This window comes from Catharus ustulatus, chromosome 5, assembly GCF_009819885.2.
Source record: "Catharus ustulatus isolate bCatUst1 chromosome 5, bCatUst1.pri.v2, whole genome shotgun sequence".
NCBI lineage: Eukaryota > Metazoa > Chordata > Aves > Passeriformes > Turdidae > Catharus > Catharus ustulatus.
The window spans coordinates 52,067,871-52,210,143 of NC_046225.1; the positions used below are offsets into that span (position 1 = coordinate 52,067,871).

Genomic DNA, 142,273 nt, shown 5'->3' on the forward strand with positions numbered 1-142,273 from the left:
GGCAGAGAAACAGGAAATCTCTTCTCCATGTTGGAGGGTTGTGACTGCTCTTTCATTTTTGCACACAGACTGGCGGGTGCTGCAGCAAATTACATGTGGGTCACTCATTCCTTCCTATGTAAGGAGCTCACAACCCCTTAAAACATTTTGTCAGCTGGACAACTGGGACAAGAGGGAGAAAAACAATTCTTGCGTCAAAAATATCTCATGTTGCCATTATATCAGTTAGATATAATGTTTAATTTTAGGTTGCCTGAAGCCTCAATGGCAACAATTCCTACAACTGATTGTCGAAGCTGCTTTCATCCCATCTCAGCTTGTGATAGATTCAGCATTTGGTGGTCAAGAGGAGACTTTCCTGAACTACTACTTCATTTGATCTGAGAAAGTGCACTTAAGGAACAACCTGTCAAATAACATTACCTGTTATTTGATCTGGAATCTGTGAATCAGAGTAAAGCACAAGCGATAAATAGTAGAGGCTTTGCAGTATAGTTTTGCTGGCAGATGAGAAATGTATAAATTGCTTTCCTCGTCAAAGTTTGAAAGTCCATTAAAAATTGCAAACAGATGTGTCATGATCATCCCTACACCTGCAGGACTATGCATAGAGATGTGGTACCTTGGAATCTCACCTGGGTGCATGTAAAGTGTCTCCTCACACAGACACTGAGCGATAAGGAGTGTTTTAATTGCTGGATGAGCTACTGCCAGGCATTAGATCTAACTAGACATTCCTAGTGCTGTCACACACTTCACCTGCAGCTGAACTGAACTAAGAAGAAAGTCAGATTCTTTCCTGTCTTTGGTATCTTCCAAGGAAACCTATATGCATCCTGCACCAAAAAGGCAGGAACTGACTTTCAGAGGTAAAACCCACAAGCACACATGAAGAGTGAGTACAACAGGCAGAGCTACAGAGCTATGCTTTTAGCAGCATACCTCAAAAGAGTTGACTTTACCACACTGGTGCAACCATTGTTTTTGCTAGTATATATATATATAATGTACTCTGGACAATGCACTCACATGTCTTTCAATTTTCTGTGCTATTCATTATATTACAGAGACACTCATTTAGAAGTAATCTGTACATGTTGGCAAGGAGCTACTTCTGCCACTAATGCCAATTCTCTCCTCTGAATGGAGCAAATGGAGCAGAGGTTGTCTCTGCTTGAGGTGGATTGCCTGAGAACTTTATTGGCAAACTTATCAGATGAAGATGCTATGGGAAAGCCTCCCTTTGGGCATATGGATCATGACTTTGAAGAAAAGTACCGTGGAATACTTAAGAGGTTTTTGTATCACTAAACCCCTCATCATTTACTATTCTGGACTATTTTTTCTTAAACAATTTAACTGCATAATATTTGCTGCTAATGCTGAACTCCCATTTTAGTTCAAGTATTTTACGAAAATTTCCCCATGATTATTTGCTCATTAATGCAGGTAAGTTCTGAATTTTTTTAATTCTTGATGCATTTGTTAAAACTGGAATCATATGCTTTTATCAGCTTTTGAATTGCAATAGTTTGGAGTGAACACACTGTTAACTTGAACTTTGCAACGTTTCTACCTGTAGCAAAATTCTCTTAGGGAGTGAATGGATATTTGCTTAGGTAAAATCGGTGAGATTTTTCTATACCTGAAAAATAATACAATTAGAGAGATTATTGTTTAGAAGGACAAACTGCTTTCAAAAAGCATAGGTAACACCACAGAAAAAAGGCAGCATAGCAGGTAGCCAACTCTGAATAAATCTTTTAAAAATTAAGAAGAACTAAGAAGAACTCTTAATTAAGAATTGCTAAGAATTAACTAAAAATAAAAATAATTGTTTTTAAAATTAAGAAGAATTATGAAAATCAATTAATTTCACTATTTTTCAGCACCAATATTATTTATTCTTTAAAGATTTAACTCTCAGGGTTTCTAATCTACTGTTGGGGGCTTGAACTGTCCAGTAACCCTAGATGAAGATCCTCTGTCCACTCATCAATTACAGATGTTAATTGGGGTGAGGGTCATGATATTAATCAGGTGCACAAATGACCTACATGGGGAAACAAATAGATGAATAATATCTGCAGATCACCCCTAAGGGTAAATATTGCTCTGTTAAATATTTTCATATACATGATGGAACATTGCTTGTTTGTTTTGGGATTTTGGTGGTTGGTTGGGTTTTTTCTCTCCAGAAAACAAACAAACAAACAAACAAAAACAATTTTAAAAACTCCCTCATTTAAACAAAAGTGATTGAAGGGATAAGCAAAAAAAATTTTTTTTTTTTTTTGCTGTTTCATGACAATGCTAGCAGGAATTACTACTTAAAAAAAATCTGCTGGTGTGTGCTTCCTGTTCCAGTTTGTTTAGTCACAAGTCTGAATTAGATCTCTCTGTTGGTTAGTTTCATTTACTATAAACAGGTCCTGTGCTTTGTTTCAATACATCAAAGCCCATAGCCAGGCACAGACAGGTAAGGTAAAAGGGGGGAAGAAAGTTTACAGTCTTGCTTCATTGTTTCTTTAAGCCTTCCAGACAACGGTCAGAGGGATCACACTGAGTTTAAAAGAAGGCTTGGTTACTGGGGTTTTTTTGTCTATATAAACTGGCTTCTCTTTTGTTCCTTTTCTAGAAACCACATGTAACTTTAGGTCAGAAAAGTGTAAAATGTGGCACTTCTTAAACCAGCGTTACCACTGCCTTGGGGTAACTGGATCAGGCTCCTCTCCCTGCTATGCCGATGCCTGCTGCTGTCCTTCAGGTGAGTACCAGAGGTTTATTTTCTTATCAAATATCCATTCACCTGAAGGAGGCAGATGGCTGAGAAGGGTACTTTTCTCATGACTGACACTGCCAAAAAAAAAAAAAAAATCGCCGTTTTAGCCCTTTATAGGTGAATGCGAATCACTCCCTTCCACAGTATTTTTAGTAAAGCTGCTCTAAGTTCGCTTCCTTTCAGCCCTTGCATCTCTCCGGTTTTCTTCTCTGTTTTTTGTTGTTGTTGTTGTTGTTTCCTTTTCTTTTAATTTTTTTGTTGCTGATGTTGGGGTTTTTGTTGTTTTGGGGTGTTTTGGTTGTTTTGGGGGTTTTTTGTTTGTTTCTGGTTTTGGTTTTGGGGCTTGGGGTTGGGCTTTTTGTTTGTTTGTTTGGGGGTTGCTGGAGGTGTTTTAGGGGGATTTTGTTTGGTTTTTGTTTTTGCTTTTTAATCTACCCTCTTAAAACAACAGGAATGCTGGCTGGCCCTCAGCCAGCCAGAACTCAGCAAGCAGGGTAAAATTTCAGTTCAGATTTACGGGAAGGTGTTGGGAGTAAAAATCTGGTTTGGTGAGTTTAAGGCAGGGAGTAGTCCAGAGACAACCTTGCTACTGTGAGTGTGGAGAGAAAGAGAGGAGGGGGGGAGGAGGATAATAAAAACCACCCAGGCTGGAGATTAGAGCCCAATTTTTCCCCTGTCCGAGTTTCAGTGCGTGTTCCTGAGCTGCTGCAGCCTTATCGAGTTTGGAGGCAGAAAGCCGGGTCTGGGGGTGGGAGATCTGCGCGGGGCCGGCAAAGAGCTCAGCGCCCGCTCAGCGCCCTGGAATGTGCGGCTTAGGGCAGGGGCGAGCAGGGGCTTTGGCTTAGCTGGTACTAATTGCGAGTTTTAGAGCTCAAAAACTCCCTTAAAAAAAAAAAAGCAAAAAAAAAAAAAAAAAAGCCAAGAGCCAAGAGAGGGGGTTAAGATTGGGAGAGCTGTTGCTCCCAGCAGCAGCAGTGCAAGGAGTTGCTCAACTCTCACTTAGCAGCGCGGTAGGAAGGACAATGCATTAAGGTCGCTACCCCAAAACGGTGCCGCTGCTGCGAATGGTGCTGGGCGCTGAGGTGAGCTCCAGGTAGGTACCGGCGCTTTTCGGGTTGCTCGGCGCTTCCTCCGTCCTTAGCTGCGGATTGGATTGTACTTTGTGATTGGATTGCTCCTGTGATTGGGTTGACAATGTAAACGACCCGAAGTTCACCGAGAAAATACATTTTAAAGTATTTTTACGGGGGAAAAGCAAATGGAGAGGACTGCAGAGATTTTCGGTGGAGTTTTGGTGACTCTTTCCGACTGACAGATTCCCGGTGATTCTGAAGAAAGATGACAGATGAGAGGCAGTACTAAACGAGGACAAATTGAGAAGTGATTTACAGATCTGAGAGTTTTAATTTCAAGTATGTTTCTCCATGTCAAAGAAAAAGCACAGCGTGACTTGCCTAATGTCTTTGGAGTCAATTTCGGAAGGAGTGCTTTGTTTTATGGCTGTTTCTTCTTTTTGAACACTTAAAATGCTGTAGTTTGTACAGAGCACAGAGCCGTGGCACAAGTGACAGGGAGATGACAAGAGGGCTCTGAGCGTCTGCCAATCTGTTATAGACATTAGCATAAGAATGGGATCTTATCTGTGAAAAGTTTCTGAAGACCATTTAAAATACATGTATCCATCAGGAGGTCAAGTATCTTCATGCTGAGATATGTGTGATTAGACGAGAAATACTAAGGTCTCCTTTTTCATGTTAAAAGAAATAGCAGATTTTAAAAATGCTTTTAGAGGAAGGGCTACACAGCTCATTTCTTCTGAGGACTTTAAAATAAAACTTTGAGCTAAAGCCAATCTATTATAATGGTTAAAGATGGGCTGGGACCTTACAGGTCGAAAAATCCCGACCAAATTGTATCGGCTCAGCTGGGCTGACCTGGTAGAACACAGGGGCTGAAATGAGCCGCCCGAGGCTAACGCAGGCCGAGTGTCGGTGCCCTTACGTGCCTCCCGGACGGTGCAAATGGTAATTTGGACAGGGCTGCAATTACCCTGTCTCTGGCAGCCCGGCCGAGCTCACATGCTGCGGGAGGAGCCGCAGGCGGTGCCGGTGCCGGGCCCGCACGGGCGGGCTGGGCTCGGGCCCGGGCGCGCTGCTCGCCCCCGCCACGGCCGCGCACGGGCCCGGCCCCGGGGCCAGAGGTCACCCGTGGTGTCAAGCGGAGCCTGGTGTGGAGCTGGGAAGCTGGAAGGGAGCGAGCGCTCTCCGAGAGGAGGCGGAGATAACGCCAGAAATGGGCCGCTGCTCCGAGTCCGGCAGGCTCGAAGCTAAAGCTAAAGCTAGCAGGCTGCTGTCTGCGAGATAAACCGAGAGACAAACACTCCTTTTGCACATTGGTTCTCTCTCCCGCCACTCCCCTGCATATTCCCGTCCCGAGAGGGGCTGTTCCCCCGGCTCTTTTCAAAGCTGTGCATCCTCAGGGAGCTCAGGACAGCTGTCACCATCCCGCCTCCTGGCCCCGGGACAGCCCAGCTCCTGCCTGTGCCTTTGGGGTCTGACCTCTTCTGAGTGTTGTTAGGAAATATTTGGACTTGATTGCCATGTAAATAGGGTTGCTACTAAGTTCTGAGTGCCCCCACTTCAGCTGAGGATGCAAAATCTCTGTTTGAAGTTTTAGAAAACAAAAGAATGTGCTGCCTTTACTACAACAGATTCCTTAAAAGTTGAAAACATTGTAATAAAAATATTTCATATAAGCAGTGGAGATGGTAGAGCCTTCAGGGAATACTGTTTCTATGTCAGTTTGGTCTGAACCCTTGATCTTGTGTGGCCCTCACCTGGCTGGCTTCAGCAGAGCTATCCCTGGCACTGGGGTCTGCTTTTGCAGCTTCCCACATTTTGGAGTCCTGGATTCCTCCACATGGCAGAGCCCCCTTACTTTGATATCACTCTGTGAAATGCTGCACCCTCTTCTGTGAAAGCTGTGAGAGCATCTGACAGCTGGAGAAGACCAGGGTTACCCTGGAGTGGTGTGAGAGTACCTGTTGGGTTACCATAGGAGCCCAGAGCACTGCTAGGGTGACAAACTCCAGCAGATGTTACACCACCTTTGTGGGTGAAACAAAAATGTGACCTTGGCTTTTTCACTCAAATGGCCCTGATCACTTGTGTGTGGTTTCCTGAACCAATATCACTCTGATTTACTGAGAAATTTAGTGGGGGCAAGTATGTGCTCTTTGTGAAGAAACATCACCAGGTCCTGTTCCTGTTAAAAAAATAAATTAACGATGAACGTAAAGATCAGGTTTGCTTTGTAGCAAGCAGCAGATCTAACAGATTAACTATGAAGAGATTATCTCCATTGTATATGGCTGTATGTAGTTGCCTCTTCTGTCATGAAGTTGAAATCTCCAAATTACCAGTTACTTAAACCAACAAATCCTTCCTTATATTGTAGTCGCTTCAAAATTTGTTTCAAAAGGGTATTTTTAGGTGCAATTTTCAAGTTTGTAAAATGGATCCCATGAACAGAATATTTTTGTCTGCTCCCTTCACAGAGGGAAGGACTCTGACCTTTCCAGTATGAAGCCTAAAATAATATTTCTTTCTGCTGTAGCAATTTTTTTTTTTCAATAAAATGCTTCTGGGTACATCTAGCTCTTGCCAAGATCAGGAACATCTCAGTAGCCTTGCTGAGACAATGCAGGCTTTGTATAGCTATGACTGGTAGGGCTTTGGTGACACAGTAAACCCAACAGAGGAAAGCAACTTTTTAGTAACTGCAAAGCTGACTACCTGATACTTGAGGGCATTTTTGTCCTTTCCAGGCTTTCATTTGCCCTGATCCCAAGTAAGATTTTATTTGAAAAGAAGAAAGAAGTTTCTGATATTTTTAATGAGTGTTTTACAAAATATGCTTAGAGTCTGGAAGCTATCTTTTGCTTAGGTAGGTCATAAAGTTGAGACTGAATCAGCACTGATGGGCTTATTTGCCATGAGATGGAAACAAACTACAAAGGCATGAGAATTCTCAACCAATAATAATGTGACAACAGTAACTTTCATGTGTTTCCAAAGGGGGAACAGCTTAACCAGCTACTGACAACTGAGAAGCTTTCTATCCTATTTGCCAGTGTGAGAGCCATTGGGAGGTTTACTCTGGAGAGGCAACACCCCAAGTAATGTAGCTCAGAGTTTTCATTCATGTTTTGGCCTTTCAAATACCCACTGGATGGGCTGGAGCTGGGCCTCAGAAACAAACAGAGACTTCACTTCTGCCTTTTTGTCTTTTATCAGAGAAACCTTGTAAGCTCCACCACAGGTCAGGGTGTAGGCTGAGTTTCAGCAAGTTGAGTTCCAGTAACATTCAAGATGTCATTTATGATTGCTGTGTCACAGATCTGAGATTCCTGACCTGGGTGTTTCTGTTGTGTGGACCTGCTCACACAGGCGGAGCAGGAGGGTTGTCACTGCCGTGTGGAGTTGATGCAGGAAATAGCTGGTGAGAGGCAAGAGATGGGACAGACACAGGTGGAGCACAAGGAAATGGTGAGGGTTCAGCTGGGTACATAGTGAGAGCAGCATGCCAGCAGTCTGGCTGCTGTTGAACTGTCTCAGCAGCAAGGGAGAAAATTTAGAAGGAATTTAGGACAGGTGAGCAAAGTTCCTCTGCAGTTGTGACCAGGGAGGTAGTCCCAGTGAGGAATTATGAAGGAAAACAGAAGGGTATATGATGGGAAGCATAAAGTGGGTGTTCATAAGCTGCAAAAGACACCTGTTTGTTCTGTTCAGCTCAGCCTGAGCAAGTATTGTGTGTAAGGACATATTTTATTTGTTAGCAGATGGAAAGAGAATCAACAGGAGCACAGAAAATGAGTGGCACATTCAAAGCAATGAAAATGATTCTTGAAGTAATATTTGGAAGATGAAACAGTGGATCAAATCATGAAAGAGCAAAAAGGAATGTCACCATTAATGTGAGGGTGAGACTCCAGGGAAGTATTTAAGTTTTGAGGGCAGATAGAATAGCCAATGTCTTTGACATGCATGCAGAAAGCGACAACAGAAAAAGACAACAGGTCTTAGAAACTTTGAAAGAAAGGCTTCTCAAATAAAAATTGTGCCCTGCCTGCAAACAGAGCAGTAATGGTCACTGTGGAAAGGAGAGAAAAGAGACTTCAGGTATTCCTTGTGAGGGGGGCAATATTAGGGACTCTGCTTTGTCCACATATAGCTGGAAGTGGTGGCTGGACTTTCAGCAGACAGTCTTTCAACCTTTCTAGCAGAAGAAACAACTGGGGAGTGTTGGTTGGGCTGGATATTATGGAGAAGAAAATTGAAGGAAATTGAAATGTAAGAAGAATTTTGCAATTTAACTTGATATAGAGATAAGGGCTAAAAGCAAAAGAGAAGTCATGAAGGTTGATGGAGCTGAAATTGCAAAATGGCTGAATGGTGGACATCATGGAGGAGGCTAATGGACAGTGCTTGAATGAGACCACTTGTAGTTAGTGCAGGAAAAACTCAGCAGTAGACAGCCTCTGGACAGTGCATGTCAAATAAACTGTCTTTTTTAATGAGGAAAAGAAAAGGATTGGCGCAGCAGAGGAACAGAATTGGTAAAATGGATGTTGTGTGACAAAGAGGATGATATGGAACATCAGCATAAATCAGCAACAGTAAGAAGGGAAAAATGGGGAATCAAAACCCAAGGAGGAAGGTGATGGACTTGAGTGAAGGGGAGGCATTTTCAGGGCTGGGAAGAGAAGGGAAGGGAGAAAATGAGAAATGAGTAATCCTTGAAAAGAGGAGGAGGAGGAAGAGGAGGAGGAGGAGGAGGAAGGAGAGAGGGGATGAAAAGGTCAGCTCACTGAGTCTGATCCCAGTCAGGGAAAAGCTGAGACAGAGGTGCTTCTTTAGGGTTTGAAAGCTGTGCTCAGAATTTCAGGACCCCTAAGGGTGGAATTATTAAGAGACTGTGGTTAACAGGTCTTTAAAGCTGGAAGTTGTTCTGGGGTGACAAACAAGGGTATGAGGTCTGAGCAGTATGTGAGGTGCAACTGTGGGAGCTCTTATGGCTGGGGAGGGAGGAAGAGCCAGAGCGGGCAAAAAGCATGAAAGGCAAGGAGGGAAGGTAGAGTCAAACACGATCATGCACGCAGGGACATGTCTTCTTGATGTTTTTGCAACAAAAGAGCACGTTCAACTCACCTCAATTAAATATTAACATTATTACCATGACTTAAGGCCATGTTTCTGGCAGTAAAATTTCTGTTGACTGTGTATGCTGAAATTTCACCAGAGTTCACACGCTACTATCCACATCCTAATGTGAGTGTTAGTCCTCTCAGGAAGCATTTCCCTGTCATTAGCATTTTCATCAAAGGTAGCACTAATACAGTACCTGAAGCTCACAGCAGCATAGTCACAGGTAAAGCTGCAAGCAAATCTAGACTTAATTGGTGAGTGTATTCAAACTTTTGGGACTGCAGTATAGTCTGTGTTGCTCTTGAAGATGGATCCTGCCTTTGGCTTCTTGGCCTTATGAAGCAGGCAAGAAAAGACACAACTTACCTGACTTACTGAGTGCACACATTCGATGAATGTGGAAGTGCCTCTGGCTGGGTCAAGGAGATCTGAATGTGCTTGCTGTTGCTGCCATTTGTGGCGTCTTAGTCAGTGTTTACAAAGTAAATGGGATGAGTAGATGCTACTGACAAAGCCGTCTGCTCACCCTGAGCACCCAGGCCAGGGCTGGCTGCAGACGTACCCAGCGGCGTTGCACAACCCCAGGGCCCAGAAGCAAGCTTCAGCTTGGGCAGGGCTCAAACAGGCCACAGTTGTCCTGCACGGAAGGAAAAAAAATGTGATTTTAATAGAGGATAATTGTATTGAGCAACAATAAACAAAAGGGCTTTTACGTGCTTCTTCCACATACTGAACTCCCAAGTCTCAGCTTACCTATGTGAGTCACAGGTCAGACTGTATGTGTGCAGAATAAATCTTCCTGAGCACCGCAGGGATGGCAAGAGGTATCTGGGATGTCAGCACAGTGCCCTGCCTCCTGCAGTGTGTGATCAGTGGGAACAGGGTCTGAGGCAGGCAGCAGCTCCTGAACACGCCTGTGTCTGCACTGCTCTGCTCCTTTCTGCCTTACCAGCTGGGAGCCCTCCCTGATATTTTAAGGTCTCTTCTCTGACCTGTGTTCTAGCAGAGGTGTTTGCAGATCCTTGCTGGAGGTGCTGAGATGTCTTTCCATGGTCACTCCATTTCTGTTGGAAAGCTCTGGTTTTCTGCAGGGAGTCATCTGCAAGCTTACGTTCTTGGTAAGCAGCAAGACTGACTGGCAAACTATTTTAGTTTTTACTGTTTGCAAACCTGATGAGTCTAAGTAAGAAAATTCCTGCGCAAATTCCTGCACAAATTCCTGGCCATTCCCATGGCCACCTGCCTCGGCCTGGGGGAAAGTTTATCAGGTACACTGTCTGGTAGGCACTGTATAAAACCTACAACTCAGAGGAATGTGGAATGAGCTGCCAGAAGCCCTGAGTAAATACATCAAGTATTGCTAAACTGAAGGCACTGGTGGCTTTGTCTGTTGGCTTTCGCATCAGAATGAGAAAAGCCCAGGGCAAGCATTTTGCTTACAGAAGAATTTCAGGGCTTTTTCCCCCCTCGTCTATCTAGAGCATTATCTGGAGTTTCAAGAGTGGCTTTTGGATTCCTGTCATCTCTGAAAGATGGGTTTGTATGGCGTGCCACTAAGAGAGGCTCTGTTTAAAAGCATCAGGGATTTGAGAGGTGTTACCAGTGATCCTGCAGTCCTGGGCTGTGGGGTTGCTGAGAGCAGGTTGTGGGGTCCATCCCATTGGCCCTCACCAAGGAGACTGAAATCTGAGTCAAATCCTAGCATTTCATCTGTAGATCACTGAGGTTTGGAGTCGGTTGTTTGTCTTAAAAGGAAAATATAATATTTATATTTGTATATTTAGACATACATATAAATGGCATGTGCACTATAGGTATCAACACAAATCAGTCTCAGTGCTGGATTTTTAATTCTTAAAGCACTGTCAGTTACCATCTTTATCTCTGTCTTAGGGAAATGATCTTATGGGATCATTTTACCCACTCTGTTATTTTTTTCTCTCCTCCTGCATACCAGAAATACACGCTTGAGGAGTGCCACAAGAGATGAGCTGTTAAAGAATACACTACATATATAAAAGAGGTGAAGCTTGAAGCATCTTTGCCTCTGTATTTTCCAACAGACACAACAGGATTTTTTTTCTAAATAAATAAGTTGTGTAAAAATAAAGGTTCTCCAAAGGAAATTTAAGCAAAATTGCTGACAATGGGCAGCATAACAAACTTAATTTTATAGAAAATGCCATTTATCTGTAAGTTTAGAAGGTTAAGTTCTCAATAAAGCTTCATACTGGTAATAGTGAAAATCAGTTAAAGACCTCAACTCTCAGTGCATGCTGCCAGTGCACAAGACATGGACAGAATAGGGCGTTTGTAAGCTGGGGTGTAAGTTTATAGTATCTTTGGATGCACTTTCATGTTTTTAATACATAGGCAACTCTATGCTCTCTATTTTGTCGTACTACAAACTGATCGCAAAGGATGCTGCTGCAGTTTGGGAGCTGTAATTGTGTTACCACCGGGTGGATAGAAGGTGATCTGTCCCCGGGTGCCTCAGGAATACCCACAAATGAGTCCGACAAACCCTTTGCAGAGCTGAGGCGGGTGCAAAGAGGATTAGATAAGCCTGCTAGTTGTTTTTGTTACGCAAGTTTTCTTTGGAGTTCTGTGCTCCAAGCTGGCTCGCTGCTTCCCCATCTTCAGAGGTTCACCTTTGCCTTCTGGCACTGGTGCCAGTTTCTTGGGCCTCCATGCTCTCCTCATGCTCTGTCTGTGTCAGTGAGTCTGGAAGGGGGGCCAGAGATCCTGGCACAGGATTCATGCTCTGAACTGTGTGTGCCCTGGTGCTCCACAGACCACCCACCCTGCATCCTTGCAAACACTGCCCAGCTGGATGTAGAGATGTTGGAACCTTGGAAAAACAAAAGGGGTGAACCCCCTTCTGGCCAACATCAGCTTTCAATGACAGGCAAGGTGGTTGAACCAGACTTTAATTTCCACTGTATTTCTGCATTGTTTGAATGTGGGTTTCAGCCACAATAGCAAGACACAGAAAGGGCTTGGCTTCTGCCTGAGCTCTGGTGGGGAGACACTGCTTTTGTGTCTTTTAAATCAAGCACTGTAACGCGAACAGTGTGAGATGAACATAATTGTGTTGGTCCTTCTGTAGATCCAAACCACTTATATCACATTTCCTCTTCATCTAATCTTATCTGTTCTGTGTTGCAATCCTTGCTGTGCTTCCCTATTTCCAAACCAAAGCGCAATCTTTCTGAAAAAAAAATAAAAATCTGAAAGCTGCTGCCATTTTGAAACATGGCCTTTTTCAAACAAAGAACATCAGGTGGTGGTTAACACATTGGTTTGTTAATCCTTACCTGGAAAGTAACCGATGCCAAAATAACTGCATTCTCAAAGGTCCTGCAAATGTCAATCACTATTAAATAAAGGTTTCTTCTGAGTTCACACACACTATTGTATGCATAAGTGCAACAGGGTACAGAACAAGCCAGACAAGAAGCAAAAAGTACACCAATGACTGGTTTTGCAGGAAAAGCACCAGTAAAAAGCTCAGGAAACCTGGGTTCATGTCCCTGCTTTGCTATAGAGAATGACATGCATGATTTAAAAATGGTACAGTCAAGTGGTTTTTGTGGATATCTGTACTGGTCTCTGCTGGTATAGCTGAACATCCCTTCAGGCTATGAGATCTACTACAGCCAGTCTGTGGGGAACTTCAGCAAATCTCAGGGATTTTTCTGTGTTTGGCTCATGCCTTCATTTTGATAGGGTCAGGCCGTTGTGCTGTGGGAGTCCTGGGGAAGGACAAGGGAAAGTGTCAATCACAGCTGGACACCTAACCCAAACCTCTGACAGCCCCTGGGCTCCTGGCTCAGCTCCCCTCCCGTCAGCCCCACAGTCCTGGGATGAGGGAGACTCCATGAAGCATTGCAATGGCACAAGCTGTCAAGGGGCAGGGAAGGGGCACTGCCAGCAGGCTGCATTTCATGATCCATGGATCCATGGATCCATCACCCATGATTGCATGTGTCCCTGTGAAGTGAGAGCAAGGTCATGCTGACAGAGCAGTGAGCAGCACTTGCTGTGAAACTCCAGGGACGGGGAGAGCGAGGAGTCCCCAGGATGCTGGTGGGACAAGTCCCAGGTTTCTGCTTCAGATCAGTGGTTTTGGAAAAGCAGTTTGAAATGCACTGCCAAAGGGACTGTAGCTTTAGTGTTGATAAATAGATATGTGTTGTAGCCCACTCCAGAAAAGCACCTACACAACATAACCTGCAGAGATCTGGACTGTAACTGCTCCAAGTGCATGATATTTTGCATCCCACAGTTTCCATTGTACAAGCAGAGGTAAAAGGAAGAGGACAGAGAACTCTGCTTAAAAAGGATGCCCTGTATTTTCTATTAGGAGACAATTTTTATTTGCTTATAATTTTGCAAAGCTTTGCATTGCATGGCAAGACACCTGAGGCCTGTGAATTGCTGCATTTACCTGTATAGAGGCCCAAGAGTCACTTAGCCTAAAAGTCTTTGACAATTTCTGAAAATCAAAGCTAGAGAATTTGCTTTTTTTCAAGCTTTTGCAACTTCTTCCTAAGGTTCCCTAAGTGCTTGACCTCAAGCAGGGAAGTGGCTCTTGTGCAGGGGTCAAAGCCAGGATATAAACCTTTGAAAACAGAGTTTTCATATGTTTAGTGGAAACTTCAACTTTTAACTTTCGAGTCCCCAAACCCACTGCTGACACTGCCTATACTCTGAGACAAATTTGAGTCAAAGCTCTAGCATGAGCCTGCTGGACTCTCTGCCCTGAGTTCAAGAGCAGCCTATAAGGCATCTAAAGATAAAGAAAGCAAAGAAACAGGTACTGGGGTGTGGATCCCTGAAGAACAGGCTGAACCTAGTGGGGAGGGAAGAGAGAGGAGAGACACAGAGGCAGGAGGGGGAAGACCACTGTCTGCCTTGAAAAGCTGACGAAGAGTCAGCAGGCTGATGGAAAAGGGCATTTGCTAACTGAAACAGAAGTGACTGAGAAGTGGTGGCTGGGCAGGAGACAGCACATTTGGGAGCAAGGTCTGACATGGGGGCTGCACTCAGAGCCAGCCAGGCAGGGGCTCTCAAGGCTGGAGACAAAGACAGGAGAAAGGAAATGTGGGGATTTGAGGCACTGCTATTGGACAAGGGCAGGATCAGACAGAAGAAAGGGCAAGTCATCCAAGGAGACTGGGTGCAGCCCAAGCCAGAACACTTTGGGATGTGAATCCAAGGGTTTTCACCACTCCAACTTTCCCTCAAGAAGCTGTAAGGAGTCCCCTGCTCCTGCCTCTTCCCTCTTTCTCTGCTGCTGCCCTGCCTTTGTCATTTACTGCTCCTTTGTGAAAGAGAAGTCCATGCAGTAAATATCATGTGCTACGCTGTGGTGACACACACACCACTAGGATGCCTCATGATGGAATTTGGGGTTGGGTTTCAGTTTGCATCCAAAAAAAAAATACAAGGAAGCTTAGGAAACTGTGCACAGATATATCCTACTCATAAAAATATGAATAGTGGAATTCAGATGGTGCCAGATTCATAGTCTGCACAATCCTAGTTTACCTTCTGTTTTTATATATTATTATAATATGATCCTGTTTTCTTGACACATTCAGTACTGATGAGGTTTTTTGAAGTAGCCTTGCCATATGTCATCCATAAAAATGAGGACAATGAACTTTACATATATTTTTTTTCTCCTGGTGTTCAGGAAGTAAATGGTTCATGCTCTTGAATTCCTTTGCTCTGAAAAGATATTTATTACTCTTTGGTTTTTTAGTGGTGCTCATTCCTGTAACATTTAAATACTTACAAACAGTAATGAGATAATCTGCATAAAAACCATTTGATATTTATTTACTGAAAAATAGGGACACAGGATATAAATTAAGAAGTTTGCCATAGTTTTGATAATACCGTTTAGGATGCCAGGGCCAGGCACAGGCGAACTTGCTTAGTTGAAGGTCATCTTCACTGAACAGTGTACTTAAGGGTAAACAAGCTCTAGCTATAGGCTTGTGATTCAAGAAAAGTGCAGGATCAGAGCATGAATGCATTATACTTCCTCGCCAGTGTGTACTGGCAAAACTTTGGTTCTTTTTAAAGTGGAAATGGACAACTGAGAAATGCTTGCTGCACTGGGTGCCTCAGATACCAGAGGGAAGGCATCCCCTGGTCAACCAGCTTGAGTCAGAAATGAAACATGCACAGCAACCTCTCTCATTCAGAGTAAATGGCTCAAGGACAAAATCTCCTGTCCTGGCTGGGCTGTAGGACAGCAGATCCTGCTACAACCCTCATTGAGCAAACCTGAGGTATGAACGTGCTTGTGGTAACTAATTCACAAAGGGAGAAAAGACACCCCCAAAAACATAGAAGAGTATACACCTCTGATAGGGAACAGAGCAAATAAACTCTTCTCCTAACCCATGGCGGTAGCAGTTCTTTCCCTTTCATGCACCTGTGCTCGTGCTCATCTGCACTTTCTCTGTTCTTCTGCAAGGACACAGGCTCTAAGGGAGGACCTTACCTGGTGATTGCTTTGTAACACAATAGTTACTTTCCAAAAGATGCTGGACTGACATTATCATTTAATGTCTGTCCGTTCCTCTGTTCATTTAACAGAACAATCATAGAGAATGCAAATCACCCTCTTTCCATCCTCAAAGCTTTTTTTCAGGTCTGTAGGATGGCCCAGCTGTGTTGGCCAGATCATATTCAGTTTCTTCTTCTCTGTGTGCTTCACCCCTGCTGTCTCACACTGACAATACCAGGGGCCATACCTGATCACCATACCAGGAAATGTTCTTTGTCTACTGGCCAGATTTCACCTGTCTAGGCTGCATGTGAAGTGTGCTGATACAACAAACTGGGAAAGCACAGTCTGAGTTTAGTGTGCGCCAAGGCAGCTTGCAGTAGTGACAATGAAGCAGCAGCTCACAGCCACCTGGGCAGTCTAAGGTAGGCAAGGAGAGCCTGTGTCTGCACAGGTTGAGTCCACTTACTTGAAACTGGTGAAAATCAGCATGTGGTTTTCTGGCTTTCAAAGCTGAATTGGTGTCAACCCCCTGGAGATAACATGCATTAATGCTGTTGTACTAGAGCAGGGTGGGTTTTTTGTTTGGTTTTTTTTTTCTTTTTCCTTTGTATTCCCTTTCTGTTCAGACTTTGATTTAATATGCCTTCTCTCCCTCTGTTTTGGTTACTTTGTGTCTTAGAGCTTAGAGATTTCCTGCCCTTATATTGCAAGTTTTTAATGAAGAATTTCAGCAGCACTCAGAGTTACCAGTAAAAGCCCTCTGCAGATTTTGACAAAAGGAGTTATATGAAATTACTTCTAATCTCTTTATCCTTGTCACACCACTCCGCTATGCAGTAATACACCAAAGAATTTCCAGAAAGTGAAGGTTGGCGACTTACAATACCTACCCACTTGGTTGAAAAAATAATTAATAATGGAATAGGGAGGTGAATTCAATCTGCTGCTTTCTTAGCTGGGGGACCAAAGAGGGGAAAACTGGGGAGAGAAGACTAGAAAAAGTAAATGTTTTCCCAGTTCATTTTTTTTTTCAAATAAAAACTTGAGGCCAAGCAAGCCATTTCCCTCAAAAGTTTAGATCATGTTCTGAAAGTTAAAAAATGAAGTATTTTGGTTGACTTTATCATGGCAGCTATCAATGGCACGTGGTTAATCCCTGCTAGAGTGGCAAAGCTGCAAAACAAATAACAGTATGTCCTTGAGTGCACCAGTTCTGTGCCTGACAGGTTTTCATTTTTCACCCCGTTGCATAATGCTGGCACGCACATCCGACACGTAGAGTATGAAACTGTCTGAGTAGGGTTTGGTCCTGCTTCCATTCAAGTCAAGGCCAATACTCTTCCAGCTCTCAACAGAGGCAAGATCATGGCACGTGCTGGAGCTGACAGCAGCCCAATGGGGAAGCCAGGCAGCAATATTTTGGAATAGGTCAGCTGTCTCCTACTCTAGTCCAGTCTTACCTGCACTTGTGTTAGGACCTAGCATTTGAAATCCCATGGCAACTAATCACTTTCATTGCTTGTTTTTTGTTTTTTCGGTGTTATTTCCTTGAAAATAAAAACAAAAAAAAGTGTGTGTGGGGGACACCCAGATATTATTTCCTCCTGAAATACACACATACAGAAAACAACATATTGATTTTCTTGTAGTCTGTGTTTGTCAATCTTAGCCAAGCATTGTGTGTAGGTGTAAAGTGATTTAAAGAAATAAGATGAAGTATGGGTGGGACTGAAAATGCAGTTGCTATTATTCATCTGTTTATGCCATCATACACGTGTGATCAGGCTGTGATCTTGTGCAGCAGCCTAGGAACCTATGGAGTGCTTGAATCATCTTCTGTAAAAGAGCCAGGAGATTTGTTATTTAATACTTCTACTAGATCAGCAAGATCTGTATATACTGCATTTGTATTTCACAGCTACAGCCAGCCTCAGGCCACACATGTGATGAAACATCAGCATAGAAATCCATACCTGTTCTTTTTTCCTTGCAATATGCAAGCTCATCAGGATTCCAGCTAGGATAAAAATATGTGTAAACAGCTTACATACTTACCAAGAGTGAAGGCTTTGTAAAAATAAAATTATTTTGAAGTTTGGGTTGAGTGTGCAAAACTGACTGATCTGTATAAAAATTGAAATTCCAAGGAAAATATTTCCAATTTTCAAATGTGAGCACTTTATGCGGAAATTGAAGTAACCTCCAAAGTGCTGGAGAAAAAAATTAAACTGAAATAAATATTTTTCCTTTGGTTGAGAAAAGCAAGTAAAAAGAATTTTTCTTATTGCTGTTCCTGGGGTCGACTTGTGATATTAAAAAAGAAAAAAATAGTTTCTACACCTTTAGTTTTGATACATCTTCTTAGAAGGAGTAAAAATGTGGCACTGGCACTTACTTGCCAAGCCATTCTCAATTAGGTAGAGTAGGGAATTTTTCCATGGGAGTCCAGTCCTGAATGCTACTTCAACTCTGTGGAAACTTACCTGTGACGTACACAGACCAACCAAAAATCTTAGGTACAGATCCCTTATCAGGTTTTTGCAGGCTCAACCACATTCCTGCTTCCACAGAGAGCAGTTCTTCTAGCTGCAGGCAGTACAAACTTGCAGTGCTAATTATTTGATCATCTGCCTCAGTATTTCCAGATGTAAAAGATTTCTTTATTTTGCTTGTTAAATAAGGAGTTTGGTTCTATCTTTGTTCCCCACTGGCTACATCTCTGCTAGTAAATCAAACGCACCCAGAACCGCTCTCTGGCACAGGGACTGGCTGCCTCCAGAGGAGGATGCTGTGTCACCTGCCAAAACCAAATGGCTGCACCCACACTGTGTGTAAGGTATGATCCAGAGCTCACCCTTGTGCCTGGCAGAGTGATGGGTTGGGCAACTGGTATTTAAATGACATGGGTCTAAGTGTCTAAAGGGTGTCAGCTGTTCTGGACCTTAAAAAGTGCAATTGGTTTCCATTTCAGCATCCAGGAATGCTCACTGACATAGTTTGACTTCACGTACTTTTGTGGAGGTAGCTCTTACATCTCTCTCTTCCTCATTGGCACTGATCAGCTCAAGAGCCTTCTTTCAGAGGCTCCAAAATCAGGTGTATACTTATTATGTCCCCAAGCAAAGTATTTACATTCAAATAAAAATATAATTAGTGCTAGCAGCTTTACCAAGTGTTCTAGAATAAGGCTGGTAGAGGAGTATGAAGCCATCAAGATAAAAACCTGTGATCCATGGGATGCCTGCCCAGAAAAGAGTGAAACAAGGCAAAATGAGAGGTTGCAGCAGATGCTGATGGAGAGGACTGCTGGCTGCTGCTGAACTGAACAGTTTCACTGGGAATAAAGTCAAGAATTTCTAAGCAAGCATAAGACATGAGTCTGTTTGCAGAAGGGGAGAAGGAGGAGTCTGGAGGCTCTAATGGCCTAGGGTTTGAGGGGATTTTTTTGTAGGGAGGAAACATTTGTTTGGCACAAATATGCTGTAGATCCAAGTTCAATTTCCCTTAATCTATTCTTACTGGGAATGCAATTGCAAGCAGTTCCCTACTGGAAAAAGAAAACATTTGACTTCTGATTCCTATGAAAATTTAAAAGAAGCTTATTCTTTTTAACTGAGAGCCCCCTGGAAGGACAGGGTAGAAAGTCTTTGAAAGACACTGACTTCCCAGCTGGTATTCATCAGTACAACGACAAGACTCTTCCAGTTTCTCAGTGTAGTAGCTGACAATCTTTCTGATCAAAGTGTGGAGTTGTGTTGTGCTTAGCCAGCTTCTGGGGCTATTTGTATATACCTGTTTAGTCGATGGGCTACAGTAGTAAACCAATAGAATAATAGAAAATACCTACATGTCCTTTGCAAGAAGAATACATGAGATCAAGACAATTTTTTACTAAAGTTGATTTTGCCATCATTATGTACATAGAATAAATATATTCCCCCGTTACATCGCAATATTGAATTCAATGAAGCACTTTTTCTGATGGGATATACCTGTCCTCTGAGACTTTTGTTTCACCTATTAATCTTGTTATCCACTCCTTTCACCCGCACACAGTGGGGTAGCATTTTTAAGAATTAACAGCAGCAACTTTGTTTTCTCAGTTATGTCTCGTTTAACTAGCATCTAATCTTCTTAGCTCTTATACCCTCACAAACAGGGATTTGTTTGGCTAAAAACTTTTAATTAGCCCAATCACATGGAGCAGGTATTTAACAACCCCAAGGCAAACCCATTTCAGACATCAGAGGTGTCTCACCACCAGATTGGGAGAGCTAATTCTAGGAGCCTTTTGCTGCAGGCTGCAGAACTTGAATAACAGGGTTGGTGAGCGGCTGGCACCCAGTTTTTCTACATAAGTGGGCAGCATTCTTTAATGGTAATTTGCTGGCTCCAAACAGCATTTCATGATCTTTCACCAACCCCTTGTCTCTACTGTCCCTCCAAAGCAGCCCCTCAGTTTGTGCTTGCACAAGTCAAGCCAGCTCTGAAGAAAGGCAAGGATATTCTCATGGGATTGTTAAAACCTGTGAGACCTGACAGGTTGCTAGAACAAATAAACACATAAACAGGCGAATAGAACCTGAGGACAGAATCTGCCGAACTTTTGATCTCAATAATTTGAATCCAGGAGAAATATGGCTTGAGCAGTATACGGGTCCTAACCCAGGAAGCACAGAGCCACTGCTGCAGGGCAGGCAAGGCTGGGGTGGGGGGAAATGCTGATGCCAATGGGACCTGCGCTCCTGGGCGTGTGAAATCAGTGAGAAAAGGAGTGGCTATCACAAAGCGGAACAAAGGATATTTGTGAAAAAGCAGGAATAAATGCTTGCATAATGTGTTAAACATGCAATTACTAACTTGAGACTACCTCTGCCACAGAACTGGGCTGTGCATGAGCCCATCCGTAAGTGATTCTCAGGTCCAAGCTGTTTCTCCAGCAGTTTCTCTCAGAGGGGTCCTGGGGGGCTATGTGAAGCATTTAGCAGTGTTCCTCCAGCAGGGCCCTGGGGAAACCAGGGCAATATTGTGATTGGTTGAGAATGGAGAGAAAGACCACGAGTGGTGACTCCCAGGGGTATCACTTCATTGCACTTTTATTATCTTCCTCTGCTGTGGTGTTTTTGAAACACCTGTCTCAGTGGAAGTGATGCTGATCAAGTCATCTCCATTGAGTGTGCTGCCACGGAGTTATTTCTGGTCTATCCTATCATCTTCAATTTGCTTTGGAAAATTGCTAAACATAGCAAACATAAGTATGTAAATAAGTGAGAAATAATATCAGCATCTTCTGCTTAAAGTTGCAGAGATATAAGCTCTCTATATCTACCACTTTCAGTCCTGCGTTTGCAATATCATGAGAGCTTTCCTAGGCATTAACTTCAATTGATTGTCAATAAACCTGAGGTACCTTTGTTCCAACATTCTCCACACATTTGTTCCTGGCTACAGCTGCTCTTCTTTAGAATGCCAGTACTTACTCCTAGGGCTGGGAGGCTCTGCCTCAGCAGGGGAGAAGATGCCTGGGAGGTCTGCATAGCAAGGAGGGCAGGATATGCTTTTGGGATGCTTCACAGACCTGAAGGAATATGACTGACCAAGCTGATTTTTACAGATGTGGTTATGATGAGCTGCCCCTGCTGTAAATAACTAAAAATGCCCTCCTGTCCCAGTATGGGAGGTAAACTGGGTAGCCATATGGTAACACGTAAACACGGGGTACCCGGATTAAAAAATTTGCTTGTGTTCTATCTAGACATAAAATCAGCTTTAAAAACAAATTATTCTGATGAATGGATGCAAAATCAATTGAAGGTATGTTGCCTGAACAAGATCTGCTCAATCAGGCAGGATTTCCATTCCAGCTCACTTACTGAGAGAAGTTAAAATATCAAAAACGTGGAGCATTAGAAATCATTCCTTAGGAAGCCAGGTTTTAAAAAGTCTGCTGACTGAGCTCATCCTGAATATTTGGCTTTCAGAAGGCAACTGAAAAACTTACTCAGTAGCATCACATGCAGATATTTGCAGGCAGCAATAAATATATGAGTGCTTGCAGTGTTGATAACCATTAAAAGTTCTTTTTTTTGGCTTACTTACAGCTAACTAAAAGCAAGCCATAAGGCAAATTAAAATGTGGCAGAATGATGTGATGGAAGGGAAACATGATGTCAGGTAATATAATTAAAAGCTACTGAGTGCACCTAAGTCGTGAGGGCATCTTAGCTTTAATATCCCAAACTTAATACACCAGGTAAAGTAAAATCTTTGGTGGAGTACCATGAAGAGAGAAATGCAGTACTCACACTCTGGAAATTAAATATTTGAGACCAGTGGCCCACACCAAGCTTTGTGTGGCTGTTGTGCTCTGCATGCTCAATGTCCAGCCAGGGGGTGAGGGCTGAAGTTTTGCCACAAGGATGTGTAGAGACCCTGGGCAACAAGAACATTTTAGTAAATTCCCTAATCCCCTGGAAAAAAAGCAGCCAAAACACATGTGATAGCCTCTTGTTAAGTGGGCTCAGGCTCTGACAGACACCACCATGAAGGTTTCTTTGATTCCAATCTATAAAATCTGGGGTGGTGTGAAGTGGATGGTTTGGGGTGTGCTGTTCACAGTCCCTTCCAGTGAAAAAGGTAGTGACTGTTAGACAAAGATTTATGAGGCTTTTTCAGAAGAAAAGGAGATATTTCTTCATGCAGCAAATACTGGATTTGTGAAACTCTTTACCAAAGTGTATGACAGTTGCAGCAATTTTTTTCAGACACTCAAGACTGGGCAAGTACTTGGAAGAGAGGTTCACCACTGGGCAGTCTAGATCAGTCTGGAGGAGTCCCCTGAGCTGCAAATGGTTGGAGATTGGGAAACAACTTCCAGAAAAGATCAATTATGTTCATCCTGTTGTTGCTGTTCTTCAGGGGTCAGTTTTTCATCACTGCTGCAGGCAGGTTACTGGGCTACATGAGCCCCAAAAATCAGAAGTAGTAACACTGTTCTTTTATTTTTATTTGAATTGTGAGCCAACTGTATATCAGTTTTCTGATACGTAGACAAATTTAAGGTGCTCTGTCTTCCCATCCATGCCTGAGCTGGAGGGGAGAGCACTGCAGGGAGAAGTGGTGCCACAGTACCTCTGGGAAGCAGGTTGTTCGTCAGCTACACCATGACTATAGGTACCAGATGCTTTGGGAGACATAGGAGTGGGGCTCAGTGGCAAGGGCAGCATTGCATGATAGTGTACTTTGTCTGGGGTCCAGTAAGTTGCAGGCTATGCTTTGTGAAGTCATGTGTTATAGTGCTCCCATTTATTTTCACTAGGATGGTTTTTCAATCCTGTTAAACTAGCCTGACAAGAACACCCTAGCCAAGTGGACCTTCATCTCTGTCTCTTCCATCCCACTTTGTCCCTCTTTTTGTGCATAGGGAGAACTGAGATCTGTGCTTTCTTTTATGAAACTAAAATAATTTTTGAAAAGTTTGTGGATTAACAAATGACCCCAAGCTCTTCCTTTGTCCTCCAAATAAGTCAAACAGACATCACAACAATACAGCAAAACGTGGATTGCCCTTGTGCTTGAGAACATATAGCAAGAAACATTATACTCAGTAGTTTAAATTAACTTGCTTATCTTCAGCCTACCAGAAAAAAAAGAGTATTATTTATCCTGCTCTCTTATACTGCAGCAAAGATAAGCACTTTGTTAAGAACATCAGTATAATTCCACTGCCTTAAAGTCTGAAGCTGTGAGGAGGAGAAGCTGTAACAAGCTGTTTCTGCTCTACTGTGTTCTGTGGGTTTATCATCTGAGTGCTAATGTGGTAAAGTACAAGCAATATGTGTTATGAAGAAAAAACCTACTCTGATGTTCCTACATCTTCCTTTGGCTTTGCTATTCTGTGTGCTGGGGTTACCCCTCAGCCCAGCCAGGCATTTCCCAGCTCTGGCTACTCTCCCAGCATCCTGGGAGAGCATGCTGGGAGTGAATGCCAGGTAATTGTAATTAAATACAGTTCATTATTTAAATAATAAACATTCTAAAATTTAGAATATTTAAATAAACATTCTAAATTTTTAAAAATATAAAGAAATTTTTCATTTACAAATACTTTTTAAAAAAGGGGATACTACAGTTTTTGTGCACACATATGTACACAAAATCATGAGAATTGTGTCAAATATGTGTGCAGATGCATGTTATCACAAGATGTAAGCTTCTTTTCTGTGGCTGCATGTTTTCACATGGGCTTTTTTGAGATAAGCACATACCTGTACTGCCTGGAATACAGGCTTTTATAAAACTTTTATAAATGGTATATGCATTATTTAATGTTTTATATAAGCATTAACTGCCATAGCACTTCTAGGTTTTGTTTCAGAGGGGAAAAGCAACTTATTCCTGTTATTAGTCACATTGCTGGAAGCTCTGCTGTGAAGCCCTCTGAAACAGCACCATTACCTTGACTCCAGCGGAACGGTGCTATTTTGTTTTAATGAAGAATGCACACTCATTAGGTTAAAAGAAGTTGTGTCAACCCATGATCTGATGTCCCAGGGATGGCAGTGGATTCTGACTGACACATGAGTTTGCACGACTGAGCATTATATCTTTGTTTAGGTTAGAAATGCAGACATTTAGCTTGGATATTCCTTCAGCATCTTACTCACAAGGCAAAAAGGATATTGGAGATGCACGTTTCTAAAAGAATGTCACCAAAATATGATAGGGCTGAAACCTCTTTTTGAGTGACTGCCATAGTCCCACCTTTTCCTTCTTCCCTCAACTGGAATGAAATCAATAGGAAATTTAGTTTCTAGAAATCAGTTTCCCAGGAATGTGTTTTTAATGAGGTCATGAGAATTCCTCTCACCTTCTCTGGAACATCATTTATCTTATTTCTTCCTTGCATATACTACTCACCAAAGACCTACAGGTGGCAGGGAGGGATTTTAGCAGAGCTAAGACAACACAACCCCGTTGCCTCCATTTCCAGCTATCGTATAGAGGGAACAGAGCTCTAGGACTAAACAGACATGATTCCCTGTGTTGGTTTATCCCATACAACACTCAGGGGATGCTAACCCAGGGCGTGGGACATTAGACTGTTTGCTCACTAGAAATAAATTCCCCCAGAATTTATTCCCACCAGCACTTCTGATTGCTGCAGAAGTCCAGAAGCTTGCAGAGCTCCTGAGAGACAGCACCATCATGAGTAGTGCAGGGATGGAGTGAACTTTGTTTTAGAAGTGGCAATTCCTCAGTACAACTCTGGGGTTATAAATCCATCTCTCCTTTGCTTCTCCCCTCAGAGATACATCATCACAGGTGAGAGATCTGCACACCCAAGGAGCTACACACTACCATTTTATTTACTGTTCTTTAACAAAGAAAGCAATCAGCAAGATGCTAACACCCAAAACATTGACTAACACACCAATGAGAATGAAGTTTCGACAAGGCTTACTCCATCTTTGTGCAAAGGATCACTAAAGGCTCTGCCACATAGTCCACAGACTGATTCACAGTCTGGAATTTCAGGCTCATAAACAGTGTGTTCCCACAAGTTTATATTCATTGATGCTCTGCCTTGTTCATGTTTTTAGTGGGTTTAGCACTGCAAGAAAATAAAGATTTTCACTGATGATTTACTTAACAACAAGCAAATGCAATTATATTCAACTTACCAATAAAGTGACATCAGTGAAGCAAGAAATGGGATCAGTAACTTGGATTCTATCAATAACTGAACCATGGCACCCGTTGCAATAACATTTAAGTGTCAAATGTGCACATGAAGAATAGCAGCAAATCCAAAAGGTGCAATTTTTCCTTCCTCTGTGCCTCTATTTGTTTGTTTAGATTGGCTGAGTTGCCCTCACTTGTTTGTATCGAGGAGTGCCGGTGTTCCAACACGCCGTCCTTCGTTCCTGACAGAGGCCTCGTGAAGAAACACCTCACCTTTCCCCTGCATGTGCTGGGGTTGCACCTCACCCTTTCCCTGGATGTGCTGGGGTTACACCTCACCCTTCCCCTGGATGAGCTGGGGTTACACCTCAGCCCAGCCGGGCACTCCCCAGCTCTGGCTGCTCTCCCAGCATCCTCGTGGCCGTGCTGGGAGCGAATGCTGGGGTGGAGGGAGGCTCACAGGAGATCTGCCCGGTGGCAGCACTCAGATCCAGCTCTTGAACCCGTGCCCCAGCCTAGAAGTGAGCTTGCAGAGAGGAGCAAGGCTGGGCAGAGCTGGTGCCAGCCCAGAGGGCAGGCTCACGCCGGCTGCGTGCTGCATCTCTGCAAAAGATACTGCAATGGCATTTCTTACCTTGGCTCAAACAGACCCAGTGTCCAGCAGGAGATAATCCATTTCTTCTAATGAAGCAAGTGTAAGTGGCAAATAGGAAATTTTTAGCAGCCTTGGCTGCCCCCAAATAAAACACAGCAGAGATGTTGCTCCTTATTGTGTTGGATCTGTTTTTGCCCTCTGCAGTTCTCCACTTTTGAGCAGTCTGGTGGCCCCACTGCCAGCCCAAGCTATGGGTAAAGGTATGGAAACACTTTTCATGATCTGGAGTTACTTTCAATTTTAATAATTAAATAGATGAGAGCATTCTGACTTTTGCTGTGATGAATGGTGTTTGTTTCTGGTATGCTTTGTCTGGAGACAGTATTATTCTTTAGTAAGAAGAAAATCTTTAGAAGTGGCCAAGACACTCAGTTTCCCATCCTGACATTTTTAACCAGTATCTGACTAATGTGAGATATAGGATAAATGGCTATCCTATACTCAAAATGGTCACAGTAAGCTTAGTGAAACCAAGTATTATTTTTTAAAAAATTTCTGACTTTAATAATTTCAATGTTTTACATCAGAGCTGACTGTATATCAAAGGAGGTGAAAGCACCATGTGAAGAACGAGTGAGCTGGAATTCCTTAAAGAGAAAGGAGAAAGGCTAAGGAAATGTACACCATTAAGAGGATTTGAAAGCCCACAAGTACGTAGCTGTAAGATGAAATACTATCACTGCAGAATACTTCAGGATTATTCCAAACTACCAGTCAAGTTTCAGTCTACATTCAGGTGGTAAATTGGAAAAAAAAAAAAAAAATCCTGCTAACAGGTTTTAGCACTGTTCTCACTGTTCTTACACTTGGGGACAGAATACTAACAGCATGGGTTCATAATTTGATATTTTGATGATCATAAATTGAGTGACTTAGATTCTCCCTAGCAATCTTTACTAAGGCATCTTCTAAGACCTTTCTCATAATCTGGGGATACTTGGAGTCTTGGTAATCATTAAAATACAATTCATAATCTCCCTTCACAGTGGTTTGTGACATCCATTTAGGACTCTATGTATGTTATTTCTGAACGACTGTTTCCATACATCTATTCTGTTGTTTAAAAAACAGGAAAAAAAAAAAAGTAGCTTTCCATAATGTGCAGTACCATAAAAATGATTCAGCTGGGAGTACACAACATGGGGAAAATTTCAGTGCTCTTCAATATCCTCATGGAACAAATGGAGTTGTGTTGAATCAAATGAAATTATTTCAGGTGTTTAAATCCTCACTGTTTTGAAAGCATAAAGCCAGAGAGTGCACTCTCAGCAAATTTGCAGATGGCACCAAGCTGAGTCATGCTGTTCACATGCCGGAGGGGTGGGATGCCATCCCTAGGGACCAGGATGAGCTCCAGCAGTGGGCCCATGGGAACCTCATGAGGCACAACAAGACAAGGGCTGCACCTGGGTAAGGGAAGCCTCAGGTATCAAGACAGGCTGGGGGATGAAGGAATTGAGAAAGGCTCTGTGGAGAAGGACTTGGGGGTGCTGGTGGATGAGAGGCTGGATGTGAGCTGGTAATGTCCTCTCAAACACCAATAAGCCAACCACAGGCTGGGCTGCATCAAGAGAAATGTGGCCAACAGGAGGAGAGAGGTGATTCTCCCTTTCCACTCCTGTGCAACCACATGTGGGGTGCTGCATTCGGCTCTGGAGGTCTCAGCACAGGAAAGACATGGACCTATTTCAGCAAGTCCAGAGGAAGGTCATGAAGATGATCAGAGGGCTGGATCACCTCTCCTATGAGGAAAATCTGAGAGTTCAGGTTGTTCAGCCAGGAAAAGAGAAGGCTCTGGGGAGATCATATAGCATCTTCCAGTAGCTAAAGAGAGAAATATTGGGAAAGATTTTTAGCAGGGCCTGTTGCACAGGACAAGAGTAATGGTTTAAAAGTAAAAGAGGGTAGATAGATATATCTATATACATAGATATAATATGCAGACTAGATATAAGGAAGATTTTTTTTTAAATGATGGTGGTAAAATTCTGGAACATGTTGCCCAGAGAGATGTTAGATGCTTCATCCCTGCAAGTGTTCAGGTTGGACAGGGGTCTGACCAACCTGATCAAACTGATGTATCTCTTCTTTGAAGAGGTTGGACTAGGTTTCCTTTAAAGGTCCCTTCCAACTCAAATTATTCTATGACTTTATAGTTCCAGTATTATAAGATCTTGCCCTAGTACAGATGAAGCTAAACTCAAACGCAAACTGTTGTCCTCTGAGAAGGTTTGTTCTAGCAGAAGGCTTGGAAGAACAAGCTAGTCCCGAGAGTTCCTCCATCTTGTGCAAATATTAGTGAGAGCACAGTCTGTAATTCCAGTTCTAATGTAAATTAAATCCAAGCCTCAAATCTGAATCATAGCCTGCAGCTAAGCTGGACCAAGACCCAGCCAACTACAAATACCTGTGACTGTGCTTATAAGTAGATAGTACTTTTTTTCACTGAAATACACGTACAGAACAGTTCCTGATTTAATAGTTGTGAGTTGAGCAGGGTTCTCTGTGTCAGCTCTCAAAATACATTGTCTGTCTGAGATGAAATGCTGTAAAGTGAATTCTGCATAATCTGGTCAAAGGTTTTTAAATTCTAGAATCTTAAGCAGAAGTAAGATTAATTTTGTAACTTGGGAGTTCAAATCATGATTTCCTCACTAGCCATGCTGCTTGCCTCAGGACAGCCAGATTGAAGATCAGTTTGCCACTGAGCTCAGAAAATGTATCAATGTGCTTGGCAGAGTAGGCATTGCAGATTTTCTCTTAAATCATTTCTTTGCATGGAAAAACAAATCCACTTTCACTGTTACTGGAAGGTTTAAAAAATAGAAGTACCATAAAATTACTCTGGAGGACAGATAGACTGGCTAAATGCTCCAGTTTTCTAGTACAGAACATTGTGTTACTCAACTCTCCAGCATTCATACAATAGATGGGAACTCCACAAGCATGAACTGTTACTGGTTGTGTGTGCATAGAAGTAAATGATATCTGGTTTTAGCCCTTACATAGAAAAAAAACCAAGTTTAACAACATATTTTGTTTGCACATGTGATACAGCTATTGTAGAGAGGGTATTGCTGGTTCTCCTAGGCACCTTTTATAGGAGTATTTTTAATTAATATGAAAATCTGCTTGAGGGTATTTTTATCATAAACAGGAAAAAGGTTCATTGTACATTTTTCTTCCTCGAGCATTACCCCTCCAGTTCCCACTCCTCCTTTCACCCTGGCAGCAGCTGGACCTGCCCTCCCCAGCCCTCCCTGCTGCCTTGGCAGTGGCCCATCCCCTGCAGCACAGCAGCAGCAGTGCCCGCCCATTTCTGACTCTGCACCACTGTCAGCAAGGGTTAACAAGCTCAAGTCCCTGCAACTTGCACCCAACACTGCCTCTCTTTCCTCCCCCTGCAGACACACTGCTCCCCATTGTTTTCCTACCAAAATTTTGCACCTCAGGCTCTCTTAATCTGCCCAAATATCTCTCGTTTCTCAGCAGAGAGACTGTCATTCAGTGTCCTGTGTCCCATGTCCCTGTTAGCTTTCTATCTTCTCAGCCTCACTGCTTTGCTTGACTTCATGAATGTGAAGCAAGACTTCACCCTGGTCAGAAAAATGCTCCCTAACTGATCAGATGCCCATAGGCAGTTTATCTTCTGATCTTTAAACCTCTGAGCTCTTATCACTTTGGTTTTCCCACCAGTCCCTCTTGAACAGTGTGCACCCTTCCAGCTTCACCACATGAGGAATTTTGTCCCTAATATCCCTGTTTTAATGTGGTCAGGCTCCATTGCACTGTCCCCTCTGACCCTTTTCCATTTCTCTCTAGATTGACACCATTTATTCAACTTTTGAGCAGTGTGGCTTCCAGCACCCAGTACAGAGGTGCCAGACGTATGGCTTGAAGGCACACTGCCCACCAATTCTTCCTTCACCCAAGGACTAGATGTCCTTCTGGTTATGTTCTTCCTGTGTGCTATTATTTTACCTGACTCACAGGCACTTCTTTAGACCCATCATCTGCACATCCTGTATTTACTACTTCCTTTTTCCAATTCAACCCTCATTTTCTCCCTTCTCACAAGCATTACTATGTCTCATCAGCTGTCCCTCCAAAACAACTTACTTCACTCCAGCAGCTGGGTTGCCCTATCCTATTTTTTTCCTTTTGGAAACTGTGGATTTCCTCCTATCTCTTATACCCACAAAATGCCTTCCAGCTATATCCCACCTTCCTCTGCATCTATCACTCACTCTGTAAGCAGTTCCCAATATCCTGCGCCACCTGAACCATGTCAGTTAATCTTCGTGATTTTCTCTTCCTTTCAGACAATTATCACTCTATCCTTGGCATCCTCAGCTAACTCGTGTTTTTGTGGTAACCCATCTACCTCCAGCTGTGTCTTAGCCATTCTGCTATTTCTAGGCAGGAACCCTTCATTGGGTTCCACCAAAAGAGAGAAGTGAGAGGCAGCCAGACACCTCTTAAGGCAGATGATAGGAAAACCACAAGGCAGGAGGTCCACTGTGGGGGTCCAACTTCAGATCTTCATCCTGCTCTTCTACAAATGTCTTTTCTTGTGCCTTGAATTTGGTGATGAGGTGGATGTGTTGTAAAAGGTATCTGTGTACTGAAGTTTTGGGATGTTTTGGGCTGCATGGAAATAATTAAGTAGATAATAGCTTCCAAATACGTAAGTACAGTCCTCAGGAACTGGCCTCACAGAGATCTGTATCAATATCTCCTCTGAGATTTTGTGTAAAGCAAATAAGAATAAAAATATTTCATTCATCATCTTGGCAGTGTGTTCTGGAAAGGCTGATTCAGACCAATTCTTTTCCATTCAGCTATAAAATCTCTGCATGTACTATCTTCTTTAGTGTTTTTTTGAATTAGAAACATTATTTGTCTCCTGGGGTTTGTTCAAGGCAACTGGCTGCACTTGTGGAGTCCAGTGAAGGTGCTTCATGTCATAAATGTTAAGAACTGAATTTGAGAGCAAATATTTGCCCAAATTTAACATAAGGTGCTAAGGACAGTGTAAGAAGAATGCTCAATGCTAAAATGGCTACAGGCTAGTTTCAGTTCCAATGTTAACGCCCAAGAAAGTAGAATCAAGTTATTGTTAGCAGTACTTGTATTCTCTTTTATTAGAAATTCTAACTTTTTAGGGCTCCACATGTCCAGTCAGCTCTTAAAGCATTTTAAAACCTAATGTATCTTGACATAAGGATAGATAATAAATAAATTAATGTCATGGTCCCTACACTGCTACCTGCATCCAGTGCCATCCCAATGGCTGCCAGGGCAGATGTGCCTGCCAGGCAGTCCTGATGACACAGATGCTCCTGAAGGCATCTCCTCCCTCTGCACCTGTCTCCACAACTGGACACAAGGGTCCAGGGGTAAGATGTAAAGCATCCGGACCACAATTACCCCTCCCAGCTGTCCAGTGAGGATCCTGATTAAATCAGCACCACCAAAGCCTGAGCCTGAGATTCTCCCTGTTTACATAAAATTGTCCTGTCAGCGAATCCCATCTCAGCTTAACTGAGAGAGTTTTACATTAAAATCAAACCTGTGAAGTATGTACATCCCTGATTATAAAGCATCAAGTTTCCCAGGTCCTTTCCTAAGAATGACTGTGGGTGGCATCACAAAATGCAGCAATACACGTAAAAGTGGTTTAACAGCTATGTGTTCAGAAGAAGGGAATATTTTGAAATATTTGTCCGCAGTGTGAAGTTGCCAAATCACTAGTGCAGTGTGGTCTTTCAAAACAATATGGAGTAAAAATAGGCAATACTCCCTGAAAGCTTTGGATGATAATGTTTTGTAATACTATTTTTGAAAACAAAAAAGAAAAAGCTGCAATTAAGGGAGTGAACAAGAAAGGTGGGATATGTTGGTTTGTTTTTTGAAAAAAACCTCTTTTTGTAGGGTGTTTTCTAGCCTGGCATTATTTTGTATCAGTGTTGCCCATTCTTTGTTAGCTCTAAAGAAACTGCTTGCAAATATTCTTTCCCATCCACATTTGGTTTCCCTGTGAATCATGAGCAAGTTTTCTTACATATCTTGTCTACTTTGCAAGGCCGGCTCCCTCTAAGGGAATAGTGATGACTGAAACTCCTATCCATTGAAACCACAAGCCAAACCACTCTGGGATCAGCTAGCAGCAATGTTTCACAGTTTCCTTACCATCTCTTTTATCATCCAGAGGAGTACTTTGTCAAGTGCTGAGGACTCATTCTCCAATAGATAAATATTTACAGGGCATTTTGCTCTGAAAATTCAGCACAAGATATTAAATTATGGACCAAAAGGATGAGTAGGTATGGCAGGACTATCGATCGTGCACTGCTGGCATGTCCAGGTTGGATTTCCAAGAGCCCAGAGACCAAGCCAAACCCACAGCTGGAGAGGTGTCCTCGTGTGTGCAACACTCAGGCTACTGTTGAAAGAGTGCTCTCAATTCAAACTTCAGGTCGCTGCTGTTTTACTGTGATAAAGATCTTCCACAGCTCACAGCAATTATTTTTCCCCTCCCACCTGTTTTTTAGCAGCAGGTAGTTGTTAGTCCTTCTCCTCCAGAGAAGGGGATGTAGCTCCTGTCGGAGGAGATCAGTGCTGTACCAGTATTTCCTGGGGAGGTGGTTTCGACACGTTGCTTAGGGACGCGTCTAAACATATTCCTAATAGCCCCATGTGCTCAGATGTAGGCTCTTTGCTGGGAATGGAAACTTTTCACAGCCTCCGCATTAGCCCCTCTGGATCTACCTGTACTCTTTTCCAAAGTAAGTGTTGCCCTGCAGGATGAAATACAAATGCATCTGCTGAAAAAGAACTGGAACAAAATTAAACCCTATTTAAGATTCACAGAAATTTCCCCTGAATTACCTGATACCCATGTTTTAATTTTGTTGTTTGGTCTCTCTGTTATTGTTAACAACTTGTAAGTAATTTGGTGTTTCATTGAAAGAGCTTTGTGAATTTTAGGTGCTTTCTCACTTTTAATATCCCTATGTATTCGTTGCTCCCAAGCCAGTATGAAGTTATAGGATGTCTGTATTAAATTAATGTTTGGCTTTACAGTCTGTATGCTGTCCAACCTGGCACCTCCTCCATTTGCAGTGAGTAAACATGCAAGTGTTACATTGCCCTTGAAACCTGTGCTCTGTGACAAAGGTTGTGTGCTGGAAAGACACTGAAATGCCAAGTCTCCATGGCCCCAGTGCCTTCTGTCAGCCGTATGTTATCAGAAGCCCACCCCCACTGATCTTCAAAATCAAGGTGCATCACACTTCGGACCAGGTGACACCAGGGCAGACTTGGCCTCCTCAGAAGCATCCATCTCTCTCTGAGCCCTGTGGAAACCTCATCCCTGAGAGAGGAAAACATGTGAATAACAGATGGAGTTTTCTCAAGGTGATGGCTATACAGGGAAGGCCTCTTTTTAATTTCTTGTGCAACGATGAAAAAAAGATTTGGTTTCTGTTGCTTTATATCAGCTAATCTACAAGGGCAGATTTAGAGGGAGGACCCATTAAATTTTCCACTGCTCTATTTGTCCAGGGGGGCACAATGCAACTTTAGATGTGCTGTACTAGAGCCATCATTTTTCTGTGATAGCTATACCTAGCAGCTACAACAACTGAGTTTCTTTGAAGTCCTCTGGCCTCAGAGTGTCAATAGTACAGACTATTTGACTCTCTTAAGCTTGTACCAGGCTAACATGATTTGCAGAAGTGGAAAATTGAGTATTTGTACAACCTTCCCATAACAGGCAGTAACCTTGTCAATGCTGCCAGGCAAATTTGAGCTGGCTCCATAACCCAAGTATCAGTGTGCTGCTCTTCTGCTTCCAAATCTCACCACTGCAGCCTCAGTTTTCAATTTGTCAAAGACCAGACCATGACATGGAATACAGCAGTGACAAAAACTATGTATGATAAAGATCTGTGGCCATGTCTCCTCCAGTGTCTTCTGCTGAAATGCTACTGCAACCAGGAAACATCAAACTGGCAAAAGCAAATCTTTTCACAGAAATATGGTCTTTTCCAAGCAGGTTTTGTTGGAAAAATCTGAGAGATCTTGAATGGGCTCCTTATCCAAACTGAAGAGAGAAACAGCTAGGATGGACCTCCTCCCTTGCCTATCTAGTGTACCTCTCTGAGAGCAGCATTTGTTACCAGGTGGAGCAAGATTGCCATGAGAAGTTCCTGCTCCTGCACCTGGTTAGGCAGGGTCTTAATCCCAGATAAACTCTTTCAGATAAATCCCCTCCTTCTGCTTGGGGGTCTGGAGGTGTTAGCCACAGCTAGACTCCAAGCAGCTCTGTGGAATAGCAGGGTGTTCTTACTTCTACTGGAGTATCAGCAAGGCACAAAGAAGCTAGCAAGATGTGGCCTACAAGCCTGAGAAGCTGCCAGAAGAAGATGGGTCTCTCCCTGCCCTGCACAATTGTTGCACTTCTCCTCACAGTTTGGGAGCAGATGCTTCAAAGCAGCTGTGGGGGATTTTCATCCAGAGGGTATACAAATTGATGTTGGGAATTCATGAGGTTTATGCAAAAGATATTGATCAGTCTTGCAGGTTGTGCTACAGCAGCAGGATTGTGTCTAGCAGCTGTAGAGAAGTCCATATGTCTTTTTTAATCATGCCAGCATCCTGCCCATTCCCAGTAAAGAACCATCCTAGCAGGCAGTCACAGGCTGCTGTCATGGTGGCATAGTACCAAATGTGTGAGATATTCTTCTTCTGCCTCTCCTTTTCCAGGCAAAAGGGGAGGGAAGGTGAATGCAGACTGGCAGGAAGGAGCAGCACACCTGAAAACACACAGAGCAAATGGACCTCAAGAGCTGAGCAGACTTTTGTGTGCTGGGCACACTGGGCATCTGGTATGGGCTGTAGCCACAGGGATTGTGTTGCTACAGCAAGTGGCCATGCATCAGCCCCTGCAGGCTTGCCCTGGGCCCTGAGGAGTCCTGGCTCAGGGAAGGTGTCTGATTCCAGTGACACATCTGCTCGGGTCAAGCCACAACCCATTGCTGAAGTAACGGCGTCACACGTGTGTGCAGACTGTTGAGCTGGATGGAGCTGTGCTGCTTGCCACCTGTGAATACACACACAGCAGTGTACCAAGCAGGCAGAGAGTGCCTCTCCAACCTGACTGGACTCAGCTGGTGTCCCTCAGCCCAGCATCATGGGGTATGGACATCCCCAACCCTGTGCAAGGCTGTGCAAGATGCAGATCAACAGCAACCCCCTCACATGAACCCTACTACAGTGGTTGTTGTTGCACCATGTGGCAGGTCTTAGCAGCTAATCTGACTAGCTGGAGCAGCTGTGGTGCAGATTTTCTCCTTAAACATGTACACTAAAATACATACTGTTTAAGTTGGAGATCCAAATTAGACAGAATTAATTGCTCTTCTCCAAACCAGGATTGAAATCCCATGACAGACAAGGCAGTATCACAAAATCAGAACATACAGCATAGCCCAGATTTTCCCATTGTTCCTCCATGAGCAAACATCTGTGTACCAGGTCCAGAAAATGTCTCCCGTGTTGGGAGCAGCCACTCCACGTCGAGTCCCTTCCCAAGTTCAGCAGCTACCCTTTCCTCCTCCGGGAGCAGCAGTGCCACCTTATCAGCGCTGTGTTCAGCTGCCAGCCCATTTAGTCTGCCCTCTGCTTGTAATTGTTAACTTCCCGAGAACAGGAAAGCTCTGTTTAGCACAGGTAGAGCTTTAACTCCGGGGCACTCCTGCAAAACCAAGATACAGGAGCAGAGCAAGGTGTTGCAGATTGCATTGGCCATTTCTTTCCCCTGCCTTTGTGTTTAGTCTCCCTTTGCATTATTTCATCATGCAGTTCAGGTCGTTTTGTTACGATTTTGGAGTTTTAGCTGTCATTTGAATGAGTGCTGTCTTATGCCACAGATTTACTTGGAAATTTATGTACTCCCACAAATTAAGCATTCCCTCTCAGCTCTCAGCAAGGCACGCCTAGGCTTGCCTGAGACCTTACAACAATACTAAGAAAGGTTATCATGACTTACCTGCCACAAATTATCTATTAATAGCACCACTTGTGTACCTCTTTTTTTTTTTTTTTTTTTTTTTTTACCCTTCGTGACATGCTTCCCCTAGATCCCCCTCTTAGCAGGTTTCCCTTTTCTCGAGTGCTTTGTTTTCCCTTGTGGAGGACGGGGCAGGTAGGAGAGGAGCGACCTTTGCAGCACTGGCTCTGCCCCGTGGCCCCGGCACTGCCTTCTCGCACAGATGTTTGCCAGGAGGGTGGGACAGGGCTTGTTCCCAGCCTGGTAAAACATTGACCAGCGCACAGACGAGGCGGTGGAAGCTGCCCAGGCAGGCAGAGAGCCCCGCGGTAGCCAGAGCCCACGGGATCGCTCCAGCTTCTCCCCAGGTACCGCTTCCCACTTTCATTTTCCCCGCCGCCAAAGGCAGAAGGGCATGGTGCTGGGTTCTGGGGTCTGCCAAAGCTCCCTGGAAGTAGGAAGAGGAGTTAGCCTTGTTGTTCTGCAGTTTGCTTTTTCCCACTGTAGTTGGCTGAATGGTGGCATCTAGAGCACGGGTTGATTAACTCACGCTTGATTAGCTAGTTGTTTGGATTCTGTTGTATCTTCTAATAAGCAAAACGAGTGCACAATTGCATTTGAAAACTTCATTGCCTTCTAACAAAACTCAAACCTGGCTTTCGCTCATCTTCTAACTGAAGAGCAGTAACAAGAGTCAGAGATTTTAATGAAAATGTGTAATCCAATTATTGCAACAGGGATGTGGGTAGTGACTCATGCTGAAAAATACTTGCTGGTTTTTGACCTAGCTTTGCAAAAATAGGCAAAGTGACTAATTTTTTCGAGATTATTTCCATGTTCCTTGGAACATGGACAGTAGACACAGAAAAAATATCGGGATTTAAGTTCCTAGTATGCATATACCACTCAGAGAAGTGAAGATTAATAGATTCAAATAATTGTTTCAATTTTGTTTTGTGACTGAAAGTTTCTGCCAGCCAGTGGAAACTGACTCATTCATGCAGGAACCATCCTCCATGTGTGCTTTGCTGATCTGGATGTGTCTTTATAAAAGTACCTATCTTTTGAGTGACTCCTCAAAAACGACTTTTTACACCCCAGGCAGCTGTCAAATAATCCTGAAGAGGGCTCAGTGCGTAGTGAATGACATGTTGTCTGTATTCATGATTTTTCATCAGAATGTTTTGTGTGCTAAACAAAATGCAAGAGATTTTTCTTAAAAAGAACCTGTCGCTTCCAGTTTGTTAGTGTCTGACCCCAGCTGTGCTTGTTTAAATCCTCTCTGATCTGAGAGAGATTTTCCTGATGTGTTTGCTAACTGTGCTTGCACACAACATGATATTTATGCTCAGTACATGTCCTGTGGTGCTAGGTTGTAGTGAAGTGTGGTAGCACATTTACTTTATTAAAAGTAGCCCACGTGTGACTCCAACTCTTAGCAGTACTAAAACTCCTAGAGCAAAGTGCAAGGAATGGTTGATGGAGAAAAAAGCAACTGGGTTCCCACAAATAGCTACTTTAAAGGGTTGAAATATGATTCAATAAAATTATTGGTAAAGGCTGCATCATAGTTTCAGTCTGTTGGTGAATTTGTAGACATAAAGCATGACTATGATTAAAACCTGTGATTTTCATCTGTGTCACAGTGTTGTGGGAGTCTTTCCCTCTCCTCCCAGGAACAGTATTTGAAATTAAATTGTATATTCTGGTATCTGACAGTAAATTGGACTGATGTAAAAGTTTCTTCTGCGGTAACAAAAAAGGAAAAAAAGTGGTAAAATCTTAGCTGAGAATTCACAGAGATTGAATTTTAAAAAATAAATTAAAAAATAAATATCTAAACCAAAAGACAGTATTGACAAAATTATCTTGTCTGTTTTCACACAAAGATAGGGTTCTAGCTGGTGACTGTAAGAGATTACTTGGCTTAAATGGCGGGAGTAAGGCTGTTGACAAAATCTGTTCAGTATAAGTCCTGCTTGAGACAGCTTTCAGGATAAGGGAGCCACAACAATCTGTAAATTATGAACAATTTCAGTTGTTTCAGTAACTAGTAATATATCATTGCATGCTAAAATGAAGCAAAGCGGTTTCATCCCCTGTGCTTGGTGTTCAGCACAGCTGTTAACCAAGTTTCAGCTGGTTAAACCTGTGTACATAGGCTAAAAGGAGCAGGGCTGCACAGCGATCACGAGGACAATCTGGTCTGCAAAGTCGTTTTCTGGATATAAAAATTAGACTGACACTAGTGTTTAGACTGGGCTAGTTAGAGAGTTGCTAGTTAAAAATAAGTCGTTCTTTACCCTTAAAGGCAGCTCCTGTGACACAGGCACGAATGCTAAATCTATATGAAATAAAATGTCCTGAATCCCACAAAGTTCACATAGTGATGCTAGTTTAAATTTCCAATTTATATTTGAACCAGAAATTACCATGTTAAAGGGCTATATTAAGTAGGAATGATCGCTTCAGGTATTTGGGAGTGATGCTCTCAATGTAAGGGCCAGCTATTTGAATGGCAAAAAAGAAACCCTGCCAAACAAAAACCCTCATGCAACCAGGATTGCAGAATGGGCATTGCAAAACTCTGCTGTCTCCTCCCCGGAAAGCGTCAGGATTTCCCAGCTTGCCCGTGCTTGCCAGGGCCCCACAAGGTGAGCAGTGCCCTTTTGGAGGCTGGAATAGCCTCAGTCCCTGCTCTCTGTGGGTGAGTGACGGGGCTGTCACTGGGAGGGTGCCAAGAGGAGCATCTGGGCCGTGTTTTCAGTGACCTCCTGCACTCGAGCCCTCGTTCCAGTGGCTTACATTTGATTACTGTACCTCTTTGTGCAGCAGCTATCACACCACTGCGGAGATTCCCCATTACAAAGATGTTGACAACAAATCACCTGGATCAGATGGGTGACTTGTGTCTTACTGTGCTGGACCTCTTCGTTTAAGAGCCTACCCCAAATGAGAACTTTGTAGTTCTATTTTTTCCCCCTGACAGCCACACACTGATTATGACCATTGCAGATGCTTTGGGCTTGAGGCAGAAGAGCAACAGCTCTGCAGTCTCCGTCAGAAAACTCGTTCCTCCTATGAAGAAAAGCTGCTGGCTTTTCTTTCTAAGTATTGGGATATCTTTTCTGTAGAAGTCTACTTGTACACCACCCACACTAACAGAAAAATTGTGACTTTGTGTCACTTTGGGAGCAATTTAAAACACTGGCATTTCAGTAGTTTATTTCCTTAAGGCAGAAGTGTAAATCTTACTAGGGGACACATTCTTTTATAGGAGTAAGAGTTTTCTCAGGGAAGCTATTTACTTTTCCAGAGCCAATTGAAGAAGCGTATTTTTGATACAATAAGCTGACTTTCCTCTTTCTGTTGCAGGGAATGAAATTATCAGGTAAATTGCAAACATTAATAAACAGTTACTAGAGACAAGCAAACTTACCTTTGCACATTTGTAGCTGAGCAGACGTAACAGTGATGCGTTGAAACCCCAGCTTTTCAATTTTGTTAAAATAACACAAAGTTAACCTATTAATTGCAGCTGAACATGAAATATAATTTCCATAAAATGAAGTCATTTTAGTTATTTTAATAACAAAAATTATTTTTTGCTGCATACATGTGTATGTGATTCCCAATTGTGCCAAAGAGAAATGAATGCTTAGATATTGATTTAATTTTTCCTTCTTTGCAACGTGTACTTTCAGTGATAATATTTCTTTATGCAATTTGTGCTTCCTGTAATAACTTTCAGAACTTTTATCTCCTCAGAAGTCAGATGTTGCACAGATCAGAGTACAGTATATAGTTGATGATTAAGCATATCTACCCAAATGAATGGCACTTCTACCTTCCCCTCTGTGCTGCTGGTCACAATGTTTCCCTTTAATTCCAGCATTAAACGACTGTCAATATCAAACACCATTTGCTTGCACATTAGAAGGCAGAAGTAATAACAAATAGTTGTGTATAGGTGTTTTTTAAAGGCTGAACTAAACTTATTTCTCATACCACAGTGTTCTGACTCAGAGATTTACTGCTCTTCTTCCCTGCAACAACCAGGCTGTAAGAGTGAAAAGCAAAAAAAACTGAGCAAAAGTGGCATAGTGCCATTAAACTTCTGTATTTTGAAGGAAACAAGTTTGAGAGGTCATCAGATTGTATCTCTTGCATCCAATGAGTATATGGATTAAAAATTGAAATGCATTGTTCAAACCAAATTTTTGGGAGTTTTGCGTGAAGAGTCAGCCTCTACCAACTTCAAAACCACTTTTGTAGAAGTGCAGAAAACAGTCATTATTCCAACCCTTCCTACCTCCTGCAAAGATACTATCAGACAAAATTCTGTAGCACTATAGCAGCAATGTAGTTCTTAATGTCCAGAAAAATTGCACATCTTGCTCTTATCTTCTTTCCCCTGGGAAGTCTCTGTTATTGCAACTGGAAGCAGCCCCCACAACAACCCCTAAACAAACTGTTAGCTGGGATCATGCTAAGCTTTACTGAACATAATATTTTCACCTGGAAAAACTGGGGTACTTTAAAAGGAACATTGCTATGTAAGCATTCTGTAATGCACAGAAACAGCTTTTGCCACCCTGGTTTATGGCACCTTTGTTAATGCTTCTCCAAGTCATAGCCACTCTATCGTGAAGCTCTTCCTTGAATGGTTCCCAGAGATGATCAAACCACACCTGTAGTTAACTCTTTGTGGGCAGACAACTTTATAAACCTGAAACTAAGAATTTGACAATAGAAGATTTGTGGATAGGCATCTTCAGGATGAATTTAACAGGATTACTTGGTTCATTGGTGTTGATCAATGGGAATAATAGATAAAATCTTGATTCTGCAAACCCTTCTCCAGCTAGTACCATGTTTGTACCTGGTAACTTTATCCTGGGGATGTACATTGTAATTACATCCTACATACTGAAGGGGCTGTGCTTATGAGTAAATCTGAATGGGCAATGCCTGGGTCGTTATATGGGCATAACATCAAGGATAACTCTGAATGGATTTCCAGGGAAAAACAGTCTGTAGTACCAAAACATTTGTAGGATGTGGCTATGGACCCCATTCCATATATTCGTATTTTCATCTGCACAACATTTTCATTAAAACTTCTTGTCAATCAGTATAAAAGTGCAAAGCTTAGCTCTGCATCAGCAGTTAAGTGGGAATCTCTCAGCAGAGGGGGCAGTTTGAAATTGAGTAATGCTGTCATTATCATACCACAGTGCCTGCAAAACCACTGTCATAGGGGGAGTGGGAGATGATCAAGTCCATCTATCCAAATGAGCACCATCAATCCCTGTGGAGAGGACTTGATATGGTGGTGAGCATGGGGGAATCCTGCTGCCCTTGGTTGAGAGAAGGCTGAAAGGCAGGAAAAGGGTTCTGGACACCTGGTGTACCAGGACAACATTGAGAAAAAATTCCATAGAAGGGAGCAATGTCACAGAAACAAACAGGGAGGGTGGTGGGAGAAGGGAGTGGGGAGCAGTAAGATGGGCTGATGACCAGCAGCCTGGACTTCAGAAGAGCTGCCTGTTTCATGGATCTATCACACCCCACAGAAGAAAGGTGTCAATTGGCTGGAAATCCAGGACTAGAGTGCTGAGGAGCAGTATAAAGGGCCTAAACAAGCCTGTCTTCTTGACAACAGGAAACAGGCTCCTGCTTTTCACAATCTGGAGGTGAGGGGAATGGTCAGTACATCCAGTGGAAATCCAGTCCTCTTCCTCAAAGCTCTGAAGGGGTTTCACCCTGAACTAAAGTCAACAAAGACCCTCCTGATCCATTTTGTGTTTTGCAGTTGCTCCAATGAGGCTGAAGAAAATTTCTTTCTGATCAGCCAGAGTGAAAATCACCACTGTGATTCTGTACTACCACCATAATTACAGATAGTCCACATTAGAGTCATACACAGCTGTTGAATATTGTACTGCTCTATATGCTAAGTTTTTCATTCTGTTTTGTGCTACAGAGTATTTTGATGAAAATGGGAAGTTAGTGTTGATGTTGGATACAAATGCTATGTCTTTCACCAACTGGAATAATGTACAGTCTGCAACTGAGCATTTTTCAAGGTGGCTGCTTTCTACACAGGTGTAAAGGGTATGTTTCAATGAAGAGTGTGTATGTTTTTATTTGATCTTAAAAATGGCAAATGTAAAGGTGAGCAACCTCCTGTAACTAGAAACAGGATACATAGAGAGATTTCTTTTAAACTTCATGATGACACATCTTCCCAACAGAAGAAAAGAGGGAAGGCATGAAAATTAAATCCGGTTAAGGCATTTCAGTTTATGCTCATTCAACACTGTAGGCTCAGCTCTGCTCTTCATTTGCATTTAAACAAGGAAGTTTCAATAAAGGAATTGTTGAATTACTTGGGAGTGTCTTTAGGGCAGTGTGGAAAGACAGTGAAAACCCTTCTGTTCATTAACCACAGCGGTAGGAAGTTTACTGAGACTTCTGGCTACATTTTGGGAGATGCAGGGAGGGCTCACCCCCAAGAGCACATGTGTGGTTTTAGACACAGAGTAATGGTGTTAGTGTGATGAGATTTATACTGTTTTCCCTTGCTTAGATATTTTGATGCATCAGGAGTCTAATTAGACATTTATTTTGTAGAAAACTGGAGAACTAGGTTAAATACAGGTCAAAAAGGAATTCTCTCAAAAACACATATAATAATCATTTTTTGTCAAATTTAGGAATTTCTGATGGACAATGGCAAAACTGGTAAACTCATGTTTTCATGAGTTCTTTTCTCTCTTTCCTTATGGTGATGAGCAACCTTCTTAAACTCCTGCCTGATGAAGTGAAGGGACTCTGTGCTAGCACCACGTAACAAAACTTCATGGTGCAGATCTCCATTAGCCCTGGGTATTTAGGACACTCCAGGCACCTCACTAGACTTTGTGTCCAGAGTCCATGATTGCTCTCCTTGGAAAGTTATTAACTGGCACTTAATTTTATAATGGTGCTGAACTTTGAGGCCTGATTGTTTTGTTCTTGAATATACCATAAATGTACGTTTGAAAAAAAGGGGTGGGGGCAAAGGTTATTTTCAAGAAGTCAGATTTTTAGGAATTAAATTTTTGAAATCAAGTTGTGCTAACATGCCAGACTATGGGAGATAGGAAGATAGGATCAGTGTCTTGTCCAATCCAGTTCCAGGGATTTTGCTGTTTTGTTTAAACTCAGGTTTTCCAGAGTTGTAATTATGTAAATTACTTAATGTTATATTTCTGTGATTGAACTGCAAGCAATTTAAAAAGGGGTTTTTCTGTCTTGTAGATTAGTTTCTGTGTCAAGACAGCAGGCACTGGAAACATCTCTGGTTTGTGTCCTGTTAGCAAGCAAGATCTGTGAGTTTGTGTGAGGGGGACGTACTCAAGGACCTGACAAAGAGATGTGCGAGCAAGTTCCTCTGCTCCACCTCTTTAATCCCTCTGATCACCTTGACTCTAAAAGGCAGTAAATATTCAATATTACTATATCTGCAGGTGCAGTTTTGGTATTAGAGATGAGGACAATTCCTGACAGAAAACCAATTGCAATGCAACTGGCATTTGACCATTCCAGATCTAACTTTCAACTGATCAAAAAAGAAAAAAAACCTGGTTGTGTTTTTTTAAATTAAGCAACTTTACAAATGTTAAATATTTTTAACTGTGAGAGCAGCTTTTTGAGACCTTAGATTAGCATCTTATGTTGGTGATTTTCTTACATGCAATATATTTTCCTGTTTGCTTATATAAATATCTGGTACTGGCAGTTTTTAGTCATATAGTTAATTCATAGTGTCTGTAAGTCTCTTGTCAGCTCTATCAGTAATAGATCAATAAGGTCAAATATTTGGGTTTTGCTGGGGGGTTTTTGGAAAATTAAAGTGGGATTGAATAAAGGGTCTGGGAGGTGGTTTTTTTATGAAAACCATCACCAGACAAATGTACCCATCTGGATCATCTCTTCAGCTTTCAAATAGGATTTATTTCTGATTCCTGAACACGCTCGACTTCTCATTTTTTCCTCTGGCTGCTCATGTGAAAAAGAACAGACACAAATACCAGGAAGATGGAATCCCTTCCCCAGCCATAAAAGCAAGGAAAATTCACAGGGAAGGGACAGGAGAGCTGCAGCCCAGGTCACAGTCCCAGCTGTCCAGAGGGCATGTGCATGGTGACTCCATACCCTGGCCCATGACCAGACAGATCCAATGGAGAGGGAGCAGTTTTGCCTGGCTGAGGAGGGCACCATGCACAACCATGGTGGATGTTGACCGGGCAGGTTCTGAAGGGGGAAGCTGCTTCTCAGATTATTATACAGCAATTAAAATAGCTCCCCCCCATGTAAAAAACATGCCATCAGATAACAGGACACTGACTCATTAAATGGATCCTTGCCAAAATCGTTTCTGGAGTGTTCCAGTTTCTTGCTTGGGTCATGATGTTAAATCATTACTTGCACTCAAGTTCTATGAGCCAGCTACTCGCTGGTTGAATAGATCCATAAACACAGCTGTGCTGGAGGCTACTTTTTAAAAGGTTTTCTCCAAGCATTGGGCTTGGTTTTTAAAAATAGCTTGTTTCTTTTGCACAACCTCTCATCTTCAAAGCATGACCCCCCTGCCCTTGCTGAAATCTGGCTGTGAAATACGACTTTCCCATTCACCTGCTAGCAGTGGGATGCTTTCTGTGCAAGCTGGGTGTAATGGCACAGTATTTCATTCCTGTTTGGTGATTTAAGGCTCTCAGCAGCAGGCTGTGCCATGACGTGCCTCTCTCTCCTCTGCTTGCCTGTCTCTTCTCAGGGGAAGATGCTGTTTCCGTTTGTGTAGGGTTTTTTTAATCACTTGCACTGCAAATGCCTATGAGAGGGGGCAGACACAGGGACGTTTACAGCATCCTCAAAGTGGTCCAATGCTAGATGCAAGTTTCTGCATATTTATAAATGAAATAATCTATTAGTTATAGGCCCACATTTCATACAGATGAATCTCTGCTTCTGAGAAACCAGAAGGAAAATAAATTTTGCCTCAACTGACCCCAGCGTAGGTTTTTCCTGTCAGGTTTCAATCTGTAGAATCACAGAAAGTCATTTGGAGGTATGACACCAAGCATGTGCAGCTTGCACCTGAGACCTCCAAATTTATTTTGCTTACTAGACATTGTTTTTTGTTTAGAGTAACTTTTGTAACCAGCATTTTTCACTTGTATTTACTAACTATGCTGTGTTGCTTGAGGAAAATAAAAGTAGGTAGCAGTTTATTAATTTAAATTAATATCAATTTATTATTTGTATCAGAAGCTGGGGGTGGCCTGCTAACCACTCTGGATCAGGCTGGCTCATCCATATAACAGGTGTCCCATGTCTTCTTTAGCATCTGTGATGACCCTCCTAGTTCTGAGGCATAATTATAATTTATCATATGCTTTTTGTTTGCTGTCAGTCCTGAAGTATAGCAGAGAGCTATCATGAAACTTAAGGTGTGCATTTGACCAGAGCATAGGGTCACACAGGGTCACCTGGGAGTGCAACAATCCTCTTAGAAGATTCTGCTGTGTCAGCCAGGCAACCATTCCTGGCACTAGCTGATCCATGGAGCCTGTCTGTCCCTGGAGCCACATTTGGACTTTGGTCAGGAAGAATAAGTGGATTCTCTCTAAAAAGGATACAAAAGAAAGCACTGATGGTGTGTGGATGCTCAGCAGATCAGGACAAAGAACAGCCTGGAGAACCAAGGTATCACATGTGCAGATGTGCAGAGGGCATGGGACTGCCCTGATCTGCTCCAGGAATGAGTGAGCAGAGGGTTTCACTGGCTGGGAATGGACAGGACACACGTACCATCCCCTGCTGTCTCACAGGTCCAGTGGAGGTGCAGGCAGTGGGCCAGTCTTTCCTCCACCAGGAATCTCCTCCTAGAGGTAAAAGGGATCCTTGTTTAGAAGGGAGTTTCTGCAGCTCCTCCTCAAGAGATGAGAGCTAAAGTCCAGGTGATATGCTTATGTTATGGCCTGTTAAGATTTTTTTTTAAGCAAAAAAACTCTGCACAGTTTTGGTGCAGAGAATATATGGTTAGAACCAAAAATGTTCTTTTAAGAACTCAGTTTCAATTGAGCTTTCAAGTCTAGAATGTAATTTATGGGCCAAACAAAGAGAAAGAACTGTGCAAAGCAGGACAGAGAATCTATCTGAGTTGTGAGACCCCAGCAGTAACCTCTATCCTGGCTACAGAAGTTGGGGCTCTTGTGTGCTAGTCTGCACTGAAATGCAACATTTTTCTTTTCCCCATGCCACATCTCCAGTTGTTGGTTCCTTTTCCTGAGCTAAGAACTGACACTGAGTTTTATAAAACATTGTGCTCCCAGCTTGACAGGCCCTTAGAAAAACTCCTAACAGGTTTTGCTGCTATCATAAATTTGCCCTGCTCTCATGCTGTTCCTTATTTTCTTTGATAATCCCAGTCTAAATGTATAATTATATTCATTCTGGCTGTGCAGCTGAGGAAGCATTGACTTCCCTGTTCTGATGAGAAACAAGAGTATTGTTTGATATTAAACAGTATGTTGTTTTGGTGCTTTTGCTGCTTTTGAGTGTAAGGACATCAAAAACAAAGCTCTATAATGGGATAATAAATAAACTGTGTTTTCCCTTTGCTGAAATAAAGGCACAGTAACATGTAGTTTGTTAGCTGTCAGGGGTTTCCAAACCAACAGGCAGACAAGCAGTGGGATTGTTCCCTTACACATCCTTATCAGAAGATATTGTCTACTCTTCAGATTTCTACCTGTCCTTGGTGTTTCTTCCTTGTTTCATTATAAGGTCATCTCTTCCGGAATATGTTTCTTTAAGTCTCGGTTAATTTAAAAATGTTATATGCTTAATGAAAAAAGTGCAGCACAGTCTCAGAAAATTGATTTTACTCAGGGTTAGAATGTACTTTTTTTGATAAGGTTTCTGCAACCTGGGCACTATGTGAGTGATTAAAGTTTGTGTTTGAAAGACAGGACATTTTTTTTATATGCTGCTGTTTTAAGACATGAGTAATTAAAGTCAGATCTCCCAAGCCCAGTATCTAGGCACCCATACAGTCTTCAAAGGCTCTTGAGCATGCTTAGTTCCTACTTATCTCAGTGTGAATTTGACAGAGAAGTACTGGAGGATTTAAAATCATTATAGCAGGCTGTTCTATGACTAACACAACTGATTAAGTCTGCTTTTCTGCAATACTACTGTAGGAATGCAGAGTAATTCCAGCTCTCGTCCAGGTTCCCAGCAATTCCCATCCTCCCAACCTTTGTCCTTCTCCTGAGCTCCTCTCTGCACCCTGTCCTGCAGGCTTTGTGGCTGCTGAGGGCCACAGGTGCTGTCACCTGCTGTTGTACAGCCCTGCTGGCCACTGCTTCCCCAAATGGCACTGGGCAAAAGCTCAGCTCCGACGGCTTCTCTCTCAGCTTCACATAAATGTAATCTTGTAATCTGGTTTTCCCGAGGCTGCAGGAACTCTGTGAGACCTCTCTCCACCTGTGAGCAGCTTGACTGCACCTGGTGCAGAGATCCACAAGTGGGAATGTGCAGATGAAAGACTGGCAGACATGTCACGAGTTCGTAAGGCCCTGCAGGGGCAGGGTGTGGGACCATTTTTAGGAAAGCAGGATGGGAACACCACACATTCAGCAAAACCAGGAAAAGCATGCAAGTGTTAGGATGTGCAAACAGGGAAATTAACTCAGGCAGAGACAAAGAGTCTATTATTGCCTGTTTGCTCAGTTACAGCAGCAAATGTTTGTCTTCTGTGCCAAAATGCACTCTCTCCTCTTCCAAATTTTACAGTAGTTTCTATGTGTGCTTTTCAGTGTCACAGCAGCTTTACTGCTAGAGCACCTGCCATAAGCCAGAGTGGCTTTAGTCTTTTAACCATGAACTGCTGCTGGACTTTGTTCACTTTGACGGGCTAACCTTTGGCCAGCTAAGTAAGAGAGAAGCTGGCTGCTCTCAGCGAAACACGGTCACAGTGTACCCAGGGAGGAACCTTGTGTAAAGTGCCCTTTAATCAGCTCCAGTCATCCTTAGGGGTTGTAATGATTTAGCTTTCGTTGATAGTTTCAGTAAAAGAGCATCTGAAAGCATAAGGTCTTTCTGCTGCTTCTCTGTGACCTCCAAAGTCCCTGGCTGAGGTCTCGAAGCAGGGGACGGCCAGGAGCTGGGGACAGACACAGCGCTGACAGAGACACCGGGGGTGTGACAGCAGGGCGCGAGCCTCCTTCTGCCAGCCAGCTGAGGAACGACCTGTAGGTCAGTAACCATACCCCATGGCAATACTGTGGTCGTGGCTATATTTTCTATGGTATTTAGGGGGTGTTCAGGCTGTGTCAAAGGGAGCCTGGACAGTGAGAGACCTGTTTCAGTCTCTTGGGGAGTAGTAGATGCTCTAAAATGCAATATTCACGAGGAAGTGGTTATGGAAAATCTTGTTTCAAAATCTGTCTTCTTAGACACTAAATGCATGAGACTGTCCTATGCTTTAGATAGGAAAGTTGATCCTTTTATGAAGCTGACTATGCTCTGAGAATCCCTGTTAGAAACAGGCAGTCACTTTGGAGACTCCTGTTCTTCCAGGTTGTCAGTGTCCTGTGCCAGCATGTACAGCAACCCTCATGCTGTGTTCCCCAAGTGCCCTTTTAATGTTATGTTTCATTCTCTAAGATGATCAATAACAGACCAAAAGTAACCTTTTCAAGTGTATAAAATGGTCTTTTCTGGAGTAAATACACAGAGAAAAAATATTACATTTTTTCCTCTGTGAAACTATATAGTTCAGTAACTGCATAAAGAAATTACTTTTCTGTTGTTGGCATCATCAAGGCAATTTTAATCCACTTAGATTTCATTTCTAGCAATAATTGTTCCCAAAAGAATTGAGGGTTTCCAAAGAAAAATAGTTTAAATCCTCAGAATAACCTTACAACTCTTCATTGGTCTTGTGGTACATCTTCAGAAAATAATTTTGCTTCACTTTCCAAAGACCGGCGATTAGAGCAAGGGAAACCTCACCACCTGATAGCTTTATTTGCTTTTTCTGGAATGTGCTCTCTTTTACATACCACCAGTTTCATACCACGAAACATATGAAAAGTCAAATTAAAATCCTGATATGACATAGTTCATGTCAAGCCTGATAACAGTGTATTGGTTTCATTCAAATAAAATTATACACCATCAAAATTTCAACCCCCTCTTCATATGCACCCCTAAATATAAACAGAGCAAATACTTTCTCCTACCGATAGAAAATTCAGACCTCAGAGGTGATGTGAAAGTCTAAGTATTTGGATAGATGACAATCTGGTGGTTGCCACACTAATCTATGTACTAGATAGCAACATATTTCATATTCATATTCAGACATCCTGTGCTAATCTTTTGGAATACTCACCAGTGAGGCAGCAGGAAGGACAATGTCCTCATGCATAGGTTTCTGTCTACCTCCTTTGGTTCTCTGAAGACAGCACACAGCCCTACATTTCAACCATTTTAGGATGCATAGAGACGGATGCAGATCTTTCTCTGGATATTTGGTAAAATACTTACTTTGAAGATGTAACCTATACATATACCCATCATTTAAATGTACTTCCTTTAGGATTGAGTTTACCTTTCTTATTTTTAGGAAAGGCAAAGTCACTGAAAAAGCCCTTTTAAAGTTCCTGAGTAGATTTTTCTTTTCCCAAAGAAAGGGAGTATCTCTGCATACTTACTCCCATTTGTCACTCATTTAATACAATGTCAAGCTGCAATTTCTGTTTAATTGCAGATACATCCTTGCATCTCATATCTCAGGTGCATGGTGAACAATATTTCTGCCCCACAGCTGAGAACAGTAGTTCACATGGGTTATATCTCTTCTAAGAAATAAAACATGCTGGAGTGTTTTCCCTGAACCCAAAGACAGCACAGCAGACAATCTTTTAGATGAAGTCTTGTTTTTCCCCCCAAAACAAGGTGACCTCAACCGCAGGGCCTAGCTTAGGCAGTCCACATCCACCCTGCAGAAGACCAGAAATCTGAGGGAGAAACACAGCAGAGCTGAGAGTGCAGATACTGCTCAGAAGAACTCATTTTGTGGCCCTAGACCCTCCTTTAGCCAAAGTAAAAGTATCTCACTGTCTCAGGGCCATTTCATGTAGTTTGCAAGTCTGAACTTAGGGATTTAGTTACTGCCAGTTTGGAAATGTCCTCTTGAAAACTCAGACCTTCTCTTAGAGACAGGAGGTGTGGGGTTTAGGTTCTTCCTGAATGAGACATATCTCCTGCTTAAGTGTTGTCGGTGACTCAAGAGTGGCAGGTCCTGGGTCATTGTAGAGATAGTTTCTTTTGTGAGAAAGGGAAACAGCAATTTGACTAGTGGATTTAATAATTACAGCCATTCAGACCATTCTTTTCATTCCTAAATATTTCAGCTATTACGGTCCTTGAAATCACAGACACTTTGCCTGGTTTATCTTGTCAAATATCTATTGAGGTAAGTTATGTGAACAGTACTGAGATTTTTCTTTGACAAAGAAGCATTTTATAGCAGAATGTAGTTCTGTAAAAAAATCACCTCTCTGTGATTATTGAGAGCTACCCATTAACACAGTCTTTGAACAATTTCAAGTTTAATTAGACCGGCTCTACTGCACAGGGTGACCTAAGCATCTCTGGCAGTCAGGGGGATGATGCCTGAGAGTCCCACACCAGCAGTGTGCCCTGGCCCAGGTGCAACTGCAGAGGTGAAAGTCCCCTTTTACTCTTTAAGCACGTTTGGTTAAGTGAGCATTTTTATCACAAGGTTGCAAAGTTTCTATCAAGAGTTGCTGATGTTACACTTCTGTTTGTGTGCCGTGCAAGTGGCTTGGTATAGATGGAGCTCTAGGACCTGCCTGTGCTGTAGTTAATATTTGGTGGAATTACAGGCAAATCCATCCTGTTTCCTACACTGCAGAAGTGCATCTTAGACTGGCAACATAGTTCAAGTCACTCCAAAACAGTGGCTCAGGAGCAAGCATGCCTACAGCTTGTTTCTGGTACAATATTGGCTGCTGAGAAGAAAGTTCAGCTGGAGGTTTGCAGTCCTAGCCCTGCCTGGCCATAGGGAAGGTCAGCAGTGGAGAGAAGCAGACAGGATGCAGACACTGACAGAGGAGGAGCCAGAGTGCTGGGCTGGGGTTAGGTAAGGCAAGGGCACTTGACAACCTGGGTAAATAAATCTGTGCTGGACCACATGGACAAAATCTGCCATGCAATGGGCCAAGAGATGTGACCCCACTCCTGTCTTGCCACAGCACCCACCACTGATGGGTGACCCAGTCATAGCAAATTCCTTCCTTGTGAAGTCCCATCACGGGTGTGCTAACAATGGGGCTGCTATAAAGCTCAGTCCACTCAACACAGACTTCTCTGGTAATGGTGCCTTTGCTGTGCATGCCAGTTCAGACTCTGCCAACATCATCAAAAGCTGCTTTTTCTAATCCTGATAGTCAATCAGTTTTCTGAGAAATGGAAGTTGTGGACATGCAATAAAATATAACAGATGCTGGAGCTAATGGATATTGTAAATTGTCCAGCAGATCATTCAGTCTCCTGTGGTCTAAAATTTTCCTTCATATTACTGGGAGGCAGAAAAATAAATTTGCCTTCCTAAAGGAAACTCTCAGTTTCCTTATTGGATAACCTCTTTTTGCACACAATTTCCATGTGATGCTTATTATTTCATTTTCAGAAAGATGTTAAGAATGAAAATAGAAAAACTTATGCCCTGGCCAAAGTTGATGTTGGCTGGAGGAAGAGTTTTTCCTTTAATATACTTATATTCTACTGTGAGCTGTAAAAAAACAAAGCAATTACTGGAAGAGACTGTGTGTGCTAACCACTCTCATTTTCATACCCTGATTCTGAAAGCCACCTGTAAATATACGTTTGGAGGTCTTTATTCTCTGTCTTGTGAACATGTATCACAAAACCCCGCGTTTTTCTTTGCAAAAAGAAAACCCTGAGAGGAACCAGCAAGAGTGTTGTTTGCCAGTAACCTTTTAATTATTAAAATTGGTTGATACATGGTTGGCTTGTGCTAGCCACAGGAGCTGGCCATTGGGTACCTTTTGGAGACCTATCGAGTTCACGCTACTGTGCTGCCACTCCTTCCTTGATCCCTCCAGGACCTTCAGCCCCTCAATAGCTACAGTGCTAAAATTCACCAGCAGCATACAAACTTAAAAAGAGTTGCAATTTGCTACTCTACCCTCTGGTCTCCTGGGATAATTCAGGGAAATCCTCAATGTTACAGAAAGGCTATCCTTTACCCCACTGTGGAATCTCATTGGCCTCTTCAGAGGAGGAGCTGTGCTGTGAAGCTAGATTCAGCAGGTTTTAGAAGAAGCCTTTCTCCTGCTTTCCTATGAATTTTCCTGGTACTGGTGACCTGACAAATGCTTTAAGCCAGCACTGCTGGCCGAGGGACAGGTGCCACCCTCTTTTAGCCCTCTGCCAACACAGGTACTCTGATGGTGTGGATGGGTGCATGGTGCAGCTGCGCAAGTAGACAGCACCAGTTTAATGTGTTGGTGAAGCTGTGATGTGAAAGAGTGGTCTGGAGCCGTCACATCAGGCTAGCAAGGGCAAAACCCTTTTCCTATGGAGTGTTTTATTTACAGTAATTTCACGAATACAAGCCGCACGGACTATAAGCCGCATCTCCGGGTGTTGGCAAACATTTTGTTCTTTGTCCATAAATAAACCGCACCCGATTATAAGCCGCTCTGTCGTTTGCAGTGAGGACCTGTGTGCAACAAAGTTGCCAATTAGTAACAGAATCGCGGCATGGAGGGGTTTGCTGGCTTGGCTCAGGCTGTGCAGGCTTGGCCTGCTCGGGGCTGCCGACGGGGCCGGGTAGCCCAGCTCGGTGGGGCCGCTCTGGGCTGGCCGCCACTGCCACTGGGCTCGCTCACCCCAGCCCGGCACTGCCCCGTGGTGGCAGGCAGGGACGGAGCCCGCTGGCACCCGCAGTGGTGGCGGCGGGCGGGGGCGGAGCCTGCCTGCTCCTGCCGTGGCAGGCGGGAGCAGGAGCCCCCCGCTTACCCCACGGGCCACGGGGATGGCAGCACGGAGCCCTCGCCTCCTTCCCGAGCCATGGGGATGTCAGCACAGAGCCCCCCACCTCTCCCCTGCCTGAAGGAGGGAGTTCCCCTGCCTCCCTCCCCGCCACCACACTGCCAGCACTGAGCTGGCTCCACCCGCCGTGCAACACGGTAACCAATTTGTAACAGTCGTGAAATCCTGGGTTTTATTGGCAGGTGCTCGGCTTGGCACCCTGGCTGGCACTTCCGGGGTTGAAATGTCAGAAAATTATTCACATATTAGCCACTCCTGAGTGTAAGCCGCATTTCCGGTGTGGGAGCAAAATTTTAGTCAAAATGGTGCGGCTTGTATTCATGAAATTACTGTACTCTAGGACTGAAAGGCAATTATCATATTAACCTCCCTTATAAATACGTCTATCCAGAACCCACTCTGTATTTATTTTAATGGAAAGCAAACATGCCACAGAAATGTAATGGCTATGGCTATATTAAAAAAACCAAACCAAATTTTGTGTTTTGCTGGTTTCCTTCTGTTTTGTGTGCTTATTAAAATCTATTACACTACATGGGTTTATTAATGATCTGTCTTCTTACATTCTGGAAACTAAAGCCTGCTTTCAAGTTTAAATGAAAGCACAAAATTCTACATGGGGAATCTGAGTGTGATTGTTACAGTGATCCTCTGTGCTGACTTTCATTGCAGAATGACAATAAAGTAGATTTTTGCTAAAAATAGAACAGAACCTTTGCCTAGTGACCATAAAGGTTATCAGAGCAAATCCCACTGCCCATGAACCAGAGAAGCCTATGACTGAAAAACAAACTGGGAAAGCCCAAGGTGTCCTTGGCCAAATTTCCCCCTGTTGGTACTCCACCTTCAGGTCTGTGGTTTTATCACCTCCATGGTGGGATGAGGCATGTGGCTGGCTGGCAGAGCAGATGGGGAGCCCGTCTTTAAAAGGGCAATCCTCTGTGGTGTGGCAAAGTAAAGATCAAAACATTGACGGAGGTTATGCATAGAAGAAGCTTGGGCATGAGAGAACTTGGAAAACTGTTACCAACTTTATGTTCTCTGAAGGATCTCCCCAGGTTTTGGTCTGCAATAGCTTATGAAAGTCAGGAAATGACAAAATCTACTGTATTAACTCACATTGTATACGAACAGGTGTAAAATAACATGTTGTTAATTTAAATAAAGTGGTGTTGTCCCTTTAAACATTCAAATAGGCAATAAAATTGTTCTATAAACATGTGGGAACCTGTTCCACCAAATACAGAGTGGCTTTGTTAAAAAGAGAAGGAAATTATCGAAAAGGAAAGAAATGCTGTTTGCTACATTATGAGATGCCAAATTTTGTGGCTGTATTGTGACTGATACTGGGTTTATGTGTGAATGTACTGATCAAGACCTTCTGAGATTGAGATTGGAGACCTTACAGGCCGCTCTTAGATTCATGTGTCCTTTCAGTGAAATATTTTACTTGGTACATTCCCTTCTCATTCCACTGCAGTCTCTCAGTAGTTTTTGAACTCTAAATAAAACCATAAAGGCCAACCTAATACTCATTCCTTACTTTCCCTTCTCATTTCACTTGTTCACGTGTCTCCACTGTCACATAATGCTAAGTTTCCATCATTAAATATCTCCTGAAAACCTATTTACTACCATAATCAAAAATACTCACTCTTATCCAGACATGGACATCTCGCCAATAAAATTATGAGCCTGAGGTCAGCTTCTGGATCTCCCAAAGCATTTGGGTTTGGTCTTTCTAAAAATTCAGAAGGCAGATCCAATGCTTCATTAGTGCTTGTCATCATACTGAGGAACTCAGTACACTCCATCTGTAAAGGCCAGTTGGTGTGTCTGCTTGTAGAAGAGATACAGCTGAGGGGAAGCACACCAACACATTGGAAATCTTTTCTGCATCAGACAGGAGGTCCCCATTCACAGGCATTATCATATTCCAATGAATATCACTTTTTTTTCTTCAGATTTCCAGTCTTTTCTATCACTGTATTCAGGAGAATAATTATTTAGGAAAAATCTTTCACCTGCAATCTCACTACAGGAAAGAATAAAAGGCAATGGAAGCTTTAAGGGAAAACGGGCATGGGCTGGTCTGGACTGCTCCCTTTCACATCTCTTAGGATTTAGCCCCTGCTTCACTGTCAATAATTAAAACGACAAAACAACTAAATATATATGTTACTATTGTTGCAGTGGGTGGGTTCTATTAATTGTAGTCAGCTGTACATTAGGAAAGAAGTGCTTATATTTTTACCTAAGAGCATTGGATGCTGTATGAAGAGAGAAACATGTGGTGTGTATACAATCCATACTCCATGCTGCTTACATGGCTCTGCCCTTAATGCTTTTCCACTCTTCCTTACATGCCATCATAAAAAAGTACAATAATTTCATTACTATAAGGCGCACCGGATTATAAGGCGCACTTTTTTTTTGCAGGGAGGATCCGCCCCCAGCTCCCCCTGCGCGGTTGCTGGCCGAGGCCCCACCTCCACCTGGCAGCCGCGGCAGTGCGGGCCCCTCTGCATCTGGCAGTCGTGGCTCCGTGGGCCCCCAGGCCCACCAGTACCTAGCAGCCACGGGTCCCCGGGCCCACCTGCACCCGGCAGCCGCAGCCCGGCGGCCCCACCTCCACCTGGCAGCTGTGGCCCTGCTGGCTCCCCCCACGGCTCACGGCTCACACTTCCGGGTTGGCAAATTTCCGAACTTTTGCCCATATATAAGGTGCACCAGACTATAAGGGGCACTTTTTTTTTTGCAGCTGGCTCCCCCCACGCAGTTGCTGGCTGTGGCCCCGCCTCCACCTGGCTGCCGCTGCGCCGCGGCCCTGCCTCCACCTGGCTACTGCGGCCCTGCTGGCTGCTCCCATGGCTTGCGGTTCACACTTCCGGGTTGGCAAATTTCCAAGCTTTGTCCATATATAAGGCGCACTGGACTATATGGCGCACTTCCAAGTTTGGGCCAAAATTTTAGTCAAAAGGGTGCGCCTTATAGTTGTGAAATTACTGTATATGAAGAGCCATGCAATCATTATGATTTTTGAAGTCAAAGGAAACCACATGTCTAATATCAGGGAAAGCTGGGAGACACACTGCAGAATTCTGCCCAAACTTCTGAAGTTCCTTATAAAAGCACAGTCTGCAGGGAAAATTAATATATTTTTAAATTCTGCCACTCAGAATGGTAACACCTCAGAATACCCTGCAACAGATGATCTGTTAATGATCCTTGCTTTAAATAGTAATGGGAAAATAACTTGGAAACTAACAACAGAATGCAGCTAAAAGTGATCATATGAAATGAATGCCAAGGGTTTGAGAGGTCTCCCTACATGATCCTAATTGACACAGCATTTGAACGGTCTTCTAAAAACGAGCCCATCAGCTCACAAGCATCAGTGCTTTTTCACTTACATCAGAATAGTCTTCTCTGGGCATTCAAGTACACACACAATTGTAGCTGATAGGATTCACTTTACAATATTTTTAGCTATAAGTTTGGTTTGTTTTCCAAATATGAAGTAAGAGAAATATACTGAATTTTAAAATCAAATAATTTGATGGAGTTTTACAAATTCTTAACTGCCCGTTTTTTATACTCACTTTCTTACTGAGATCAGTGGGATTGAGGCATGGATCTTATTTTGGCAGAATCCCCTAGATTTTATTCCCAGTTTTGATACTGATTTTTTCATAGTCTTGGGTAAACTATTTAAATTTCCATGGTGCAGCTTCCCTGCCTGCAGGGCAGTACCTGCTTCTCTGCAGCTCTTGTAGCTAACGGGTTAACATTTGCAGGGATGAATTCCGAAGATGAAAGACTTGCACAGTAGACTTGGGCTGCCAGCACTCTGGGACCAGGATCCAGGCTCCAGGTGTGTTTGTACAGTGCCTAATACACCACAGCCTCAGTACAGTGGATAAACAAGTATAAAAATCCAGAGCAGAGTGATTGCAATCACCTATTGGTTTGCAGTGTAAGTAGAACAGCTCTCCTTCATGCTTGCTTTCAGAAACCGCCATAAAGATGCTTCTTTTGCCAGTCTTTGCCATCCTCCACATTTTTCTCTCTAACTTGGAGTCTTCTAATATTAGAGGGCTTATCTCTACACCTACTGACTCCCTTACCCTTCTTCCCTATTGGCCAGACTCTGACTTGGCAATATAAGGTTGTTTGTTAAGTTTTACATGCCCAGACTAAAGGACTGAGAGGACAAGCATAAATTATTATGTAGGACCATCTCAAACAAACTGATAGTGCTTCCTGTGCAGAATATACTTGTATTTTTGGTTTGTCATTGAGAGTTTAGGACGCTTTTCCTTGCACCTGTGGATGCCCTGAGGTTGTTGCTTGTGTGCTGTTTGGGTGGAGGTTTGGACCAAGTTTTTTTTTGGGGGTGGGAAAAAACAGCAAAAAAGGAGAGAAAGAAGAAAGAAATGGTTATGCCAGTAAAAAACACCTGGGAAAGGACAGAAAACTGCAGTTGTTTTGCTGCTGCAATATGCTGTTTGCTTTTCACCTTCTTCAGGCTGTCTCCTTTCCCAGAAATTAGCCCTGCTCCCTCTTCTCCCGCCGGCTGGTTGTGCACGCTTCTTGCCAACCGGGCAAATCTATCATCCAAAGAGTGTTTCGGAGCGGTTCCTCCTCTTGGCTGCTTGAGAAGGTGTGTTGTTTGCTTTGCCTAAGTGCTCCCAGGGCCTAATGCTCCGTTGTTATGTACAGACCATTTCTACTGTCATGAATCATGTTTTACCACCCCTGTGCTTTTACTTCTGCTCCAGGTGCTTTTTTTCCTTTTGAGCAAACACATTGGAGTTTCCGTGTTTACTGCTGACACAGTGCATGTCGGGTACACGGCATAGGCTGAATTATTCCTACCGTCCCACCACCAACATGATCAGTAAATCTATTTCTCACTCCAGGAGCTGCAGACCCTTTGTTTTACTTACAACCAAAGGAAAATTGATTCAAGCACAGCCTGAAATAATTTTACCAGACAACATAAAGAAAACAAAATATTTCACAGAAAAAGCCTCATGCAGTCAAGCAAAATATGCCCTTTTCTTATCTTATCTGTTGTGAGTAACCCAAGCTATTTGCACAACGCCTTGTGCTAGGAAGGAGTTGTTTGTACATGTTTCACTCCTTTTTTTCCAAGTTTTGAATTTTAAATGAAATCTTTCTCTTCAAATTCTGATATTAGGTTTCTCTTTCCTATGCTTCCCTGAAGGTTGGACGCAGCCCTCCCTCCAAAGATCCTTTCGTTGCAGATAGTTTTCTATTAATCTTCAAACCACTTTGGAGAGCTCTCTGCGTCTGGCAGCACTAACATCCCCTCTCCCTCCGTCCCACCCACTTAGCCTCAGCCTAAGAGCCCTTAACAAATGACTCCCAAGGAATTTAAATGGCCAACGCTCGCTGGCCAATAAAGAGATGCATAAACTCTATAACCAGCTTGCACAGCTCTTGCCATTAGGAAGAAAGGTTGCTCGGGCAAAGGCGCGAGTCCCCTTAACCTGTTGCACTTCGATCGCAGGAGCGGAGAGGTAAGGGAAATCTTGTTTGCTCTGCAGGGCTTTTTATCTGGGTTTCATTAACCAGGGAGTTGAGACCAAAAGTATGTCATCATCAAGGTATGGGTTCAGGGGTTTGCCTTCCTTTAGAGGGTCCTAAGGGGTTGTTTGAGAATTAAGCAACTGCTTGTAAGATTGAACTGTGAGATCAACATGTGAATATCTAAAAGAATTTGCATAGCAAATACCAAAACGAATGTCAGAACAATGAACACTAAACCACTGATTATTTTAGACAGAAGAAAACAAAATCATGTTTCAGAGATATCTTTTCTGCTATCTTAAATTAGTGAAGTAAAAGGTAGCCAATTTTAGCTGCTTGACATTGTGTTTTCAGTCAGTCTGCCTCTGCCATTGTCTGTGCCACCTGGTATTTTGCTCTGCTTTTTCATGAGATTGACATTAAAAATCAAACTATAAAAATGGATTATCAGTTTTTGGTGCTGAATTTGGGGGTTATAGATTGAAGGTGGCTGGGAAGGTTTAAGTAAACAGGGTATATATGCAAGTATTATTAATGTAAATGAATCTATATAGCTCACTGAAAATCTGACAGCATTTAAAGAAAGTCAGGTTTGATATTATTCTACTCATTCTACTTAAGCAGTATATGAAATATGTAAGACTTGTATGTGACATTGGACACGTGACATTAATCTATTCACCCTTCTTTATTTAATCATTAATTTATTGTTTTATTGGGGTCAGTACTGATAACAATAGCGAAATTTGAACTTAAACCAGAAAATAAAAAAGTAGTTGTTGAAAGTAAGGTTCAATTAAAACCAATGACAAAAAATGTCAGTTTACATGTGGACCAGATGCAGCAGCTGTATACAATGGTGTTCTGTCCTGAGCTAGGTGGGATTGAAACCATGATTCAAAATCTATCTGTAAAACACTCCCTCTCCCTTTGTCCAAGCTTGCCATGGGTGACAGCCTGTTCTCAGAACATTTGAGGGATGTCATGGCAAATGTCACTGCCATGTCCTGCAGTGCTTCATGGCCTGGCAGGCTGGGTTGCAGAAAGCACATCTTCAATCATATTATCGCAGCTGATCTCCGAAGGCCTTCAGCCATAGCGCAGCCTGCAGTTGGTGTTAGCTGATGGTGTTGCACCAAAGACCTTGCCAGTGTATATAAGAGTTAGGAGAGGTTTTTAATTAAATTGACACGGCTAATCCAACAGAACTTCAAAACGTGTCCTTTATGTTTGTCAAGACAAGGCCACATGACTGTCCGTCAAGAACTTGTTGTAATGTTGTTGGTTTGATTATTTTTCCATGGGTTTCTCATATAGCTTTGCACTATATAACCAAGATTAGATAATCTCTTGCATAAAAATAAATTCAACAAAGGAGTCATCATTTTGCTACTCTTTTTAAAAATTTCTATTCAATTCTACATTTCAGCTCAGTCTTTGCTGAAGAAATTATATTGAATCAAATGATCCTTGTCTTCTTTCTTCAGTTTCTAATTAAAAAAGAAATAATCTCACTTAAGGTCAGCAAAAGGTGAATTTCAAATTATATCTGTCTCAAATCCCACTCCTTTTCTGGAGTGAACAGAAATTTCATTTCAAAACCATAGGTAGTTCCAAGTGAGCTTTAATTTCAGCAGACTTAAATTATCTTGAATTAACCCAGCACAGGAGAGTTGCCCCCTGAAAGAGTTCCTGCCTTGGTTAAACATTTTTTTAAATTTATAATATTAACACTGGGCACAGGTAACGAGTGCTGAAAATCTCTTCCTTGTACTTGTAAACCTTGTTTCTCAATTCTCCAATCCAGCGTTCAAAGGTCTGTACAAACTTCTTAGATCAGAGGTCAGGTACAAATTGCTGCACTTTGCAGCTCCTTTCTGCCGACATGTCAGAATTTCACAGGAAAGACGATTAACTTCCAGCCCCCACTCCTGGGCAGCACCAGGCAGTTAAAATGGTGATATGTACAAGTCAGCCATTGGTACCTGAGTTTAATTAATAACTAGCTGGGTTTCAGTGGTGCAAGGTGCATATTATAAAAAGGGTCAAATGTCAGTGCACAAAGGAAAAAAAAAAAAAAAAAGGACAAAACCCCAGCCATAGACTAAGCCAAATGCTTTGGGTTTAATGTACTTTCAGTATTGAACATTCACATCGCAACTATGGTTTGCTTTATGTTGATTTTCATTTCAGTGACCTGAGGGGGACGGAACACGTTGAGCCACTTTCAGCTTTCCCTGGAATCTCTGCCTCCTGCTGAAAGCAGGGTTGCAGGTTGGGCCCCCTGTTGTTGCAGTGCTCACGTGGTATACAAAGCTTAGAATGTTGCAATAAAAGTAGTGCATGGGATTAGGGTAAACTGAAAATTCTGAAGCTATTTTTATTGTAATAAATTTGGCTAAGTGAGTAGACTTTATATGAACAGGCAGGAGGTGTTATGTTTCACTCTGGGATCTCCAGAAGAGTTAGAGGAAAAAGTTTGATCAGAAAAGCTGAAAAGACAACTGTAGGTTATGAACTTTTTAAGATACTATTGGTTGCACTGCAGAGTGGAACATAGTACTATAATATTTATGTAGATAGACAGATAGGTACAGTGTCCTAAGCAAAAGCAAAGAAGTGCATGCACGCATATCCCTGCACCACAGAGTTCAGCAAAGCCTTTGACAGACATTTTCAATGACTGAATTAAATCACCATGTTCATATATAAGATTTTTCTTCAGGACAAGAAGTGAAATAAGTGAATGTGTTATCTTTCCCATGTAATGATTAACAGATGAGTCTAGTTGTGGTTTTGTTTTTCTCAGTTGCAGAACATTTCTTCTCCTGTCCTTCTTATGGCAAAATCTTGTGAGTTTCTAGTCCATCCTGAATGAAGCTCTTCTCCCTTTCCAAGCAGAATACCTTCTAAAGCAGACAGATAATGAGGAGGACACAGTTACCTGTATCAGCATCTCTGCAGAGAACAGTGTTTAATTGCATTTTTGATAGACACACTGCAAAAAGTTTCCCATCAAGTACAGCTCATGCAGAATAGGAAAGACTACACTGAAATTTATGTATCACACATTTTCCTGTCTGATCATGGTAATTATAGACTTTATTGACTGGATTGAAATATGGGAATTTGAGGAGAAGGGAATGGTTGTGCTGTTTCCTGATCAGACAGCTGATAATAGTGATTACACAAACCATGTCTCATCTCAGCTTTCCTCAACATGTGGCTTCAGTATATTGCAGAGTAATATCTTCAATATCTTCAGCCTCAACCAGAAACAAGTCCTATCAAAATAGGTGAGAGTTATGAATTAGTATCAACTGGAGTGGGTAAAAGATGGAGCTGGGGCGAACAGGATGACACAGAGGTTACACAACTTGCTGCACAAAGTTCTGAATGACTTGCAGAAAGGTGCGTTATTAAATAAGGGAGGAGACCGGGTTTTGCTTACCCAAACTTCCTTCAGAAGTGGTTTGAGGTGGCTGGTTTGGCACTGCAGTAGCATAAAAACACTCAAGAAACACACACTGCATTAACAGAATTCACATTGCAGAACCAGGGTCATGTTAGTAGGATTATCTAGGTGTTGGTGGTGCTGTGATACATCAATAATTTTTTCATCAGCGTGGGTTCATTCTTACCATGGTAAAACCATATATTTCTGAACACATTTTGACTTGTGATCATCAAAAAACCATGGCAGGAGGCAAAGCTTTCCTCAGGAAAGTTTTCTTACTTTATTATTTGAAATATCATTACTCACATCTCTATATAATCTTTGCAGTTTTTAAGTAGGAGGTCAGGTCATTGAGGGACCTTCCTCCTGGGAATGTTCACTGCTGGGCATGGATAGTGCAAGTGGATCACACACAAGATTAAATACACCATAAAAAGATGTCTATTCTGATAACAGAATAGGCAGGACATTTGCACAACACAAGGTGCCTTTATTTTGCATGGGAATCATAATTTTAGCTCCATTTTTAAAATTGTAAATAAAATCGCTGTGAGGTAAGATTAATAGGCCAAGGGAACTGATATAATATGGTTAAGGGAATTAGATGTATGATCGTTATTTTTCTAATGATAATGATGAAACTAAGAAGTTTAACCTTCAAATCCTAGTTTGAAGCTGTAACCAATTGTTGACTGTACAAACTCCTTGTTTAATTATCTGATTACTATTCAAGTTTTAACCTGGAAAATTCCAGGATGTTCATTGACAGAATAATTTCTGGTGTTTTCCTCCTAAAAAGGAACAAGAAGCAAACAGATTTCTAGTAATTTTGTTACAATTTTTTAAGCCAAATACATGGCTTTTGATTGGTGCCTGGAGAACATAGCCTGTCCCTGCAAGACCTTTAAAGTAGGATTTTCTGTAGTGCTCATCCCTATTTTAGATATATCCCTCTTGTAGCCATTAGAGTCTCAGAACTGATGTCAGGGGAGTAGTGCTAGATGTGACTACTGTTAGAAATATTTCTCTTTACTTTCTGTTTCTTTCTTTGAACCTAATACAATCAAAAGTCAAAGTCAACAGATTTTGGTGAGTTTTAAATGGAACCAACCATTTTTAACATGTTCAGCCACTTAGGACAAATTTAAGCAACTGAAAACCATGTACAGACCCTCTCTGCAGCAAATCCACCCTGAAAACTTTGTTTCAGGGCCTGAACCTTAATTTGTTCCGTACAAACTGAACATAACTCACTGACCAGAATAAAATTGAAGTTTAGGCATGAAATACAAACTCTTGCAATGAAATCAATGGTCAGAGCTCTGATGGTAGGCTCTAGATTAGAATGCCAATTGTCACCATAGCAGAAGTGGGAATTTCATAATATCATAGAATCTTTAGATTGGAAAAGATCTCTAAGGTCATTGAGTCCAACCATTAGCTGAATATGGCCAAGCCACCACTAAACCATGTCCCTAAGTGCCACATCTACAGGTCTTTTAAATACCTCTGGAGATGGTGACTCAACTGCATCCTTGAGCAGCCTTTTAGATTAAGAAATCTTCCTTTCCCTGGTGTAACTTGAGGCTGTTTCCTTTTGTCCTAATTTCAGCAGCTAGCCTCAGGATGTAGTAGGCTGGTTTTATCCTACCTCTCAAGCACTGTTGCTCGCGGTATATAACTATAGTACTTCTAGTGGGCAGAGAGCCTCTGCTTGTACATGTTCTTGTGTGAACATACATGGGAAATACACTGTGCAGCAAATGCTGCTCCATGCACATGTCATTGTGCTCCATGCAGCACCTGAGCCAAAAAATTCCTGACCCTGGCTGAGGAGGGACAAGGTTGATGATTCAACTGAGGCATGCAGATGATGATGAGAATAAGCAGCCCTTTAACAGTGCTGGCAGCAGGATAAATTGCACAGCAGACAGACACATCATTGTCAATGATCTCTGAGGTTACTTTCTTCCAAGCTGCTCATCACAAGCTACCCATCAAGTCTCTCGCCAACCATTGTTGCTGCCCCTCTGGGTCAGCTGACGCAGTTCCCCACTTTTTCCACAGAGTTTTGCCAAAGTGGTCCAGATTAAGAAAATTCACCTTTTCAAAATGTTTCACCTAGCCTGGGGCAACTTCTTCGCTCAGTTCAGCTGCAGGCAAAGAAGTGTGTATTTGTGCCTCAATATTGCTTTTTTGTAAAAGGATGAAGTCATCATCCATCCTGTGTAATGATCATGCATCTCTTCCCTTTCCTGCCTGGAAAACCTTCAGAAAAGGGCCTTGGCCTAAAAACTGTGCTGAAATGCTGCACTCTCTTGCACTGACCCACCATAGGTTTCAGCTTTGGACACCTGCATTTCATTAATGGCAGAAACCAAGTGTGATCCAATTCCTATTGTTCCCCACACTGGCCCTGCAGTTGGGCATGGCATGGCACAGCTTCGGCAACAGTCTCAAAGACACCTGCTTTGTTCAACTCATTTATGAAAATAATGAGGAAAAGAGGGATAGTCTTAGAAAGAAAGAGCAAAGTGATGTGTGATGATACTGTAATTATCTTTAAACTTGCACATGACACTTGAAGCAATGCACGAGCCACTTCCTTATTTAGAATTGATGAGGCTGGTGAGTTTTTCTGTTCTGCCAATAGATCTCTAAACTGAGATCTAAGGCTTCTGGGTTTTCAGCATTTCTGGGGCATCTGATATTTGTGATAAAATTACACAGTTGTTTTCAGCAAGCTGTTGGTTTTGTATGCATTTTACAAATATAAAGTTGTCATGAGAATAGAGTCAGGATTTGAAAAGAAAGAACTTTAATGACAGCCATGCTCCTAGAGCTGCTGCCTATCATCATCATCAGGATCAATATTTTCCCTTATTATTTCGAGTAAAATATTAGGAACGTCACATTTAAACCAGTAGCTGTTATTTCCCTTTGCCAACAGGGTGTATTTGATATTTCAGCAACAGTCTTTCCCTCTGTGGTTAAAAATGCAAAACTGTGGCAGTTTATTGAAGGAAGAAGTAGCTGTGCAGTGTCCATGAGGACACACCCTGTCAGCTCAGTGGGAGTTGTTACGGTACAGGTGAGACACAGGTGTCCCCATGCCTCCCCTGGACGGTCATCACAGTGACAGCACATCTTCCTGTTGCCTTGGTGGTGCTGGCACCTGTCCCCAGGCTTTGTGACTGCTGGCAGTTGTGTCAGCCACAGAAGGACACATGATGCCACTAAATCTATGTAACACAAAACTGGAGGGATGAATTAAGTCCAAACATAAACAACCTCATTTTGTAGGAGCACGAGTGAAGTGTACATGCAGTTACTGCCACAAGGACATTGGCTGTGTCCCTGTGTCTGTAAAAGCCTATTTGACCACACGTCTACCTAACTCTACACTCTGCCCAGTGCTGGACTAACCCAGGGATAAGTTGATACGTGGACTTTGGGCATTGCTTTCTTGCTGGGGCCCCAAGCTGCCTTTGCCCTGGGACAAGGGACATCACCGTTTGGCCCTGTATTGTTGTTGATCAAGGTGTGGTATTTTCACTTAATAAAATACCTGCCTCAGTTAATCAGCCTGCTCACAGTATGTTTTAGGTCAGTCACTGCCAACACAGTAAGTTTGCCATTTAATATTCTGGGATGTGGGCAAAAAGTACCTTTAAAAAGAAGGTAATTCATGTTCAGGGAAAGAACAATTTACGCCCTTCCTACTGGCAGCAGAGGAGTTTCATAAGCAAGGTGAAGTGAAATTTGAATGGTTTAGGTGAAACATATGTGTCTGAGAGTTCACATATGCGAGGAAGAGTCCTTGAAACAGAGATGCTGAGCTGTGGGGCTCATAAGCCTCACTCCTGGTAGGATGGCAGATGTTATCATCCATCTAACACCATGTTGAACGATGAAGAGGGATTTACCTTTTTCTAAAAAGAAGCCAAGTATTTCTTTCAGTCCTGATAATGAGTCATTTAAAACTTAGCTGTCTCCAAAATACAATTTTTATTGTTAAAAATATTTTTGTCTCTCTCTTTTTTGAATCTATGTTATCAAGATCAGGTGTACCTTCCTCCTCAGAGCCTATAAACCAAGCACTTACATTTCACAAGACACTGCATTTTAATAGAGATTAAATTTATGCCTTTTCTAGCATTAATCTCACACATCAGATGTTGGAAATCAGCTCTTTATTAAAGCCACTAGACCCATAGTACCAGCCCATGCCTTGTGTAGACCCGCAACATGTGTTAGCAAATTTTCATGACCAGTTTACTGTCGACTTAAAAAATGCACAAGCAGATTTGAACACTTTGGAAATTGGTATTTTCAGAAAGTTTTCTTGAGAAGGATTGCATTTCAGTCTGAAAAGGGTTAGAATGTGCTGGTAGCCCATTTTGAGAGGAGGTAACAGCAGGAGAGAAGAGCTCTCAGACTAGACAGCCTGTGCATTTTCTCATAAAAATACAGATGTTAAATGTTCTTGTAAGTGATACTTGAACTTAGTCAAGGTGTTGATTGTATAACGTGGCAATGAACAAGCTGTTAAGTGTGTATTTATTTACAACAATTAGGGCTATATGGGCTCTAAAACTTTCTTAGGTAGTACCTACTTATGAAACCCAGCTCTATGTAACTGCACAGGAAAAAAAAACCAAAGACATTTGATCATTAATCTTGATTCAAAATAAATTGCATAGGGATAAATGCATTTTAGGTTCACAAGGAGTTTTTAATTATGCACTATTACAAATGGTGTATGGCAGTGTCTGCAGCAAGGATGGCCAGCAGCAGTTAGAAGTAACTTCATGTACAACTTCCAATATGAGACATCATCCTGCTGCTGCAATGCAAAGTGCTGGAGAACGTGCAATCTCCTGCATGACCATTGAATTACCAACTGGTTTGTGGAGATCAGGGGAGATTCTGTTTCATCTCCCCTCATTCCACAACCCAGCAGTCATTTGTAGCTTTCCAGACTACAGTCCCAGACTCAGAGTCCTGCAGATAACAGAGATATCCTGCAGATAACAGGAACTTATTTTATAAGCTGACCTTAAAAAACAGGTGGTTTGAATGGAATTGCTAGTTTTTAAACTTAGTCTAACTTGGGGTGATAAGTACAGTAATTTCATGATTACAAGCCACACCTGATTATAAGCCACAGTGTCATTCGCAGCGAGGACCCGCGTGCGACAAAGTTGCCAATTAGTAACAGAATCACGGGATTGCGGGGTTTACTGGCTCAGCCCACTAGGGGCTGCCGATGGGGCCGAGTGAGCCAGCTTGGTGCTGCCGCTCGGTGGGGCCACTCAGGGCTGGCCGCCACTGCCGCCACCACCGGGCTCGCTTGCCCCAGCCTGGCACTGCCCCGTGGTAGCAGGCAGGGATGGAGCCCGGCACCTGCAGCGGCAGCTCCCGCCTCTCCCCCGTGCTGCCAGTGGTACGGATCCCACCTCCACCCGCTGTGCAACAGAGTAACCAGTTTGTAACAATTGCGCAATCCCAGGTTTTACTGGCAGGTGCTCGGCTCGGCACCTCGGCTTCCACTTCCGGGTTTGGAAATTTCAGAACTTTTTTCACATATTAGCTGCTCCTGAGTATAAGCCGCATTTCCAGGTTGGGAGCAAAATTTTAGTCAAAATGGTGCGGCCTATAATCGTGAAATTACTGTACTTCACTTGACAGCAGGTGGTCCATGTAAAGGTAATGATTATTTCCCACTGAAGTGTTTGTATAACTACCTTTGCTATTATTCAAAGAAAGGTGAAGTTACACTTCTAGGGGCAAATTCAAGTGGCAAATGAAATTGTTTTACTCTGCCTTAACTTTCTTAATTATTTAAAATGATTCCCAGGAATAAAATTAAAATGTCTGACTGCTAAAGTGTAATATATGGATCTGAGAGAAACATGTGTCAACAGCAGTTCAAGAAGCTATCCATGACAGACCTGGCTTCAAAGGAATTGTATTTACTCAAGTATCATAGTGATGCTAAGCATCAACATCACTATTTCTGCCCTCCATTGTCTTTATCTTCTTCTCTGTTTTCCATATTTTTAAATTAAAGTGGCTCAGAAGCATCAGCATGTAACACTCGTGGCCCAAAAACACATGCAGGATCAGGTCCAACCACAGACCAAAGCTCAGAGGTTTGGTTTCCTAACCCCAAATGCATTTAGGAGAAGAACCAGGCTCAGTGGTGTTTGCCCTGGCTCATGCAAAGGCATCTCTGGGTATAGACCAGTACAGTTCTGGGCAGCTCAGGAGATTTACTGAAAAAAATCTGAGGTGCTGAGGTTACCAAGATTTAAATGGATTCTGTGAGCCATACAAATCAGACTTTGGTGCCTAAAATTTATGCCAATATTTTTGTGGACTTGGGGTTGCTGTACTAATGAAAGATCTTCCTTAATGGTAACAAATGCAGAGGCCAAATCATTCAGATGAAGGGTATATGTTTGAGTCCTTATGAGACAGAGAGAAACCTGTGTCTCACTGAATAAGACAACTGTATAGAATAAATAAATCTCTCTGAAACTTTGTCCTTTTAAAAAAAAAAATAAGTGACCCTGTCAAACCCATAAATTGGGAGCATTTCTTATGGTGGTTTGCACTGTCCTATAAGGATCAGTGTATTTTGATAGTTCCATCAATAGACTGGTGATGAATGCAAATGATGACAAACAAATCAGTGAAGTGAAGACTGATGGAGTTGTAAAACATGATGGGGAGGAGCCAATTGTGTAACATTCAATAGCTGGGGTCTACTCAAAAGGCAGTTGGGATAGGGCTGAATGCGAGACTGTGACGTTCAGGAGTAAAAACCACAAGCCATGCCTGGTACATGGGACATAACTAGAGCAAGTGGTGCTTCTATAAAGGATTTGAGGTTAGAATTGAAAAAAACCCACCCAACTCCATGTGACTTGCAAGTGAGGAGGTGTGAAGAGGTTTGGCAAGACAGACATGGGAGAAGAAGGCGGAATGATCATCAACCCTGTATATACCAAAGATGAAAAAGACTGAAGCTCTAGAGAATTGTTCAGAGACCAACAAACAAGAATTTTAGGTGAAAAAAATACTAATTGTGAGCTCAGCCTGCAAGTTTCATTCAAAAGAATCTTGATTAAATCACTTAAATATCACTACAAGGCATAAGCAGAGGTCTTGAAAGACTCTTTAGTCAATCTAGTCCTATCTGAAGCAAAAACCAGACAAATTCTTGTGAGAAATACTGCACACTTGCTTGTACGATGGAGTGGTTAGCAAACAAGCCATACAGGGACATGGCAGGGTCCATAACTCTCTGATTCCTTAAAGCCAAGGTCCTTGTGAAAGATACAGTTTACTCAGATAAATGCTATAGCACCTAATGTGCAAATAACACTAAAATGTAATGGTCCATGTCATATACAATCACTTGTATTAAATTGTCTGATGGACCCTTGCAGCTTTAAAAGTCAATGAACTAACTACTCTCAGAGTCCCAAGGTGTCTTATCTAATTGTGCTCTTAAAGAAAGCCCACTATCTTGCAGTTTTGGTTATTAGCATGGTCATTTCCTGTATGTCTGCATTTCCTGCTCTCTGCCTGTGTTCAAATGCAGAGTAAGGTTTCTGAGATTTGCATTCCTCTTGCTGGCTTGCAGTGCTGTGCTGTTTGCTTGGTCTAAAGCAAGCTGCCTCTCATAAAGGAGTGATTCTCTTCAGCTTTTTTCAAATCTTGCTGTAATAATGGAAGAGACAAATATATCAGACATTGTAACAGAAGCAGTAGGCAACTCAGAAGCTTACTTTGTTCAAAAGAACAACAATTTCCCCCATCCCCACTGCCAAAGTGTATTTATTATTTCCTATTTTTCCTCCACAGTTACTGTGGAGGTCTAGAGGAGCAAAGGGTTGTTATCAAACAGAAACTGTCTGGTGCTTCTCATGCATTTTCCACCTTAATCCATGGAATATGGCACCTGGTGCTTGTGCTGTTCAGAAGTAAATGGATTAACTGATGAGTGACTGAGAGGGAGGAGAAGGCTCTGTAGATGGGTACCTCTGGCTTCCTGTCAGTATGTTCTCTCTCCCAATTCTGTGTAATCTCCTTCCTACCATTTCAAAGAGAAGACAAGGGTCTCAAAGGTCTTGAGATTTTGAGGTACTTGTTGGCATCCATTCATGTCCCTGTGGTGTATTGTGACAGCAGCTCTTGGTGCCTGGCATGTGTGGGCAGGTGATCCTCAATCATTCCCTCAAGAGTTTTGCCTGTGTCCAGGATTCACTATCCCTGCATCACTATCCCTGTATCACTCTTCAGGCTGGTGTGGCTTGATCTCTGTTCTTCTGCAGCCATAGTCCTAGTTTGAAAAACAAACTTGCAGAACCACTACAGGAAAATGAAAGAGGTGGAATTCTGATGGTAACTAATAGCTTCTAACGAGTGTCCTCCTTCTTCATTTGCCCAGGTTTCATCACGCTGTGAATGAGTTTGACACCATGACTGCTGAGGATTCCACTGCAAGGATGAGCAATGATTCCGCTAATGTGGCCACCACAAAAGTCCCTGAAGGTGTTGCTGGTGCGCCCAACGAGGCAGCTCTGCTGGCCCTCATGGCCCGCACTGGATACAGCATGATCCAGGAGAACGGGCAGCGCAAGTACGGGGGCCCTCCTCCGGGCTGGGAGGGGCTGCACCCGCCGCGTGGTTGCGAAGTCTTTGTGGGCAAAATCCCCCGCGATGTCTACGAAGATGAGCTCGTCCCCGTCTTCGAGTCTGTCGGCCGCATCTACGAAATGCGCCTGATGATGGACTTTGATGGCAAGAACCGTGGCTACGCCTTCGTGATGTACACGCAGAAGCACGAGGCGAAGCGTGCCGTCAGGGAGCTCAACAACTACGAAATTCGCCCCGGCAGGCTGCTGGGCGTGTGCTGCAGCGTGGATAACTGCCGGCTCTTTATTGGAGGCATTCCCAAGATGAAGAAGAGAGAGGAGATCCTGGAAGAGATTGCCAAGGTGACAGAAGGCGTACTGGATGTCATCGTGTATGCCAGCGCTGCAGACAAGATGAAGAACAGAGGCTTTGCCTTTGTGGAGTATGAGAGCCATCGAGCAGCAGCCATGGCCAGGAGAAAACTCATGCCAGGAAGGATCCAACTGTGGGGACATCAAATTGCTGTTGACTGGGCAGAACCAGAGATAGATGTGGATGAAGATGTCATGGAGACTGTTAAAATCCTATATGTGAGGAATTTAATGATTGAGACCACAGAGGACACCATTAAAAAGGTGTTTGGTCAGTTTAACCCTGGCTGTGTAGAGAGAGTGAAAAAAATACGTGATTATGCCTTCGTGCACTTTACAACCAGGGAAGATGCCATTCATGCCATGAACAACCTTAATGGTGTTGAGCTGGAAGGCTCATGCCTGGAGGTTACTTTGGCCAAGCCGGTAGACAAGGAGCAGTACACTCGCTACCAGAAAGCAGCAAAAGGAGGGGCTGCAGCAACCTCTGAAGTAACTCAGCAACCTAACTATGTTTACTCTTGTGATCCATACACGCTAGCATACTATGGATATCCATACAATGCCTTGATCGGGCCCAACAGAGATTACTTTGTGAAAGGTTAGTAAGCACAATTAGGGGACGTGATGGGCAGGTTTGGTCTTAGGCTGATGCCAGAGGTCTGCCTCAGCCAAAGAACAGTTAGTGCCATGCATTTTTTTCTTTTGCTCTTTTATAGGCCTTTTTGTCATATTTCTGTTTGGTCTTACTTTAGTTTATGACTACACAAAGTGTATTTATCTATAAATAATTGCTAATGTACAAGATAGTATGAGAGAGGTATCAGATATGGGGTTAAAAATAGGTAAAAACCAAGCATGGGATGGGGAACAGAGGGAGCTGGCTTTTATGAGTGTTGTATTAAGTCTGAGCTAATCTAAAGATTCCATCTTCTGATGTCTCGTTTCAAAGAGCTGAATCCTATGACAGAGTGCTCTGGAGACATGGGTATGGTGACCTATCTAAAGAGAGGGAGGTTAGGGAAAGCCTTAGTTAGGAACTCTCTAGGTGTCATTTACATTCTGCATTAAAATTACAGTAATGTTGTCCTTCACAAAGTCATTTGAGAACTGAAGCAGAAGGAATCATGTGAGTGAAAAATTATTTTTTATTATGTATACCTTAATTAGTTATCAGTTACAGTCATTAAAAATTAACCAAAAATCACTTATTCATAAAAAACCCTAACAGCTCTAACTGGTATTATAATTACAATTGTCCTGCACTTACAGGAATTAGAGTTTCCTGAAATTTGATGTGTATTTCCACAGAAGAAGCAATTTAACATTCATATATTCTTAAAGCACCCTCATAAACCAAGAAGCATTTTTAACCCTAGTTGTTCAAGAATTTCAGCTTCTTCTCAATTTTCAGATTTGTACTTGCAAGGAATGTGACAGAGTTGAGTAACACTCTAAAAATTCAACTAGACCGTCATAAAGTACATCAATACTGCAGTGTTCAGTGTACTGTCATAACACATGTGGAGTCACCAAGATAAATAAAGGCAATATTTTTAGAAGAGGGTTATATGCACCTAATAAAATAGCAGAGAAAATAATTAAACAGCATGAGTAAATATATATGCAGTGGTGGGACAATGTTGGTTAAAGGGCAGGTATGATGTTGTGCCATCTTGGCAGGGTTGACAATCTGACCAGTTGGGTCTCCCCTGGAGGACAGCTGAAAGCAGAAGCTGTTCCTAAGACACAGAAATCACTCTGAGGATCCCCTTACTCTCTGCTGACTGCGTTGAACCTGTAACACTTGCCACAAGAGTTCCATCAATATAAATGAGCAATTAATATATGCTCAGAAACGTCAAAAGCTAAACAAGCATGGCCTTACTGGATGCTTCTTAGGCACTTCTGTTTTCCTAAGTGGGGTCACTAAGACTCAATCATGCTGACCTCAGTAGCCACATTTCTAAGCACAAGGCTCTGGATTTCAGCTTGGGGTCACAGGTGCTCCCCACAGGGCTGTCACTCTCCATTATTCACCATCTTCTGTGTTGTTTTCATAAGCAGGCAGCATACGAGGCAGAGGGCGAGGTGCAGCTGGCAACAGAGCTCCGGGTCCCAGGGGTTCCTACCTGGGGGGATATTCCGCCGGCCGTGGAATCTACAGCAGGTACCATGAAGGCAAAGGAAAACAGCAAGAGAAAGGATATGAATTGGTTCCCAACTTGGAATTACCTGCAGTCAATCCAGTGGCCATTAAGCCTGGTGCAGGTTAGTGTGTGTAAGGATGGGAGGAAAGCAGGGGTGGTGGGCAGGTTCCCCACTCCATGCCATGTCTCAGCATGTGAGGACCCCTCCGGGGCCAGTCCACTGCTCCAGCTGTGGCAGTGGGGGCAGCCCCAGGGGTGGGGCTCTGTGGTCCCTTGTGCTGAGTGCCTTCTGGCCCTGGACAGACTTTCTTCACACCAGAGGCTCACAGCAGGGTACGAGACATGAATATCTGGGAGCTCTTTGGGCCAAAGAGAAAAGGACTAAAGCAATTCCCACTCCTCCAGTCCACTTTTGCATTTGCTTAGAAAGAAACAGACTTTCATCTCCTTCTAGTAATGTACACCAGAACATGGTGACTAAAACCAAAAAGGATCTGGGGCTTTCCCATTGCAGGAAAGTCCCTGACTGAGGCAAGCTCCTCCACCTCCATGAGTGGGAAAAGAGCAAGGGAAAGGAGCAAGGCAGGGAGCCCTCGGGATGCATCTTGCAGCAGTGCTGTGCCACAGGAGTGCTCTCATGTCTGCTGGGCTCTGATGACGCAGTCCAAGGGCTGGGGCATGGACTGCCCCCTTCTGCCGCTTTATCAGCTGAGTACCCGGCCCTTGCCATTCCTAGGTGAACAAGATGAAAGCTGAAGCTGTGCAATTCCTCAAGATCTTGTTTGGAAAGAATTTTATTTGAAAAAGTAGCCTGAGGAAGAAGGTCCTTGAAGGTGATGGCCACCAGTCCTCTTGCAGAAATGCTGATATCTTTTCTCCATTTCTCTTTCCAAGCAAACTGCAATGGCAGGGTTAAGCATTGCTTAATAATAGAGCTACTGTGGTTTCCCAAAACTTGTTTCATTTATGTCAGTGAAAATTACAGCTTGCATCTAATGAAGTCTGTGAAGAGTTATTCATAAGAACTGGATGAGACAATGTCAGAAGTCTAGAGACAAAGGAAGGCTGTTAAGATTAGAGTTGGAGAAAGATCAGACTTCCTGAGAAAACTACCCACTCATCACCAGAAAATATTACCACTATGTGTGTTTGCAAAGATACTTCAGGAATTCTAGGTATTACTAAAGGATGCTTGAAAACTGAGCTTGGAAGTGCATGCTTATTAGTGGTGTCTATATTTAATTCGACTGCCAAACAAAAGCTTGAAGCTCAAGTCAAAATGTTTCTACACCTGAAGCATGTTGAGATTCAGGTTTTTTTTACCAGTCCTTCCCCTTTGTATGGTTCCAGCACAGTCTCTGAGCCCAGAAGTACCTGGTCTGTTTTCTCAGTCAGATCAGCTGATCTAATAAGAAGTACCACATGCAAGACTTACCTCTGTTATGAAGGGGGTATGACTCTGAAAGCACATTACCAGAACAGAGGAGCAGAAATGTACTGACTGCAAAGTTTCCTGCCTACTGTTCAGATCAACCTTCAAGCTCATTTCTTTGCAAATAGTTGGAATACTCCTGAGAGGTCATCCCAATACCCCAGATGCCTGCTACCATTTTTCTGCCAGAACTTATTGCAGAATGGATCATGTGAACTCTTTGCCCTGGTGAGAAATTATGCAGGATATTCAAACCAGAGATAAAACTAATTTGACCTGACCAGGTGGTCTTGGTGTAAAGGAAGAACTGGAAAACCTCATGAGTTGGGAGATCCCTGCTTGAGGAAACAGTAGCAGTCCACTGGTGGAGGACACATCTCTGCCTGAAAGATATCTGATCAGCTTCCTTCTTGCAGCTTCCTTCCTTCCCTGGATCAGAGCAAGAGTACTGCTTTCTGTCACCTCCTTCCACCAGGCACAACTGCACACTTTAACATTGCAAAATTTCATTGCATGGAGAGAAACCTGTGTGTATATTAGGCTTCATTTCTGGCTTAGTGACTGCACCTCCCAAAATTGCCAACATCACCTTTTAGTCCATCATCCATTATATCAATTACTTTGTTTTCCTTGTGAGTAACCTTACTGCTAAAAAACTTGCAAGCTGAACGCTGAAGTGTGCAACATGAGGCAATGATGTCACAGAATTGTTTCCATTGGAAGGGACATTAAAGATCATCTAATCCAATGCCCCTGTCATGGGCAGAGGTGTCTTAAACTAAATCAGGTTGCTCAAAGGCCTATCCAACCTCAACTTGAACACTTCCAATAATGAGGCATACAAAACTTCTCTGGACAGCCAGTCCAGTGTCTCATCCTTCGTTATAGAATATTCCTTTCTTACGCCTAACCATTTTTCAGCTTAAAACTGTTACCCCTTGTCCTATCACTACAGCCCTTACCATAAAGTCTTTCTTATAGGTCCCCTTTAAGTACTGAAAAGGTCCAGTAGAGGTCTTTATCCCAGAGGCATCTTTTCTCCCAGCTGAACAACCCCAACTCTCTCAGTCTGACTTAAGAATAGAGGTGCTCCATCTTGTTTAACATCCTCTGAACCTGCTCCAACAGGTTCTCATCTTTCTTATATTGGGGGCCCCAGAACTGGACACAGCACTCCATTCTGTTCATCTGAGCAGAGGGGCAGAATCACCTCCCTCAGCCTGCTGGCCACACTGCTTTTGATACAGCCCCGAATACAGCTGGTTTTTCTAGACAACAAGTGCACATTTCCAGGTCACGTGCAATTACTGTGATTACTGAGAATGTTCAGCAAAGAATTTTCTTCCCTAAGCAAGCCATAAAGCTCCATTTTGGACCATGTACAAACTCACCATTCTGAACGCTATTATTCTGACCAGAGTGTTCTCCCTTTGTCTGAAAGACCATGGCTCAAATTGTATCATCTTGTCCAATTTTGGCATGAGGGAGAATTCCTTAAAGAGAAGTTTATCTTATTTTAATGTCATTAAGTAGATTGATCCTGTAGCAGACAGATGGGATAAAATGTATTTTTCCAAGGTAGTCCTGGGAAATGCTGATAAAAGAGCTGATATTTCACAGGACTGGCCAAAGGATGGCATGTAAAGCAGACCAGTTGCTGCCTGTAACTTCTGCAGTACAAACCACAACTTTCTGTCCTGGAGCAGCTTTTCCTATGGCAGCTACATATTCCTTGATGTCAACAGCTGGAGCAGGGACCTCACAGGGACATTACACACTCTTAACCCTTGTGTTCAGGCCACAGTCTCAGCCAGTGGGAAGAACAGCAGTGATCAGAAGGGGTTGCATAAATCTGGGTCACAGCTCCCAGTCCCCAGGACTCTGGCCCTAGAACACTTGAGGCAGGAGCATGGGGGAAAATTCTGGACCAAACTGCGCTGAGTCTGTCACTGTGTATCAGCTATGGTGCATGGGGAAGGCAGAGGTTCCCCAGTCCCCTACCTGCACACAAGGCTATGTGCCCTGATAACAGCAGCACAGGATCCCTGCTGGAGAGTTTGCATAGCTGGGAGGGAGAGCTCTGTGACAAGAGGTCCTGGAAACTCTCTGTATCTGTATCCGATGTATCTGATATGTTTGGTCTCTCCTAGTGGCCATCCCTGCCATTGGTGCCCAGTACTCCATGTTTCAGGCCGCACCACCAGCCAAGATAATGGAAGATGGCAAAATCCACACTGTTGAGCACATCATCAACCCTATAGCTGTCCAGCAGGACCCAGCTAGTGCAGCAGCTGCCGCAGCAGCTGCAGCCGCAGCTGTAATACCAGCTGTCTCAACACCTCCTCCCTTCCAGGTGAGTTCAGCACAGAAGTCCTGCTTCCCATACTTCCAGCTTCCCATGCATATCCAGTGTGGAGGGAAGGTCCAGTCTCCTGCCCTGCTTCTATTCAGAACATGCTCTTGAGGATGTCACAGTGTCCAAGAGCCCTGAATTTCATCTGACCTGTCTTAGACATCTGCACATTGCTTCCCCCACTATGGGGGACTCAGAATGTGAGGGGGGGAACAGCGTCCCATGACAGCATAACTCTCACCCAACAGGGACAGACTTCCCACCCTCCCCGTTACCTCCTTCCCTTCTAGGGGCTTTGCCATTCAGGGCATGGGAGTGGGATGTTACAACAAAGTACTTCTTTTGAGGTCTGAACCCTTTCCTTCCAGGGTCGCCCCATCACACCCGTGTACACCATGGCTCCCAACATGCAGCGGATCCCTGCTGCCGGGATTTACGGGACAAGTTATGTGCCATTTGCGGCGCCTGCTGCGGCCACAGCAACAATAGCCACGCTACAGAAGAACGCCGCCGCTGCCGCCGCCGCTGCCTACGGAGGGTACGCCGGCTACATCCCCCCGGCATTCCCAGCTGCCACCATCCAGGTGCCCATCCACGACGTCTACCAGACGTACTGAAACTGTCGACAGAGGAGGGTGCTGGAGAAACACACACTGAAGGAACACTTTACTATTTATGAAGAAAGAACTGTCTGTGGAAAAGTAAACATTTGGGCTTGGTAAAACAATGCAGAAAGTGAAGAATGTCATAGAAAAACATGTTTGAAATATTTTCTATGCTTGAAGTTTTCACTAACTTTTTTAGGCTATTTTTAAAAATTTAACATGCCTGTATTCATACATTTCCAAAGGACCTCGGTGCATCCAGCCCACCACTGACGTGCTTTTATACACATTGTAGTGGGGTTGCATAGGGTCTTTTTTTTTTTTTTAGCAGTTATATTTTCAATATATTTGTGGTATGAAGGTTATTTTTTAGTAATTTCTGCACTCCAGAGATGTCTATTTTGTAGTGCCTTTAATAATATATCAGCTATATATTAAAAAGCACACCTGAGCAGCTAGGGAAAGTTTTAACAATATATTTTGAAGAGTATATTCAATATTTAAAGAATACATACCTTAGTTTTTTGTTTTGTTTTGTTTTGTTTTTTAAGAAGAAGACAACAAGTATCTTATTTAAAAATTATACTGGAAAGTGCAATTTGAAAAATGTGCAAGACCTCTGCATTTTTTTGCTGGCATTAATACAGTCTGCTCATTCTCATGTGAAACCACAAGTAACTAATATTGCCTGTTTGGAAGAAAGAGAAAAGAAAAAAAAAGCCTCCTCACACATACCTCTTCACAGTGTGACTTGCAGGCTTGTTTTTATCTAAAGAAAGGCTCCAAGTTTTCCTTAGCAACTGGATTTTCTATTTATTGAAGCTACTTGTAGTTGGAGCATGTACAGAAACGAGTAGCTGATGTTTCACGCGAGGTGTCTTGACTTAGATCTTAATCCAGTATAAAGCCAAGGCTTTTTTTCAATGCTCTTCATTTTATTCTTTGAAGTATATGTTGTAGTGACTGAGAACGTATGCTGCTGTTGGCAAGAGTAGCCACGCTCTGGCCGAGAGGATTTGCAGCATTGCTTACCCATTGCTCCATCATGTTCCATTAGAAATTTCAAAGGTACTTGGGGTGGTAGTGATACTGGAACTAGTGAAACAGGGCTAGCCTCCCTCCCAGCCTCCCTTCCATTCTTAATTCCCCTTCTCCACCACTGGAGCTGTACATGCACATCAGGGTTGGGAGTGATTAGACCCAATGATTTTAAAACATTTAGAGCTTGTAAATATCTTTTAATATACATTTTTAAAGTCATTTTATGTTGCAAATTTACATGGTATGTGGTTTGCCACAAAACAAAAACCTTTTATTGCAATGTTATAAAAAAGTTTGTTTTATTAAGAAGTAAATATATTACTGCAGTGTTTTGTGGCCTGTTTAAAGGCTTTTATTTAGTAGTGCAGTGAATGTAAAATAGAGTAAAATGGTAAAAAAAAATATCTTGCCCTTTATATGAAGTTCATCAGCTCTGTAAACACAAGTCTGGTGACAAAAGGTGAGAAGCAGGGAGTCAGTAAACATTGTTCCTTTACTTTTTGTGGTATAAGTACATACCAAAGGGGTTTCACATTGGCCATATTTTGACAACCGAACCACTTTCACACCGCATCAAGCTCAGTTAAGTGACCTTTTCAATACACTTCTTTTGCTTGCCTCAAAATTGAGTGGTTGTATTTTAGGTGCTCTTGCTCAGACAAGCTGAGCTCCCCTTGACCCTGTCGACCCATTAGCAGAAGCACTGTGAGGTTACCCATTAGGTTGGACTCTGCCCCTCCACACCCCTTCCCAGGAAACTTTTATGGTCTGTACCTGCACATCTGAAAGCACACCCAGACCTCAGCTCCAAGGTCCTGCCCTTGTGTAGAACAAGAGAGGAGGAGATCTGGGCAAAGCCCGAGGGGCAAGCCCCAGCCAGAGTCCAGCACTGCCTCCTCCAGTCCTCCAGTCTAAGGCCTTACATGGCTCAACACCAAATACCAGCGTGAGTCCTTGGGCGATGCACAAACACCCCGGGGGCCAGGAAAGGGCAGTCTAGTGGTCAGGGCCTCTGCTGGCCCACTTCCAGCTATGGCTGACCCCCAGAGGAGAGAGGAAGGGTGATGGCTCCCTTCCCACTAATCCTCTCCCTGCCAACAGGACAAGGGACCTGCCACTCACAGAGATGGCAGGAAGAGAACGGAGCCAATGAGGGAAAACCCTGAGGTGCCCCCGGCCAACAGTGGGTGCTGCCTGTGCCAGGGAGTAGCAGGCAGCACCCAGGGATGGAGGCAGGACCCAGGCATGCAGGCAGCCAGGTCATGCTGAGCCTCCTGTCCATGCCTGTCTTGACACTTGCTTCTAAACCATTTCATGTACACTACTACTGAGGTAAGTCTGATAACTTGAAATGTGAACATCTTTAGGTTAAGAACAAACTATTCTAAGAAATAAAAAGTATATATATATTAAAAAAAAACAAAGTTAGTGTGCCTTATTCTCAAAAGAGCTGATATTTTAGATATTTTATTGTATCTCTCTTCTCTGTATTGTCAGAAACCTCTGAGTTTATTTAGTTCTTGCTCCATTTACGGTACATTTCTAGGATGTAGTGAATAAAGCATTCTTTAAAAACAGAGACTGTTACTTCATTGCAACATCCCACTCTGCCAAGGCTGTGCTCCCCTCCAAGCTGGGAAGAGGGTGTTCGGGGCAGGAAGGGAGCAGGGCACTGCAGCCAGCATCCCTGCAGGCTCCTGTGGGGAGGGAAGATGAACTGCTCCACTGACTCCTCTGTCCCACCACCTGCAGAGGACAGTGACCTTCCCAGCACGCATATTGGGCATCTCTCTGTTCTTCCAGCATCCTCTGGACAACCTAAATCTCTCATTGCATGCAGTTTAGAGTCAGTGCCTAGATGTGGATGGAGCTGGAGCTAATATCTCTCTATGCTTTCCATCCACCCAGGCACAAGTTCTTGTATCTCTGTTGTATGTCCTCACTGCCAGGCAGGAGCACTGGGAGCTGGTTCATCCTTTTAATTTCAGCATGCACCTCATTTGCAGTGCTCTAGACTCCCTGGCTGTTTCCTTGTTGTAAACACACTTGGAGAAAATTTGCTGCAAATACCAAGTTTGTGGAGTATAGTAGTCTGAGTGAGTAGTCCTGGCTAACCAGAGAGGTCCCAGTTGCTGGAAGATATCAAATCTGACAACCATCTACAAGAAGGAATAGAAGAGAAACCGGGGAACTATCAGGAGTGATCCACTTAGTTGGTGAGGGAAAGGCTGTGGAAGTTGTCTGACTTTATTTTAGTAAAGCCTTTGACACTGTCTTTCACAATATTCTCCTGGAGAAACTGGCTTCCCATGGCATGAAGGAGCACACTGTTCACTGGTAAAAAACTGCCAGAATGGCCAAGCCCAGAGTTACACCCATGGATGGAGTTAAATCCAGCTGACAACCAGTTAAGAGCAGTGTTCTCTGGGGCTCAGTACTGGGGCTAGTCCTGTTGAATGTCTTTGTTGATGATCTGAGCAAGGGGGTTGAGTGCCGCTCAGTCAGTTCACACATGACACCAAGCTGGGTGGGAGTGCTGATCTGGCGGGCAGGAAGGCTCTGCAGACGGACGTGGACAGGCTGGATCAATGGGCCAAGGCCAATCATATGGGGTTCAGCAAGGCCAAGTGCCAGGTCCTGCACTGCACTACAGGCTGGAGCAGAGTGGCTGGAATGTGGCCCAGTGGAAAAGGCCCTGGAGGTGCTGGCTGGGAGCTGCTGAACATGAGCCAGGGTGTGCCCAGGTGGCCAAGAAGGGCAATGGCATCCTGTGTCAGAAACATTATGGCCAGCAGGACCAGGGCCTGAAGATGTGCCAGGTGAGATTTAGATTGGATATTAGGAAGAATTTTCTCACTGAAAGGGTGGTGAAATATTGGAAAGGCTGCCCAAAGTGGCAGAATCACCATTTCCTGATAGTGTTAAAAAGCATATGGGTGTGGCACCTGGGGACATGGTTTACTAGTGATCATGGCAGTGCTAGGTTAGCATGATTCAATGATTTCAAAGATATTTTCCAACCTTAATGATTCTACAATTCACTTGGATGAGAAAGAAACCACCAGCAAATCACGGCCCTTTAAAGATGTTTAAACATGAGGCATGACCTTCACAAAAAGCAATGTTTTCCTAATGAGATGAACTGTGCCACTTTGAAATGTGTTTCTGCTCTTTCATTTTCCCTTTATCCAAGCCACCCAAGATTAAAATTAATCTACACAACTTTTTCTAAACATACACTTTACAAGATAATTTCTTTTTCTAGGTTGCTGATTTCTGTCTTCAGTTTTGTAAGATCTTAATTAATGATTAACTCATTGTAAGGTTGAAATATGCAAGTCATTCTCAGGATATTAACATAAACAATGCCAGAGAAATGCAATTGTGCTTTCAAGATGACCTTGCTGCCTTGGGAATGTCAGGAGCTCTGCTGAGGCCTTGGGCACTGTGACAACTCAAAATGCTGCCAAGGTGATCCCATTCCCTTTTTGAATGTCTTTCTTCATGGTCTTGAAGAGCAGATGTGCTCTTCCCTGGCTCATATCATCCTAAAAAACCATGCTAAAAACCAGATTTTTTCAGAAAACACCATCTGGTAGCACAACTGTGATACAACTATTATATGAACAGATTTAGAAGAAATTCAAGTGCACCACTCTGATATGGCAACATCTTATTTATAAAAAACCTCAGAGTATAATGCAAAATGCATTTTTCATACATACAAAAAGGTAGATACAGTACTTCATCTCCTTCTCTGTGGCTGATGCTACACCCCTAATACTTTTGGTTTGAGTGAGTCCTGAGCACTTACAGAACTCTCTGCTCCCTGGATGCCAATCAGCAACAAAAACTGGCCCATCATGCTGACCTGTAAAATAAATAAATTTGAGACCTACATTGCAACAAGAGAAACTACCTCTGCTGTGCATCTAAAAGCTATCAAAAGTCAGGTTTTATGCTCCAGTGTGTCAATTAAATGCTGAATCACACTTGACTGAGTTTTAGAGCCAGGTCCTGCCTAGCAGCAAAATGGTTGGAACAGTGTTACAGGGAGGAGCTGCAAGCTAGGGACTGAAAAAAAAGGTAGTTTTGTGGCAACGAGTTCTTCCCTTTTGGCACAAAGACAGGCTGTGCCATGCAATTATCATTCTTTAAGTTGCCAAAGAGGAAAGAGACTACAGAAAGTTTTAGAAATTTGGTTGTGTAGAAGTACTTCCACATGAAATGTTTCCTGTCAAGCTGATGAATTAGATCAGACTTTTTTTCCTGCAGCCAGAAGACAAGAGCTGCAGTTCACTTGGTTCCTAATCAAAGAAGATAGAAGTTCTGTCTCACAATCCTCGCTCAGGCAAAACTGCAAATCCTGGATGTGGGAGGTGACCAGTCAAGGACTGTCTGCACCAGAAAGCTTTACAGGGAAAAATGCTCAGGTGTGCTCAGCTTGTCCCACATGTACCAAATGCCTGTGTCTTCCCAACACAGTGTCAGATGTCTTTGTCTCTTGGTCTGAACAGGCTGTGTCAGTTGTCAGACACCTCCATGTAACAGACTGTGGAAGTTAAAACTGCCCCACAGTGGTCCTGGGGCTTCACCTCCTCTGACCAGGGCTCCCCACAGCCGCCTTTCTCCAGGGCATTTGGAGATACAGCAACACAAACCTGGGTTGTGGGCTGGTTCACACCCTGACTGTTCCTGTGCTTCTGCATGCAGCTGGTTTGTGGGGTGGTGGCTGTCCTGGAGAAGCTGGGTCACTTTTCATGTTTTGGCTGACACCATCATACTTCTACTGTGAAGAAAAATATGCTTTTGTTCTTTTTTTTTTTTTTTTTAACCTCTTTCCAAACACACACACATAATTTTTGCCAGCCAAGCTGCACTTTGAGCCTGTCCTTGCATGTTTTTGCAATGTCACAGAAGCTCATCATTAGCTCAGCCACTGCCTGCAATCTGTGCACAGGTAGGAAGCAGAAAGCCACAGGTAAGCCTGAAGATCTTCATGAAGCATGAAATAAACCCCTGCAAACAGCCTACACAAGCCACAGGAATGACCTCAAGCTAACCAGCAGAGAGAAAAATGCACTTAAGTCAGTCAGAGGCAAAACGGCCTACCCTTAGAGCACGTCCTTTGTTCCAAAACTTTGAAGCAATAACTACAATAAGCAATTCTCACTCCTGCAACAAATCCGTAGCTTATGGACCAAGGTGTCTTACACTCACTCCAAAGGGCTTGCAATGACAAGAGGTTACTTATTAAACTCGTTATGCATGCACTGGCTGTACACAGGAGATCTTTAGTTTCTCAAGTCTTTAGCTTTTCAGATGCTGTCCCTTCCTGGAGGCTTTCTGGCCACGTGGATAAGCTAAGAATTCCCTTAAAGCTTGGCTTCACTCCAGGAGATGGATCCCTTGGCTCACCAGCCTTTGTGCAGGAAACAGAGGGACTCAGTCCTGGTCAGCAGCAGTGGGGCAGCTCACGAGAGCTGGAAGAGCACTGAAGCACTGAAGCTGCTTCTACCACAGCCAACATAAGCTGCTGTTCATGGAAAAAGAAATTATGGAAGTCTGATATGATTTGTAGCTGGGAAGAAAAATCAAGTCTTGTATGGCGCTGTACTGTCTCTGAGTCCCAAAACCCTTTACACCCATCACCCTTAGGAGCCAATTCCCGAATGCTGTTTCAAACCACCAATCTCAGTGTCCTGCCAGGCAGGTGTTCACCAGGTTCAGCCACCTCACCTTTGCCTGAGCCCCCTGCCTGGCTGTGTAGACACCCCAAAACCACGGGGACCTGCATTGCTCTTTTCACAAAAGGCTGCATGGTGCACAAGGGTCTCAGCTCCCATTTCTGGACCCACTCCTTGCAGCTCATGTGAGGTTTTGAGATGCTCTCAGATTTAAGTGACTTTGTTACACGCCTTGGCTTTTGTACAGGGTTTTTTTTCAGGCTGTTCCTTTTGGATTTGGGACCAGGATAGGACCAAGGTCTAAAAGGGTTAGATTTAAGGATAATAAATTGGACTTTAAATCTACACTAAAAAAGAAAATCTGCCTCCTGAGAAAATGAATTTCCTTGTCTTTCTGTGGCATCTTTGTGAGCAATAGGAAGGGAGGGAGAACACGGAAATGTACAACACTTGGCACTGGCTTCACCTCAAACTAGTATTTCAACATTTTACAATCAACTTCGGCCATGTGACCTATGTGGAAAGATAAACTGAGATATTTAATCCTATTTTTCTTGTCTTTTTTTTCAACATAAGGAAGTGAATTTCTTGTGGTTGTGATCATTAAATTACAGTAAATGATTTGCCCACAAGAGAGAAAAAAGAATTACAGAGTTGTTTAACATAGGTAAGGCTAGGCCTGGGCAGCTGTTTGTGACCAAATACTCTTTCCTACCTTGAAAATTCTCAGTGAGCTTCACTATTTCTCCCTGGCTGTGGCATTCAGGGAAATATCAGCTCATCAAAGATGAGGATTGCCCACCATTTGCTTTTGCAAGAAGAGTATGAATAACAACTTCCCAAAAGTCAATTGTGTTTTGATATAAAGCAGTAGCAATTACTATAATTTCTGCTTCATCTCCAGAATATCATAAACTCTTGAAATGACATCTGGGTGTTTGGTAAGCTGCACACCCTGTTATACTGTGATAGGGAAAGCCAGTTCAGACCAACCAGAGGCACAGGTCTGCCCTGGATCAGGAGCATGCTCCAAGAATGTGTGGAGATGCCAGGGTACATTCAGCAACTCCCTCCTGATAGAGCATCCCGAGCATGCAGCCCTGAAGTGACAAGGACACAGTAGGTGAGATTATGAGCTGGGGATCATCCTTGGCAAGGCAATGTTTAGTCAGCATTGTCAGCTGAGATGAGGAGATAGGCTGGGAAAATCTTAATGGGGACAGAAGATGCTCAAGACACTTTGCAGTCTGTGCCCATGACTTGCTCCAGCACAGTCCAGAGGGAACACTCTGATTTTCCTGTTAGCACAGAGAACTGACTTCAAGTGACTGAGAGTTGCAATGGCAGTTGTCAGAGTGCCAGGCACTGGAGATTGTCTTCTTCAGCACCAAGGGTGGCATGCCTACTGATTTCTGAGAACTGTGGATTTTTGCTTTTGGTTTTTTTTTGTTTGGCTTCACTCCCACATGCTAATGCATACTAATACCTTCTTTAGGGCAACTTTTGTCTTATTCTATTATTTAAACAGCTTTTTGTTTCAGTCTGCTCAATCCATGGAAATGTTGCCCTAAGCATGATAACACCTAAAGATGAAAAGTACCTTTGTAAAGGCACTGCTGCGATCTCCTGGAACCTGCCAACTGGACATCTGTACAGGCTAAGCAGGGCTTTTCATTTGAGGTGTTTTGAGAGAGTGACATCCAGGTTTCCAGAATGGATCTGGTTCAGCTGTGACCAGCCCAGAGCAGTGGCAGGTGAGCCACACACCCCAAGTACCTGCAAGCATCCCTGGAGAGCTGCTGCTGCCAGCCCCAGACTGGTTCCACCAGCTCCCACCAGCCAGGACGGGCCCACGGGAGGAGCAAGGGCTTGCGTTTAACCAGGCTCAGCTCCCTGCCTGCCACAGCCCCACAGGAACCTCTGCACAGGCACAGGGGTGAGCTGTGCAGCCCAAGGCAGTTCTGCAGGATCAGCCCAGCATCTGCTCCCGTCTCAGCCTGCCTGCATCCACAGGGCAATGGAGAGGCCACAGCAGCAGGAGCACACCTAGCAATGCCCTGGCAGGTAGGCATAGCGATGTGGAAGCCCCACCTTTGGCACAGAAAACATCTTGTACATTAAATTGGGCAACACCACAATGCACTGTGACTCTGCCTGTCAGGCTGCTTCTGATGTTCAGCCCCAATATTTTCTGGTATGAGCTTTTTTTATTAACTGGCAGGTCTCCTGCTTCCATTTATTCTTGTGGGCAGGTTTATTATGAAGATAATTCTTGGGCCCAACACAGCCCCCGCCATTCCCTGTCAACTTACTCCACCAGGCTCCTCTACTCTCTTCTCCCAACTCTCCCGCCGCTTGCACAATGGCATTACGATCTCCTCAGGGCTTAGGAGGAGCCAGCAGCAAGAGCCATCAGTGACACAAGGATGGAGCACCAGTAGCTTTTCCATAAATGAGCGTTGCTCACCCCAGCTCACTCCTGCCCTGTCTCAGCATCCTGGCGATGGCAGCGCTCCCACACACACAGCAAGCACCCTCACCTTTGAGAGGTGAACATCCAGTTCGCCTGAGAAATGGATTTTCATGTCTGCAAACAGGGAAAACTGTGGGGAAACCTGGCTGTTGTGGACAACAGAGATTACATTGCCTCTAACAGGGAACAGACCAAAATATTAATGAAAAGCAAAGGATGAGCAGGCTTCCTGTGGCATCACTCCTCCATGGGTCTGATTTGACTGGTGTATCAGACTGCACCTGCACACAGGTATATTCTTCTCATCTTACCACAACTGTGGAAAATTCCTACCAAGAGGCATTTCAGGGTTTGACTTTGACAGAACTTAGGAACACCCTGGAACAGACTGTATAAGATAAGGGATCACATGTAGTAGTCTTATATACACATAACTCAGTGGCTTTGTGTATTTCATGACAAGTCTTTAAGAATAGATTACTAAGACATCCCAGCACCACATGTTATGCTGGGGGGAAAAAGAGAACATGTCTGCCAAAAAGATGCTTCAGAACAGCTTTCTGATACTTCAGTTATAAACATAAATGCATTATTACAAATTAAGCTTGGCAGGCTTTCTCAGAGTCTCTCCATGTTTCCCCATTGTCGATTCCAGTCTTACCAGTACAATAATTTTTCTTTATTTTAATTAGTTGTTACCTGGCTATTTATTGATTGGCCAATGGATAAGCCCCAAAATTAATAGAAGGGGTGGAAGTGTTGTCATCATCTGACCAAATTCTATCTATATGCTCTTCCAGAATGCTTTCCTTGCAGTCTGACATTACAGCCTCAGTGTAATGGGCAGGACAATGTCACAGGGTTGGACAGGACTCAGAGGTCTCAGGTCTTGTTCCATGTATGTTTTCCATGTTTGTTCAGTTTGATGTGAAAGCAAAACAAAAGGGCCAGCACATGAATGCGCATGTGAAACACACACCTCCCAAAACAAAAGATGAAAGCTACTCTTTTAATGAAATCAGAAGGGGGAAGGAAAAAAGTGAAGGCATAGTGGAAAAACTTGCAAGAGGTCAACAAGGAAAACAAAGGGCGGCTTTATGCAAGCAGCTCTTTCACTCCAGAAATGGCAGGGCAGGCTAAGGAGATGCTACCCAGGGTTTTTAATATAGAAATTCAATGTAATTATGGCTTTGCTTGTTCCGAGAAGATAATGGTAACCCAAAAGATAAGATTTAATAGTAGATGAAGCTTAAGAGGGTGGAGAAGAGAGAAAATAGACAAGGAATAAAGCTTTTCTTCTCAAAAAGCAGAGGAATGATAAGGAAAATTGAAGTGATTCTCTTCATTTTACTTTTCCACTTTGATCAGAAAGAACAAAAGCTTTTGATGACTGTTATAGGATCTATTGATCAAAGATTAAAAACAGGTCCCAATGAGCTAATATCTCTGATTGAAAGGTAAATATAGCAGATCGCAAATTTCTAGTAAGAAAGCAACTTTTGGACATCTAGCAGATGGCATAAGAGGCTCAAACTGATGAAAGCTAGAAATAGATGCATTTGAATTGACATAAAAGGCTCAATAACAAGGATGAGCTGATACAGGAACTATGATACAAATGATAAAGCTGGGCAAATCACAGTAAAATTTCTGCCAAAAAGCTGTTCAGGGGCGCCCACTTGAGCTGCATCCCAAACAGGACAGACAGGTTGAGTGAGCAGTGCTGCGTTGGGCAGCCGTAGCATCAGCCCCCGTACTGCAGCCCTGACCCATCACTTCTGCTCCCATGGGTTTGAGCTGCCAACACCTCCCCACTTGGTAAAGAGTTACCCTGGCAGCTTGCTAGATGACAGCTTGCTAGCAGGCTGTTGCCAAAGCGACTGCTCGTGTGAAATTTTGATTTTTGGTTGGACATTCCCACTATAAGGAGTGTCATGCAATGGTTGTTCTGGGCCAGTGTACTATGGGGGCTCTCTGCTAGAACAGAGACAACTGTGAGTACTTTTAACTCTTATTTCTACATTTGCTCAGCCCAAACTGCATAGCAGTTTGAATTTACTCAACCTGCTTGCTACTAAAAGGAATGCTAAGAGAAATTATGGCATTTCAGAGTAGCCCAAGATGAATGGTGGAGAAGAAGCAGAGTGATGTATTTGCTTCCACACCTCTTACAACCTAGGAGGAAATACATTAACTCCCCAGGAAGATCCTTCCATCTCTTTAGCATCTGCACAGTTAGAATTTATGGGTATCTGTTCTGAGTCTGATGCAGGATCCATTTAGCCCAAGATTTAGTGAACACCACTGTCAGAAGTCAATAACCAGAAAAGAGAAAGCACAGGACAAGTTTATCTACTGTTCCCCAGCATCCCTTCAGCCTCCAGGCAGCTCCAGTTTGGGGGATTTCTGCAGATGAACATGTTTTCTGTTCATTTAGTAACTGTCAACACACAAGTACTCTCCCTCTCAAATAAAACAGATGGAAGCTCAACCAGACACTGTTCCTTTTTATTTTGCATAGGTACTTTGTACACTCCCTTTACTTTCCTCTCATTACTTCCATTTAAACTGTACATTATTTTCCTGGGCCTGAAATATAGAAGGAGAATAAAGTCTCATTGTGGGGAAGGTCGAAGGAACACTCACCTTTGAAGACTGTGGTAGTTACTCTGGCATGCTTACCCATCTATAGCAGCATTTCCTCTGCTGTTCTGAATATTTAGCCCTCATTCTGTCTTGGCTTTTGAGACACTAAACTCAGTCTAGAGCAATCTGCTCTTGAAAATCTCATCTTGAGCATTTCTGAAAATGTTGGTATTTGCTATCATTGATTTTAAGGAAGGAGTTATGGATGAAAGAGCTATTTTCCACGAGGCAATTCAAGATAAGCACATTGAGAAATAGCAGACACACTCTGTCCACAGGAACAAATAAAGCTTACAACAGCTCCAGTATTGCAGAAAGCAATTTGGGTTGGCAGGTAGGTGGCAACTTCAGTGCCAGGGGTTGCCATAGGTGTTCAGGCTATTCAGATCATGCCCAAGCACTGTACTCGTTAGGAATATAACCTGACATCTGGCAGAAATGCAGCAGATGTAATGAACCTATTGGGCATAGTACTGCTAATGTAACAAGTATGTCCTGTTCACAAGGGGCAGCAAAGCCTGGATCCGCCTGGGAACCTCACGTATCCAAGATCGAGTACAAGGACATGCTGCAAATGATTTCCAAGTCGGGAAGTGATAGAAGAGCTTGACAGAGGAAAAATGAAGTGCAGTGACTAAGTGTAAAAGGAGGAGACATGAGGACTAAATGTTCTGGAAAGAAAAGGCAAATGCATCTTAAGAATAATTTGAATGTTGCCTTTAGATCTTGCTTGGAGGGTCTTTTTTTCTAAAGCTGCCCTTACTTTCACTATAGTGAAGTGCCAGAAAAGCTGCTTCAAAAGTACATTTAATTATTGCATTCATAAATTCTGTGCTAAAACATAACCCAGCAAAGGCACTGGAAACAGCTGAAATCAGTTTTTCCCCAGTACAACAGGACGCAGATGTTATAGTGTATGTTTCTTCTCCAAATCCTCTGTAAAACCCCCAAAGGCTTGGGCTGGCATGGAGAAGAGCAGCCAGGGGTGGTCAGGCAGCTGCAGCACCCCTGGCCCCAGCCCTTCTGCATGAGCTGGGGTTCAGCACTGGGAATTGGATGAGCAAGACAGGTGGAAAGGGACTTTTCACAAGGGCATATTGTGACAGGAAAAGGGGGAATGGCTTTGTACTGAGAAAGGGTAAATTTAAATTAGGAAGAAATTCCTCACTATGGGGGATGGTGAGGCACTGAAACAGGTTGCCCAGAGAAATTGTGAATGACCCATCTCTGGAAATGTTCAAGGCCAGGTTGGATAGGGACTTGAGCAACTTGGTCTAGTGGAAGGTGTCTCTACCTGTGGCAGGGGCTTGGAAGTAGTTGATCTTTTATGCCCTTTCCAAACCATTCTATAATTCTATAAATGCAATGATCATATCTTACCTTGTGATTTATATAGCCACATTAATACTTTACTGCCTATTTTTAAAATTATAATCTACATTTTAGAGGTACCACAGTGGCTTTGCTGCAACTGCCTTGGAGAGGATCTTGGTAGGAAAGGCAAGGCTGTAATGCGGGTCCATAGGAACCCCAAACCACAACAAGGAGATGTTTGAGATCTCCCTGGGTTGATCACCTGTGCAGGTAGTGACCTTCTCTCCTGCAGTGGCTCTGGGGAGCTCTCTAAGCTTCAGTAAGTGTCAGCACATCACCACAATCAACTATATTCCAACAACTCCAGAAGAGCAGCAATGCCATGTTTGCAATGCTATATCCAGTGATAAAACATGGTAAGGACCACCTCAGCAAAGAAAAGCAGGAGGGCACAGCATGCAGAAGGGACAGGGGCATTTGCGCTTACACATCTTCCCCAGCAGCTCATAAAGGGTTGTTCTGCACGATCTGGTGTTAACTCAGCTGTCCCCACCCTGCTGGACTCTGGCAGCGTGACTGTCAGGAGCAGCAGGGGAGATGGCCCTGTGCATTTCAGTGTGCAGAGCAAAGGCTAACCAGGAGCGCTGGATGCAAGGAACAGCAAGACACCAACTTTCTATGATGACAACCTGGTACTAGTTTGCTCCTGGTTCTCTCAAACAGGAATAGGTTAGTTTAGGGCACCAGATCCCCTATTTGCACTCAGGCACAGCTTTGGACAGTGTGTCTTATGCTCAGAAGCACATAGTTTCAACAGTGAGTTTTCTGCAAGGGCTAGAGTGAAGGTTGAATGCTGTTTGTGTGGCTTTAGACACCAAAACACTGTAGTTTTATTATCAGGCTTTGTTCCAGTTTCATCAGCCCAGCAATGTTCCTAGAAAAGGCAGAAAGTTTAGTGGGAAAGCAAAAGCAGCAGCATGACTTCCAGTCTTATGAAGCAGAGGAAGGCATCTATGCAATACACAGTACAGGATAAACTCTTTCTACCACTTGATTGTGCTCTGGTAAAAGTACAGGCTCCTAACCCAGCTCTGAGATATGATGCAAAAATTTGATGGAAGTGAACTACAAAAGCAAAAGAGTTTTTCTTTATGATGAAACCTCAGAAGAGTAATTAATTTAATCAGCAGACTTCAACACCACCTTTCATAACCTGAGATGTGCCAAGAGCTTAAGCTATGGGGGCCAAGTTATCTTTGTGACCTTTATCACCAGGAAAATTTACAAATGGCAACTAGTAGATCCAGAGGCAAAAAAAATTAACCCATACGGAGAGCATGTAATAAACCTCTGGCATTTAACTCAGCAAGGCTGAAAGCAAAAATACCAAGACAGAAGTTAGGCTGTGCAACATCTACCAACAACAGCAAAAGGAATTAGCATTGATCTCAGAAGAGGTATGCAAGATATCAGTTGCTGTATACTGAGGTCATAAAAGTAAACACACTTATTTCACAGGGGTTCCAGAGTTGTTGGACAGTATTTAAGAGAACTAAAGTAAACTACAAGTAATTGTATAGATCCTTGATAAGATACTTTTTCCTCTTAGTTTTGCCATGAACCTTGGAATTTCTAGCTCCCTACCAGAGTAAAACCCTTTTCTTTCAATAGCATGCAATTAGGTGAATTACCTGGTATAGATAAAGCTGCTCTTTGGAGAGATCTTACTTACAGTGGGACAGCATGATCCATAGGAGCAATAAAAAGAGGGGAGGCTCACGTATCAGGTAAAAAGTCAGAAAATTCTAACAAAGCTGTGTTTTGTTCAGCACACACTCCCCACCACAGCTCTTCCTGGACTTAATGAAGTCTCTATTCCCTTTTGCTACAGATTTAATCCATTTTAAGAGCAATCTTTATCTCTGTAATAGAAATTGCCTGTGTTTGTTTATTCAGCAATGATGCCTGGGTGCACCTGGATGGTCAACACTGAGAACTGCAGAGCTGTAGGAAAGCCTGACACACTTGTGGGATAATTCCAAAGTGGTGGTCCTGCTACCAGGGCAAGAAGCACCTCAGCAGGACCCAGAGCTTAACCAAAGCAGCTATTCTAATACAATGCTCTGCTTCTACAAATGACATCTCTAAACTTGTCAAGAGATGTTTGATTTTGAAAGGAAAAAAGCTACAGTCATTAAGTAAAAGGAATTGTGAAATCACTACCAATACAAAGCGTCCTAGCTAGGCATCCCCACTAAATACAGTAAAGCAGGCAATGAAAAAAACCCAGTATCATTCTGTTCTGTCGTGTTCACCCCATCTAGAGCAATTTATTCGTACATCCTGCTAAAGGAAAAAACGTGTTGCTTGCTGATACATTCACCACAAGAGCAGGCCTCAGTCACAGTAAGACAAGCAGCAGCAGGACCATGGCCCAGAGCTATCATAATACTTTGCTGCCTCATCCTTAAATAAGCATCTCATTAAAACTAGATGCCACACCACTGCAGATCTGCCCATGGGTTCTCTCCAGTCTGTGATAAAGCCCCATCATCTATGTGCAAAACCTGCAATTTTAGGTCCCACTGCATCTCCACAAAGTTTTCCTTTTTTGAGTTCATTGCTTGTAACTTTTATGATGTCTGGTATGGACAGAAATTTCTGAAATCAGTTATTGTGCCATGTTCCTTCTATATAGGCAGGGCTTTGTGTATTTAATGGATTTAAGACAATATTGATAAATGTCTGATTAACATTTACCGTCTTGTTCCAGCTATTTTTTTGTTTATGTGTTTTTTAAAGAAAATACAAGTTAGAAAAGAGCAATGTAACAGTCGCAGTGGCAGCACAGTGGAAGCGAAGAGTGACTGATGTTTTGCTGCTGATGAGCAACAGGAGAAGATGAAGTCCTTCCCCCTAAATTGGTCATATCACCATTCAAGCAAATACAGCTAGACTGATGGCAGAGTCTGGCAGAGTCTCCAGCCATTCTGCCTGCTCAGCAGCACTGCCTCCTCCCCTCTGCCATGAGCACGGACAGCTTCAGGAATGAGTCCCTCTGGGATGGAGAGGGAAGGGGAAGGAATCACCGGGCTGGCTCTGCTCAAGAGGACCGCCTACAAAGCACAAAAAAAAACAGGTACAATGGAAACAGTGTCATGGGGGAAAGTTATAGCATAAACCAGGCCCAGGCAGCAGTTAAAGTACTCTGGGTCTCTTGAACTGGACCAAATTATCTCCAACACAGCCTTATTACATGTTACCTCACAGGGGGAGTTACACAGTCTCTACACGCCAGGAAACCTCCAGAGGATGGCAATCTGATGAAACAGTGAAAGTTTAAGTTGTTATGGTGGGTTGACCCTCAGCAGAACAAGAAGGGAAAAAACAAGGTGGGAAAAAATCCCTCATAGATCAGGATAAAGACAGTTTAATAAAGCAAAAGCAAAGGCTGTGCATGGAAGCAAAGGGAACAAAAAGATTTATTCTTTACTTCCCATGGGAGATGATGTCCAGCTTCCTCCCTGGGAAGTAGGGTTTCAGTACACATAGCCATTGCTATGGAAGAAAAATTCCCCACTCCCTCCCTACGAACCCCCTCCCTTTCTCCTTCCATCGTTTTTGTAGATGAGCAGATATCTTACACTGTGTAATACCCTTTGATCAGTAGGTCAGCTGTCCTCGCTGTGTCCTTTCCCAAAATCATGCCCAGCTCCTTGGCAAGGGGAATGTTGGAGAGACAGACTTGATGCAGTGAAGCACTCCTCAACAGCAGCCAAAGTTCTGGGGTATTAGCCACACTTTCCTAGCTACCAGTGCAAAGCCCAGCTTTGTGAGGGCTCTTATAGAGAAAATTGTCTCCACAACCTGGCCAAGGGCTCGGGTTCCTCCTGTCACAGTTCCCAGTGCCTCCAGCAGGAATTTTTTCTTGGTCCCAGCAATATACCAGACTATTCTGACCAAGTGTAGGGACCAACCTCCACTGCTCATGAAACCTTCAACCTGCAGTACTTCAAGGACCAGCAGCCTACCTCAAATCAGATCTATTCCTAAAACTCTTAGCCCCTGAATTGCACTATAAATTAAAGCACTGCTTCTGAGGAAGTAATGAAGCAGCCTTTCAGAATAGTAATCTTTGTGCTTACCCATAGGATAGAATTCTTCATTTACTTGGTCCTTAATAGAGGATTAACAGGAACAGCTGTGCTAACAAGGCAACATCACCTGTTCGTCTTGGAGAAAACAGCACATGTAGGGTTAAGCGCAGGCTTTTTTATTTTTTTTTATTTAGAAAATTTATTACAAGCATGGCCTTGAAGCACCTCAGCAACTAGAACAGCACTTGTATGACCCCTAGAGGTCTAGGGATTTAGGTGAGGAACTAACTCCTCAGAAGGAACTTTTGCAAGGTGCTTTCACAGCAAAGACACTCGGGCCCTGGACTTATTCTTTCCAACACCCTTCACCTCTCTACCATTCCCCTGAGGGCAGGACCCCCAGACTGGTTTGCTGCTGGTGCCTCAGAAACCTAGAGTCCCATAAAATGCTCCTAGAGACACAGAACTTGCTGGCTTGAAGCACTGCTGAGAATTTATGCAGCTCAAGGGTGCTGACCCAAATAAAACACTTATCCAGCCATGGTGTTGAGAATGCTGTTGTTGCAGGTCAAACAACAAAGGGTTGTGAACACGGCATTCCAAAGCAGAACTGAGGCACTGGAGCTGAAGGTGAGGATGTTTTGTCCATACCTGAGCAGCAAATGACTGAGGTCATTTGCACTCCACCACTGTTTCAGAGTAAGGGAGTAAGAAGCCAGTTCACCCTTGGGTTTGGGATGTTAGTGTTAATCCTTTTTCATAAAGATTTTCATAACCTCTCATCCTTTAACTATGAGGAAAAAGATTATCTTGTGACCACTATTCTGAATGAATAAAAGAGCCAGATCTATTACTTACCTATGGCACACTAACAACAGAAGCATGCAGATGTGTGCATTAACAATAGTATAATTCTTTATTTGTTCATGTTATATTGTCTCAAAAAGTTCCTGCTAACTTGTTGTTAGCATGCTAATGGAGAATTCAAAAGCAAAAAAACAAAACAGGATATTATGTGATTATACAGTATTTAAGACCACTTTTAATCAAGTTTTCTGTTAGTGGTGACAGACACATAGCAAATAAATACCCAGTGAATCCAGTTTAATAATTTTATTCACTGAAACACTCTGCTTACAATAATCTGGGTTAGGTTTAAGTAATTTTTTTAAAGCATATTATTTTTTGCTCCACTCTTCTTTTGCCATCTCTGTCATTGCTTTTAAATTAATCAAAACTAGTGCATTCTTCAAACCAAAGTGAAATGTAGGAAAGACTGTGGTGTGCAGTCTCCCCAGCACTTCCAACAGCATAGATAAAATCTTGTTCAGATATGAATAAAAGTAATGATGTGCAAAAATCTGTCCCAAGTTCTTCTAAAAGAGATAAATATTTATTGTGAGTAGCTGTGTGAATGTCAAGACACAGAACATGATAGTGGCAGAGGAAAAAAAAATACCTGCTCCCCAGAAAAATCCATAATCCCTGGATGGGTTACTTAAAAGGTGGTACTGGATCACTTTTAAAATCAATGTCTTCAGGAAGTAGAATAAAAACCCTACTTGAAATTGCAGATGCTTTTTAAGTCTCGATTTGCATTTTCTGGATGTTCACTAGATTGACTTTTACTCTGAAGCAGGAATACCCAAAAAGAGACCACAGTACCTCCAGATTCCAACTTTTCCACAGACCATATTTTTCACCCTGCTATGCTCCCCATAAGCTTACATCCCACTCTCTACGGTTAGATTTGTATTTCATCCTGATGCACAGGTACATCAGGATGGCCTTCTCAGCCACAATGGCCACAAGTACACCTGACAGAACACACAGTACTGTCATGGCCAGACAGAGCAACTCATGTGACTTAGGCATGACTTAGTTCACTGCCAAGGTCCATCCCTGCACCCCAGGTAACCAGAAGGCACCATCTGAGACACTCACCTTTGTGGTGCAGGGTATTCCTGGTGGCCTTGCAGATCTTCAGTGATCTGTGGCCTGCAGACTAGGAATCAAATGTACAAAAGTATTTAGAAAGACAGACATAAGAACAAAACTGAGCTAGGCACTTACTATCTCTGTTACTCCTTACTGCAAAGGTAAAATGGAGTTGTTAAAAAGTGTCTGGAGGGAATGAAGCCCTAATTTGCAAAGCACAAAGTAGATGCAAACACCTTCACTACCTCTGGTGGTTCCACAGAGTTGGACTTGTCTCTAACAAAGAAGAAAGATTTCTCCTTTTTAGTAGGCTTCAGAGAACAGTGAGAAAAGAGATGCTCAGCTTGGCTCCTCTCCTTTAACTGAGCTCTGGGTCACTCACCCTGCCTGCAAGTACAAAGGAGGTGGTTGCACACAACTACAGAGGTCACCTCTGGTCCTATATACTGTCAGTGATGAAAAGATTTTAAGAAAGAAAACAAGAGTCAATATATTCTTTTCTTCAATGAATAACAGAAGTTTGTAAGAAAAGATGGATTCTTCACACTTCTCTAAACAGATTGAAAGGAGTTGTCTTTGACCTCTTAGTCTCCTTTTCCTGTCTCCAAAACAATCATACTCAGGTCTTCAGCTTCTCATACTGGGACTGGTGCACAATCAGGAATTCTTGCCACATTCCCACATTTCTTGAGAAATTACACTTATCGTAATTCTGGCAGCGTCAGAAAACCAAGTTTTGTTAACCAGTAGACTAAAGATGTAGATGCTTGGAATGTGACATCTGAATTCCTGAAACATGGGAATAACCTCTTCTCTCTCAGAATGTCATTTATTGTTCAAGATGATCCTTTTTGGATTAGTCTGAGCCCTCTTGCTTCAGTTTCCATGAACACAAACACATCTCCTAGCTTAGGAAGGGTCATCTTCTACCTTTCTGCACCGTTGAAAATGCAACACCCCAACATCCCATTACACTTCAGCTCTGTAATTCTCCTTGTGAAAAGAGCAGTGAAGGCATCACAAGAGACAGTTTATATTTTTCTTCATTTCAACACTACTGTGACTCAGTACAAGAAAGGAGTGTTGATCTCTGCCAAGAGATGGTACAACAAAAGACTCTGTCAGCTCATCTCTTGAGGGCCTCTGCAGCACACAAATCTAAAACAGTATTTTTACAGCATCATTGTCTTTCTCAGTAAATAGTAAGTCACCCTGCTGCCTTCATGGTAAATAGAGTTAGTGCATAAATAGTTAATTTTCCATTACTATAATAATAGTTATTAATAATTTCTAGATTTCATCTTCATCAAAGATTACTGGATCTAAGCACAAGGCACATAAAGGAAAGAGGAAGAGACCAAAGCAGGCAGAATTAGATTAAGCAGTCTTGTCTCACTCAGCACTACATCTGTCATATACAGTTTTGCCTACTAACACACAAGGCTGATTTAGAACAAGTTTCTTCTTTATGAAATTCATTCATGGAAAGGGTTGGGCATGAACTGCCCAGGGAGGTGGTGCACTCACAATCTCTGGAGATGTTCAAGAAATGACTGGACATTACACTGGATGCTGTGATCTAGTTGACAAGGCTAGTGATCAGACAAAGGTTGGACTTGATGATCTCAGAGGTCTTTTCCAACCTAAATGATTCTGTGATTCTGCAAACATTAAGACCTAAGCTACTGTCCCTACAGTTTAGTCAGAAACTCCCGAGCTGGCTTTAGACCAGGTAGACCTTGCATGGCAGTAGCATGGGGTCAGCCCTGTCACCAGAATCATGGCCATGCAGTGTCACATCATGTTTTTAATCTGAATGATGATCAAGCCCAAAAACATGGCTCAAGTCCATAGATATGACTCAATTTTTTTAGCATCATAAAAAATTCAGGGACCAGTTTCTAGTGGCACCCATCATCTGCTGCTCACAATCTTTATCAAACCCAGGGCTCTTATGAACTAAAAATGGAAAAGTCTTTAAGTCTTTCTTACAAGGTCAAGAAAAATCAGTGTATGTGAATAAAGGGTGAAAAAAACACCTGAGAATATCTGCTGATCCAAAGAAAAGGATAATAGTTTAAAAGCAAATTTAATAGTTAATGGGTTCAAATCACTACAGCTATTTTTCAAATCATATCCTTGCAAGGGAGGTATTTCTTATGCCATCACATCTTCACATAAAAAGCAGTAGAGATTTGCAAAGCATGATTTCAACATCATCATCCAAGCATGCAGAGTACTGAAAAGCACCAACATGATAGAGACCACAATCCACCTATGATTGCAAATTCTCCCTTTCACACGGAAAACCCACACCTGCAGCACTTTGTTTTGAACAGAGCGACATGGACAAAATCTGAATTTCTAAGAAAGACATTCTGAATCAGACTAAAGGGCTTTCTAAATCTTGATACTGCCTTCCAGTGGGTGACACCAGTGGGATGAAGAGCGCTGAAGAACATATAGTCATGAATCCCTAAAATATTGCTCCTCTTTTAAATGCTTGGTGACTGTATTTAGAAGTGTGCCAATAGATTTTTATTTTATTTTTTCCCTTAAGTCTTGAAATCCATATAAAACCAATCCTATTGCCAAGAGTTCCTCAACTTTATCACGTTGCACAGACTCCTCCACTGCCACACATTGAGTACATTTCAAGTACCCCATTCCTATATTGTAAGAGACTGTGAACAGTGGCTCTCTGTGCAACCCAGTAAGCCTTAAATAAACTCTTGGTCATCAGTTTTCCATGCTGAAGACTCATGTTCTAAATATTTTACCCTTATCTTTAAATATCTTACTCCCTCAGCTTTACAGACAATAATTTTTTCCACAAAGAGCAAACCAGTTTCCTCAAGCAGGCAGTGTTAAGTGCCAAACCCTGAACTACGTGGCAAATGGATGCAATCATTTTTCTGCACGGTGAATGAAAATGAACAGCTTGTCGTCTAAAGGAGCTACTCAAAGTTACCCTGGTTGAGTGGGAACTGATAATACACAGTGAACACACTTGAGACTTTTTCCACATACTGAGTTTATTCTTGGCTAGACACACAGTTTAGCTTTACATTAAAACCTGGACTTTAAGACTTGCATTATGTATGAGAATCCAGATAAGTTTACAGTGTTAATTATTCCACACAAAAGAAAACTTGCCATTAGCAATTCAATGCATCATTTACATCATCAAAATAAAAAGAACAATTCCCTTTCTTCTAATAAATTTGGGCATAACAACTGCATCACTTTACCAGTTTAGCTCCTTGCTCTTAAGTTACTGATTCACAGGTATGCTTCTATTAACTGTGACAATTATGAAAATTAGTTTTATCACATGAACTTTTGACTGGGATCCATTACAATGCCATTCTGCCTCTCCCACTGCATCTAGAATATCATGGTTTCAAAGTTCAGGGTGCTTTGCAAAAGCAATTTATTTGCTATGGGCATGCCTTGGGTACTGGTTTCTTACTTTACTACGAGAGACATCCTCCAGAACTCTGAGAGGGTTAACAGAAATTAACAGACAGAAAAGGGGTTTTTGGTGTTGTCAGCAACAAACATTTTCCCATACATGTAAGTACTAAGGTGTTGAGCAAGGATTGTGGCACTACTTTAATGAGTCTGTAAGATCATGATTTTGTGCTAAGTAATGCACAGAGCAACCTTGGCCTTCCTGTAAACTGTTTAAAATTTAAGTATTAAAGAGCTTGTAAGAGTGAACAAGGGACACAAAGGGTGAACACTGGTAGGTAAATACAGTGAGAGAAGACAGAAGTCACAGCCTCCTATTTTAGCAGTCTCAAGCAGCATTTAAAGGCACATTGTGCACGAATGCCCAGGGCAATGAGACACAGGAAGGAGAAGTTCTTCCTATTCTTAGGCTCAAGAGAAAGAATTGAAAACAGGCCCTCTGACTCAATGAGGAAGAAATCCTGGGAATCATGGTGAAAATTCAGTAACATTCAGCAGCAGAAAATTATAAAGAGCAAGATCATATCCAGTAAGCTCAACCATATCAGAAGCTAAAGGTACAGCAGATAGACATGTAGAACCTATGAAATGTGATCAGTGAGCTATAACAAAAAAATGTAAGTTTTCAAGTCAAGTTAAAATAAAAGGAAAAAAAGACATTGCCATGAAAGGATGTTCTCCAGAAAATGTCACCATGTCACAAATGCCCTTTTTTTTCCCCCTGGAAGAGAGAAAGGGCTGATCAAATTACAAGGTGCAGAGACGCAGCCCTGTGAATACACAGCAGCCTGCTAGGCTGTCTGCTCCACTGCTGCAATGCTCTGGCCCAGACAGCCTGAAGTCATGGCCACCACTCCCCAAGGTGGAACACTGGCTGCTTATCCTGCAGCCTCATCAGCACACCCACACTGAAAGGCAAGGGCTGTCACCAGCAAAGACCTCAGTAATGCAATGTCCCAACTCACTGTCACAGCCTACAGAATCACATTGTTTCTTGTTACAGAATGCAAGACAAAGATCTCAAAAGCACTCCTGTCACAGAACTCCTCCTAAACAAACTAACATAGAATATTCAGATTTACAAAAGGAACATATTCGTTTTCAGTTAGGCAGCTTTCCCAATGATCAGCACACTCATGAAAAACACCATGATAAAGAAAATCCACATGAAAAACCTGTCCATCACTTTCGCAACTTTTTTCCATTCAATTCCTTTGGCCCGGTTTGCTTTATGGTCTCTTACACAATTAGCAATATACTCGATATTTTTAATCAGCGTCTTGTAACAAGAACAGCAATTAACAGTCTCCCTAACATTTTCACCATGAACTCCATAGCTTTTATTCCAATTTCCATTGAGCTTCTCCTTGAGGTTGCAGTCATCATTCCTAGTGGAAAGAGGACTCCTTACCTCTTTGTGCCTCCTCTGACATCCATCATCCCCCTCTAACCTGCGTTCTTCTTCCTTCTCTCTTTTCGGACTTGTGCAATTTTCGCCCACATCATAAACAAAAAAGATTTTTGACATGTAGTCCAAAATAACCACCTTGGCCCACTGTGGAACAGGCTTTGCTTCTGAGCCGCAGTGATGGAGATTCATTATAATGATTGTCAATGCAGTGGAAGCTGTGATCATTGTCATAGTTGCTATGTAGTACTTTCCTAGAACATGAAATAAAATAATATTAAAGATGTTACTCTAATTAAAAAAATCAGTGAGAAGTAACAGTGTGACAACATAGTGTTAAGCATAAATGCAAGTGAAACAAAGTTTCAGTCACCCCAATTCTCTTAGATAGTGATTTACCAGTTAAAACAAATATTAAATCTATTTAAATAAAATCTCATACTCGTTACTGGTATGTCCTTATCAGATGAGTGACTACTGGATAAGCATGGTAAATATTTGCAAGCCAAAACCTCTGATTACTTGAAACACATCCATTCAGAAAGCAGTTCAAAAATGTTTCTCAAGGGCCTTACTCTTTTTATAGCATCTCCAAAATCCCCATGCCAATGGCTTCACATGGCACCTTGGAAATCCCACTTCCCAATTCATTAACAGCAGCGGTGATAACACTTTGTTTGAGCTATTGGTGCACCCCACATCAGCAGATCCATCTTTTCACACTCACATATGCCAGTGAATATCCAGACCTTGTTGGTATCCACAACCAATGTGCTGCCAGCTCAGAGATCAGAGCACAGAGCTGAAGGCTGGTGAGCTGAAGAGAATACGAGCTGTGCTCCTCTGCCCTTGCTTTTGGCAACTGAAGCTCACAGCTGACCACCCAACCCACCTATGCAGAGAGGCAGCTCCCAGCCCTGCTCTGCAGCCTCGGCAGGAAAAGCAAGGGCTGACAGCAACGACACAGGACATGCCACAGACAAATGTGGTGTGAGCCCAGTTTCAAAATAGTTGGAAAAGATGGCAAGGGACAGTGTGGGAATAGAGAAAACAGACTGAAGCTATAAGCTATGTCCCATTCATTGCATATGAACTTTTCTGAACTCCCAGACACAAATTAAATTTCAGCATAATGGATGCCCAGGATCCATAATCCGACACAGAAATTGTCAGATACTAAGCCAACTGTGAGTATGCCAGCCAGGCCATCCAACCATCTGGATCTGACAGAAATATGTCTTGAAACAGCCTGACCTTGTGCTTATAGCTCTTGATTATACTTCATGTGTTAGTTCTAAAATTGCTTTCCATTACTGGCTTTATTTCAAGATGTGATACCATAGTTCTAAATGTCTAACTATATTTAATAAATATAAAATAGCTACTTAATGTATAATTTAAAATAAATACAAAACAACTTCTAAAAACTGCAGCATACCTATATAAATTCCACATGTATTTCAAGTACTTTACTATATTTCAAAAATGTAGCAAATTTATCTTGCCAGAAATCACAAATTACATAAAGATTCCCTGACATACAGCCCTGCTATTAATAAGTCATGCTTAAAGACAAAGTGTGTAAAGCTCACCTATCAAAGGTACATTTTCAGATGGGGGCATGATCTCTGCAACCATCAGCTGGAACACAGTCAGAGCAAGAAGAACTGTAACACCCAGAGACACTTTCTCACCAGAGTCTGCAGGGAGATAGAATCCCAGTGGGGCCAGGAAAGAGATCAAAATGCAAGGAAGCAACAGATTAAATATGTAGAAAGAGGACTTCCTTTTCAAAATCAGCGTGAAGGTGACATCTGGATAAGGCTCAGAGCAGCAGCCATAAGTGATAACATTCTTAACTGCTGGCATACCATGAATCTCCCATTCCACATCTTCTATGAAGTCAGAGAGGTCACCACTGTCAAGAGAATTGATGATGTCTACCTGATTACCATTATAGGTCCAAGACCCAAAGGTAAGGTTGCACTGCTGGCTGTCAAAAGGAAAATAAGACACATCCACTACACAAGAGCTCTTTGTGATAGCAGGTGCATCCCAAGTGATTTTTCCGTCATATCTCAGCACTACATTAGTATTTACTGGTTCTGAAAAGTCATCATCAGCCCTAAAAAACAGAAAAATGGCAATCAGGATTGACAAACAAAAACTTAAAGGGGCCAGAGAAGCTGGGCAATGGGGAAGACCCTCCTTTCACACTATTAAAAGCATGCTTCTGAAATATTTACATAGACTTTTATAAGAACTTACTATTAACCATTATTTACAGGTATGAGTGCCCATGAATGCCAAATATCAGTTTGCTAAATTATGCTGTATTTGTTTGCCATAATTTCTTCAAACTTGACGTCAAACACGACACATTAAAAGTCTGACAATCTGCAGGTCATTATTGGCCTGGGAGAGCAGATAAGGAGTTCAGCCTTCATGTATCATTTTTTATGGACAATCCTCCAGAGTTCTCTAAGAGTCTCAGCAGAAAACACCTCTGACAGCCAGGGTAGTTCTCCCAGTGCAGAGAAATTCAGGAAAGCTTTGTTGTAGCATAATTTTCAGATCTTGTCTATAGCTTTATTGCAAAATATTTAGATTTTCAACAACAAATGTTAAGACAACAAACATACCCCTCTCTAAGGCAAGGTAAAGATGAAAGTTTAGACTTCTGTAGGCCAGTTACTCCTTCAACCAACTCCCTCCCTCAAATATGCAAGCTGGTTTTCTCCAGCCACACTCACTTGTTATATAGGACAATATCTGGTCTCCAAACCAAACTGCTTGGAATCCTGATAGAATCCAACCCATCATACTTATCTTTGTCCCATCTGAGGTATGCATCATACCAGCTTTGTCGAATCCATAAGTAAGCTGACAAAATTTGGTTCCTTTCATCCTGCATTAAAATGTAGAAATATTTCTAGCAGAAGGTGACAAAATCACATCTTAAACAAAGACAGAATTTGTGATATATCTTTGATGTAGTGCTCAAAACAGGCCAGAATACTGAGAGGCCACAAAATTATTCTCAGACAGGCATCTAAGCCCATACACTGTACAGTGAAATCACTGGTTTGGACTTTGGCTTGTGCAAACCTTCTTCTCTCAGCACCCTCCCTAGCTTTAACCAGTGTCTAATACTTCTTAATTTCCTTTTGTGAGCATCAGAATAGCAAATAGCGAACAGATTCAGGCTAAGAAATTCCTTGAGAGCTTGGAGAGGCCTTGAAATTATAATTCAGCAGTCACAAAAATAATCTTTCCTTCTCCTTCCAGATACATTTTCTTTTGCCTTAAAAGTGTACCCAAAAAAAAATGTATAAAAAATATTGAAGGCTAATTTTAGGGATTTTATGTAGAAATTAATTGCATCTTAGAAAAAGCACTTGCTATATATAAAACTCTGCAAAATTTGCCTGGAGGGTGTGATACCAACACCCAACTACAAAAGAAGTCTTAAAAACTCAGCAGCTTTAAGTTTCCAGACTTATAATGGAAGCCTTAAGTGTTACAACCAGAGAAGAATGCAAAAAAATCTGGAGAACAGGGCACCCCCATCCCTTCTCCCCCACTCCTGAGGAAGCATTTCTGAAGTTGTCACAACAAAATGAAGTCTGCTTTACTACTCCAAACAAAAGGCTTACATCCAAACAAAAGGCTTACATCTAGTACAGTAATTTCACGATTATAAGCCGCACCATTTTGACTAAAATTTTGGTCCAAACCCAAAGTGCGGCTTATAATCAGGTGCGGCTTATATACGGACAAAGAACAAAAAGTTGCTGTTTTAGTTTGGAGGACAGGTGTCTGCTGAGAAAGGCAGGAACTTCTCTTTGAAATGGAGAATGTAAACCCCCTCCCTCCAAATTATTATAATTTGGAAATCAAGGGGCTTTCAGGTAAAAATATGGAAATTAGGAATAACAGTTCTTTTCTAGGGAAATTAAAACAGAAATACAGTACTACAAAGAAACAAACCCCAAACTCTGACAAAGTCAGAGTACAACCTGACACCCCGTCAGGCAGGGTGTTGGCAGCAGTCTCATTCCATGGTGGCTGCATCCTCCTGCAGTGACAGATGTGATTCAGTTGGAGCAGCGCTCCTGCAGAAGGTGCAGTTTCCCTCTGGAGGTGCAGTGGTGATGTGGAGAAATCTGGTTTTCCTCTGGAGTCCAGTGGAGAAAGGGGCTCCCTTAGTGTTCCCAAAACCTCTGTTTTTATCTTGGTAAGAAATGTTGGGCTCTTCCCCCTGGCTGGAGCAACTTTCAATGGGATGCAGTAATTTTATCAGTCACAGAGTGGGACTCAATGGGCCATTAACAGAGAATGACTCTCTGGAGGAAGGATGGGGTGTGAAAAGATAAAGAACAATGCCCTGTCTGGTTTCAATGGATAGCCCATTAGCAGATTATCTGCCATTGAGATAAGGATGGCTGTCCCCACCCTCAACAGATGATGATAGAACAGATACCTTTTATCACACTCTGTATTGTAACCTGCGGCTTATAATCAGGTGCGGCTTATGTATGGACAAAAAAACAGAAAGTTGCTGAAACCCAGAAGTGCAGCTTATACTCAGTGCGGCTTATAATTGTGAAATTACTGTATATTCCTGTATATTTTTAGAAAAACAGAGCTGTACTTTTACTCACCATGTCTTTAATTTGGGACAGTGTGATCTGAAGGGTGACATTCAGTACTTTATCTGTGTCTTCCACTGGTCTTAGAGCATTGGAGTAGTCTTCAAATAGCTCATTAAACAGCATGTGAGCATATTTTCCTTTGGCTGATTCTACAACTAGATAGCATGGATTTGTTCAGTACATTAAATTAAGCACTAAGCAGCATCAGAAAACACCCTCTTTCTACTGCTTCAAGCTGTATTTGCTATAACCATATTTATCATTCATATATGGTGGAATATCATTAGTTCAGATACAGAAGAGTACCTGATGAAATTATTCAAATAAAGACAGTGTTCACCTGAAGCAAATGGATGGCTGACTTAAGCTTTTCACATCCACTAAAAAACACTCTGAATGCAGTGATTCCTACATTTTTTGAAGGAAAATAAAACTACTTACATTTTACCAATGACCTTCACAGGCAGATACTACTGACTTCCAGTTTGCAAGGTCTGATCACAGGCTAATGGCTTTTGGTATGTCCCCAAATGCAACACTGGTAAGATCCCTGCTACTTACAGAATTTAGTCTTTTTCTTTTTAAACTACCACCTGTAAAATGTCTGAGTTGCTTTTCTTCACAAGCTGGCAATTGCATAATGTGTGAATACATAGGTGCACCAACATCAATTCCAAACCATGTATTTGGAGATGCTTCTTGCTATGCAGGCTTAGATACTAAAGATAATTCACTGAAACTTGAGGTTTTAAATTACACTTTTGCTGCTCATACTGTTTTATGCATCACACTTTCTCTAGGCAGCTTCTGTATCATCTTCACATAGATTCACAAATTTCTGCCAGCAAAGGGCAAGGACAACAGAACCACTCAGTTACAACCACCCCTGAAGGTGGGGTAACTGAGATTCTTCTTAATAGATGCCTTGGGATGGATAGGAATGAAACAACATTGAAAGACTGGGTATGTCTAAATACATGTATTTATGTATGGCAGCTTTATTTTAGAACAATTCGGTTGCAGTGGAGTCACTGAAACTACAGGAAAAACAGAAACTCTCCAACAACATCTGTTCAATGTTAGAGAATTAGACATTACTTTACTCTGGGCAGGAGATTATTCTGAGTAGGACATGCAAAAGAAATTGTTTCTTCCACACATGCCCGGATTGTGCAGTGAAAATCATTCCATCATACATGGTTCTTTACCTGACCTTTCACCTATTTGTACATAAAAACCCCGAAGAAATTCACGTTTATTCATCACAATTTACACCATTCTTACTGTTCAATCTTGTATTGGTTATTGATGTTTTCACATTTGATTCTAACTTGGCCCTTATTCCTTGGTCCTCTTATCAATCTTTTCCCAGACCAGGTGTCTCCGTGGGGTAATGGCCATTAATCTCCTGTGTATCTTCTGTGTACTCCCCATCTGTAGATGTTAAACCCATCAGATCTCAGCCGGTGAACAAACTTTTGAAGAGAAACTTCAATTTCCCTCCCCCTGGGCAAAGGAGAACAAACCCCTGACTAAAGTTACAAAAAAAATTTAAAAGTTGCATCAATTCCAGCAACGGGAAAGAGGTACATAGGTTATTATCTATAGAAAAAATATTAAAGTATAAAGACTACACTTAAAATACAGAAGGAAAAGAAAGAAAAAGGATAAGAGTAGATAATGGAGAAGACCGATATCACCATGCATTATAAAAGGTATGGTCCCATCTCACAGGATCTACTTCTTATCTGTATTCTCCCTTATCTGGTTCAAAACACATCTTGTTCCTAAACAAAGGTTAATTTGTGGTGATGATCTCTGGTGATGGGCGCTCATCCCTTTGCACCTGGCGTGTACTTGTGCAGGTTCAAAACCTGTCCTCCCCCCACTGGGTTGTGGGGTGCAAATCCGTCCCCATCAGAGCCCCCGCTGCCTTTGCAAATGGCCAATTGTTTCAGTCGTTATCACTTCAGCATTTCAGCCTCTCACACACCCGCAGAATTGCGCAAGTGCCAGGTGGCAATATGTAGGGAACAAGTGCTTTGGAGTACATCTCTCTCTGGTGATTCACACCGACTTCCTGCACTAATTAAGAGTTCAAAGCAAATCTTCCTGACTAAAAAGATATCCCAACAAATCTAAACTTCCCGAGCAGCACTGCAATTCTGGTCGTACATGATCGTTGTGTCTATGCATCGGTGACACACAGTAAAACCAAACAGATTAAACACTTTTGGAGTTCAGCCATGTAGGGTACATCAGGTCACAAGATCCTATATGAATAAAATAAAGTTCAGTGCAACATTTAGCTAATAAGCAGTATTCTCACCTTTGAATATCACTGCTGTGAATAGCAACCACAGAGAGACGTAAAAGGAGGAGAGGCTCCTTATCTTCATTTCTGGACCTTTAATAAAACTGTTCACACGAGGGCACAGAAGTGTTTGCCACCATCCAAATCTATCCAAAAAAGTAAACCAAGCTGCACAGCAGCATCAAGGTGCTGACACACTGACGCTTCCAGAAGCAGCTGGGTGCTCCCTGAGCAGATGTGAGAGTCCTGCAGGGATCATGGATGGGCTCCGTCCCTGCCACCGCCTGGGGCTCTGCTGAACCCTCCCTCTCGGGAAACCTGAGCGCAGCCTGCTCTCCAGCTACCGCTGAGACAGAACACCAGCAGATACGGTATCAGTGCGAAAACTGTGCTCCAGTGCAGTTCTACTACACAAATGTAAGATTTCGTCCAATTTACGACAAATCCTTTTCCAGTTCTTTGGCGGGCTTTGTTTTACTCCATTTATATTCTGCAACAGCTCGCTCAGAACCAATTCTATGGAATTTGTGGACCTTCACAAAAAGTGATCTGACTCAGTACTTTAATAGGAATAGTAACCCTGTACATCACACATTCAATATCACACAGAAAAAAACCAAAAACCAAAACAAACAAATAAACAAAAAACAATACCCTTAGCCACAGCCTGCTTACTTCCATGCTGGTAAAACAAGGTTTACATTACCAAAGTGTTGCCACATGGAAGACATGCAGTTGCACCAAAGCCAGAAGACACATATAAATATTTGCACTAGCCCAGTATCACTGTGCAAACAAGAACTTCAGCAGGTGTAGACAACTTGGAGACCGGTACTAAGCACAGTAAATCAGGAGCAAAACCAGACTTTGTAGGTAAAATGCCATTCCACTTTTACAGTGCAATTTTTCACAGGTGAACTTGAGAAAAAAATTACAGTTACTGGACCACACTTACATTTAGCCAAAAGAGTTTCAGGAGAAAAATATGAACATGAAAGCCAGTCTTTCGTCTCACTCTGATGGCCAGAACTTCAATAGGTCTGTCTGTATTACTCATGTTGTCAAGTTAGCTTCCTAGAATCACAGACATTTTCTTTCAAGTTTCTTAGACAAGAGGAGATTACTTCCTCCTCTCCACAGTCCAATCCATCCTTCCTGATATACTTCAGTCCATTTTGCTATCCTTTTGCAACAGATAACAGAAAACAGTCACTAAAACAGAAAGTGAAAATATAGAATGAGCTACCAGAAAAAAAAATGGTCCAGAATAGTTGTGATCCATAGAAAGCATAAAATATGGCTCCTTTACTCTTGCACAGCCTTTTGGCAAGAAGAAAAGTTGTCCCTCCCTGCACATAATTTCTACACAGCAGCACTACAAGCAGTCATGGCTAATGTTTGTGCTTTTGTGGGATTTATAAATCAATTACTTTTATGGCCAGATTTACTAAGTAAGCAATAAATAATTATGGTCAAAGCTCCTGTAATGAAATCAATCTCTGTCATTTCATTTGCTGAATTGTCAAAGGAGTAAAAAAAGTGGAAAACTATTTAGAAGTCAAAAAGGTCAGAACAGCCGCTAGGCAGTATGTAATAATCTGCATTCTCTGTGGGATGAAGGTATATGGTGCTAGAGACAACAAAATCGTGGACAGAAGACAAAAGATTTTTGGATGCGGTCAGATAAGTGAATTCTCACAGAATAATTTTAGCCTACAATAAATTGCCATTCTGTCAGCAAGGAGCTACTGCATAACATCTCTTCCTGAAATCACAAGAGTGATCAGGGGTACTGCTGTAAGAGAATTGCTATTAACACTACTGGAATCAGAACTAGCCTTGCTCTGCCACAGATTTGAGACAACTGTGTGACCTGTTACATCAGCAATACACGCATGTCAAGCAGTGTGGACTGAGATGTACATTAATTTGCATAAGATCACGTATATAAAAGAACCCTGCACATTTACTGTAACAAAGTCTTCTTGAAGGGAAACAGCAGGGTCCCAAAAAAACCATAAAGCACGTTTACATGTTGTTAACCCAATTTATTCTTATACACACATACAATTCCATACCATTAATTGCAAACTTGCAAAGGGGTAGATCATAAACTGTGATTTATGACCTATAATATTTTCACTCATCACACTGGACATATCGACAGGTAAATATGAACACGCATATATTAAACATGTTTGTTATGTTTGAGGCGCTGCATTAATCGCACAGTGTTTGCAAAAGTAAAATACATCCAAAAGCTTTTAAATATTGAAGACAAGAAATTTAACAATGTTAGTATGATAGACCATCTTTACATTTGTTCACAAGATAACTGATTTTTATTTTAATCAAAATATCCCTAATGTATACATTTTGTATGAATGACAAGCATTAACATTAATTGCTCGTTGATTTGAGAGCTTCATCTACAAAGGCACACCTCCTCAGAACATAGTTTTAAGTTTTGGCATGATTTAAGGCAATACTAGCCCCATATCAAACATCTTATTTAACTTTTGAATGAAGCTTAAATTTATAGTTAAAGAATTGTCTTTGTTTACAGTAAAAATTTTGGTACCAGGCAGAAATTAATACAAGATACGAAGCCGCTTACAAAGATAATTTAAGAAGAGTCAGGGGTATTTGGAAGTTAGAACGAAGCCATTAAGCGCTCCCAGAGTCGCTCCCAGCAGAATTCCCAGGGATGCTGCCGGAGTCCCTCTGCCAGCAGATGGCCCTGTCACCCAGCCTGTGATCCAGCCGGAGAGACCGGGAGGTTTAGCACCAAAAGTCACAACGCATGTAGCTACTTCCATCCGTTTCGCAGATCATTTGCCTTACATTTGCTGTAAGACACGGTGAGACAAGCTGTTCTTTTAAAGAGAGAGATAAGCAGAACAAAACCCTTTCGTGGCTGAATTCGGGATTTTTCCGGACTTCCTTCTCGGCAGGACCGACCAGAGCCGGGAGCAGCCACGGGAGGGATCCAGGGGAGCGAGCTCCAGCCACTGGCATCGGCTGCGGGTCCGTACAGAGCCACGTTTGGGGCACACGCTGCTTCTGCTGGGGCGGACGGTGATCAAGGCTCGTGGCACAGGATCCAACCCTGCTCCCGTGTACTTCCTTCCAACATTTGACTCCGTGGGAATGAGGACGGGCTATTAACAGAGCTCATACATCACTCACAGAACACATGTAACTTTAAATGCTTCTAGACGCACGTAAACTATTATGTAGACATCATCAAAATTCTGAGTTCAGTGTACTGCCATGTAAGGGAAGTTTGACTTTGCATGTGCTCTAAGAACAGACTGAAGTGGAGATGACATAGGAGAGATCTCTTTCATATTAAAACTTCCAAAGTTAGATACTTATCTTAGCCAAACTATAAGCAGTGTAGGTAAGAAGTGTAAAAATGTTTCAAATTTTGTTCTTTCAAGCCTTCTTCTTCTGCACAAAATAATAATTTGCTCTTGAGCCTTAGGTTTTTATGTGTACATTTTCAGATTTTTTTAATGGATTCTTACCCTTTTTTGCATAAAAACCATTAAGTGTTTTCAAGCCTTCAACTGGAAAAGCTGCAGACACTGTGCTAGCACAGGCCTCAAAGCCATTTGTACCATTTATAATCCATCACTTCATCAGAGAACAATAAAGAAGAACAGATTGGTTTCTAAGCACAGTTTGCAAGAAATGTCTCACAGTCTGCTTCTACTTGCCTTCCTGCCAATTTTTCCCCACAGAAGCTGTTGCATTCACTTTCTTCACAGCATTTGCTACTGAATATTATTTTGTGATAGGGTCAAGCAGCACACTAACTGTTCAGAGTCAGACTTCTCTCCTTAGACTAACTGCTCTTAACAGCACGGGTAACAACAGCTCTTGCTGCCAGCAGCACAGTCTCACTGAGCCTGCTCTAGAGAACGCAGCACTTCACTTAGATGCAACATATTTCTCTCCACCTCATTTTTTCTCACCCACCTACTGCCTCCTCCTTCCTTCTCTCTAAAAATCCCCTACCACCCGAAACCAACACACTCATTCATATTTTCTTCCACCCTACTGTGCACATGGAAGATAGGAAACACACTGGGAAGCGTTCACAATTCTAGGTCATGAGATAATGTAGAATATTAGCCACATTTTCCAGAGCTGGGAAATCCTCATTTGCATGTTACAGTTGTGGAGTTTTCTGAATATAAATTATTTGGGTGCACTTACACAGGCAGCTCTGCCAACCACCTCCCATCCCCGAAGAGAAACTTTCTGAACCTAGAAGTCTGGTATTCCTTGACGTGGTCTAATATGCAGCAGCTTACTCCTTTTTCCACTACAATGCCCATTTTGTCCATCAGTATCTGGCAGGGTTAAGGACAAAGCTAATTTATAATTTTAGGTATCAGACAGTTATTTTATATACAGCTCTTTCTCATTGGGATAATTTCCATCTTTCTAGCATGCCTTTGAATGGCTGATTGCACAATCTGTGCTCTACACAAAGGCAACCTCTGGGCCTAGACACAAATCATGAGTTAACTCTGATAGGCAGCTCCAAACCAAGCTGAATTAGAGAAAAATTCCTATGCTAATACAAGTGCGCTGACAGACTCGAACATCTTCTCAATGACCACTCTTGAGCCACAGAAGGCAGCACACTACCTCTGCTTTTGGAGCAGAGGGAAGTCTCCCAGCTGCCATTCCAGGCTGAAGACAGCTCTAGGTGCCCCAGCTTGTATGCTTGTATCACAAAAAGACCCCAGACATTAAACCAATGTCTGAAGAGGCAAGACTGAAAGGCAACAGTTTAGACACTAACTCAAAACTAAAGTTTCACTGTCTCCAAAATTTAGAGATGAATGGGAACATCCCTTTATAACACTACCAAAACTCATCACAACCACACGAGTACCTGCACAGAGGGTTTAGCATTTCCTGAAAGCATATGCTTTCCTGGTCAGCTCACATACACCTTGCAACACAAAATATGGCACAACTACATGGGGGAGGACACAACTCAAAATTACCACAATGCATTTAGCCCCAGACAAACCTCCCTGTGGGATAAAGCAAGTAGCAGCTACTCATCTCTGAGGGAAAAGAACTTTTGATAAATCATGGGTTAGCTAGTGAATCATCTTATGGTACATGGGTACTGACATTCTTTAAAATGTCCTAGCATGAACATACCTACATCATGCTATGGTTTAAGCAAAAAAATATTTCCTCTTGTGCAAAAAATTGTAGTAAACCTGCTGATTTATTCAAACTCTGCAGCTACACTCACTCTGGCACAAGGGAGTAATTTATATCTTGGGAACAAAGCACCACCATTTCAGCTGAAGACAGGATCCCTTTTCTTAAGCACAGTGAAAGCACAGTGGCTCAGTTAAGACAGGCTATACTCATACTCATGTCAGTTTTCATCTGAAAAATTCCAAGCAATTGTCCAAAGATGTGATATTATTTTCTTCTTTTCAACCCACAACAAATGTATTGAAATGGAGTACTTCCAAGGGGAAAAAATAAGTGAAAGTGTTAATACAGGAAGTCATCACCAAGGAACATTTTTCTTTGGCTGAGTGGGCTGAAAAAGCTTATTTTGCCAATAAAGTCATAGGATTTGCCATCTAAAAGTGTTAGCCTACAACACTTACAACACTGACCTGAATCTTACAAGCTTAAGTAGTGCTATTTTCCGAGTACTGTGGAAGGTGCACAGAATATTCTTAGTTGGAAGGGACCCACAAGGTGATATGAGGTAAAAAAGCTGTTAAGGGAGAAAAAAAAAAAAAGATGCTTTAACATTAAATTACTACTATAACCACATATCACAGCTGATTAGTTTGTGTGCTTTGGAAAACATTTGCTCCTTGCTTGCCAACAATTGGCAGGGGGCTGTGAAGTATCTCTGCCAATTGCTCAGCTGCCTTTAGCTTAAGGAATTGCATTTTATCCTGAAATAGAACTAAACTGCTCAACAAAATGCAAGAGGGATTAGTGCAGTTTATAGCTATAACAGAGCTATGAGAAGTCAGACTATCCTATAATCATCCTGCAGTTATTGAAGCATTTGGGAAATGTATATAGAAGGACAAGAATCAGTTCCTCAAACTAGTAGCAAAGAGTTAGTATAAGAACATTTCTACAACACAGAACAATTCAAACAAAAAAATCCATATTGGCTTTACTCCTGGGCTCTAAAAGGAGCATATTACATTGCCATATGAGACAGCTGCTTCTTATCCAATGGTTTTAATGACTGAGGTACACTGGACTCTGATGGATAATTGATTTGTTCTTGGTGGGAAGATAACATAAAGAAAAAAGCATGGGACTTGTGGTACCCATTGTTCTATAATTCTTTCTGTTCTGCCAGTATTTCAAGGCGATATACGTAGCTGGTATGGTTAAGCAGCACATTGCAGTGAATACACAGCCAGCCTCAGAGAGGAAGACAGCAACAGATTACGACATCTCACTGGAAGAGATGGTTCAGTGACCAGTTGGTGCATTTGGCACTAGGCTAATGCTCCTAGCCAAACTTGCATCGCAACCTGAGAAACAGCTTTCTTCACCTATCCTGACTGAAAAACATTGCTTTTCCTTTAGATAGCTTAAAATACATGTAGTTTCAAATTCTATACAGTTTCCAAGTCTGCTGCATTAGTAGTTATGAGCAGGGTAAGCAGAGAACTGGTATGTTGTGTACAGCTGCTGCAGCACATCAGTGTCCTCCTGGCTACAGGAAGGAATGACCAAGTCTCTTCAATGTACAGGGAACATCAGAACTGGTGGATACACGTATCTGAAAGCAAGTAGATGGAAGACTTCTAGGTACATATACAAAAGGCACTTTGGGGATGTTTCAAGTAGCAAATCAATGGAACCCCTCAGTCACAAGGGTTTTCTTTTCCTAGCTACATTTCATCCAGGTATTGGTTGCAGACAAGAAACAATTATGGGAGACAGAATTGCTTGCCTTAGCAGTTTGTCTCAAAAAGTCTTCTCAGCACTTTTTACAGCACAAATAATTTTTCCATATAACCACTGTAAAGAAAACCATAAGGGATTTAAAGGCATTTGGCTATTTATTTTCAGTTTTCTGGACTTGCATCTTGGCTATCAAAAGACACTGAATGCTGTTAGTCAGACTAGCAGAAGATGCTTTCATTCTCCAAGCAAGAAATACTCATGGATCCTAGGGTGAAATCTGGCAGATGCATGATTTTATCTACTTCATTTTCAGCAGATATGAAAATAAGTAAATCCTTTCAAATTTCATCCATTTCAGGATTATGAATTGTAAGGTACAATTTAAAAAATTAAAATTTTAGTTGTATAAGGACATAAGATTTGCACTTGTTAAATTAGTACTGAAGTAATGAGCAGGCAATGTTACTTCTGTCATTCCAAGGAATATGTATTTTATATGAGCATCACAATTAGAATGGAAGCAAATGCATACCAATCAGGCGCAGAAGAAAAATTTTTGCTTTGTTTTTAATTAAGAAAAACAACCCTAAGTACAGATATGTAAGCCAAGAAAGGAACCTCAAAGAAGGTGCAGCCTCCCTGAGAAACAAAGCTAGAAAATTGGTTACAATGCATGAGGAAGAGGCTGAGGTACTCAACAAACTTTCTGCTTCAGTCCCTAATATCAGCCTTTCTTCCCACACCTCTCAAGCAGGTGGACAGCAGGATGGGGACTGGGGAAGCAGAGCACTCATAAGAGAAGATCAAGTTTATGACCTCCAAAAGCACCTGAACACACACAAGTCTATGGGACCTGATGAGATGCATCCCAGAGTCTGGAGAGAATTGGCTGATATATTTGCTAAGCCACATTCTATGGTATTTAAAAAGTCATGGCAGTCAGGTGAAGTCCCAGGTGAATGGAAAAAGGAAAACATTGTACCCATCTTTAAAAAAGTACAATACCAACCTTTGCCCTCTGTGCCTGGGAAGATCATGGCACAGATCCTCTAAGAAGGGGACATGGAGAACAGGGAGGTGATTTGAGGGAGCCAGCACAGCTTCACCAAGGGCAAGTCCTGACAGACCCAGTGGCCTTCTACAATGGAGTGATTGCACCAGTGTAAAGAGAAGGGTTACAGACATCATTTATCTGGATTTTCATAAAGATTTTGACACAGCCCCCCACAACATCCTTCTCTCTAAATTGGAGAGAGATAGATTTGATGGGTGGACTGTTAGATGGATAAGAAATTGGTAGAAAGGTCACATCCAGAGGGTAGTGGTCAATGGACATCAGTGGTGCCCTTCAGGGGTGCCCCTCAGGGATCTACACTGGGGCCATTGTTATTTAATATCTTCATTAATGACATAGATTAAGTGGCCTCTCAGCAAATTTGCAGATGACAGCAAAGTTGAGTGGTGCTGTTGATGCTCCCAAGGGACCTGATGCCATCCAGAGGGACCTGGACATGCTTGAGAATTGGGCCCTCGAGGTTTAACAAAACCAAGTGCAGGGTGCTGCCCCTCAGTCAGGACAACCCCTGGTATCAACACAGGCTGGAGATGAACAGATCAGAGCAGCCCGGCCAAGAGTGACTTGGTGATGCTGCTGGGTGAGAGGCTGGACATGACCCAGCCATGGCACTCCCAGCCCAGAAAGCCAAATGTGTCCTGGGCTGCATCCAGAGCACTGTGGGCAGCAGGGCAGGGAGGGGATTCTACCCCTCTGCTCTCTCTGGTGAGACCCCACTGCAGTGCTGCATCCAGCTCTGGGCTCCCAGCACAGCAAGGACATGGAGCTGCTGGAGTAAGTTCAAGGGAAGTCACCAAATTGATTAGAGGGATGGAGCACCTCTCTTATGAAGAAAGACTAAAGAGTTGGGTTGTTCAGCCTGGAAAAGAGAAGGCTTAGGGGTGACCGAATTGTCCTTCCAGTATCTGGATGGAGCCTAAAAGAAAGATTGAGAGGGATTTTTCACAGGAATATGTGGTGGCAGGACAATGGGAAATGGATCCAACTAAAAGTAGGTTTAGATTAGGTATTAGGAAAAGTATTTTTATTTTGAGAGTGGTAAGGTACGCCAAGAGTTTCTCCAGTGACGCTGTGGAAGCCCCATTCCTGAAGGCATTCAAGGCCAGGCTGGATGGGGCTCTGAGTAACCTGGTCAAGTTACTAAAGGTGTCCCTGCCCATGGCAGGGAGGTTGGAACTTAATGGGCTTTAAGGTCTCAACACAAACAGTTCTGTGATTCTATTATTCTATTACTTCCCCTTTATTCCTGAACAGTCTAACTGCTTAAATTAACAATTATAAATTCCAGAAATTTTAAGAGTTTGAACTTCCACCTGAATGATTAACCAGTATCTGCATATAATAAAGTGAATTCCCACAGCAGAAAGTCACCGGTAATACAAGAGTTTTTCAGCTTTTTCTAGAGTCAGTAGGCTTAGCCTTTCACCCTTAAAATGCAAAAAAGCATGAAACCATTAATTAACATGGTAGGAAAAAATGGGAGTTGAAATAGCCACCCGTTTTACACCTTGAAGTAAATACCCTTATTATTACCTATTATTTTTCTATTCTTTAGAACAATTAAATGAAAAGAAGCAGTGTACTGGATGTTCATGGCCAAGTTTTGGTAGCAGGAGGTTACAAGGCTGGCTTCTGTGAGAAGCTGCCAGAAGCTTCCCCCATGTCCAGCAGAGCCAATGCCAAATGGCTCCAGGACAGCCGTGCTGCTGGCCAAGCCTGGGCCAATTAGAAATGGTGGTAATGACTCTGTGATAACATATCTAAGAAGGAAGATAGAGAGTTACTGTGCAGATGTAATTGCAGCCAGAAAAGATTGGGGCGAGAATACTTGAAAGGAACAAATCTGCAGACACCCAGGTCAGTGAAGGAGGGGCAGGGGGTGCTACTTCTCATGCTTACTTCCACTTAGGAGCCGTACAAGATCAAAACTCTGGCTATAGCTGTAGAATGTAGGCAGAAATAAGATCAAAGATAATTCTCTTTTCTGCTTCATGCATTAGAGACATAGAAATTACAGATAAGACAGGCATCCATTTTCCCAGTATTCCCAAGCAATCATCATGGTATTTGTTTACCAAATACCAGGTTCCCTAGAAGACAGATTTATCTGTTTCAAAACAGCACCTATATTAAAGGTGCAAGCATTAATATAGCCATTTCTGTCTGCTAGGACAACTATTCACACTCCTAAAACACTTGCAAAAAACTTTCTTGCATCCCCATTTGGGAAATGCAATTTATTGGTGAAATCAATTAAATGGAAGAGTCCTAGCAGGCAGTTAAGTGGTCAGGCATATTCACTGTTAAAATACTTGGATACTGGGCAAAAATATGAACGGGGCAGTCCCTTTTACCTCTTTTTACAGAGGCCATCCCCGCAGTCCCCCCTCCCACCAATACTAAAGCTGTGCAACATAAGTCAATATACACACCTTCCACAGCAAGGCAACAGACACTACTAGAAACTGGCCTGCCTAACACAAGCCAGTGAGCAGACACATCACATACACAGGGGACAGCAAAAACTCAAAGCTCCCACTGAGCACAAAGCACTTCCTTATGCAGGCATGTTCTAAGTATTTGCTCAGCTGTGAGCACCTCAGAATAATTCCTGGGGAGATGCTACATTTGCATTACCTTAGCTCTGTTTACACTTTAGATCTCATGCACAGAAATAGAAATTACTGTGCAAACAAGAAATTAGGGTGAACAAAGGAAAATCATTAAGAAGACAGTTTTTAGCTGAGCTTTTAGCTGATATCTCTGATATGAGCATAACCACAGAAGTGTTGCTGCACTGTAGTTAACTCCCACAGTGAACTCAGCACCATGCACAGTAGAGAGTAGCAGAGAGGTGCTGCCCTGCATGGACACAGTGTATTTCAACTAAAAACAAAAAGTCTCAGAAATCATGGCTGGTTATCCACATAGACATCAAGCCAGCATTAAATTTCAGCTAGCTACCTTCTTTCTGTTCCCCATAATTTTGTTAGAGTAGGATATAGCATAGAGAAAGATACAAAACCAGCCTGTTGAACTGTAATCATAGTCCAAGATTGAAGCAGTGATAGTAATAAGGGGATCTAAAAGGTTTGCTCACTACAGATCTCAGACAGAGTACTGTCTGACTCACCAACTCCTGTCCCAGTCCAGCCATCTGATGAAAAATATTTTCCACCAGAGGCTATCAAAGTGCTACAGATGCTATTAACATCAAGATTAGAAATACTTGAGCCATTGTACTGTATGGTCGTGGTTGAAAACTCAATTTTTAAAAGTAACTTAAAATTCAGGAAAAAAGCAAGTCAAATTAAGGCCAGCAAGTATCATACCCTAAGGAAATCATTAACTGTTAGGTGAACCATGTGCTAATTTTGTTATTTAAAATACTGATTAAGCTAATTATGCTCACAGGGAATTGAGTCTAGAGGATTAAATGAAATATTTTCAGAAGTGGCGTTTGATGAAAAGTTGCTATCATCCATTTAAGCAGTAAAAAGTGTCATTTTAAATATCTTATGATGACCAACATTTTAAGAAGATCTTCCTTTGGTGTCTGTTATTTGGTGAATAATGTAGCTTATACTTTCCTTTTGACCTTAGTGAAATGTTAGTGTTAAAACGTCTACAACTATGCCAAAAGATAATATCATTTAACTACTTCCTCTTTACAACTATTACCTTAAAAGCTCAGTTTTTCTTTGAGAGCAAAGAATGACAAACTGACTTTTCTCAGTTTGTCATCCTTTGCTCTCAAAGCCAAGATTATTATTTCTGAGTAAAGAGCAACAATAGTATACGAAGCAGAAACTGCTTTTAAAAAGGCAATTTTTATTACCTCAGGATAATAAATATACTATACAAGATAAAAATGCAGTCTATGCATAAAGGTTTGACTTCCCCCCACCTTCAAATACAGACAGAATATAAACAAGTTTAGGATGAACTTGGGATCACACCACTGTGATGTAGAAAATTAATTTCAAGTGTCAATACTAAATTCCCGTCAAAGGCTAGAAACTATACAGCTAAAGTTGACTCTACATAAAGAAAATAATTCGTTAGCTTCTATTTTCCATGGTTAGAATGTTCCTGGGATCTTACAGGGCCATCTTGCCAGGCGAGTGACATCTTCGCCAGGATAGCCGCAGCGCGCAGCAGTGACAGCAGTGCCCAGCCAGAAGGAATGCGCGCCGTACTGCTCCGGGCGCAGCCCCAGCAGGCGCAGGGCATCCCGGAGAATGGCCAGGAACTCCCTCTTCGTCACTGCCTTCAAGTCCGAGTGCACGAAGAGCGGCCCTTCCAGCCGTGGACGAGCAGCCAAATAGCTCCGGAGGGCCAGAACAGGGCACACCCAGGGCTCTCCCGACAGCGCTAGGCTGATGACGTGTCTCTCCTGATCCGCGGCAGAGTAAGGCAGGAAAAGCAGCACCTTCCTCTCCATCAGCTGCAGATCGCTCCGGTACAGCAGCTCAGGCTGCAGTACGTGGCGGTGCTTTGCCACCATCTCTCCTATTCGAAGTGCCCCAAAAAAAGCTACGGTAAATAATGCACGGAACAGTAAGCATTCATAATGAGTTACGCACACAGACTCCAGAACTCCTAAGAGAGATCGTAACATCTCAATTGTTATAGGCAAGTATTTATCCCTCAGGATACCCGCTCGACGTTTCAACCCTGTCACCATACTACGGGTTATAGGATCTTCCAGAGGATCGGAGTTACCAGTCAATTTTGATAAATATGAAAGTGCTGCAATGTATAAGAGCGACTTTGAGGAGGAATTATTAGATTCCACAGCTAAAAACCCTCTAATTTGCTCCACTGGAATTGGCCAGGCTGCAGGCATTCCCATGCTTTCCCTAAAGGCAAGGAATTTCTTCAGTCCTTCGAGGTAGGCTTGCCAAAGCCTGCCATCCCCTGAGCGCTCCAGCAACGACAAAGTCTTCAGAGGCGAAGGTCCCAAGGAATGCTTCTGATGATAACTGATCTGGCTTCCTGCAAGACAAGATCCACATTAGCACGTGGTGACAAGAGGCATAAGTATACTACTTAAGCGGTAACAAAGACGGTGCTCCTGAGTGTATTACACCCCCAGATAATGCTGTGACCTTATCTGATAGACAGCTCACACACAGTTGCACCAGAGGTATTTTTCAAATGAGTAACAAGCAACATACCAGGCCCGTTTGAGGCACTGAATGTGGTAACACTCCGTAAATTTACAAGGCTGCGGAGTAGTAATGGAGAAGACCAATATAAAGCGATTTTTAAACCAAGGGATGGCTTACAGAAATTACAACAAAGGTCACACAGCACACTCCCTCCAGTAGGTAACATTATTTTCCAGCCCAGGAGGGAGAATTCTCTCCACACATCCCGCCAAACCCTCCAGCCTCTCGCAAGAACCCGAACAAAACCAAGGAGCTGCGCGGTCGGAGGCACGGCCGCCAGCGATGCGGTGCCCCCGGGCAGCGCCCGTCCTGTCCCCATACCCTTCCCTTCCTCGGCTCCGTTCCCGTCCCGTCCCCATCCCCGTCCCGTCCCGTCTCCGTCTCCATCTCCATCTCTCCATCTCCACCTCCACCTCCATCTCCATCCCCATCCCCGTCCCGTCCCGTCCCGTCCCCGTCCCCGGTGTCTGTCCGCACTTACCGCTCCGCGGTGCTTCTCGGCTGCGAGGCGCGGAGTTCACTGCTCGCCCTGCAAGGGTCAGCTCCAGCCACTTCATGCCCGGCTCCCGGGCCAGCAGTGCCAGCATCTCCCAGAAGAGATCGGCGGCAGGCGCGGCCGGAGCGCGGGCAGCGCAGGCCATGGCAGGAGGACGAGCAGCGGCTGGATGGACACTGCCAGGAATGAGCCCTGGGGTCCTTTTATGGCCGGGGCCACTCGGACCAGCTCCAGAGGTCACGAGTGCTGCCCAGGGCGATGCGGGAGGAGGATGGGAAACAGGAGGGAGCCGAGAACTGGAAGGTGTGAAACGTCAGATGTTGATTACGTGTTCTGCCAGAGCCTGGAATGTTACTTCGGCAGAGGACGTAATAATGGATTTAGTGATAAGGTTAAAAAGGAGACAAAAGTACTTGCGTTATCTCCCAGTTATTGTTCCTGGGCTCTGCAAGATGTGGTTTCCGGGTTTGGTAGAGAATAGATCAGGGCAGCTGGCTTTGTTCTGAATTACTCAATAGCCCTCCTTCGCTGTTAAGTACAGGTTATGCACTGAGATGCTTTTACACAGTTTAACGAGACAGCTACCCCAGAAAAATCCACGGTAGCCATCCCAGAAAAATCCTAAGAAAAAACCAAAGCTACCAGGCTCCTCAGCCGCCAACTTGAGCCTTCGGTACAGCTTTGAAGAAAGCTGTACAGGGACCCCGGCGGCCTCCTTCCCCGGGAGTTTGTGTTTCCTCAAGATTTGGCCATTACTCCTGGCCGTCATGGAGACTTGCACCCGTTTGTACCTCCCCTGCTGCCGGCTCTCTCCTCTTTGGTAACAAAACGGCACATGGTAGTGGCAGGGGAGAGGAATAGTGCCAGGGACAAGCAGGTTAAGGCACCCGCGGACACACCCTCTGCTCCTTCCTTAGCTCTCAGCGGCAGCACAATGGAGGCGATAATGGGCCGCTTAGGATATTCCCAGGGACTGGAATCTCACCTTCCCGGTAACCCCCCCGCAGACCCGTGGGCAGAGATTGGAGAAGGCAGGATGGGGGATCCCCGCACGGACACTCAGGAACAGCCTTGGATAGGGTCCCAGAAGGGACGTAAAGGGGGCGTTCCTATTTGGATAGGAAGGCCAGGGTATAAAAGGACAGCACGGTGGCATCGCCGAGGAGCTCTTGTTTCGTGCTTCTCACTGCGTGGCTGCTGTTTGTTGGTGATGGAGGGAAGGGCTGAGCTGCCTGCTGCCCCTTCACCCTTCTGGGCGCTGCTGGCGCTGCTGCGGCGGGAGCCCGGCATGGGGTGGCTGCCGAGCGGTCCCGATGGCTGCGCCGGATCATGCGGTACCGGGGGACTGGGGGCTGCCAGGGGGGACGGAGCTGGTCACTGTGCCCTTGGGGGGCACGGAGGGGCGGTGGGCAGCTGAGAGCTGGGAGAGGTGGGTAGAGTCCTGCCAGTCTCTTCCATGTGGTCTGACCACGCTGTTGGAAGACTCCTGAGACCTCTGTACACCCCTGAATAGATCCTTACTTTGCGGTGCCTTTGTCACTCCCAGCCACTCGTGCCCCTGATGGAGGTCTGAGGTCACAGAAAGCTTGCAATAGGGTGTCAGATGTGTCACCAGGCTTGAGATGTTGTTTTAAAGAGACAAATAGGGAAGGGTTATGGATTTTGAGAATGTAATCCTTCTCCTGTGTTCTGGCTGGTGCAAACTCTGCAGATGAGGCTCATAAGAATGCATGGGACAGGCTTTTTCCCAGAAGAGTTCAAGTAAAGGCAGAAGCATGTTGAAAGAGAGGGAACTTCTATCTGCTTTTGCTTGCCATTACTAACACAGTTTTCTTTCAACAGATAAGCTCAGCCAGGTTCCTGAGAAGCATTCCTTGGGCCCTTGTCCCCTGAAGGCTCTGCTGTTACTGGAGGACTCAAGAGAGAACCACTTATGGCAAGTCTACCATGAAGGCCTCAAAAACTTCCTTTCTTTCAGAGAAGGCATGGCTCTGTCTGCAATCTGGCCAATTCCAGTTGAGCAAATTAGAGAGTTTCTGGTCTCCATGGAATCCCAGAATCTGCCTGCCACAACAATAGTAATGTACATGGAAGGACTGTCCTTCATCTGCAGAATGGTAGATCACCCTGATCCTCTTCCAGATCCTCTTATCTGTTTCATGATGTCAAGGCTGAAACTCAGGGCTCACCGTACAAATGATGCATACTCTCCTGTAACAATTGAAGTGTTAAGATCTCTCCTGGGAACTCTGGAGTCTGCATGTACGTGTCCTTATGAGTGTTTGCTGTTCCGTGCCATTTTTACTGTCGCTTTTTTTGGTGCACTCCACATAGAAGAGATGGTGGCAAATCACCAAAATACTGCACAGCCAGAGCTCCTGTACTTGAGTGACCTCCAGCTGACAGAAGACAGTGCATACCTTTTTCTACATCCATCTCATATGGGCCAACAGAGCTATTTTATCCAACTGAGATTATGTGAAGAGATGTGGGTATGTCCTGTTGAAGCTCTCCGTATCTACTTGGCGGCACGGCCGAGAGGAGAGGGCCCTCTCTTTGTACACTTAAATAGTATGGCTGTGACAAAGAGGGAGTTCCTCACTGTTTTCTACAGTGGTCTTAAATTTGCTGGATTTCCTCCAAACCAGTATGGGGTGCATTCCTTCTGGCTGGGGAACCCTAACAGGAGTATCTCATGGGTATTCCCACAAAGTGTTTAATAGAATGGCAGGGTGATGGTGAAGAGTCTGAGTAAGACATACTTCTATCTGTTGCACTTTCATAGTAGAGGGTATCTTCTGCAATGCACAAATTTTATACTTTATAAAGACTAAATTTCTGTAAAGTTAGAGAAAAGGGGAGGATCAAGTAGAAGGTGACTTCACACGTGGTGGTTTTGAGAATGAAGTGTCATGGTTTTAAATCTGGGGCTTGTGGGACAGTGTACATGGTATTTAGCATGTTTGTTCTAATTGCATTTTGACTTTGTATAACCTTACATTAAATAATTAAATGTTGTTTTCTTTCAAGAACTTCTGTAGATGGTGGTTTTTTGTTTGTTTGGGGTTTTTGTTTTGTTTTTGGTTTTTTTGTTGAGTTTTTGGTTTTTTTGTTTTGTTTTGGTTTTTTGTTTTTGTTTTTTTTTTACACCCTGATCAAAGGCCATTCATTGCAGTGATGACACTGTAACTTGATACAAGTATGCATTTTTTTTACTATCTAGTGTGATGAGAAGTAAAGCTAACTACAGGTGGTGATAATGTGACACCAGCAGTGAAGTTACTCTGTTGTCCCAATTGCAGTTCCATCACAGCTACATCCAACCTCACCTGTCACTGCTGCAGTCTCAGTCTCCTTACCTACAGAAGCCTTCCCCTTGACAATTTTTAGTATCCTTCACTGATCCCTCTTGAAAGGAAGTATCAAACCTGGATATTGATCAAAAGTAGCCTTTAATTGAAACCTGAACACATCACAGTTGGCCCTGCTCAGTTCAAAAGTGGCAGAGGACATAGAGATAGCTAACATAACACTCACTCTGTAATTGATGCACTTGCTGGACTTTCAACACAGATTAAATGACTAGTGAAGTACGCTGAGAAGTATGATCATACCAAGGTTAAGTGTCACCTTTTATACTCAAGGATGTTTGAAGAAATGTCATCCTGTGTAGTGCTTCACATCAGTGTTCTCAGGACACAACAGAACAAGGTGACAACTATGTATTCAGAAAACAGCCAGCATCATACTGCACTCCTCAGTCCTCCAGCTAGTTTCCAAGAGGATCTTTAGTTAGAGGAAGCTCACTCTGCAGAAACAGCTGTGATAGTAGACAACAATCTGTTAATTCCCTGGCATAAAAAGTAGCTCCCTTTCCACAGCTTTACTACAAGCTGTACTCCCAGTCATCTTGCTCATATTCATGAATGTGAATCTGGGTCCAGTCATGGTCATCAGGGAGCCTTGGTCAGGTTCCAGTATACATTGATGGATTACTTGGGGGCCAGCAGCCTTTTGGGCACTTCCAGTCAATTGATCCATAGAAGTTACTATGGCATTTGGATCTCCTGTATCCAGGAGAACTCAACCCCACAGCCCAGTAGGTGGCTCTTTGGGTGAGGGACCAGGGAGCTCTTACTTCCTGCAATTAAGAGAATCCCAGGTCCTCAGTTGCTCTCAGCTTCTGTTTCTGTTAGCGTAAATCGGTCTCCCCATGTAAGGGAGATCTTCATGTGTATTTAGTTTCAGATTCTGAGTGCAACCACATTATTCCTGTAATTTAGCCAATTCAGTGAGAGTAAAAGGCATTTCTTTGGTAATTATGAGAGTGAAAGCATGGTTAGTTCCTTTATATTGATATTCTGTTTTAATTAACAGACAGATTTTTTTTCATATCCAGTGCTTGCAAAGCAGGATGTTACCAAAAGTATGTATCAGTGTCAGTATGTATCAGCATCTGTATCTGAAAACAGATGGGGCAGTGATCTTTATCTCTGGGGAGATATCTTCTGTTAATGGGCCATCTGTTAAAACAAGCTGGGGCAGTGTTCTTTATCTTTTCCACAACCCATCCTTCTGCCAGGGAGTTATCTTCTGCTAATGGCCCATTGAGTCCCACTGCATGACTGATAAAATTATATTGTCCCATTGTGAGGTGCTCCACTGAGGGGGAGGAGCTAAGCATTTCCCACCTAGGCAAAATCTGAGATTTGGAACATCAGGGCAGCCTTTTTCCACTGGATTCCAGAGGAAAACCAAACCTTCCCATGTCATCACTGGACCTTTGGAGGAAAACTGCACCCTTCTACAGGACCACTGCTTCAGCAGAGCCACATCTGTCACTCCAGGGGGACTGTAGCCACCATTTAATGGGACTGCTACCAACACCCTGACTGATGGGGTGTCAGGTTGTATTCTGACTCTGTCAGTGTTTTGGTTCTTTTTTTTTTTCCTTTTGTATTACTGTGCTTTTATTTTAATTTTTCCTTGCAAAGAACTGGTATCCCTATTCCCATATCTTTGCCTGAGAGCCTCTTAATTTCAAAATTAAAATAATTTGAAGGGAGGGAGCTTACATTTTCCAAGAGAAGCTCCTGCCTTTCTTAGCAGATACCTGTCTTTCAAACCAAGATAACCAGCTGGCACAGTGAGATGCTTTGCACTTACACCAGTGTACTGTGAGTCTCACCTGCTGACCTGTTGCTATAAGGCTGGAAGTTTCATTTGGGGCTTTTCTTTATACAGCCCAAGTGAACACAGCCTTTTTGGCAGGTGTTTCCGGCAAAGAAAACAGGTCCCTGTGGTTAAGCCGCACAGTATACTTGAGTTTATTCACCAATCGGCAGTGAACACAAGAAACTCCCCCACCTTATCTGAACCCCTGTGAAAAAGCTCCAGAGCCAGGAGAGTATTTTAACACCCACCACTAACCTCTGTACTTAATGTCACCCAAAGGAGGTAGCTTAAAAAAACCCCAAACTCATAATGTACTTAGTTTTCTGTGACAGAGGCTGCAAAACCTGGGCCAGGGCAGTGGAGCATCAGGTGCTGCCAGCAGCTCTCATGAACCAGGAAAAGCTTCCCACCCTTCCCCAGCCCCTTGAGCACATCCCCGTTGCTGGACTGGCTCGTCCTAACCTGAGCAGATGTGTTGCTACTTGTCTCTTTTCCATCAGGGAGACAGGAAAAATAAAGACCTCTGAAGACTCCTGGAGTAAAACTAAGCAGCAAAATCAAGCTAAAAAATCTAATCTAGTGATGCAACAAATGGTAATAATCCCACAGGCAGAGTGCAGCCAAGCCCATTGTGAGTGCAGAAAAAAAAAAGGCTTCCTGGGCCAAAGATTCAGGAGCATGCCTGTCACTACAACTCTAACCATACAGTAAGCACTGATGAACGTCCAGATTTTCTATTCTTTTTTGTTTTCTTTTTTCATAAAATTGCCCCACCTTGTCCTGAAGAAGCCAGTAATAATATTTTTTATTGCTCTTTTTGTGAAGAACCCTGAAGAAGGGATCTGGGTGAGCATAAATTTTAATTGGAGTGTTGGCCCTTGAATTGAAGATATCATCTGGAACACTCGATCTCCCATTTCTGCCAGCTGTCTCTTGCCTTTGCAGTTCTCCAGGGCTGACCCCATGTGCTACCTTTGAGTCAGACTGAGACAGCTAAGACCATGGGGAAGCCTGTAGGCACATGATTTGTGACCATAACTTTTCAAAATCACTTGATTTTCCTACTACACGTGCACAGAGGCAGCTTTGTTTTGACATTGCATCTTCCTCACACTGCTCCTCACCCACCATCCAGAAACAGGGTGTTCCTCTGGTTAAAAGCATGAGCATATAAATAAATTTAATTGACAATGTGATTTTACAGCATGTAATTTATTCCATGGTAACTAGCCATGCATACACACTCCTACACAGCAAAACATATGGCAAAAAGGTGTAAATTACTTCACACTTAATCAAAGAGTAAGAGCATTCACCCAGAATTTGTAACCAAGCAGTTTACTCCACAGTAAGCTTTGCCTCTAATCCAGTCCAGACTGTGTCCTTTGAGGCAATTAGCTCCCTGGCAAAGCTAAAGCTTTCACATATCCTCTAATCGAATGATCTCTCTCTATTTTGGGGTGTCATATTTCTGTTCTGTGGTATAGGATAAAAAAGACCTTAACTCCTTTTTTAAATGGGTAGAACTTAGAGCTGTTCAGTGGTTTCATTTGTATGATCCTGTGTCTTCTCATCCTAGGTAAGAACCAGCACTTAAAATTCAAAAGAGGAGTAAGATGACACAGTCAAGAGTTCTTATCTTGATCCAAGAGTCTTATCTTCAGACTTGGGCATGTACACTTGCAATTGATCAGGCTAAGTCAGAAACTTCCAGGTCACTTTAATTTATGTCAAACGGAAAATTTTTCACTACTTGAACCCAGAGGCATCTCACCACCTTCCCAATGGTATTTATCTCTGAAGGAGGAGTGACAAACACTGAGAATGTCAGTGACAAACTTTTCAGCGAAGTACTTTTTGTTCTGAAATCATAATCTAGGAAATACTCCAGGAGAAGTTTACTGTAAGGGCTAGTGAATGTTAAAGTGGGAGAATACTATTTGCTGTAGGATATGCTGGACACCGCAGAACATGGAAGGTGTTGAGTAGCCAAAGCCCTGAGACTGCTGTTAGTAACTTTTGGTGCAGATAAGAAAGCTGCCAAAATTAATTTAATTTATAAGTGCATACTAGGCATACTTATAATAAAAACCATTCCCACATCCTAGCAGCAGCTCAGTACAGTGATTTACAGATGCACACAGTAAGGGAGAGGGAAATTCATCTGCTGTCAAAGGAAGGACTCTGCATCTGAGAGCTGCCCTTTCTTCTCTCATTGCAGCCTTCTGATAAAAGGACAGGAGCCCACCCCAATCTCACCAAAGATTTTATATAGCAAACATTGTCTGGCACACAGACAGCAGAGGCCTCCCTATTTCACTGCAGTTTCTTATGTGTGTGGACCTCAGAGGACAAGACTTAGTCCTTTCAAGATCTAGGTCTTGTCCTCCTTTTCTCCTCCATGAAGGGGATAAGGACACCAGGTGTGAGACCTCAGCTCCTCCATGAAGGTACTATGGACTAAATTTTTGCTTGAACTGTGGATATGACACCCACTGCAGCAGTTTCATCTCTCCTCCCCCAGAACCTCAAGTAAAATTACCAAGCTCTTAGCCAGGTAAAAGGAATACTATTTCATTTTGATAATTCAGCTGGCATACTCCTCTATAATGAGACCACATCAAAAAGTGAAACTGCAGTCTCATGCGGTTGTTTGCAGAGCAGATGAGTCAGAGCCTCTTTCCTTCCATGCTGCAGCACACTAAACCTGTGCCGAGTTTAATAATTTCCATTCCCTTCAGGACAGAGGGATATACTCAGGGTGGGTGATTGCCCAAACAGTCTAAAGTCTAAACAGTTTAAAGTCTAAACCTTAATGAGTCATTGATGAATAATTCTTAATTTAAATGGTTAGACTTATAACACATTTGCTTTGGCAGAAAAACATCACTGTTAAAAATCCAAGAGCCGACAAATTTCACTGTTAATTCAGTGTTAAAATGAACTCTGGATGTAACTCCAGCTGCAAAGTTAACAGGGACTCTTTTATGAGAGAAGATAGCTAAAGAGGGAGGGTTCTCCCATTATTTTAGCATCAGGCTGTGCCTTCACACTGAACAACCCTCACACCCCACCTATGTCTCCATCCATCTCAATAAATCCTAAATCTGACATCGAGTCATCATAACTGACTTTATGCCCCATGAAACAGGAAAACTCTGAAGTGGCTGCTGTGAGATTAAACACCTCAAATTTACAAGTCAGAATATCCATGTCTTGATCTTGATGCAGAAGTTGAACTCCAAAGATTTAGGCCCATATACTCATCTTTGTCTCTAATTCCTCTGAGTTTTATTTGCTCCTACATCAAATATACATGATCATACCTTTATGCTGCTTTCTGCTGCACAGTCATTCCTGGCAGTTTATAGTTCTGCTTCTGGCAGGGAAAAAAGAACCTTCAAAGTGCCAATAACTTCAGAAAAACAAACAATAAGCTGTGACAAGCCTCCATCCCTCTTGATAGCATTGTAATGTAAAATAAGGTGTAAATGGGAGTAGAAACCTGTTATATGTGTGCTCACAGTTTCAATAGCAGTGTCTCAATTGCGTATTATGTTGTGGAATATGGTGTTTGGAAAGATTTTTTCCTAGGGATCAGACTAAGCACCAGAATAAGGTGATCACTCTACTCCCCTCAATTCCTAAGAAAACAAGGCTGATGTGGTTGCCTTGTGCTTGTTTTCTCTGTAATAACCTGTTCATGGGTTGGCAAATTTCAATTAAATTCCATGGAGGAGTAAAAACCTCAGAGATAGTCAGGTATTCAAAATGTCATGGAAATGTGGAAAAGCTGCCATCTGAGTTGGGCTCATCCACCTTTGAGACACAGATCCCTGGGAAACACAGCTTCATTCATTTTGCTGCAACACAGAGGCACCATAGCAGCAGTAACTGCGTCAGGACTCACCAGACCCACGTCAGAAAAGGCAGGGAGGGTCCCAGAAGCCGTGCTGTAGTCTGTGACAGTGTCTTTAGATAAAAGTGGAATGAATTTCCCCACCTCCAGAGATCACATTATGGACATCTATGGCTGAGCAAGTTGTTTAGACTCCTTTTACAGTTGAGACTGAGAAACACATTTTTCTGGGGCATGGTTCACCTAACCAATGTCTGGAACAGACCAAAGGAATCACGTGTCAGAAGTACCTATTTATCTCTGCTACACTTCTGGGTTTGCTTTTTGGGAGAGTGGGTGGGAGACAGAAGTAGACTCCTGCCCACACGGCTGCACATCTGCAAACGGCTGGCGCTGATGGAGCCCATGAGAACACTTCTGCAAGCAGAGGATAGAACACAGCCCACGACCACATTGCCAACAGCTGTTGATTGCTAATCTCACTTTCCTTCAATTCTGCAAATGCTTCTTTCCTGACAATACTTCTGCAGTGTTACACAGATGGACATGTGGATCTGAAACACGTTGACATACCACCTGTTGGGCCAGCAGCTCTGCTCTAAGCTATGCTCAGAGTGAAGTTGTGCCAAAAGCAAATCCTGCAAAAACCCATTGGTATGTAGAGCTCATATTCCAAGGGGACCCAGTGCCACCAGAAACCACTTGGTCACTCTAACATCTGCAGGACTTCACAGGAGAATGCCAGCCCCTCAGCACATGCTCTGAAGGGTTGCTTTCTGTGTCCCTTTATCTTAGGCACAAGGTGAGTTTTACTCTGATCGCTTGACTGGCAAATGAGACCACTGTGTGTTTGTCAGGCTGCTCCTCAACAAACCTGGGCAGCAAACCCATAGCTCCAGTCCCAGCAGAGTGAAAAGCTTCTAAGTAAGATGCAAAACTTGCTTGGGTGAGACTGTATCTTGGAAAACTTCTTTAGCAACACTAAGCCTTGAGCTTCCCTACCAGTTCTATAATGTTTGTATTAATTACGCAGGCTCCAAAGCACCAAGGAAAAAAAATATCAGCAATTTCACTGCCACAAACACAACTCCACCCTGGTTGCTACCACTTGGCGTCACTGGCTGTCATAATCCTTGTGCCACCCCACACCCCAGGGCATTCAGAGATGTTCTTCTGTCCACTCTCCACAACCCTCGTGACCCAGCACCACTGAAACAGCCACACCACCTGCTTCTGAGCTCAGACTTCTTCTGTGAGGACAGGTCCAAGCCCTGGTCCTGGGCAGAGCTGCACAGACCAAGGGGCAACTTCCCCATCCCCCGTGGCACAGTCTCCAGAGCCAAGGACACATGCCCTGAGCCCCAGAGAGGGGCTGGGTGAGGAGCAGTGGGGAGGTGAGCATAAGGCTAAAAGTATGAGTGTCTCACCTGCTACTGTGCAGCTACAAAGCAAATTTGCTTTTTTAAGGGTGCATATTAAACTTTGCCTTTAACGCTGCCTGAGAATACTGGGCTGGGGGTGGCCTTAGCTGTCCTTCTGCACTCTGCTGCATGGCAGATTGACCTCACTGGAGAGTCCAGCAAATGCAGGTCATTCCTCATGTTGCCTTTTGTTTTTTTCCACAAGGAATTCTTAGTTGGGATATCACATTGGTCTTCTCCTAGCAGGATCATCAAAATAAATTGTTCAAATACATTCTTGTGCTGCAAACCACACCACAAACAGCTTTTGAAAACAGGAGTGCAGGGCTCACAAAAAGATCCCTTCAGCCTCGTGGTCTCTTCTCTGCTTTCTTCAGTTCTCAGCAACTTTTTTCACTTCTGACTGCCTCAGCTATTTCCTTTTGCTACCCTTTAGCTCCTACTGCTCTGCTTACAGCAGCCCACCTCTCTTCTCTCCTTCCCCCTCCTCCCTTCTTTGAAGACCTTGAGAGCAAACCACATCCTCACATTCCTCTCATTGTTAGAGCGTCCACCACTGCTGCTGTTATGGTTCTTCATCACTTTTTGATAAAGTGGTCCTGGCACAGCTGTGAACCTAAGCGCTCTTTAGATGTTCCCATGTGCAGGTGTGCACACTATCCCAATAAGCTTATTTTACATATGTTTGAACTAAGTTCCCCTTAACTACGCCATATGCACCTCAAAACTGTAGATTATTCCTTGCAATAAGTGCAAACTGTCCATGAATTTGAAACTCAGTGCAGATTTGTGGTCCAGTAAAAACAGTTTGATAAACAAACTGCTGGACGCTTCAGCAAAAGGAAAAAAAAAAAAAGATTATTCCTGTTTGTGCCATTTACTTTGGGCTTAATTTTGTGGCCATTGATGTGCATTGTTGGATTATCCAGGGATTACTCAGACTTGAGCTCCCTAAAGCACAGGTACATGACTGAATTCTGATTACACTGCCAGCAGCATTTGCTCTTTCCTACAAAGGGCATGGAGAAGTGATCACAAAACCCAACTTGTGTCAGCTTTTGCAGACTGCATCATCTCTATGCTTTGGCTTGATATTTTTCATTCTGTGACCCTGACCCTCTCTGCGCTGTAGAAATGTCTGAGTTTATATCTGTCTTAAGGGAGTTGCCTTGCTGTGTCCAAGCAGCACCTCTGGCAGAATTAATTTGCTTTGCAATTTGATCAATATTTGCTACATCAAGAGGGAACTTTCTCATTGACCTGGAGCACAGTGGAAGCACAAGTTGTGAACCTGCTTCTTAGTGATCTGTTTCACACATGCATTCAGCCCGTGAAGGTAAAGTGTTTTTGCAAGGCTTGTATTGCACATGTTGGAAGATAAACAGTGGAGGCATTTGGACTGAAATAGAAGGGAATCTGCTGTGCTAAACTAGCCAGATAGGGAGCAAGAAGAAAGGCATATTGCTGTTTTGACATCGTATTGCATATGGGTTCACGACCAAGAATGTGGTCACCATATCAGCAGAATGAGGTTCAATCCTGTACATCTTGTCCCAAACAACCTTCACTAATTGAATGTGGTGGAATTCACAAGGGAGTTTTGCTCTCCAAGCATTTGGCATGGTCAATGGGAAGCGAAGTCAGGCCAAGCTCTGTTTCTCATGGAGAAGCAGAAAATATGACTGACTGCATTGTCCAGCACAATGGATGCTTTCCAGCACAATGGGTGCTTTACAGCACAATGGGTGCTTTACACCTCCAGTTGGTGTGATGATGCACATGACAGCTGTACTTTACACATCTCCTGCCTCTTAATTGAATGCAAATATTGATCTGGCACCAGCGTGCCCTGATCCTCAATACACAGAGAAAAATGTAGTCCCTGCACTACCCTCCATAAGTGACAATCCTATCTACCCAGCTGTTACTACCAGACCCCTTCAGTTACACAGCCAGTGAATAAGTACTGACAGAAAGCCTATTTTTGTGGACTTGCGTCTGACCCTGCTGGTTTCTGATTCTGTCTCCTGTTTTCCCTCTGTCCTGCACAGTATCTATGATGTCAAGGATGAGCAGACTTCAGTCCACCATGTTCACTGCCTCATCCAGCTGTGGCTCCTTCACCCACATCCCAATGGGAGCACCAAATCATAAGATGCTTGCAGGGATGCAAAGTTCCTCACAGCTGCTTGCTGTCATTTTAAGCTGTGCACACACTGGAGGCACACAATGAACTCGTCATTATTTTACTTCTAGTCTTTTTTTGCTCCTCTTGTTGTGATTGCTGTATTATCCTGGCAAGCTTCTCTTGAAAATTTTGGCGCTCCAGCCACAGTGTCTTGCAGCCCAATCCCAAAGCCCACTGCACCCTGTTAAAAACAGGTCAAAGTGGGACCTGTTACTGAGGTGAGCCCATCACTTAGTGCCATATCAATAGAGGCACAAGGACTTCAGGGACTAGCGGCTTTAGCTCAGGCACCTCTGCCTGCAGGGGCTACAGATGTCCCTTGAAGCCTGTATTCTACATCCCTCATCCTCAGCCAAGCCAAGCCAAGCCAGGGAATGGGAAGTGTTAGACTCAGTCTTGCTGTCAGACATAGTTCTGCCACAGCCTCTGGGATGTCCACAGGGTCTTGTGGACCCATTGCTCCCACCTGGATATTGACACATCTCCTCTGTTCTGTTTTGCTTGTAGCTTGGCTTTCTCAGCTTGCTGCATCTGGGAGACCTTTTCAGCAAAATGGCTGATTCATCACCTGCTTCCCTTTGGCTTCAGAGAATATGTGGCTCATTTCTCTGTAACCTGTGTCTGCCAGGGCAACACCAGCACAAGCTCGTGTCTCAGATTCTCACTGTCCATATTTCCCACCAGAAAATCACAGCATCACCTTCACAGAGCACCAACAGCTCTGGAACCCCTTGGTCCATTCAAAGACTTTTATTTCCCTATTTTCTTATGCACCTGCAAGTCCTCAGAGGCCCTGTTGTAACTTTTGTTCCACTGCCCAGGTTTTTTTTCAGGGGTTACTTTAGCACTACAGTGCTTACGTACCTCTGCACTGTACAGAAATGAATGAATGTAATTTCCATTCACATTCATGCTGACTTGGCCCATGTCCTGCTGCAGCTTTGTTCACTGCTCTTGTAAAGAGCACCTCTGAGCTCCCAGGCTTTTGACTTCTCTTCCGTACCAGGTGCTTGGTGCTTCTCTTGGTGCTTGCAGACTCCAATGACATGGTGTGGTTCACTGCTGCTTCTATACTTCACTCATCATGCCTGGCACTCCCATAGCTTCTCGTGTTTGTCACGGTACATGTAGCTCAGCAGACTGATTTTGTGAAGTTAAAGGCAGGTTTTTTTCATGTCACCCTGCCTTACCTTTCAGTTTTCCCATTGTCATAGGCACCATACCAGAACACTGCTCTGCACAGATCCAAGATTCTATGCTTGGTGAATGCCCTGTTAATTCTGGATTGTTCAATAGCATCCCTGAGTGATTTGTCCCAGAACCCAATCAGGACTTAGTCTTTAAACCCAGTTAACCAACCCCTTCTGGCTTGGATTTTTCCTAAACTCATTTGTGTATTTGCTATTTGTACATTTGCTATTTGTATAGCAAATGTTATACATATGCTATTTATGCTCTCATCTCAAAGCCATACCACCCATGTATTTAATAAGCAATGCAGTAATATTCCTCCAGTCTCTTCTGTGCAGTTTCACAAAGACTTAACTCCACCAGCATTGGCTGTCACCTATTGCAAAGATCAACTGCACCAGAACTAGCTATTTTACATGGGGTTTGGTTGGAAAGTTGCAATTTTCTGCCAGGCAAGCAGGCATATGATTTCTTTCATCAGTAAATGAAAAGTTAAATTGTGACATATCTTAGTGGGAGCCAGAAGCACGTGTCAGCTATGAAAGAGGGAAGTATCTCCAGTAAGGATGCCTCATTTTCTCTAAACGTCTCTGTATATTTAGGGAAAAATAACAAAGATATATCCCTGCACAACAGAAAGACAAAAACTTGAGAATGGTCCAAATCAAGGGCACTGCATTGGTTTTCTTGGCAGGTGGTAAATTGTGGAAGACATGGAGCTGAGTCAGATGCTCATCCCCTTGAGTTAATCTCCTTAAATGGTGTCTTGTAAAGCATTATGAGCCTGAGACTCTAAATGAGTACCCTTGACTGCTCCCTCTGCAGAAAAAAAATCTTTACCATCACAAAGGGCTGTAGGAACATTCCTGTTGCACACTGAGATCAATCCAGCCCAGAGTCCAGTCACTACAAAGAATGCAAGAGCATGCTCCAAAAACAGAGATAAGAATAACCATGCAGGGACCTTCTCTCTACCTTTCCAGCATTCACACTCTCTCAGGCAGAATTTGATTTATAAACATACCACTGATGAATGAGATGTTAGCTTATCCCTCACCGATGTTCTTTAAAATTAGAAAGGGCATTATGTTAATTACAAACTGTTAAAGTAGTAAAGCAGTTAATTTTTTATTATGTCTTGTTCTTTCTGTTTCTGCCCCTTATGCTTACCTACTCCCTGTGCTTTCAGTGAATTGAAATTCTGGAAAGCCCTAGTCCCATTATGTGTGTTACAGACCCATTCAGAGCAAACTCTGCAGGTCAAACCTGCCAGCAGGAACATCTGACAGGTCTGACAAATGCAAAAGTACCCACCAGCACCAAGATATTTCATGACCAGCAAAAAGTACTTTAAAAAAAAGTCACTGCAATGTGTCCATCTTGTGTGGGGGGCCAGTAGAGCTGTGGCTTGCCCGGTGTCACCCAGTTGCAGAAGTGAGGCCAGGGACACCCAGTGTGTCTGTGTAGCAGCATTTCATGCTTGTGGTTCATCCTCCTGCCATCCACCACACAGCCACGGGGAGCAGGCTCAGGCAAAGTGAACTCACTCAGGTCAAGCTGATCCTAAACTGGTTGTTCTCACCACCAGCCAGTTTGCAGGTGTGTATCTAAAAGTTAATTGTGCAGGCTTACACAGGCTCAGAGCCTGGTTAAACTTAAAAGCTCCCCACCTGACCTGACTGAGCTTTGGCCAAGCTCTGCCCAATGGGGGAGGGACTGAACAGCAAAGTTCATTGTCTAAGCCAATGCCCTAATTATGAGCCAAGGCTGCACCTCTGGTTTAATTGATCAATAATTCTATGATGGATCAAATAGCAGCACTAATTCCACATAAAAGAGAATAGTTTTAAATATCTGTATACATTTCAATGCCCAAGATTCATAAGAAGTTCTGAATTAGTCTCTTATTGATTCCTGTGACCTTTAACACTTCCTCAGATACTTGCTGTGTTGAACACAGCATCGCTGGCCTTTAAGTATCAGATCTGGTCACAGTGACAGATAAATGGAAGCGATAAGGCAACAGCCAGAAAGACACTTAGCATTTTACATATTAAAAAAAAAGGAGTTTTCTAAGAAAGAGAAAATCAGCAGTGTTTATGTGTTACAAGAGGTTTGGTGTAGAAAACAAGTCTCCCTCCAGCTGCTTCTACTTAATTCATCTGCCAAGCTGAGAATTATCAGCCCTGGGTTTCTCTCCTTACACCCCGAGACTGGCTGTGCAGCTTTGGCCACCACTGCCCTGACTGTGGCTAGCAGACAGCTAGCAGACACAGCCATATCCTGGGCAGCTGGCATTTGCAAGGGGTCTTGCTTTTCAAAGCAAAGCCTTCTTTTCAGAAAATCTCACCCTTCTGTGGTACCCGAGCAGCAATGGAGCATTTTGGGAACGCAGCCAAGGGAGTGAAGGAAGACACCCAGGTCTTGGCATGGGAGTTGTCCCAGATCAGCCTGTATCCTCCAAGGCACAGTCTGGAGCCGCTGGGGTGCCTGTGGGAGCCGGTGCCCACTGGAGACTTCTCAGAAACACTGCGGACGCGGTGAGAGAGCACCTCACACCAAGCGAAGACACCAATCATCATTTCCTTCCTCTTTTCCAGAGACAGAAACAACCACCACCACACGGAGGCCCATGCCCTGCTGCTCCGCCCTGCATGAATCATACCCAGGCTGAGAGAAGACACCACAGAAGTGCCCCTGCCTGCCTTGTGTGGGGCAGCTGGGAAAGATCCGAGACAGACATGCCACTCATTCACTTCATAACCAGAAGGGCAGCAATCGCTATTATTTTCCTTGCTAATAACTCACAGCTCATGCAGGGCTGGAGGCCAGCTCCCATGCTCAGGGAGGGATGTGCCTGAGCATTTAGCTCAGTACTTTGAGACACCTCCCCAGCTACCAGTTCAACAGTGGCTGCAGAAACCAGGCTTCAGCAATGACTTGGACACAGACACTGATTTTAGAAATGACTGATTTTAGAAGTCTGACTGAGGCAGGGCCAGCTCTGTTTGCAGAGTAGGGCGGTTGTCTACAATGCAGGTAAGAGGAGTCCTGAGGAGCATCTCTTCTGTCCTGTTAAAAGCACAGGGCAGCTTTGTGGTGATGCTCTTCTGCCTCACAAGTGACATGGACAGGTCTGCTGTGAGAGGTACACACTGATAACTAGTCAGGATGTTTTGCTCTTACCATTGAGAAGGAAATCTCTGACACATAAAATATGTTTCCTCATATTCAGAGACAAAAAATCATTACTGTCATTTCAGAGCAAGGCAGTTTGGCTAATCCAGTTGTGGTCATATCTGGCTTGTTTAAGAAGCTGAACTGACTTTTAATTAAATTAAGGTAGATAACTTGCTCACAAAGGCAAGAGCAGACAAGCATTCAAATGTTCTCAAATGAAGCTTTTTATTCCTTTTATGTTAACCTGAGCTGTGTGCTACCAAAGCACTAGGAGAAAATGCTAAAAAGGCATGGATTGCCCCATTTATTAGAAATTATTCTAATGGCTGTATACACTCAAACATCATAGTAATACGGGAAAGGCTGAGATGTCAAGAATGCTGATACTTCTTTTTCCTTCATGTCTGATCCCTCTGGTGACTTCTTTTATAATGGTGCCATGTATAGAGTCCATTAAACTCATTTTCTTTGCTAACAAAAGCACCAGCTAGTTTGTGTTCACAAACTTCAGTAAACACAGAGCAGGCACAAAAATTGCACAAAAATTTGCAAACTGTTAATTGCAAATATCAGGCAAAACACAATTATATCTAGCAAGCTTGAATAATTTTCCATATGAAAAATAAGGGGGGCAAGAATGATGATCTGAAACATATTTTTACTATTTAATTGTAGAAAATATTTCATATGCTGCATATCAATTAAGTTTAAAAGCCTGGGAAATCTGTATTTAAAATAATCCTTTTTTGAAAAAAAACTTTTAACCTATTTTAATAGCAAGCAAAAATAAGATTAGTAACAGAATAACAAACTGAAAGGGATCTGTTTGAGAAGATAGAAGGAGAACATTTGGACAAAGTCTCTTCCCTCAGCTGAAAGCTTGACTCAGCTGAGGCAGGGCTGCATATTTGTTCTGTTTAGCTGTTTTTCAGAGCAAAAGAAGTTGAAATTTCACTTGTGCCATTTTAATGTATTTTAAATACCAGATTTTAACCTCTAAGCAGTACCCAGGGACCCTGTTACCCAAGTAAACACAAGCAAAACCACCCTGGAAGGGTTTCACAGGAGACCTCAGCAGGCCCTCGTTGTTGCCACCACAGAAAACAGGGCTGCAGTTGTGCAAGCTGCAAACCCCGATATACCACCTGGCCAAATCTGCATCTGAGTTCTGGTGTGTCTAGATTTCAACCTCTGTTTTGGGGTTGCCACACTTTTTGAGCACATCAGTTCTATAGCCCAGGGAAAACTGCATAGTTACAGGCACCAAAATATATGTGCTTCACAGTTTGTTCCTAGTGAAAAGTGCTTTTTAGCTTTGAGAGTCTGAAAATAAGCAGGCTGTGAAAATTTGGACTGTTTTTTTCACAGAGCATGAAGCTGAAATCCCCATTACTTTATACTCTTCCCAAATTGATTTGAAAAATCAGCTGGCTTTCAGTGGCCTCACACCTTGCACTGGCTCTAGAATGCACAATCAAGAGTATATCAAGCCATTCCTAAATTTCTTATGTATTTTGTATCATCAGCTCAGGCATCACAGAGAAGCCTATCCACTTGGCTTCACTGAATTGCAACAGACATCAATTTCTTAATTTTGCAACACACCATAACAAGTTTTGTGAAGCTAATACAGATGAGATGAGATGAGATGAGATGAGATTTTCAGTTACAGTGTGATTCTGGAGCATATCTTTATCTGGCTTCGTCTGTGGTAACAATTCTGTGGAGCCTTTTGGTGCCTGAATGTGGCACTTTGTGGTAGATACCACAACACAGCATTCTCACCTGGCGATTACTGCTCCTCAGCACACAAAAACTGTATGAACTGTTGTAAACAAACTTTAACCCACAGAGGGAAAAATAAAGAAAATTGAATAGAGCATTCTGGAAAAAATATGTTTTAAAAATAGTTGAAACTGAGTATTAAATCCATTAGTGGAGTAGGGAACATAACAAAAATGTCCCCAGTTATAACAGATTTGAAAATTCATAACATGACATTTTGCACGCAATCTTTAATGTTCAAACAGTAACAATGGCTACTTTTAAATTAGAGTTACAAAACCTAGGACTTCCAGTGGAGAGGTGTTGCAAGAATATACATGTAGAAGTGTATTTCTCCCAAAAGCCGAAAGATTTTTAACTAAGGACCGCAAATACCTGGTCACTTGTGTAACACTGCACAAGTACAGATCCTTTTACAAACTAGACAGTTTTAGTGTTTCAGGAAGAAAACAACACTTGAGAAGAGAAAGAAGTAGAAAAGAGAAGAATTCAGGGAAGATGCGTGGTGACAGAAGTCCCTGACCTGTGTGCTCAAGTGCAGAATTTTGTCAAGATTTATGGCTGATATGAAAACCTCAGATAAGACCAGGATATTTTTATGACCAGAAGCCTCCCTTACAATTAGTTTGATGAGTGGTAAATATTGAATTGTCTAGAAGCTGGTGGGGCAATCACAACACCGAGTATTCTGTGTTCCACTGGTATTCAAAGTACCCACAGTGTAAATACCTGCTCACCTACATCACAGGTGAGATGACCCTACTGGGCTATGTGCCATCCTTTATGGCACCATGCTATAAGCCCCTCAAAGGTTAGTTCTGAGCTAGCTGAAGGACAGGGAAAGGGACAAAGAAAATCTTGTTGCACTAAGAAATTCTTTTGGGATGAGACAGATCTGCAAGACCTGAGAGAAGGTACAGGACAGAGGGGACAGATAATATGAGGAGGAGGGGACCGCCGCAATTCACAAGGAATGTACAGCATTGTGTCTTCAGCCCACTTCATCTTCTACCAAAGTTCTCCTACACACTTGAAGTTTCCATTTCTTTAGCTTGCCTTCTGTGCAGGAGGGTAACTTGTCCCCAGTACATACATCAGGA

General features: G+C 42.9%; 2 protein-coding genes across 4 annotated transcripts; one reads left to right on the top strand and one right to left on the bottom strand.

The window, feature by feature from the left end:
- The first annotated feature begins 2,389 nt into the window (after positions 1–2,389).
- Positions 2,390–78,099, top strand: RBM47 (RNA binding motif protein 47). 3 transcript variants are annotated; one of them, XM_033059361.1, is made up of 6 exons: positions 2,390–2,479; positions 2,639–2,767; positions 70,548–71,707; positions 73,171–73,377; positions 76,839–77,041; positions 77,410–78,099. In XM_033059361.1, the coding sequence occupies exons 3-6, from the start codon at positions 70,579–70,581 to the stop codon at positions 77,656–77,658; spliced, it is 1,788 nt and encodes a 595-aa protein (XP_032915252.1). In that variant the 5' UTR covers positions 2,390–2,479; positions 2,639–2,767; positions 70,548–70,578; the 3' UTR covers positions 77,659–78,099. The 3 variants fall into 3 exon arrangements, with proteins under 3 accessions (XP_032915252.1, XP_032915250.1, XP_032915251.1); XM_033059359.1 differs by lacking the exons at positions 2,390–2,479; positions 2,639–2,767 and adding an exon at positions 3,726–3,875; XM_033059360.1 differs by lacking the exons at positions 2,390–2,479; positions 2,639–2,767 and adding an exon at positions 3,726–3,875 and having other exon boundaries at positions 73,174–73,377.
- Positions 78,100–101,103: 23,004 nt separating this feature from the next.
- CHRNA9 (cholinergic receptor nicotinic alpha 9 subunit) lies at positions 101,104–108,778 on the bottom strand. Its single transcript, XM_033060791.1, has 5 exons — positions 108,709–108,778; positions 106,389–106,534; positions 104,478–104,632; positions 103,317–103,849; positions 101,104–101,978 (listed from the first exon to the last, which is right to left on the bottom strand). Exons 1-5 carry the CDS (start codon positions 108,776–108,778, stop codon positions 101,422–101,424), a joined length of 1,461 nt encoding a protein of 486 aa, XP_032916682.1. The 3' UTR covers positions 101,104–101,421.
- Positions 108,779–142,273: the final 33,495 nt, after the last annotated feature.

What these genes read in the sequence shown, in the direction of transcription:
- CHRNA9 (XM_033060791.1), bottom strand. Translation starts at nt 108,778, where the DNA reads ATGAAGATAAGGAGCCTCTCCTCCTTTTACGTCTCTCTGTGGTTGCTA. An exon ending in CACAGCAGTGATATTCAAAG is followed by an intron (nt 106,535 to 108,708) that starts GTGAGAATACTG and finishes CATGCTATCTAG; the next exon opens with TTGTAGAATCAGCCAAAGGA. An exon ending in TGAAAATGTACCTTTGATAG is followed by an intron (nt 101,979 to 103,316) that starts GTGAGCTTTACA and finishes TTCATGTTCTAG; the next exon opens with GAAAGTACTACATAGCAACT.
- RBM47 (XM_033059359.1), top strand. Translation starts at nt 3,847, where the DNA reads ATGGTGCTGGGCGCTGAGGTGAGCTCCAG. An exon ending in CAGAGATTACTTTGTGAAAG is followed by an intron (nt 71,708 to 73,170) that starts GTTAGTAAGCAC and finishes TGTTTTCATAAG; the next exon opens with CAGGCAGCATACGAGGCAGA. An exon ending in GGCCATTAAGCCTGGTGCAG is followed by an intron (nt 73,378 to 76,838) that starts GTTAGTGTGTGT and finishes GGTCTCTCCTAG; the next exon opens with TGGCCATCCCTGCCATTGGT.